Here is a 144,179-nt window from a genome sequence, read left to right as displayed (position 1 = left end):
CGTCTTGCCAGCAAGAACGACGTGGCACACTTAGGATCCTTCTGCAGAAAAGCTTTAATGCATCTTGAGAGAGAGAGAGAGCATAAGCTTCCAAAGCGGAGACCCAGAATGAGGGGAACCCGTCCCTTATATAGGAAACAGTCCTCGCTTCAGACGTGTCACTCTTGGATTGGTCCGCTGCCCATCAACCCAGATGATGCCTCGGGAGTAGGCAGGGACAGCAGCAGGGGAAAGTTATTAAAGGCATGTGCTACAACACCTTGAACTCACAGAGATCTGTCTCTGCCTCCCAGGCATAGGGATTAAAGGCGTGTACCACCACACCTTGAGATCACAGAGGTCAATCTGCCTCTGCCCCTTGAAGTCAGAGGTTAATCTACCTCTGCCTCCCTTGTGTTGGGATTAAAGGTGTGTACTGCCACACCCTGAAGTCACAGAGGTCAACTACCTCTGCCCCTTAAAGTAATGGAGAATGTGGTTGTGGCCCTCCACATTATGTCATATTTATTATCTTATTACTAGGGTGAATGAGTTTTAAATCATTAAAAAAAAAGATTAGAAACCCATGGAAGGAGGATCATATTGTTTTCATAGGAGCCTCACTTAAAGTAGTCAAAAGTATCATTGAAAGTTAATAGGTTATATTTATTCTTTTAAAATTTCTTTAATTCCGTAAATATCTGGTTGTTATAGACTATCATCTCATATTAGTCAAGATAAGGTGATTTTATAACATGGAATTGTACTAAAGAAAAATTTCCTCATAGTTTTATGGCCATTTATATGCTTTGAATACATTATTTTAAGCTAAACCACAAAAATAAATATAAACATATCTATTCTGAAGCGTTACAGTTGAGTCTTTTATGCCTCCATTCTGTCTTCTTCCACACTCTAAATTATACTCTGCATTTTGTCACCTCAGCAAGGTAATTTTGGAGAAAATAAGGTATATTAATGAATGGTATTCTGGAGAAAGCAGGAGCTTTTTCATATAATTTTTCTATGTAGACTTTCTTCCTCTGTATCATATATTACTTAAGCATGTTAAACCAACAAAGGATAAACTTAGAGCAATGTTAGAGAAATAACTATGCTGTATATCCAGACATAAGGAGAACAATGCACTCTTGTTGGGATGTAAGCAAGTAAATGTCTTTCCTGCATTCTACACTTGAAGCCACTAAGATGTTGACTGAATTTCAATTTGTTTGCTGAGAAAATTTTCAATTCATTGGGCTGAAGTTGTGGTTGGAAAGTTCTACATAGAGCATTCTCTGGGTGTTTTCCACCACAGCAAGAAAAATTAATTTAACAACAGTTTTTAAAGTCAACATTTATTGTAGCACTATTCACAATCGAATAAACGTGAAAGTTTAGCATAGGTGTCCAGAAACTGAGGAAGAGATAAAAATGACATGTTATACACAGTGGAATTCATGTAATAGGCCATTTGTAAGAAATACATGTAATCATATTACAAGTATAAAGTTAATCTCAAAAAGAAAAACAGTGTATGTTTTTTGTCATATGTGTTTAGAAGTATTTACTTAGGCACTTGTACAAACCTTCAAAAGTTAATGAATGAAAATAAATTAAATGGCAATTAAAAATCAGAATGAAGACACCAACCTGGTTTCCCTAAACTCCAGTCCTTTGCTTTAATAACATTACAGATGTAAGGAGAAATTCTTCTATCAACAACTGAATGTACTTTAAAATTGGAATAAATGCTAAGGTATAATACAAAACTGTTAATGGCATAGACATAACTGAAAATGAATATGGCTGAGAAATGTGAAAATTTGGGAAAGTGTAGAGAGCTGTTTTGTGCTGCGCCTTAAAGAAGGCGCTTTCTTCTGCCTTCCACCCCCCGATCGGTGAGTGCTCTCTAATCATAAACATTTCCATTTATGGCCAAAACTTATAATCAGGCTTGCTTCTGCATACCTGGGCTTATCCGCATTTCCCACGTGGCTTGCTGGGGTTGGCTACCCAGAGGCTATTCTAGATTCAAACGGGCCTTCCCTGGGGTCAGAAAATTGTTCAAGGTTCCTGAATCAACTGCAGAGAGAAGAGTCTGTGCTGTGTCTTCTTTGCTGGCCAAAACAGACGCGACAAGTGGTGGTCCGTACAGGGACTCCTCTTGTAAAGGACTCAGAACTCTCTGCAGCCAGGGCAGTGCACTGGTAGGTTCGCAGGTAAGTTGGGAATCCGTGATAAGAGCCGAGGTTAATTGCTCTACTCTGTAGATAAAGAGAGAGCGAAGAGCGGTTTCGCAAGTTGATGAACCGAAAATAAAAAGAAAAATAACTCAATTATGGGCGCTTCTCAGTCACACCCAATTTTTTTGGCTCCTAACGAGTTGCTACGTTCAAAGAATTTAAAGGTAAAACAAAGTAGTTTGGAGAGGTTTCTGAAGGATGCAATACCATTGCACCCTAGTTCGCCGTTTCAGGGAGTCTCTCGATATCATCATGGGAGAAGCTACGGAGAGACCTAGATTTTGCCTTTGAGAAAGGGACCCTTAAGGTTGGGGTCAGGCCAGTTTGGAAACTAGTTAGAGGCTGTCTTGAGGACCAGCACTGCAGTGAAGCAGTAGAAAATGGACAGGCAATGCTGGAGATGTTGCAAGAGAAAAGATCAGAAAAGTCAGAGAAGGCAAGCAGTGAAAGAAACCATCATTATATCTAGACCTCTCTGAATTAAAAGAGTCAGAGAAAGATTCGGAATCAACTGAGTCAGATGAGGAACTGCAGGTGCTCATAAAAAAATTGGAGAAGGCAAAACTGAGAAAGAGGGAGAGAAAAAAGGAGAAAGGAGGTTCAAAAGCTCCGACACTTCACCCCATGACACCCTCTGCCCCTCCATCTTACGTGGAAAGAGGTCAGGGTGGCTCCGGATGCACATTTTGTCCGGGTGTCTGAAAAGCAGTGAGAACTGAGCTGCGATTAGCATATCTAGTGTTTCAAGATTCGCAAGGAAATAGGTATGAAGAGCCCCTGGATTTTAAGGTGATTAGGGCCTTGGCTGAATCTATGAAAACTTATGGTATTACAGTCTCTTTTACTATGGCACAGGTGGAAGCCTTGAATAGATACTGCATGACACCTAGCATGTTAGAGCCCATACAGGTCTGCCAGGACCCTCGAGTGAAGGAAATGATATAGTTGATCAGTGGACTAGGATGGAATGTATATTCATGACTTCTACCTTGAAGAAGGCGAGAGCTTTTCATAAAGCTTTTCATGTTAATGCTAAAGCATTACAACAAAAATTTCATCTCTCTCGAGCAGATGCTCGACAAGTGATTTTTGATTGCTCTCAATGTGTGACTCATCAACATCTACCCAGTACTGGAGTAAATCCACGGGGTCTACTCCCTCTAAAAATCTGGCAAAAGGATGTGACACATATATCTGAGTTTGGAAATATAAAGTATGTACATGTATCTGTGGACACCTGTTCAGGAGTAATACACACCACACCTCTGACTGGAGAAAAGGCGTGCAATGTCATTGCCCATTGCCTGGAAGCTTGGGCTGCCTGGGGCAAACCTCAAAAATTAAAGACTGACAATGGACCAGCTTATGCAAGTCAAATGTTTGCCTCCTTTTGACATCAAATGGAGGTGCAGCTTGTTCATGGCTTGCCTTATAACCCTCAAGGACAAGGCATTGTGGAGCATGTTCACCACACACTAAAAGAATGTCTACAAAAACAAAAAGGGGGAATAGGCCACGCCAGACCCCGAAAGAAAGACTTTTTCTTGCTTTATTTACTATAAATTTTTTAAATTTGGACGCTCAAGGTTATTCTGCAGCTGATAGACATCAGTACCCTCATAGTACCACAAAAGGAATGGTCAAGTGGAAGGATATCTTGACAGGGCTCTGGCGCGGTTCCGATTCTGTGCTAACATGGGCATGAGACTCTGTTTGTGTTTTCCCACAGGACCAACAAGATCCGGTGTGGGTGCCAGAGCATGTGACTCGAAGAGTTCAATATGAGGAGCATCATAATTGTCACTTAAATATACTGGCCTCTGTGTGACTACCCATGTTGCAAACTTGTCTAAGCAATTGTCTAGTTATCTTCTTGGTAATTGGACTGGAGATTTTGATGCCATGATGGAGCAGCTGAAGGTGGCCATTGTTATCGTGAATTCTACCTGAGTGGATGCTGGAATGGCCGAAGGACTCTCATCCTGGATCTCCGCAGCCATGAATCATCTGAAGGAGTGGGCGGGCTTGGGAGCATTAGCTGTCCTTTTGTTGTTGGTCTCTCTAGCCTGTCTGTGGTATATCTGTCAGATTAGAGACTCTCAGCATCACAGTGCAGTCATGATAATACAAGCCTTTACAGCCATAGAGGCTGGCCAATCCCCCCAAGCATGGTTAGCCACCATGAAAAGATAATTTGACACATTCAGGGTGCAAGGCAAGGCACTGCACTCAAGGACAGCTTTTGCTGACCTTGAGAAGAGCATGCCTGACTGCATGTGGGTTGATGCCCAAGATCCCACGTCTGGAAAATGGCATCGAGCCAGTCTGGCACTCTTTGCATGGAAGACACCTAAGGAAGATCAGTACAGGGCTCTTGTTTCACAGAGAGCAGGCCTCTACTCTTACCTGTGGCATCTAAAACAAAAAGGGGGAACTGTAGAGAGCTGCTTTGTGCCATGCCTTAAAGATGGTGCTGGCTTCTGCCTTCCACCCCCTGATCGGTGAATGCTTTCTAATCATAAACATTTCCATTTATGGCCAAAACTTATAATCCTGCTTGCTTCGGTGTACCTGGGTCTATCCGCATTTCCCTCGTGGCTTGCTCTGCTTGGCTACCCAGTGGCTATTCTAGCTTTGAGTGGGCTTTCCCCAGGGTCAGAAGATTGTTCAAGGTTCCTGAATAAACTGCAGAGAGAAGAGTCTGTCTTGCATCTTATTTGATGGCCAAAGCAGATGCGACAAGAAATGAAAGACATTGCATCAATTATGAGAGATGTAAGTTGAATTATGGGCCATATATCGACTATGCATGACTATAGAGAGACAATATCTGGGTAAAGGTACTGTCTTCAAGTTCAAAACCACTAATGAAGTATCATGCTCCAGTGGATAGTCTCAAACCCATGATCACATAGATGGCCCTGACTGAACTTTGTGAGTCACAAAGGACAAGATAAAAATCATGAACATGGGAAAGAGATATGCAGCAAGAAGGAATTATAAGGGTCAAAGAGCTCGCAGTGAATTGGTTGACAGTAATAAGAAAGCAATATGTGTTTGTGTGTGTGTGTTTCTGTATATGCAATCAACAAAGAACAACTTTAAAGTAATGGAAACTATATATGTGTATATAGGAATAGAGTAAAAACTGAGGTGACTTCAATTATTTCACTAGTAACAGTGTTAGCATGAGCACAGAATTAGATATAAAATAAGTAAAGGGACATTCTACTAAATTTCTTTACAATGACAGTATTTAATAGACATAATGAAAATGGGCTGGAAGCTCTCATTTTCTAGGAATTCAAGGTTTCTTATGCATGCTTTATGCCCTGTAAACAAATTGTTGAGATGAGTCAGAGATTACAATGCCTTTCTTATATTTCAGATGTCCTGAGAACCATAATGAGGACACACATCAGGTGTCTCAGAAGACCCATGATTATTTTGTTCTCTGTGGACACTACACTCATATGCACAGATCATGTACAGAGTCACACACATCAATAAAATTGAAAAAAAATGCATTATTCAATATTACAAAAATATTTTCTTTAGAAGACTGCATATTTTTCAATAGTCTAAAAGCAATTGTGGTATTTTAAAATGTTTGCCTGTAATTTAAGAGTCACAAAATGGAAAAAGAAAATCACAAAACAAAACAGTCACTCTGAAATGCCTTGTTTCTTCAGTTTGTAGAAAAATCTTGTTTCATCTATTAATCCCTCTGCCAACATCTACCATAGAATTCTGAACATTGACAATACAATGTTCATTAGGAATTTATCTTAGAGTTTACAACTTTCCTGAGAGCACATTTCACATCCTTGTTCTGAAGGCTGTAGATCAAGGGGTTCAGCATGGGAATCACTACAGTGTAGAACACTGTGGCCACTTTGTTGGCATCCCCACTGTTTTCTGAAGTGGAAGAACAATAGATGGAAAGAATCATTCCATGGAAGACAATTATGGCTGTGAGATGAGAGGCGCAGGTAGAGAAAGCTTTTCACCTCCCCTCTGCAGAGCGCATTCTCAGGATGGTGATGAGGATAAACAAGTAGGAGGTGAAGATAATCACAGTACTCAAGCTCTCTTTGAAGGTGGCTATGACAAACAGCAGCACCTTATTAACAGTGACGTCAGAGCAAGCCAGTCTTAAGAGAGGAGGCAGATCACAGAAGAAGTGGTCTATCACATTTGAACTAAATGTCGGGATCTCAAGGGCTAAGCACAAGTGAATCAGAGAACACACTAGTGCACAGAGGTAGCAGCCAGACACCAGCACCATGCGGAGCTTTGGGGCCATGATGACCATGTACAGTAGTGGGTTACAAATGGCCACAAAGCAATCATAGGCCATCACAGCCAGAAGGAAGACTTCAGTGACTACACACGTGCAAAAAAGAAAGAATTGGACCATACATGCCAGGAAGGATATGGCTTTCTCCTTATTGAAGATGTTAGCCAGCATTTTGGGCACAATGGTGGAGGAGTAGCAGAAATCCACAAAGGACAGGTGGCTGAGGAAGAAGTACATGGGGGTGTGCAGTTGGGAGCTGACTGAATCAGGGCAGTCATGCCCAGGTTGGCCAAGACAGTCACTCCATGAATGAGAAGAAACACCAAGGAGAGGACAACACTCACCTCAGGGACATCTGAAAATCCTGGAGAACGAACTGTACCACAGCAGTGCAGTTTTTCTCGAACATATGCTCCATTTAAAATTGGTTGGAGAAAAGAACCACATTATTTTTTGTGTGTGTTTTAAAATGTAGTTTAACCTCTCTCCTCTCTCCTCTAAACAGATTCTGGATGTGGGGTTGTAGTAATTATCTGTAAAGATATAAGAAAATGTTTATCTCAATTTTTCCTTGACTAAGGCCTTGATAGTAGATATGCTTAAAGTCCACAGTTTAATTCAGAAATCACAGCAAAATGAAAATCTGTGCATTATACTTAATTAACTCATTAAGTTTTGTCAAAATTGTAAACATGACTTCAAATTAAAAAGAAATATTAATTATTATTTGTCAGTTAACACATTTATCTCTAAAATTCAAGTTTAATTACCCATAATTCTTATCAGCCAATCTTTTAGATACCAGTACCCTGGGAAATGACTTCTACACTTGGAGCTAGCCTTCACTATTGCGTGAAAAATTTAAATAACTGATGTTATGAGTTATTGACTCTCCTAAGCTCTTTTAAAATAAAAGAACAGGTTTAGTTTCTAAGTTTTCAATTGTCTCTGTGAACTAATCAATCTTATTGGTTAATTTTAAGATTTGTTTCAAGTCATGGTTCATAGAATAAATATTCTTGTTTGCCAACTTCCTTTTTATATGAATGACTCTTTAGCTTTTTAATTAAATATCTTTTTAAAACAAGTATGTTACATTAAATATTTTGGGAAACTAATTAAAGATGTAGAGCGTGTCATTAAGACAATTGGCTGCTGATAAATGTAAGTTATTTGAGCTATTGTAATTTATAAATAAAGTGGAAAATTGAGTGTGATTAGAAAAATTTGTTAGACATGAAAAAACATATCATTTAATCTGATAAACTTGTTCAATTTATTGCACAGAGTAGGAGAGAATGGGAAAGGAAATTAAAAACTTGATGGATATAGGACAAACATTGTATACAAAAACTATATGATTTGGTTTTGCCTCTGAACATAAATAATTTTATTCATATTATGATTCAATGAAGGATTTATAGCATGATCAGATTCTAAAGAAAACTTGCAGGCTATAGCTGTATAGAAAGTTGGAATGATTTAAGAACTTGAAATTCAAATATGCAGAAAGTCCCTCCATTGTGCACTTGCCCTGATCCTGATAGAAACATCCTTGAGGCACCAATAAGACATTTGTGGAGGAAAGAATATAGAGAACACCAGACACAAGCTTTTCTCAATTTATCACCTGATTTATAAGACATGAAGATATATTCATTAACTTGTCTAATTTTAAGCACATGCCATTGTTCTGCTTTGATGGGGATTAATTCCTCAAATGTAGAAGAAAGGTGAACATTTTTTCCTTCTCTGAGTTCAAAAGGAAGCATAATTTTAAAAATGATTTACCATTAAAAGGGCTAATGATGAAAAAATTTCTTTCTGATTGCCGAAAAAGACTGCTTCTCTATTAGTAAGGAATGTGACACAAGAGGACATCTATCAGTGCCCAGGGCAGTTTCTGCTGTCACAGCAGTAAGGGAGCCTGGTAACGCCTAAGGGAAAGGCTGCTGATTTCCCCATGTACTTTAGATTTTACACTAGATACATTACATAAAGTATGAAACTGTCACTCGGCCTAGAGTTGGAAAAAATGCATAAGAGTGACATATCAAACATCTTTTCTAAAAACTGAAATAAATCCTCTCTTCTACTTCAGACAGGGTTCTTATGTCTATGCTCCTGTATGAACCGTGCTGAGGGTATTTATTACTGCTATACTTTGTGTTTGATTGACTGGGAGAAAAACACTACACAGCATCTGCCATATGGAATGGGTGAGGTTCGCACGAGTGAGAAATAACTTAAACGACAGACAGACACTTTCGTCCATTTGTTCACACTGTTTCCCTCTCAGACCAGTAGCTGTCCTACGTCTTTCAGCAGAGCAAACAACATTTTCTGCAGAATTATCTCTTCCCAAGGAAGGAGTATATCTTCCTACTTGCATTCTCATAGCATGGTGTGTACTAATGCATACTCTAGCATCAAGGTATAAAACTCAAGTTTTAGACCAGCCTGGTACATAAAAGGAGTTCCTTCACAACCAGGACTGTGACACAAAGAATCTCTGTCTCAGACAAAACAAACAAACAAGAAATCAAAACGTAAAGAATAGAAAAGAAAACCCCCTTTTTATATGTTATAATGATATAATTATACAGTGAGGAAGATAATTCACCTTTCAAGTTCTCAGAAACTATTATTTTAGTATATTCCACTACAAAATAATGTATTTATCTAGATTCAACCAACCAACCTGCAAACATACTTTATGCCACCTTCTGCCTCTGGTCATTTTACTGCAGAAAATGCTACAGTCTTTATGTGCGTGTATTATCAAAATCTGTGATCCCAAGCTCCTGAAAACAAGCCCCGATCTGAATGGCACATCAGCATGACAGCAAGGAAATCCCTCCCTCTTGAGATTCAATTATAAGTATAATAAGATATAAAATGGGGAAATTAATCAGTATGGATCAGAGTATCATATGATAGCATAATTTAATTCAAGTTTCTTTCTTTTTCAGGGGTGGATGGATGGTTTAGAGATGGGCTTTCATTGTAGTTTTTGAAGCCTGTCCTGTAACCAGATCTTGTAGACCAGACTGTTCTGAAACCCAGAGAGATAAGCCTACCTCTTCCTCCTAAGTGCTGAGATTCAAGGCGTGCACTGCCTCTGTCTGGCTTCACATTTCTTGATGAACAGTAAAGGTTATTCCTGAGCAATACCTCTGTGTAATATGTGAATAGGTGACATAAGATGACATGTTTGACCAGTCCACTACATATATAATAATGGGTGACAAGTCACCACAGACTTTCCCCAAAGAGCAGAGCGATGTAATAAATCCTGCTGAGTCCTCTCTACATCTTATGTAATAAACTTATATAAACTATTGTCATAATCCAAGTTTATAAAACTGAATGAGTTCAACACATCTATGTCACCTTTACAGATAAGATGAGTAAAACGTAGGCAGATGAAGCCTACCCTTAGCTTAAAAGTGTGATCTCTGTTAGAAATGCCCTATTAATCTTTTTTCTATTATTTTCAAGTTTTTATTGAGTTATAGTTTTTTCTTTGCTACCCTCCCTTCCTCCCCACACCATTCTGCCCTCTTCTGTGACCCCAACTCCTAATTACTACAGAGATCTTGTCTTTCGCTCCTTCCAATGAGATCCATAAATGTTACTTGTAGGGTCCTCTTATGTGTCTAGACTGTCTGGGGTTGTGGACTTTAGGTTGGTCTTTTTTTGCTTTATGTCTATAAGCCACTTATGAGTGAGTACCTATTATATTTGTCTCTTTGGTCTGGGTTACCTCAATCAATATGTTCTTTTTTATTTTATCCTAGATCCATCCTTTTGCTTGCGAATTTCAAGATGTAAATTATCTTTTACCACTGTGCAGAACTCCTTTGTGTAAATGCACCACATTTTCTTTATCCTTTCTTCAGCTGAGGGGCATCTAGATGGTTTCCAGCTTCTTGCTATTACAAATAATGCTGCTATAAACAAAGTTGAGCACAAGTCCTTGTGGTATGATTGAGCATCCTTTGGGTATATCCAACAGCAATATTGCTGGGACTTGAGGTAAATTGTTTCCTAATTTTCTGAGGAATTGTCATATTAAATTCAAAGCACTTGCACAAGCTTGCAATCCAGCATAAGCTGTCATCAGAGTTTTTGATCTTGGACATTCTGACAGGTGTCAGATAGAATCTCAGAGTTGTTTTGACTTGCATTTCTCTGATGGCTAAGAATGTTGAAGATTTCTTCATGTCTTTCAGCCATTTGAGATTTCTCTGTTGAGATTTTCTCCTTAGTTCTGTACCCCATATTTTATTGGATTATTTGTTCGTTTGATGTTTAGTTTCTTGTGTAATTTTTATATATTGGAGATAAGAGGTTTTTAGAATGCTTATGACATTATATCTAAAGATATAAATAATATTATAGGAATTGGTTTATTCTTTTTTTTAAAGTAATTTTATTAAATTATAAAAGTTTCCATTTACGCCCCTCTCCCCAACACCCTCCCACTCCCCCCTCCCTCTCCACCTCCCTCTTTGTCCCTAAGGGCAGTCAGGGTTTCCAGCCCTGTGGGAAGTTCAAGTTCGTCCCCCCTCCCTCCAGGTCCAGGAAGGTGAGTATCCAAACAGACTGGATCCCAAAAATCCAGTATATGCAGAGGAAACTAGTCCCAGTGTCATTGTCAATGTCTTCTCAGAAAGACTCCGGGCCAGCCACATTCAGAGAATCCGGCCACATTCAGAGAATCTGGTTGGATCACGTGCTCGTTCAGTCGCAGTCCAACTGCCCTTGGTAAACTCTCATTAGATCCGACCCCTTGTATCAGTGGGTGATAGCATCCCTCGCAGTCCTTCGTCATTTTCTTCGTCCTTCTGCTCCTCATTTGGACCTTGGGGGGCTCAGTCCGGTTCTCCAATGTGGGTCTCCGTCTGTATCGCCATCCATCGCCAGATGAAGGATCTATGGTGATACGCAAAATATTCATCAGTATGGTTATGGGCCAAGGCCGGTTCAGGCACCCTCTCCTCTGTCCAGAGAACAATCTGGGGATCTCTCCTTGGACCTGGGATCCCATATATAACCAAGTTTCCTATAAACCCCAAAATGACTCCCTTAGTTGAAATATATTCTTCCCTGATCCCATATTCATCCTTCCTCCCTTCCCCCCATCCCGGTCAACCGAGCTTTCTCCATTCTTCCCCTACTCCCTTCTCTCCAACCCTCTCCCCTTCCAACAACCCCCCCCCATGCACCCAAGGTTACCTGGGACTCTTGACTATTTCCTACTTCCTGGCGGATAGCTAAATAATCTTCATCAGGTTCGTCTTCTTATTTAGCTTCTCTAGGATCACGAATAATAGGCTCAAAGACCTTTAAATTATGGTTAGAATCCACTTATGAGTGAATATATACCGTGTTCCTCTTTTTGGGTCTGGCTTACCTCACTCAGTAAAGCGTTTTCTATGTCCATCCATTTGCATGCAAAATTCAAGATGTCATTATTTTTTACCGCTGAGTAAAACTCTAATGTGTATATGTTCCACAACTTTTTTAACCATTCTTCTATTGAGGGGCACCTAGGCTGTTTCCAGGTTCTGGCTATTACAAATAGTGCTGCTATGAACATAGTTGAACAAATGCTTTTGTAGTATGCTAGGGAATCTCTAGGGTATATTCCCAAGAGTGGAATTGCTGGGTCCTGAGGGAGGTTGACTCCCAGTTTCCTGAGAAACCGCCACACTGATTTCCACAGTGGCTGCACAAGTTTGCATTCCCACCAACAATGGATGAGTGTTCCCCTCACCCACATCCTCTCCAACATAGGCTATCATTGGTGTTTTTGACTTTAGCTATTCTGACAGGTGTAAGATGGTATCTCAAAGTGGTTTTGATTTGCATTTTCCTGATCGCTAAGGAGGTTGAGCATGACCTTAAGTGTCTTCTGGCCATTCGAAGTTCATCTGTTGTGAATTCTCTGTTCAGTTCAGTACCCCATTTTTTAATTGGATTAATTAGAGTTTTAGTGCCTAGTTTCTTGAGTTCTTTGTATATTTTGGAGATCAGACCTTTGTCTGATGAGGGGTTGGTGAAGATCTTCTCCCAGTCAGAAGGCAGCCTTTTTGTCTTACTGACAGTGTCCTTTGCTTTACAGAAGCTTCTCAGTTTCAGTAGATCCCATTTATTCATTGTTTCTCTTATTGTCTGTGCTGCTGGGGTCCTACTTAGGAAGAGGCCTCCTGTGCCTATATCTTGTAGACTACTTCCCACTTTCTCTTCTATCAGGTTCAAAGTGGATGGATTAATGTTAATGTCTTTAATCCATTTGGACCTGAGTTTTGTGCATGGTGATAGGTATGGATCTACTTTCATCCTTCTACAGGTTGACATCCAGTTATGCCAGCACCATTTGTTAAAGATGCTTTCCCTCTTCCATTGTATACCTTTAGCTCCCTTGTCAAGAATTAGGTGCTCATAGGTTTGTGGGTTAATATCCGGGTCTTCTATTGGATTCCAAAGGTCGATTTCTCTGTTCCTATGCCAATACCAAGCTGTTTTCAATACTGTAGCTCTGTAATAGAGTTTGAAGTCAGGGATGGTAATGTCTCCTGAAGTTCCTTTATTGTATAAGATTGTTTTGGCTATCCTGGGTTTTTTGTTTTGCCATATAAACTTGATTATTGTTTTCTCAAGGTCTGTGAAGAAGTTTGATGGGATTTTGATGGGGATTGCATTGAATCTATAGATTGCTTTTGGTAGAATTGCCATTTTCACTATGTTGATCCTCCCAATCCAAGAACAAGGGAGATCTTTCCATTTTCTGATATCCTCCTCAGTTTCTTTCTTCAAAGACTTAAAGTTCTTGTCAAATAGGTCTTTCACTTCCTTGGTTATACCTTAACTACCTCTGGGATTACTGCAAAACCAGTGTTTATATCATTCAAAATAGAAACCAAAAGAGCAGGGGGCTTCAAATATGTATACTTACTCTTAGATTTTTATGATTAACATTCAATTTTGACCGCTGGTGTCCAATGATTTGTCACCCAGGACTCTGGACTGTCACTTGAAGTTCCCAAAGGCTTATATTCACCATCAGAGAGAAAAATCTATGATCTTTAAAGTATCCCATTTTGTGACTATTGTGGCATAAACCAGGATTAATGGAAACTACACAGAAATGTTTGCAAATGCCCCCAATCGCCATCTGTTCCACTGCAATCAGTAATTTACAAAGAACAGCCCTTCCTCTGTTATCACACTATAATCAAACTTTTACTAACATTAGATGCAATATTTTAAGAAATTTTTACAATTTGCTATAAAATTTATAAGATTAACTCTTCTAGATTGATTTCCAAAACAACTACATGAACAAGGCACTTATTTTATTCTTTAGATTTAATCTCTTTTAATGCTGAAGAATAATTCCATTCTTCCTCTTAATTTTTAATGCTATCTTTCAGTCAGGATTTTCAATATGGCTTCCCTAGAAAGAAGTTTTTCTATGGATATCATTGTTCCTACAATTTTATTTTTCTTGCATCTATAACTTCTTAATATCTGTGGTGTATTGCATATTTTACTCTGCTCTGTGTATATTTACATGATTGTTGACCTTCATGTACCTAAATAAATCAAATTTCGTGTTGTGACAACTTGTATTTAACATTTAGTTTTAAAATCTTTGTATTAGTAACACAACAATAAAAGAAATGGTTCAAACAATCAGCATTGGTAGGAACAAAGGACATAGCACTTTAATATATGCTATGTACTCCAATGAGGAGATGCCACTGTCTTAGCTTACTTTTCTATCCACCATCCCTCAGTATTTAAGGATTTTCATATACATTCCGGAAGATTCAAACAGTTTCAAGTAACTCTCCAAAAGCGTGATTTTCCAGATGTGCTTTTAAGATTATGTCATTTTCTTATTAATAAACATGAGTAATATAATTCAAAATTAAAATGTTTTAAGTTTTTCAAACAAAGGCAGGAACTGATCCTTGTAAAATAAAAATTAAATAGAGAATGCAACCATCAAAATATTTTAAAAGAAACATACAAACATCTTGAAGAAGACACAGGTTTTTAATCTTTATTAAAGATGGCATTATTTACTATGAACCAACTACTTGACTTCAGGGAAATGCACCCTAGAGAACCCGCACTGATAATTGTCTTGGACTACAAACATCTAATTAGAAGAAACTTCCCCTTTTGTTTTTAGAATGCATACTTTTCCAGGACAATATTGTGTTCATTTTCAGACCTCATAAACAAAGTTTCTTTCATCAGAATTTATATTTATGAGAATTAATAAATTAACAAATGTATGAATATATGAACAAATCTAGTAGAATTCACCAAGAATAGTTATACTAGCTATTGTTCCAATGTTCAGGACATTGTCCTATTATACGTACATTTGCAATAGCTCTAACTGAACTTAGTGGTTTATAACAAAAAAGTTGGGAATTTGTAGTATGCAATGGGAGGTATATTTTATATATTTTTTATATTTTATTTTTTCACTGTATAAATAAAACTTTAAATAAGAGAGATCATAATTCTTGATCATATGTGACACTGAGACAAATATACTTGTCCTAAAAATTAAGCAAAGATAATTAAAATTTTGTTTTAAAGAAAGGTGCCAAATGCTGTCAATCATATAACAAATGGAACAATGGATTTGTTTATGTCATTTATGGTTTACTACTACAATAAGTATCTAAAGAGAAAAGAGAAAATAATGTTGACACATAAGAACACATCTTTTAAAAGATATTTTATGATACAGTAGGCTCCAAGTTTGATCTAAAGGCTTATTAAACAATTGTAATTATCATTACTTTTATTTGATTTAGAGTCAAATGTATATCTTTATTTAGCATAAGGATCTGGACCACAGTTGAAAGGATTTTTATAGAGGATAATAAGGAAATGCTAAATTATGTGTAGAAGAGGAGAATGTGATTAAATATGTTATTTATATATGCAAATGAAATAAAGAAATCTATTAATATGTAAGAAATATACTAATAAAATGTAAATACAAATAGTTAAATTTCAGTATTGAAACTAGAACATATAAATAATATTAAAAAGATAAAATACATTCCACATTATTTTCATATTACACCTGAATTTTGAGAATTTTGTCTTATATTCCCAAACACTAATTAATATATTTTGCTATAGCATTACAATAAAAAGTCACTGTAATTTTGTTTTGAAAATTTTCATATCTATCTACCTACTCAAATTTGGGCATTTTAAGTCCTCACTCTCATCATCTATCCATCTCCATTAATATAATATACTTTTTTATAATGTTGCAAAACACTAATAAAAAAATAAGTTTGGAAAGGAAAGTGTTTGCTTGGCTTACATTTTTATTTCACAATCTATCAGTAAAGAAGTCAGGGAACAAACTAAAGTAGAAACCAGGAGATCAAGACATTAGGGATAATCACTGAAAATTTACCTGGAAGGCTAAAGTTTGATTTAACATATGTGACCATGTCCCATGTGATTGTATGCTATATCTCTAAAGCTCTGGGGCGTTCATACTATCAATTGTACTATAATAATAATAATGTAATGACTTTAATGGATATAAAGTGAAGGAAAGCTTAGGAAAAAGATTTAGCAATAGCAGTTCAGCAAATCATATATATGGGTATTATGTAATTATTTATGCATATATATGTTTATTATATCCTGCGTGTAACAGTACATATGTAGGTATAAATAACATGTATAATATATAATGTAAATACCAATCCTTAATAGTTATAAAAGTTTATATATAAATAAAATTATTGAATGTATGTAATATATATGCATGTAATATATATAATTTCCTTAGTTGTTTATATGCTATTATATATAAATATACGTTTATATTTCCTATATATTACATTCGATCATACATTATATATAATGTTTGATCTGAAATATATATGTATTATATATGTATGTATATGTCTGTCTATGTGTGCATATGTACACACACACATATACATATATGTATAATTCTATAAACCATACCTGTTCTTCACATGTGCTTTTTGACATCTCCTGGAATTATTTTACTGAATCAATATTAGGACCCATAAAATCAAATTTTAATGACATGATCCTGTTCATTTTTAAAAATGTATTTATTTGCTTATTTTATGTGTAGTGGGGTATTGCCTGCATGTTTGTCTGTGCACAGTACATGTGGCTGGTAGACAAGAGCTAGACGTGCCTTGGCATAGGTTTTACAGGTGACTCTAAGCTCTCATGTTGGCCCCAGAAATTTAAGCAGCCAGTGTTCTTAACCCCTAAGTTGTCTCTTCAAACTTCTTGCCACTCTTTTATGTATGTGTATGTGTCTTTGAAATTTAATGAAGTTATATGCCGGTGAGGTTTTGTGCCTTCATAGGCCAGGGTGGCTTATGCTAAAATTCTAGATACTGACAGACAATACTGGGTCTTATGGAAGTGCAGGATGTGCAAATAACCCCTGAGCCATGTTTATTTCCACAGAAACTCATTTTTACACCTAATCACAAATTTTATTCTGATGGATATGTTTGCTATATAGATAGATATAGGTAATATTAATTGTGATTGGGTGACAAAACTTATCAAGACACTTGCACTAGAATGACCCAAATAAATGCATACATATTAAATTATATCATAAAATCCTGTGCACATAAATGAAGTTTAAATGTTAAGGCAATTTTAAATTTCTAACAATTACTTGTCTCATTTTATAAAATGCTTGAATATTATTTTTAATAATATTTCTTCATTAACATAGATAATAACCACTAGCTACAATAACTAAAATGCATAGAAAAATCATATCTGGAATATTCCCCTCTCACATCCACAGATTAAGGACTTTACATTTACTAGCTTGAGTGTATATTATCTACATTCTATACATGGATATATATATATATATACATGGATATCTATACGCATATCCATGCCACAATGAGATAACATAACACTACAGTAAATATGGATATAATAGAAAAATTCACACCAAAACTAAAGAAAATGTAAATATTTATATAACTACAGCCACCATCTCTGACCAGCTTTCATGAAAGTATCAGTTTTCTAAGGAAACAATATAGACTTGTGTTAAAAACATACACATCTATTGTTATCAAATAAAATTTCAGTAATTAACTATAAATATGCAAATACTTTTCAATAAATGACTTCACATATTTGTGAATATTTTCAATGCTATTTTTGATATATTTTAAAACAAAATGTCAGCAGAAGTGATTATTCAATGGCTAAGAACATATACTAGGCTTACATTGAGTCATTAAGTTTGGTTCCCAGCACCCACAAGGTTTGTCTCAAAGAATGTATACTGAAGCTGTTGGGGAAATTTATGCCATCTCTTGGTCTCAAGAAAGACACACACACAAACACACACACACATACACACCCAGAGAGAGAGGGAGAGAGAGAGAGAGAGAGAGAGAGAGAGAGAGAGAGCACCTACACACATTTAAATAAAATTAAAACAAAAATCTGTTTAAAAGAAGAAAGGAAAATGTAAGGGAAACTGGTATTGACATATAAAAATAATAATAATATGATATATAATACCGAGTGTATTTTAAATATACTAATTATAAATATGGCAAGAGTTATTTTTAAGGTTTTTATTGCACATTTGTGTTGAGCAAAATGGCCAGTGTAAAAATAACCCTTAAAGAATTACGTGAAGCTTTTCCCTCGTTTTCATTACTGGTTATTGAATAGCTCTAAATATTTGCTTTTGAATTATTATACCAATTTCTTTGATGATTTGCTTTAGATCATCTAAAAAGTCCTGTATTTTCAATATACAACTTGAGTTAAACATTTTCCTAGGCTGCATTATGCTAACGTACACAAACATGGAAATATATAAGAAGTAATTGTTCTTGAAATATCTGAAGAAAATATGGGAAAATGGCCTGAGATTCATTTTCTAAGAATATTTAAAGATTGGAGGTTATTGTAATGCATATTTTGTGAATTGGAATATTGGAATAATTTATATAGGGAATCTAATCAACAAGATTACTGATTGTTGTAACAGACAACAGGACCTTAATAAAAATACCTCATCTTTCTAGAACTACATTTGCTAAGAGTTGTGAAGTCCTGAAAAGTTCTTGCTTAGCAGTTAATATGAAAAAATAGCCATGATAATGGAGTCCACTGGATATATCATCAATCATGTCATATGATGTTAGGCTACACCATCAGGAAAAGTTAGAAATACCAGATTAAATATTGCATCTAAGAATTAAATATGGGTACCAAGTCATATCACAAATATATGTCATCAAGGCATGAGGGACCTGAAGTCTAGGGAGTGTCAATAAAAAAGTCCAAGGAGGCTACAGGTTGAGCAATTAGAAACAAGTTGTCGCTTGTAATATCTGGATTGTATGTTACATTTCTAAAGCACTGGGGCATTTCCATAATCAACTTTAACAGTGATAGAAAATATATAAGGCCTCTTTAGGATGTAAGATGTAGAAATACACAAGAAAAATAAGTAATTTAATGATAGACCAGAAAGATGTTATGAATTAAAGCCTTAGAAAATATGTTATATTTCTAATTATCAATTTTTTCCAAAAATAAATTCTATTGTCAATTTCTTTTTTTATTTATAAATATTTACTATTTGTGTGACAATTTATGTTAATGTATAACAGGGCATTAAATATAAAAGTAAATATAAAATACAAATGTAAGGACTACCAGTGTCTTAGTAATAAAATCTCCTAAATTCTTATTAGTGTGAGTAGCACAGACTGGGCAGTGATCCTCTCCATTGATATCAGGATCCTCTTTCATTCACCTGTGGTATTTTCATTATAATGCACCAGAATTTATGATTTTTTGTCATGAATATTTATAAAATAAAGATTTACAACTGTACTTTCTTTATTGGTGGCAATTGAACTTACCAAAATAAATATCCAACTTATTGCTTTAATTTTTATTACTTTTAAAAGAATTGTTAAGTATATTGAAATGTTTAAATTTATTTAAAAGGAGTCAAGATAGACTTTAAAAAAATTTCTCATAGCTTTGAGGTTATAATATAAATATGTCATTTCCCTTGTCTCACTCTTTACTTCAAACCCTCTCATATATACATCCTTAATCTCTTTCAAATTCATGACATTTTTTTTCATTAGTTGTTCTTATTTGCATGCATATATTTGCAAATATATTCTAAATAGGACTGCCTCAGGCTACATAATGTTACTTATATGTATGTTTCCAGGACTTACCATTTGCTATTGCTAACCAACTGATGCTTTCTGCCCACTTGAGTTTTTATATTTACTAGTATCTCCCATCTTCTCATAGCTTATTCATGAAAGAGTACAGTTTACAAACATTCATCTTTTACCTACAGTTTATAAAATGTGTTGGCAATTCTTTTGCAATTCGCTTCAAATTCGTTTTATTTTTCTGGCATCAGATTATGTGTTTACTCTTTCATTTCTGATGATTTTGAGGCTTCTCCACTTTTTCGTACTTCTCATACATTTTGATCAATTAATTTTGTGTTTGTCTAAAAAAGTACCTTATTTATGTAAGTTCAAATATTTTTTTCTTCACTTTAAATTTTGTGCTTCACATGTGTCTTAGTCAGAGTTTTTTTACTGTGAAGAGACACCATAATTATGGCAATGTTTTTAAAGGAAAATATTTAATTGAGACTAATTTACAGTTTCAGAAGCTTAGTCTGTTGTCATCATGGTGGGAACGTGGCACATGAAGTGAAATATGGTACTGGAGAAGTAGGTGAGAGTTCTACACCTGGATCAACAGGCAACAGGAAGAGAAAGGGACTAGGCCTGGCTTAGGTCCTTGAAAATACAAAGAACACTACCAGTGACACACTTCCTCTAACAATGCCATGCTTCCAAATCCATTCAAATAGTGCCAATGACTTTTGACCAAGTATTCAAGTCTGTGAGCGTTTGAAAGTCATTCTTATTCAAGCCATCATAACAGATAACTGTATGGAAAATTTTTATTTTTAATTGACTCATATTAGCTGTTCATATTTATATTTTGTAGTATGATATTTCATAACATGTGTGTTGTCGTGCGAACTTGTTCTGAAGAAATGCGAACAAAGTATCTTGTCATCCAAGATAGGGCACCAAGAATAGAAGCAATTTCAATCAAGTAGCTTGAAACAATGAATTTAATCAGGGTTTCTTTTAAGAAACACAATAAACTGTACTTACTATATCAAGGGCAACTCATAGTCATCAGTGCCCTGGTAGGAAAAATCTCTCTCCAGCAATATTCAACTGTTATTAATTCATTTTCTAAATTTAATTGTAAATGGAGAATGCTCATTTGTTTTCCAGCTGTCCAGATTCGAATAATCACACAGAAACTATTTTAATTGAAACACTGCTTGGCCGATGACTCAGGCATATTTCTAGTTAGCTATTATAGTCTTAAATTAACCCATTTAATCAATGAATCACCACGAAGCTGTGACCTACCAGTTAGATTTTGGAGATTGTCTCCTTCAGAAGCTACATGGTGTTTCTGTGATTCTGTCTACTCTCTCTATATATTTCTGTTCAGATTTTCTACCTGTCTTTGCTCTGCTAAGCTGTCGGTCAAAAGAACTTTATTCATCAACCAATAAAAACAACACATGTACAGAACGACATCCTACATCATTTAATGTCAAGGCTTACCATATTACAAAATTAGGAGGAATAGCAAGCAAACTTATGAATTGTAATTACTACCATATCTCTGGTCCTAAATTTGTACAAATTTAGTAAAATTAAAAGTGAAAATTTTTTCCTGTTATTTTCTTTATCGCAAAATCTTTATTACTGCTTTAATTTTGTTTCTTATAAGTTTAATGAAAATTTGTGTTTATGATTAAAAGTTGTAAGTGTAAAGTCATGTATCCATTTTTTTCTAGGTTTTCCAATTTATTGACTCAATACACTCAAAAGGGTCCCTAGTAGCACACAGTGTGCCTATATGATGGCTCTTTATTTGTTTGCACAAATTTGTAATTGGGTTTTGATGAATTTTCTTTTACCCTAATGGAAGGAATGTTTACTGTCTTTTTTCCCCCTAAAGTAACTTCTATTGTATTAGTGGTGCAATTGTGTTGAAAGTTACGCATCCTCAGAAAAATTCTTTAATAAATTAGAAAAGCTAACATTTATATTTACTATGTCTGTAAATTCTACATAAGAATGGCATATACATTGCATACTAAAACAATAGTCTGTACCATCACTTAATATAAAATGTGATCCCATAATTACTTGTTGGGAACTATATGTTCTAGTTTCAGATCAGCGTGTTCATCTTGTTTTTTTTTTTTCGTTTGTTTGAATCTTCTCAGATTCTATCCTTCTTTTCCTCAGTATTCTTGGTTTAGTTTTCCCATCTACCTTATTTATTTTATTAAGCTATGAGCCAGTCAGTTTCTTTATTAAACTAATCACAGCAACATGTGTTCATATAATGTAAAGGAATATTCAACAGTCTTCCATGTCCTGCAGACTGTTCTCCAACCTGACATTCCAAGTTCTGAGTCCAGGTGAGTTTTGAAGACCTGGAAGGTGCATTTCAATTCTCTGAGTGCTCTCAGTAAATTTAAAAAAAAAAAGATTTTAATAATGCCTGGATGGTTTTTCTTGACAAAATTTATTTTCCTAAGGCCAGATTATCAGTGGGTTGAATTTCCTCATATGCCTTAATGTTTTAAGGTAATTATTGACTAAATTAGGATGATGAAACTTGATTTAATTTTGTTTTCAGTTCACATGTATACCCCAAGTACCCAGGGGTTTTATTCCCTCCTGACCATGCAGTTATTGTAAAACATAGCACCTAAATTTGTCCTCTGAGTCTGGCTTCCCTTCAGAGACATTTTGTGAAGCCCAAGGCTTTCTTTTATAATGGGAAGAAATCAGATATTTTTTGCTTCCTTAGAGGCTACGAATTTGTAAGAAACTTTCACTGACAGGATAAGTATGGGCAAACTGGAAAAAAGTGTATATTTTAATAATTTAATAATTTACTTAACAGAATAAAAATCCATCAGTAAGTAGTCCTGTGAATTTGCTTAAGTTTGCCTAGTTTCCAATGAATTATTAGTCAAACCTTACATATTAGCATATTTTTATTTTATGTGGAAGTTTTTAAAATATTACATTTATGTCATAAAAATATTGTTAAAACAGGAGTATCTGCTATATCCATCTCACCAAGTAGGAAATAACACAAGGTATTAAACATTATATCTTACAAGCCTAAAATATTTGAATGACTTTGTATTCTAAACTCATTTATTAATTTAATAGTATCCAACAATTATATTTGAAAAGTAATATTTTTAATTCTGAAGTTTTACATATATTTAGGAAATATTTTGTTAATATATACAGCAATGATGACATTTAGTGGGCTTTATATAATTGGAATTTTCTAATATGTATTAGAAGCAAATAATTGCAGTTTATTTTTGATACCTGCATTAATCCCTGATGTTTTCATGAAGGTTGGTCTGGGATTGGATAGAAAAGTGACTGCATTCATATTTGATAGAATTTTAAGGACATAATTATAGTTAGGAGAGAGAGATGGGTGTCATGAAATGCTTGCTGCCTGGGAGAATATTTGCTGTGTCACTTGGAAGACTGACTGTAGGTGTAATTAAATAGCACTCCCAATTATTTTTATAGTCAGGTTATAGATGTGTACATATTTACATTGGAACCCAGATACTTTTAAAGACAGTTGTAGATTTTAAGGGAAGGTACAGAACAAAAACATGTTAGTATCTACCATTTTCTGACTGAGAAGTGTTGCAAAGTAAAAAAAAAAAAAAAAAAAAAAAAAAAAAAAAGGAAGGGCTATATTTTCAAAACCTTTTATTTGACCTCAATCTGGGTTCTTGGAGCCAGAAGTGTGTGTGTGTGTGTGTGTGTGTGTGTGTGTGTGTGTGTGTGTGTGTGTACAAATACATAAACACAACTTGCTAAGTCTCTTTTTGTTGTTTGTATATGTTTTCAGTGCTTACCAGTCTGCACTTAACAACCAATAATGAAATGATAGCAACAATGTCATTATGAACTACAACAAAATAAGGCACACAGAAGAAATCAAAACAAAACAGATATAAAATCAAGGGTCACAGTATACCTATTCTCAGCGACTTAATCTGCTAGAGATGCACTGAGTTCTTCTCTAGCCTCAATTTTAATGAACCTCAAGATGAACTTCATCTGTTGTTCTGACAGATTGTTTTAGCTGCCTGTGTAGTAATGGTGTTTTATATATGATAGTCTATCTTTTCCAAGTTGAAACCATTTAAATTAAGTCTATTTCAGAGAACTCCCCTGTTCCTCTTTGGCCTAGGCAACAGATGTTTACAAGGCAGCACCTACCATTGACCTTAGTATTGGCCTGGAGCAATTTTCCAGGAAGATCCTCTGAAAATTGCCCTCTTACAATATTGTCTTTTTTATAAAGAATTTATACAATGTTAAATATTTCAGTTGATCTTCAAAGTTGACATGGATTTCAATGAAGCCTACAAGTTAATATTAAATGTGGTAGAATTATCAATATTTTGTGAGTCCTGACTAATTTGTGATGCTCGGTAAGACTAATATGTTTACATATGATAATACAATAGACTTCAAGGACTAATACCAATGTCACGATAAATTGCTGTCATTATAAAACTCAGTTTCCTTAATATTTGCATATTTTATGGTTCATAATTACTGATAATGATTATTTATTGTTCTTTCTAAGATGCATTTATAGATAGACAGGGAAGCAGTTAGATATACAGAGAGATGTAAAGACTTAAATCTAAGTGTTTTATCAATACCAGAGAGATAATAAAACATTAAAAAATTCAAAAAATGTCTGAAACACTTCTTTAGGAGCCATGATGTGTAGATTTCTAGAACCTTTTCAGATGGAATAAGGTACGAAAATTATTGAAAAACCAAAGATCAGTTTTATTAGAAAAACGTGAAGTTATGCATAGACTGTTCATATGGAAATTTTTATGCAATTTTGAATTTAGAATATTAGTAGAGTGCTTGATTACAGTCATCCTGAGGTCTGGATTTCTGTCAACACATCGAGCGGTAATGTGGAGCGGCAATTGTTTCCTTTTCCTTTTTCTTTTTCTTTTTCTTTTTAGTTTTTTTGAGACAGGGTTTCTCTGTAGCTTTGGAGCCTGTCCTCGAACTAGCTCTTGTAGACCAAGCTGGCCTCGAACTCAAAGTGATCCACCTGGCTCTCCCTCCCAAGTGCTAGGATTAAAGGCATGTGCCACCACCACCCTGCAAATGACTACTTCCCACCATAACAGGGACTTAAACCCTGGAACCTCAGATTAAAAGTCTGATGCTTTACCGACTGAGATATCCAGGCTCTTTTGTTTTCTGACAGTATAAAAATATAAGAAATTCCTAGGTGGATACAGTTTCAATATTCCTAGTTTCAGGGTCATTAGTATAATATATCTTGTTGCTGTGAAGTGCAGTGTTTAGCCCATTTTTATTTTCTCTTTTCTATTTTTTTGACTTTATTTAAAAAATTCTATTTTAATAAAAATTCTATTTTTATTTTTATTTCTATTTTTATTATAATATAATAGAATAGAACTGAATCTTGGGAAAGATTTAGTAATAGTCAAAAATAAGTTTATATAATAACTTTAGCATACATATATAAGGCATGTATTTAATTTGCAAATGTATTGATTTTATTTATTGTTCTGTAGCTGAGGAAATGAATACGTAATGCATATGGGCGCATTACAGGATCAAACAGCGTGCAAATATTCAAGCCGCACAAAAGAGACACCAAACTTGAGAGCAAGAATTCTCACTTATTGTTATCTTTGTCATTGTCATCAAGATTCTTACTAAAGGAGCACTCCAAAAAACATTCTCCACCTGTGCTTTCACCTGTGCCTAACAATGTTCTGCTGTACTCATAGACCCGTGCTTAGTACAGTATTAGCCCAATAGTCATCAGAGAGGTTTCATCCAGTTACGAGTGGAAACAGAGGCTGAGTTTCCCTCCCCTCACTCACACCTTAGGTTGAATTTAGGCAAACCTGCTAAAGAGAGGAAAGATTGCAGGAAGCAGAGAGGTCAAGGATACCATAAGAAAATCCACAGAACCAACTAACCTGGGCTCATAGAACTTACCCAGACTGAACGGACGGACATCCAAGGAGTTTGCATGGGACTAAGCTAGGTCCTCTGCATATAAGTGACTCTTATGCAGCTTGATCTTCTGGGCCTCCTAACAGTAAGAGGAGGGGCTGTTTCTGACTTCTTTACTAGTTTTTGGAATACTATTTCTCATACTGAGTTGCCTTGTCCAGCTTTAATTCATGGGAAGGTTCTTAGACTTACCACATCCTGATATACCATGTTTTGTTGATATCAGTGTGAAGTCTTCCCTTTTCTTAACAGATATGGAGGAGAAGTAGAGGTGAGAGTCGCAAAGGAGAGGAGAGAGAAATTGGTGGGAGAGGAGGGAGGGGAAATAAATGAGAAAAAAACTCGACCATCAATCTCATATAAGACAATACCGTATCAAATGGGATAGAATAAATGAAAAGATAAACTCAAGTAAGTGATAATTTGAAATCCATTTGACTTCCTTTTGACAAAATTAGTAGACAGGTGGCAACACTTTACTTTCAGTCTGCTGAAATGTCTTAACTTCACGTTTTAAGTGTGGTAAGAGTGTAATCCAAGACACACAGTTTGGTAATGCTTTAATAAAATAAGATTTGGATTACTATGCCAAAAATCATTATAAATAACAACAAACTTTAAGGATGCCCCCTTAAAGTGCTTCTGTAATACAACTCAGTAAATCCTCAAAATATTAACACATCTATCAATTGACAATAAGTATGTGTATGTATAATCAGCTTTATTGTAAGATTAGCAATTTACTTAAAATGAGATATTAAAAGACAAATAATGCTACAGAAAGTCTGTTATTAACTTATTTACAAATGCAAGCTGATAAACATGATATAATTTTTGGAGATGTCATATTTTCAACAATAAATTCATATTATTTTGAATCGCCCTTTTGTTGTTTTAAGTTTGCTGTAATTTTCTACTAATAGTTATCAACCTGTTTACTGTCCCATATGATTTGGTGATTTCAGTTAATTATACTCATAATTGGGAAGCAGTTCTTAGTCATCTTGTTTCTAGTTCATGGTAAACTTTCTCGAGATTTCTGTGGTTTGATTTCCTGGGGCTATGCTTTGAGAGTTAAAACACAATCTTTGACCGTCATATTTGGTTTCTGAGTCTTACTCACATTGTAAGAATTTTTAAGCTAAACATTATCCTTTTAGTAATAAATAAATTTTCTTGGCTCTTCTCCTGGCATATTTTGAAAATGGAACTCTTATGACTTAATTCCCAATTAGATTCATGTCTTTAATCAAAGTTTCATAATTTGTTTGTAATTTATGGAATTGATCAAAAAAACTTTCAATTAATAAACCTACAGTGGGAGTATGGTTTTGGGTGGTTAGTTAATTAACATGTCGTATCATAATTTAGATGTGAGAGACTCTAAGTTGAAAGTATATTTTTATTAGGGAAAGAGCTCTGTGACAACATCTGATTCACCTGAGATTCAGAATGCAAGGTACTGAACTACTTATTATATTAGTAAAAATCTTGACTTGAGTTTGTGTTTGAGGTTTATTAGTGTATTGAGTGTGTAGTAGGCATTGTATAATTAAAATAATATTAATTAAACATTTAATTTTGACAATAATTTGGCAGCATGTACATATAAATGCTCTTGTTGAGAGATGGGTAATTTGATAAGCCTAAATGCTATGAAGTTAGAATCCACACATGAGTGCACGTTGCATGATTCTTCTATTTCACCTAAACTGTAACAAAAAAGAAGATGCAAACAATGTGTGATAGTTTGGGAAAGTGCAGGAACCTAAATCTGAAAGCTTAATAGTAATCATAATAAGATCAAGGAAGAACACCGCTTCTACTGTATCTTTGTCAGAGTGTTTCCATTCATGGTTTCTCATTTAGTTACACAAGTCATAATTTACAAAATATTAATGGTAATTCTATATTTGCTTTTCATGTATTTTAAATTTTAAGTAAACTCAAGAAACCATGAAATAGCAGGAAAGAACAGCTTATATTTTGTGGGCATTCACTGATAGGTGTCAAAAAGTATTTATTGCTCTAAAAGTAACTTATTTAAGCCATATGATAACAATGACAGTGACACTAATACTGTTAGTTAATAATTACTCATTATGTTTTCATGTCCAAGGATAATAGACCTTACATAACTTGTTGGTGCCACATATGAATAGTTTATTTAAGCAGAATTTTAGCATATGCTCGCCCAATCCAGTCAATGGTCTTACTGAAGTCACATCTGTATATTCAAAAGAATCAGTAAATGGCCTGTTATTAAGACTTGAGTAGCAAGCCCTGTTGTTCACAATACTGGGACATAGTTATGAAGTGGGAGAATACTAGGTATAGAGCAATTCACTTAAACGTCAAATTAATGCAAAGAGAAAGGAGAGACATTTCAGACATTTGTGAAGCCAAAATTGCATTACATCTAAAATAGTAATAAGGGTAAAGCAAATATTGAAAACCTATATTGTGCACTATTGAAAATGTAGTATTACTCTACCCAAGTTTCAATTATCAGAAGTACAAGGAAAGTCGTATATACGGAAGAGTACAGAGCACTACTGTTTTTCATGCTTGTTTATAAGAATGTTTCTATGAGGAAGCAAATATTTACTTCTAAAGGTCAAATTTCAAACAGAACACTATAAACTTTTAAGATTTTAAAAATAGGCCAAAAGAGTCTGTAACCTTATTTTAGAGATTTAGGTTTGCTAGAAAATGTTAAGTAATCTAAGTATTCAAGATTAGAAATGATTGGACAAAAATAATTTGTCCTTGAATATAAAATACTGTATAAGATACCCCATTAAAAGTGAATCTCTGTATTGGCATTTTCAATGTAGAGAATTCAGACAGTTAGAATCGTGCATAAGGGAAATTAAACCTATGAAACAAGGAATAGAATAACCAGTGCATATGCTTTTTTATAGAAAAGATAAATCAAGAACTTTTGGTTTTCAATGTGAAAAATGACGATTTATATTTATACCTCTGTCTTACAAAACAACATTTCCCTAAATTATATAAATTAAATTTTTGTACTAAAAATGAGCATTTTAATATTTAATTATCTGTTCAACAAAATAAACAAGGTAGGAGACAAGTGATGTGACTCTCTACCCTTTGTGTTAATGTTTTTGTGTAAGATGAGTCAGTATTGGAAAAGAACTGACTTTATAATCTTGTCTTTTATTAAAGGATTCTGTGAAGTGTTGAATTTTAGAGTGTATGCTAAATTTTATTTATGTTTCATGTCCCAGTTCATAAAATCATGACTGTGATGCTAAATTCATTTGCAAATTTCTGTACTCTTTACATTATGTATATATCATTGTACTTCAAAAGAATTTGAGATTTTATATTGTATTCCTTTCCATGCATGTCATTTTATCAACATGCACATGAAACCCTGAAATTCCTTTTCTTTTAGTCAATAGTTTAATGTTCATAACTACTAATAGAGGCATTTTATATCTTAGAATATAGAAACAGGAAGACAAAAACAGAATAGACACTAAAACTCAAACACCATACAATTTAATAAGACAATGTTTAAATTTTTTCATAAAAATACCAACCATTTGGACTTGAGTTTTGTGCATGGTGATAGATATGTGAGGTAACCCAGACCCAAAAAGAGGACTATGGTATATACTCACTCATAAGTGGATTCTTGTCATAATTAAAGGTATTTGAGCCTATAATTCGTGATCCTAGAGAAGCTAAATAAGAAGGTGAACCTCAAGAAAATCATATAGTTATCCTCCTGGATATTGGAAGTAGATAAAATTGCCAGGCAAACTTGGGTGCACGTGAGTGGGGGTGTGAAAGTAACGGGAGATGGTTAGAGAGAAGGGAGGGGGGAGGATTGGGAATGATTTGGGGGAATGGGATGGCGGGGGAGGAAGGATAGATATGGGAGCAGGGAGGTATATATCTCAACTAAGGGAGCCATTTTAGGGTTTGCAAGAGACTTGATTCTGGATGGGTTCCCAGGCATAAGGAGAGGTCCCCATATTGTTCCCTGGGCAGCAGAGGAGAAGGTGCCTGAACTGGCCTTGGCACATAACCATATTGATGAATATTTTGCATATCACCATAGAACCTTCATCTGGCGATGGATGGAGATAGAGACAGAGACACACATTGGAACACTGGACTTAACTCCCTAGGTCCAAATGAGAAGCAGAAGGAGGGAGAACGTGAGCAAGGAAGGCAGGATCAGAGGGAACCTTCATCCGTTGATGGATGGAGATCGAGACGGAGACCCACATTGGAGCACTGGACTGAGCCCCCAAGGTCCAAATGAGGAGCAGAAGGAGGGAGAACATGAACAAGGAAATCAGGACCATTAAAGGTGCATTCACCCACTGATACAAGGGGACTGATCTAATGAGAGCTCACCAAGGCCAGCTGGACTGAGACTGAATGAGCATGTGATCAAACTGGATTCTCTGAATGTGGCTGACATGGGGCTGACTGAGAAGCCATCAATGGCACTGGGTCTTGTTTCTTCTGCTTGTATTGGCTTTTTGGGATCCTAATCTGTTTGGATACTCACCTTCCTAGACCTGGAGGGAGGGTGAGGAACTTGAACTTCCCACAGGGCAGGAAATCCTGACTGCTCTTAAGATTGGAGATGGAGGAGGAGAGAGAGTGGAGGTAATGGGAGGGAATTGGGAGGAGGGGAGGAAGTAGAAATTTTTATAAATAAATAAATTAATTAATTAAAAAATACCAACCATTATTTAAGAAGAGTTATTTGGGAATCTAAAGCCATTGCACACATCTGTATAGTAAGAGCCTTGTTTACAAGCTCTACTCCAGTAACAGAACTATCAGAGTTGGTGTCCTAAAACTTAGATGGTGAAGTGGGAATTATATCCAGTTTGGAGTGTTGACTATCCCTGAGTGATCACATTAAAGTGTTTACACAGAGGTGTTCATGACTTCTTGGTGTATATTAAATGAGGTAATGTTTATTTCCAACTGATATAAGAAACCTATGTGTATAAAAAAAAATTGTGATTCAAAGTCACACTATGTTCTTTTCAAATACCAATTGGTGTATGCTATAGCATGAATTAAGGTATATTCTCTCTCCCTTCTTACTATAAACATCTTCCACTGTATTCTTCTGCCTGGAATGAATTTTCTGATTTTCTCCAATAGGATCCAAATGCATCACTCAAGAAACCAGAGTACTGGAGTCTTCTTTGTCTTCTTGGAATTCTCAGAGTATCCGAACTTACAAGTGCCTTTGTTCCTGGTGTTTCTGATCATATACACTACCACTGTTTTGGAAAATCTGGGTATGATTTTGGTCATCAGGATCAATGCCAAACTCCACACTCCCATGTACTTTTTCCTCAGTCATTTATCCTTCATTGATCTTTGCTACACCACAGTGATTGTACCCAAACTCTTAGACCTTTTGATAACGACAGACAGATCTATGTCCATCAAAGAATGCATAGTCCAGTTTTACTTTGGCTGTGCTTGTGTGGTTGCCCAAACCTTCATGTTAGCAGTGATGGCTTATGACTGCTTTGTCTGCTCTATACCGTGGCTATGTCTCGCAGGCCCTGTACTTTCCTTGTAAGCATAACTTACCTCTGGGGTGGGCTCTGTGCCCTCACACTCACATATTTTCTTCTGGCACTATCTTACTGTAGATCTACCATCATTAACCACTTTTGTTTTGAGTACTCTGCCATCCTCTCAACCGCCTGTTCTGACTCTTCCTTCAACCAGTTGGCATGCTTATTAGTTTGTATGTTCAATGAGATTTGTAGTCTCCTGATCATCATTGTCTCCTATAATGTTATCTTTGTCACTGTCCTCAAGATTCCTACTAAAGGAGCACTCCAAAAACCCTTGTCTACCTGTGCGCCCCATCTGACTGCTATCTCCCTCTGCCACGGAATCATTCTCCTTCTTCACTGTGTGCTCAAGTCCAAGAGCTCACTGCTTCTTGTTAAGATAGTCACTGTGTTTTATAGCATGGCCATCTCTATGCTTAATCCTCTTATTTACAGTCTAAGAAATAAGGATGTAAAGGAGACTGTGAAGAAGTTAATCCATGTAAAAATCCTTTCTCCCTCATAGCCACACACATGTACACACACACACCTAAAGAATTTTTTATTAATATTTTTATTCATTGATTTCATATTATTCATGTAATGAAACAAAAAAATTCTGAGAAACTGGGGATAATGTGTGTGTTTAGCAGTTACATTATTCACTACAAATGGCTTTATAGAGAATGTAAATTATGTTTTTTAATCTTAGAATGGAGAGAGCTAAATCATGATTCTATAATGATATATAAATATAAATTTCATTATATTTTGTATTTCTCTTTTTTAATTCTTTCTTTTCCTTTCTCTTTCTTAAGTCACACCTATTTCTTCCCTTTCTCTGCCCTCTATAATTCCCCCTTGTATGCATGTTAACATTTGTACAGGACCTTTATATTTATATATGAGTATATATGAATGATAATTCCCTTTGTTTGCTTTTCCAGCAAGCAATAAGAAGGCATATTATATTATGCACATTCTTTAAACTTTATTTGAGCACTTTTAGAATCAATTGTCTTGCCTTCCATCAGTAAGAAAGAAATACACTTTGGAAATTATAATGTTCATAGCATTTTAGCATTCACAGTTTCTGAATTTACAGGTTCTGAGATTACATAATTTGCTTTTGCATACACATCTGAAACTTATGCATATAAAATTTTAATGTACAGAACATACAAAGGGTAGATAAAATTTTAAAGATTTTGTTCAAAGCAGTATTTACATTATTATTTGAAACATCATTTACTTTTCTATGACCTTTAACTATCTGTTTATCTGAATTACAGCTGGATTCTTTCTTTGTTTTCTCTTGTCAGTCTTGCATGCTTCAGTCATTTAATCCTTGTATGTATCTTATTAAAGAAATTTACCTTTAATTATTATGTGTATGTTGGAGTGTGGGCTTATAAACCTGAGTGCAGTGCCCATGAAAGTCACAAACAGTCTTGGATCCTTTGGAACTGGAATTACAGTCATTTGTGGGTTGCCCTTTGTAGGAGTTGATACATGAGCTCAAATCCTCTGTAGTAACAGCGTGCGTTCTTGACCAGTGGACTGTCTTTCTGGACCCTGCTAGTATGTGCATCCATGTTGGCAGGAGTTGGACTATAGCTACTTGTGGCGATCTATAATCATGTTTTCTATAGTCTTCAGGAGGCTACTTCCTTGTCATTGTCTTTGTCACACTCTTGAGCTACTGCTGATTCTTTAACAGCAATGTGTTATTTGCTGACCTGATCCTTTCTCAGTACAAAGTTCACAAACTATTCTCTGTGAGCTTCTTGGCACTGGTGCAATATCCTACTCCGAATAAGACATCAGCCAGAAGATTGCTTTTTTTTCTCTCTAAATTTTTGAATAAAATACATAGCCTGAATTAATTTTCTCTCTTCCTTTATTTATATTTATATTCCTATAAATCAGCGTAATCATGATTTCAATGGTGGGATGATACACAGCTGTCTACATGTCTTTCATATGTCACTAAGATTTTCATGGTACCTGTCTTCTTTGTCTTATTTTTTTCTGTAAAATATCAAGGCTTTCAGAAGGTATCCTTTGTCTTTGTTTGATAGATCACCACCAGACTATGGCCTAAGCAACAACGATGTGAAGGAGATAGATAATACATACCAACTGATATAGTAAAGCATATCATGTTAGACATTTTATTTGACTTAGAAAGTAACTGTGCTATTGTTCAATGTCAAATTGTCAAATCACAAATGTGAAGTAACCCACTGATAAGAAATTATTATCACATTGTTTTACACTACAGAAATTAACAGGCCTAAAATCACAAATGTCTTAGAAGTAATCCCTGAAGTGAATATTCTGGCAAGAAGATTTGAGTATCAGCACACTCTTTCATCTCTATCCAGATCAACATTCCTTTCAACTTGTAAAATTATTTTGAGATATTCCGAAGTACATGTAATTTTAGTGCTGAGTTTTCAATCATCACTTCTTTCAGCACTTTGTGTAGCTGAGAGACAACCTTCACTGAAGTTTGCTAGATAAACTTCACTGACTCAGACTGTTAGTGATGGATATAAACGTTTATTTAGAAGGTGGTTTCATGCTAAGCATTAGAATTAAGTCTCCCCCCCTAGATTCAGTTTCATACCCTGCCATAGGCTTTGTAACAGATTTACATTACAAAGTATGGATTCCTTCCTATACCCTCTAGTGGGTCGCAAATCTATTTCCAGAATGGGTGGTTACCACAACACTATCACTTTTTTGTAGTTTTGTTTTCTTCTACAAATGAGGAAAGCCAGTTACAGTGTCAAAATTATAATTTAATGTATAAATATCAGGCATGGTTTTTAAAAATTGTGACATACATTAAAAGTACATATAAGACAAATAGAGTTCATTTTTATTGTAATTTCATTCCCACTACATTATTTCTTGTTAAAAACATTACTTTAAATGTATATAACAATTGGCAGAGTTTTTTGTTAAATACATATCATATCTAATTTACAGACTACCAGATATTAAATAAAGGAGGTATACCGATAGTTAAACTCTATGACTGTTGATATAGTAATGTTTATTTCTAAGCACCTAGAAAGTTCTGATTGGATAAGTATTTTTTTAAAACTCACTATTAATAAAGGAAATTACAATATTTGTTTTAGAAATAAGAATCAACAATTAAAAATAAAAAAAACTTTAATTTACAATTTGTTGTAGAATATCATTGAACTACATTGAACTTTATGAAAATTTTGATACTCCAAAAGACATCAGTCTTGATTAGCAAGTGAGAGTTGCAAAGATACAGAAATTTACTTCAGGCAATTAAGCACCCTACTAATTACAAAATAATTTAATCAATTCCATGTATCTAAATTTTAGCTAGCCAATGACTGAAAAAAGGAGAAATTTGTTTCATAATGAATGTGTACTATCTTAAAAATTGTGCACATTGAATTTCAAGTATGAAATCTTCACTTAAATAAAAAACCTCATGGCTACTTTCTTTATTATTTATAGCTAAATACTCAACCTCAAGTTAAAAAAAATGGTTAACAAGATAACTTGGAGTTAAACTCGCTGTCTTCTTTATTTTTTAAGTATTAATTTTGTTTATCATTATAGAAAGTGTGAGACATTCTGTACAATATTCCTTTAAAATGAATGAATATGGCATTATATGATTTTACTGATTAACTTCCTGACTGTCTCTTTGACATCTTTATTCCTGAGACTGTAGATCATGGGATTTAACATGGGGATGAAGACTGCATAGAACACTGAGGCCACCTTGACCATGAGCCATGAGCTCTTTGTGTATGGTACACAGTAGAGAAAAAGAATTGTCCCATGGAAAACAATTATGGCAGTCAGATGAGAGGCATACGTAGAGAAGGCTTTTCTACGGCCCCCGGTGGAGGGCATCTTCATTACAGTGATGAAGATGAAAATATAGGATGTAAGAATGATGACCAAGCTGCTTATTTCATTAAATGTAGCAGAGACAGAAATAATCTCCTGGCTGATGTAAGGGTCAGAGTGGGATGCAGCCACAATAGCATCATGCTCACACACAAAGTTATTTAAAATATTAACTGCTTGAAAGGATAATCTCATCAAATAGTAAGTAAGCGTTGTGGAACATATTAGACCCCAAGAGTATGATGCGCCCACTAAAATGGAGCACAGTTTGGGGGACATGGAAACCGTGCAGCGAAGAGGATCACACACTGCAACAAACCGGTCGTAGGCCATCACTGCCAACGTGTAGGTTTCTGTCACCACACATGTACGTGCAAAGAACTGCAGGATACAGCCTGAGAAGGAGATGGTTCTGTCTTCTACAAACAAGTTTTCTAGCAGTTTGTGTCACAGCAGTGGAGTAACAGAAATCCACAAAGGTCAGGTGAGCAAGGAAAAAGTACATGGGGGTGTTGCGAAGCTGTGTGTTGACCCTGATGATGGCAATCATGCCCAGGTTTCCCAATACAGTGACGGAAAATGTGGTCAGGAAGAGGAGGAACAGGGGCACCTGGAGGTCCGGATATTCTGAGAAGCCCAAGAGGATGAAGGTCACTGAAGTAGTCTGGTTTTCTTGGTCCCTGAGATAAAACAGAAAAATTGAAAAACAGACACAATTAAGAAGACAGGGTGAAAAATGTTTGCAAAGAACTACAAATAATTTCATTTCTGTGTTTAAGTTTTTAAATTCAAAATATAAGTTGACATATCATAATGTATGCTTTCCTTTGCAGTATAATGTTGCTTACTCCATAATAAAATACAATTCACAAGATTAAAGATGGATCACTCAAACATAGGATAAAATTTCATCATAAATTGTAGAAAGTATTATTGGCTGTTACGGCAGGCACACTGTAAACTCATGGTGTATCACGACATATTTTAGCTTTCCGATTATACTTAAGATCCAAGCATCAAGAGGGAAGCCATGCCAAGTTGGAAACCTAGATAACTTCTCAATTCTAGTAGAGTCATGGATTTTGAAGTAGAACCTACCACTACTATTTCACTAAATCAGCATAATCGCTAACAACATTCTAAATATTTGTACTTATACAAACAGATACATATAGTCTTTATCCTTCATCAAGAGGGCTCTTTGCCACAATCAGAGACCATTACAGAAAATCACAACTAATCAATATGCAGAGTTATGGAGCCCAGTCTTAATGTACATATCTATGAAACAACTCTTACAACTAAAGCTCAGGGAATATTACAAAAGAGAGCCCAAAACACGAAGAACAAATTTGGGTGTAGTTGAAAGAAGACAATTTACATTCCAATAAAAAGTGAATTTAATTCGATATGTGTGGCAAGAGAAGAAAGTTTATGCAAATTACCCAAGACTTAATTTTAATAAAAGGAGATAGCTGGTTTAGGTTTTTAGGGGCTTGGAAAGAAAGAGGAAGTTAAATACCTTAGCAGCAAGTATGTACTCAGAGGAAAGGAGAAAAGGCAGCAGAGGGCGGCAGGGAAGCCATTAATTATGGCTTGCACTCTGCATTTGTTAAGGAAATGATAAGGAGAGAGAGAGGGTGGCATGGAAATTCCTCATGACAGAAAAGGAAATGGAAACCACATACACACTTGTTGCAACATATACATGCACATGTGTAAAAATGCACACACATGTACAACACACACACATTCAAATACATTCTCATAAACAGTATAGAATTTTAAATGCTACACAATGACTGTTTCAGGAGTATGATTTTGATTTGCAGGCTTCATCTTTGTATCTTTCCTCTTTTTTTTTTTTTTAAATGAGTTTGTATCTTTCAAGCTCTTATAGGAAAAGGAAAAAAGTGTTCAGAGGATTTTGAAAATATTAATAGAATAGATTTTTTTTCCCCCAGAGAAATGTGATGTTAGATTTCAATTCTCCTCATGAAGAGCTAAACATTTCAAAAAGTGGTATTCAGCAGTCTTGTTAACGTGCTGGCTACACAGTGAATCTACAGCTGCTCTCTCCCAAGCATAGACATGGATGCCTCATTAATTGGGGGTGGGGGAGACGGAGTTGTGCCTTGAGGCAGAGGCAAAGAAACCTCCAGAAGGACAGGTGATATGTATCACTGCTTGAGTAGCTGTGGGCCTGTGAGAGCATCACCTGAACACTCAGACCTAATGAATCTAGCTCTTGAATGGGCTCGTGTAGATCATGTTTTGAAATCCTCTTGTTGACTCTATTGCTTTTGAAGTGTGATAACACAGAGTTAAGAAATGCATGGACAATGTTACTAAAATAAGTTGAGGTCATAGGGAAAGTAGAGGGTTTTTATTGTTTTCCTACATCAGGAGCTGTGGGAGCTCTTTCCGCTCCTTCAGCCAATCGCCGCTGAGTTACCAGCATATTGGGGCGTGGTCTCTCTCTCTTTAAAAAAGCTGAGGCTGTCTTCCACTCCCTCTTTGGCATCTGGCTCCACTTCCGGCTCCTCAACTCCTTTCCTGTTCACACTGAGGGGCTGTTGTCTGGGACAGTAATCTGTAAGTTTTTTCCCCTTTGAATAAATAACCATTCTATTAATCATAATTCCAAACTGATTTGGGATTGTCTGTGACTTACGCCTTCAATCAGGGGCTCATGTTTCAACAGCTATTAACTGTGTTTTCTCCCATGGTTATCTATGACCAATGGGCCTGGGCATTTTCATCACGGAGCTGTTTTGCTCCTCCCACTCTCCAGTCTAGAGCAGGTTATCTCAGCATCACACTGCAGGCAGGCGGTGCCAGAAAATTGGTCATGGGAGGCCATCCTGTTTGCAGTAGGGCTTTAGCAGCCTCACGGGCCTCTACCCAATAGATGCAATTAGTCTTCTCTCATTAGCAACAACCAAATATTATGTAGGCACAGTCAAATGTCCCGAGGAGGCAAAATCATCCCAGTTGAAAACCACCAGTTGATAAAAAGAATCAAAACCTAACAAGGCATATTTATTAAGTAATAGTATATTTCCTTGATTTATTAATGCAAACTTAAATACCTGACAACCAGAACACGAGAAGGTAGGGTTCCTTGACGGTAATCTGTAAGTTTTTTCCCCTTTGAATAAATAACCATTCTATTAATCATAATTCCAAACTGGTGTGGGATTGTCTGTGACTTATGCCTTCATCTGGCGCCCCACATTTGGTTGTAGAAACCCCCTCCATTCAACTGCTTGCTGCCAGCTCGGCTAGTCACAAGCCCTCCCTCAACTGCGTCCTGTGCCCTGTGTTTGGAGCCAGCAGTTCAATTAAACCCCACGCCTTCCAAGCTCCACAGGCTTGGGACAGTCTCTGTCTGCCTGATTTGCTCTTTTCTGAGTTGTTTTTAAATTTCCCTTGTAAGTGCGGCACTTTAGTGGCGTGAATCAGAACGACTCGGTCACGTGAAGGCATACGCGGCTTCCAGGTTGCTCTTTTCTACCCCTGGATTCTGGGTTTCTGGTTCCGTGTATGGAATTGATTTAATTAAATTTTCTTTCTTGAACAACTTATATTTCCTAGTTTTTAACAAATACTAAGGCGGACACTGAAACAGGACCCTGTTTCCGTCACCTTTGCAGTGGTTGTAGTCACAACTTGGAAACAGCGCCGCCTACTAGACAAGAGGTAATATGGCAGTTTTTGTTTCCAACACCAATTTTACTGTTTTCTTTATTAATGCAATGGATTATGTCATGCAAGGTTTATATGACTATGGGGATACATTAATTTACTTGTTACTAGGTTTCAGTTTTCTTTTCAATATTTTAACATTAAGGAAGATGCAATATTTACGGACTAAAAATGAACAACTAGTTGAAAGGATTAAAATTATTGAAAATCAGGGGTTATCTGAACAAGTGGATACTATGATAGACAAAATTGACTCCATATCCAAGGGTACTACGAAGTTACCTGAAAGGGTTCAGGCTGTTGAATTTGACTTTCAGATGTTACCACAAAGTTTTGATAAGGTAAGAGATAGAATGCACCTCCAGAATGAGAACCAAAAAACTGATACCTTAGTGAAATTCCTAGAAACACGGGAGGTCAGGAGATTCAGGATTTAAGGGAGACAATGATAAAAAGATTAGAAATGATTGAAGAAATTATTGGAGCTGGTGAACAGAGTAAGAAGGCACAAGGACAGGATACAACGCCACCACCAGCTGTTAGAACTGGCTTACCCAGCGTTCTAACAACATACCCTGTAATTTATTCTGACAAAGGGTCAACTTCTAAAGGCTCAAAGGGAGTTAGAGGCTAGATGGACACCAATAGCAATGAATGATTTAAAAGAAATTAAGTAAGCTGTCATTAATTATGGCTTGCACTCTGCATTTGTTAAGGAAATGATAAGGACTTGGGCTTCTAATGTCAGAGCTACCCCCCATGATTTCTCTCAGCTAGTGTCTGCAGTTTTAGATGATGGACCTTCCTTGATGTTTGGAATTTATTTCAGAGAAGAATCCAAACTTATGGAACAACAAGGAAGAGCAAAAGGTGTGGAGGTTTCCCAAGATCAAATTCTTGGTGTAGGAGCATATGCTGAACCACAGGTCCAAGCTCTTTATGACAAAGAAGTGTTGTCTTTATGTCACAAAGCAGCCTTGAATGCTTTGAATAGAATACAAGATCCAGCAAAAAGGGTCGAATCATATACCAGGGTTAGGCAGGGACAGAGACAACCCTTTACTGACTTTGTGCAAAGATTAATTAAGGGTCTGGACGTAGGGGTAACAGACCCAGAAGCTAGATGAATACTTCTTGAATTTCTAGCTTTTGAAAATGCAAATACTGAATGTAAAAAGATAATTGGGCCTTTAAGATCTAGATCAGCACCAATGGAAGAATGGATACAGCATACAATGAATGTTGAGACATTTAGCTATAACGATGAATCCTGGGTAGGAGAAGCGATTTCCAAAGCTATGAGGAGACTTCAAACTGCCAGGTGTTTTAATTGTGGTAAATTAGGACATCTGAAAAGGGATTGCAGGCAAAGAAATTCTAGGAATAATATCTCTTCTGGGAATGACAAAAATAATAGTCCCAGAAAATTGACAGTTGAAACAGAAAAGGAACTGACAATGATTGAGGAAAAATTACAGGAGGCACATGTGGATAGGGTGAACCCAAATCTTAGTTCCATCCTAGTCATACTGCCTTCCAGAATTTCTCCTACAGGGATTTTAATGCAGAGGGAAGATATTATTTTGCAGTGGATATTTATACCTCATAAACCAAGTAAAAAATTAAAAACTTATGTAGAAAAGGTCTCTGAATTAATTATAAAAGGTAAACTGAGACTTTATCAACTAGCAGGTATAGACCCAGCAGAAATTATAGTGCCTTTTACTACTGAGGAAATAAGAAAGTTATGGGAAGATAATGAACCATGGCAAAGAGCTTGTGCTAATTTTTTGGGAGAAATTAACAGTAACTATCCCAAAAGTGATAGACTTAACCTCATAAAGAGAACTTCTTATATTCTTCCTAGAATTGTACGTGATGCTCCAATAACTGCAGCCCGGACATTTTATACCGATGCAAATAAATCAGGGAAAGCAGGTTATAAATCGGAAGAATTGAGTAAGGTGGAACAAAGCCCTTATAATTCTGTCCAGAAGGCAGAATTATATGCCATTCTTGTGGTGCTAAGGGATTTTATAGAACCTCTTAATATAGTTACAGATTCACAATATACAGAAAGAGTTATCTTGCATATTGAAACCGCTGAATTCATACCAGATGACACAGAGTTGACTTCATTGTTTATCCAGGTACAGGACATAATTAGGAATAGGCTTTGTCCAATGTACATAACACACATCCGGTCCCATACCGGTCTGCCTGGCCCTCTAGCACAAGGTAACGCTGAAATTGACCAATTATTGATTGGAAGCGTGTTGCAGGCCTCAGAATTTCATAAAAAAATCATGTCAATAGTAAAGGCTTAAAGAAAGAGTTTTCCATTACATGGCAACAAGCTAAGGACATTGTAAGGAGATGTCCTACTTGTTCTTTCTATAATCAAACACCATTGCCTGCAGGGAGTAACCCAAAGGGTACTCAAAGGAATGAAATTTGGCAGATGGATGTGTTCTGCTTTATGGAATTTGGTAAATTAAAATATGTACACCACACCATAGACACGTATTCAGGTATTCAATGGGCAACTGCCCTGAGCTCAGAAAAGGCTGATTTGGTAATCACACATTTATTGGAAGTTATGGCCATCATGGGTATACCTGCACAAATAAAGACAGACAATGGTCCAGCATATGTATCTAAGAAAATGAAACGTTTCTTTGTTTATTATAATATAAAACATGTTACAGGTATACCAAATAATCCTACAGGTCAGGCAGTTATAGAAAGATCAAATAGTACTATAAAGGATACGCTAAACAAACAGAAAGGGATGAAGGATACCCCCAGAAATAGATTGCATAATGCTTTATTAACCTTGAATTTTCTTAATGCTAATGAGAAAGGAACAACAGCATCAGAGAGTCATTGGATAATGGAAAAAACTTCTGAACTAAACCAACCTGTTTATTTCAAAGATGTGCTGACCTCTCAATGGAAGCCAGGAGATGTGCTACGTTGGGGAAGGTGTTTTGCTCTTGTTTCCACAGGAGAAGAAATATTGTGAATACTATCAAAATTAATAAAAGTTCGATTTGAAAAGGAGAAACCTCTTGGAAAGGAGAAATGACAGTTAATCTACAATGATGATATTCATACAGGTGGTAAGAAAAACATATAGAATGGGGGCAGGGTTCTGTTCTTGTCTCCACAGGAAAACACTCATCTTTGAAAAATTCAAGGGACCCTGGATATTTGAATACTGACAGATGGACAATAACGGCCCAATAGGGATTATCAAGAAAACTGAATAGGTTCTGTAAGTAAAATATACCAAATCATATTTCTAAATTAATAGAGCTGATTTTAGAGTTGGACTCTGGCTCAGTTCCTCTCTAATTCCAAGCCTGTTGTTAAAAGAAAAACCCAGAGTTTCTGGAGTTTCTGTCTCATGTCAAGACATGATATGGGACAGAAAGAAATATGAGTTTAGAAAACATCTTTACTTTTCTTCATATCTATCATATCTTTCATTAAATATATCTATCATGTCTTTCATTCAATATATGTATATCTGTATATGTCTATATGATTAATGTTTAAGTTTTCCACAATGAACAATGAGTTTTTCCTGCAGTGACATTTGAAGTTTCCAGGAAGAAGATGAGGCCCCATAACAACTCCACCTGGTTGATATGATGTCATGATACTGATAGCGCTACTACAAGACCTGTTTTGGGTACCAGCTGAACAAGACAGTTCCAACGTGGTTAGCTGAAATGGTGCACATCTTGTACAACATTCTGGCAAGACCTCCACAAAATACTCAGAGACTATTTGCAATTTTAAAAGACATTGATCTTGAAATTTAACCATCATTTTACTTCCACAGGATCCCCCAGAAAGAACGTCACTCCCATGACAGCTGGAAGTAATTCTAGAGAACGACGTCCCCTCTCCCAGTAAAGTTTGTCCTTGGGTTTAGGGACATCATTTAGGGGTTGGTTATAATTAGTATAGGGTTGAGGGTTGGGGGAGGAATTTTATAAGCACAGGAATCTTAAAAAAAAGAGGGATAATTAGATTATGGGATAAAAGATTTGTACTTGTGAGTTATTGTTTTTAGACAAATATATTGGTATTGATTCTTATATATTGAAACAAAGTTAAATTATGTTGACTATTGTATGCATGCATGCTTCTACCTCTGTTTAAAACATTTTTATGTATTGATATATGTATATTTACCATATTGCATTGTACACTTCTACCTCTTATTAAGATACTTATATATTGTTTGTGTATTGATGTATATATTTACTATATTGCAATGTATACTTGCACATTGTTTATATTTGGAGGTCATATTGTCCTCATTTATTGTACAGTTGTTTATTGTCTCAGTCTTTAAGTTAGATAGGTGTTGAGAATTATATAGATCAATAGTCATCTAAGTTTGTCACTTATAATTAGATTAATCAGGTTCTTTAGATACATAGAAATTATATTCAGTATAGATTGATAATCTTCAACCTCTTCAAAGAGCTGTAGAAAATGGCCTTTAATCTAATTCAGAGCTCTGTGGTAGGGAGACACAATCTCTTCTGGCAACACCGATCTATTCCCGAGAGAATGTTGAGCACCAAAGACACTCCACCTGGAGCCTTTCTTCTTGGCAGAACTGGCCTTTGGGTAAAGAAATGCTCACACCTCAACTACTGAGAGAGTTACAGAATATCCGTAAATGGATAAAACAAGACTGTCATATCCTGCCAAGACAGGGTAAGATAGTTATGAAGTTTCTTGCCTTTGAAAATGGTATGTCAGTTACGTCAGGCCTTAGCCAAAGTTGGTTGCTTCAACACTGAAAACATGACTTTGAGTGTTTGCCCAGGTAGCCAGTTGTCTCTGTGATTTGTTACATGTTCTGGAAGTTGTTTGATTGCACTTCCTAATTACTCAGGTAACATTATTTCCCTTCTCAGATCTTTGATGGGATTGAAGATTATACAAATGTAGCTACTTTCCTTTCATGACTTGGCCAAGTTATTTGTTATACAAGACTTAAGCTAGTTAGAATAGGATATTTGTATTTATTGTATATATTTTCGTAGATTTGTACTTACTGTATATAATTTCATAGTAGGCTTAGAACTCTCTTACTTAAACAAAAGGGGGAGATGCTGCGGGAGCTCTTTCCGCTCCTTCAGCCAATCGCCGCTGAGTTACCAGCCCATTGGGGTGTGGTCTCTTTCTCTTTAAAAAAGCTGAGGCTGTCTTCCAATCCCTCTTTGGCTTCCGGCTTCGATTCCGGCTCCTCGACTCCTTTCCTGTTTGCACGGAGGGGCTGTCTGGGACGGTAACCTGTAAGTTTTTTTGTTTTGAATAAATAACCATTCTATTAATCATAATTCCAAACTGGTTTGTGATTGTCTGTGACTTACGCCTTCAATCAGGGGCTCATGTTTCAACAGCTATTAACTGTTGAATGGGCCTGGGCATTTTCATCATGGAGCTGTTTTGCTCCTCCCACTCTCCTGTCTAGAGCAGGATGTCTCAGCATCACACTGCAGGCAGGCGGTGCCAGAAAATTGGTCATGGGAGGCCATCCTGTTTGCAGTAGGGCTTTAGCAGACTCGCAGGCCTTTACCCAATAGATGCAATTGGGTATCAAATATTATGTAGGCACAGTCAAATGTCCCCAGGAAGGAAAATCATCCCCTTTGAAAACCACCAGTTGATAAAAAGAATCAAAACCTAACAAGGCATATTTATTAAGTAATAGTATATTTCCTTGATTTATTAATGCAAACATAAATACCTGACAACCAGAACATGAGAAGGTAGGGTTCCTTGACTCCACAGTTCATCACACGGGCCTGGTCTCTAATATGTTGACCATCAGTGCTGGTCAGAGTTCTGGTGAAGGTTGTTTTTTGTTGTTTATTTGTTTTGTTTTTTGTTTTTGTTTGTTTTTTGGTTTCGTCATAAGGAAACATGGACAAACCATTTGTTATTTATATATTAAATATAATGTTGTATAGAAAGTGATCAACAATTTGGTGAAGAGTATTCAATAAAACATATTTTTATAAAAAAGAGGAGCCAATAAATATTTAAAGTCATAATATTGTGAAATTTGTTGTGAGGTTGTGTCTCATAGTAATGCACACCCAGTCAGTCTTACTAGCAGAACTGCCTAAACATAAGCCTAAAAAACTATAGTCATGGCAAAAAGGACACCGGAAAGATCAAGAGCCCCAATCTTTACAAAGAACTATAAGCAACTAAGGAGTTCTGAGAGTGGGGAGGACAATGCTCCCCAGGAAAGAACATAACTGATTATTTATTATCAAATGGTCACCTGAAAAATTCATATAAAGAACATTATTTATGAATGTATAAGTATGTAGATGTGAATATAGTTGCATGTAATGTAAATGTTAATGTAAAAAGAGTCATGTATTTGAAAGAGAACAAGGAATGATATATGGGACAAGGAAAGAAAGAAAGGAAGTAATTATATTATAATCTCAAAACTAAAAGAAATTTTTAAGAAATCAGTATGTTCCCAGCACAGAAGATTCAAAGCCTTCTTCTGGCTGTTTTGGGCACACTACATGCAGAAAAGATATTCATTTGCTTAAAATTAGAATAAAAACTTTTTAAAAATATTTTTAAATACAACATAGTATTGATTTACACATGGATTTACAACTTCAGAAGATTATGATCACACATTTCTTTCCTTCTAAAATAGAGAAATATATGATTTATTTATAATTTTTTTTACAAGATTAGTACTCTTTTTAGGAAGCTATAAAAATAATACAATGGAAAATAACCTAAACACTACATTTTGCACAGAACCACAGTAGTCATATATCCAGAGAAGATATACAAATGCCAAATAATCAGGACTAAATCAGGTCACCATTGGTAATTGCTAGGGAAATGACAAAAAAAATCAGGAAAAACTCACTGATTTTGAGTAAGAAGTGTATTTCTTTATTTCTTTCTGTTTGTTTGTACATTTGTTTTGTTTTGCTTTGTAGTTGAGATACTGTATATACCTGGCTACAGGAACTTCTTGTGTAGATCAGAATAATCTTGAATTCAGTGATCTTTGTATCTTGACCTCCTGAGTGCTGGATTAATGGTGTGAGCTGTTACCACTCTTTTCAGTTAGATGTGGTGGTGCACACCATTTCTAACCACCTTGGGAGGCAGAGCCAGCTAGATCTCTGTGAGTTCAAGGGCAGCCTGTTCTACAAAGTGAATTCCAGGATAGTCAAAGCTGAAGAAAGTATGAGAAGAAAAAAAGGAGACGGCTGTAAGGAGGTTGGGAAAGCATGGGAAGTGGGTAAAATATATGGAGATCGTGGTGTCCTTTTAGTATTATTGGAGAATATGTAAATCTGTGATATGTTTATGGAAACATGCATGGTGCTTCATCAAGCAATTAATGTGCAAATTCCACATAATCCAGAAATTCTACCTCAAATAAGTACCAAATTAATTAATACCAGACTCACATATTCATTTTCAGGTAATCCTTACTTACAATAAGCAAATGACAGAAACAAAGCAGGTAGCCATTAACAGATATGCATCCTTCAGCAAGAATGATCTCTGCAGACATTAGAATAGATGAAATCAACACAGAAAACGCATAGTGCACAAATCCAACCCTGTGTGGTATTTACGAACTTCATGGATACAATAAGCTTCCATACAGTTAACCAGGTACAGAAGCTGGGGAAGAATCATCCAGCATGTCCACAACTCTTGTTGGGATGGTGAAATGTTCTGGAGACAGTGAATACAGCAGCACAACACTGTGAATACATTTGGGGACACCAAATTGTATACTCCCAAGCGTTCATGTAATAAATTTATATCCAGGATACTTTAAGTTTAAGTTCTTAATAGGTAATAAAATACAGCTATGAAGAACTGGTGAAATATGCAGCTTGCTAATTATGACTAAAATATAAGCATAGTTGTATGTGTGTGATGATTTTAAAGTCCTGTTAAGAGAAATGCAAAATGCCCTTTCATGATGCTGGTCTCACTCAGCTTTGTAATTTTGTAGCTTAGCCCTCAATAGTTTATCACCTCTCCATCTCCACACAAGTTTATATAATTGTTCCAACTATTGTAAACTCTTAAAACTGTGTGCTAAATTACTACATATTTTAATCTCAAGATTTGACCTCATAATGTGTTTAGTGTTAATGCCATTAATTGGAAATCTTATATGATTTAGAGGAAGGAGAGATGACAGTCAGAGGTTTCTCCCAATGTGTTGTCCTTAGATAAAGGACATTTTATCTGTAGAGTCTAAGTCCTCATTTGCCTTAAGTTTTAAAAGGAGGGTTAAAATTAGCAAAAACACATAATTTTGGATTAACAGATGGTGGTAGAAAGTTTTATATATGGATAAGTGCAGTCTAGGACTAAGATATCTGTATGTACTCATATGTACATTGAAATATGTTTTTAAGTCTCATGCTTTCTGTGTTTACACTTATATCTTATGAAATTATATATTCAGAAATCAATGATAACATAAATATTTCCACGGCAAATGCTAGTACTCTTTAACTGATGGAATTTTTTTTTAGATGCGCGAATCATACCACAAACCTTTTCAGATCAACAGCAGTGAGATTTTGGTTTTGTTTACAAGCAAACTCCACTAGGTGGCAGAATGGCACCATAATTCTAATCAACAGGAAAAAACGATCTTTTTTAAGGACAGAAATATTGAATAAGCAGCAATCGTTATTTTTATTAGAACTTGATTATTGATTTCAATGCTTTATCAATTAATACACAGTAAACAGATCTTCAGAAATAATAAAGGACATGGCTGAATTCAAATGATCATTTACTTTTTCCCTTATAGTTTTAAATTCTGACTAGAAATAATTCTTTGGCTCTTTATCATTTAAACTATCACTAATTTTAAAAAGAAAAGGCATGGTTGACTCCAAAATAACAATAAATATATTACTAAAATCTATATAAATCTATATATGACTAAAATATTTACTAGATTAGTTTTAATGTTAAACATATCTGTGTACTGTACATTGAGCACTTTCAACAACAAAATTATTTTTTTACAGTAAATATTTTAAAGTTGCCATAAAAGTACTCTGATTTATAATAGAGTCCTTTAAAATTTAAGACTAATATTAATAAGAGAGGAATCACTAAATATTTTTAAATAATTCTAATTATAAATGGCCTTTAAAAATAGAAACATTTCACAAATTTACATGAATTTTTTTACAATGCCCATAATAATCCTCTTTTAATTGTCCCAGTTTTAGTAAACCTCCTACTAAAATGAGTCCCACAAATGGTCTTGAAACCTAAATTTCTTAAAAAAGGACTAATTTAATGAATTTTTAAAAATAGCGCCAATAAAAATGCAAAAGCTTATGAACTACTAACTCCATGACAAAGACATAAGACTAAATGTGAGAGGCTGGACTGCAGTAACCTAAGCTAGTGGAATATGAAAGGAAATGTAGTTTGCTACACCAGCATCTGTGTAGGCCATTTTTAGACGTGGTCAGACGAGATAATGAAAGTCACTATGTACCAATGAGGGGAGTATTCCTTCATATTGATATTATTTTATAAATAATATAAAAATAAATAATTTTACTGAACATTTGTCTACCCAATTTCAGAAATGAGGCCCCACTCAGCACACAGATGGATAGTTTTGACCCCATCTAAATTGCATCCTCCCTTCAGTTAATTTTCTTTGAAAGATATTAGTATCATACAAAACAAATATCATGATTGATACTGAAAACATTCAATAGCACTTTTTACAAAGTCCTTGGCAAGTGTTTAGTAATAGTTGGCTGATGCATGCAGTAAGTGGTTCTTTTCTTTAGACAATGCCAAGACACACTGAGGAGAAAATCCCATTTTACTTTGTGTGGTGATTTGAATAAGAATCCCCCTATACTCTCCTGTATTTGAATGTTTGGTCCTTAGGAATTGGCTCTGTTAGAAGGTGTGTCCTTGTTAGAGTAAGTGTAACTTTCTTGGACAAAGTGTGTCAGGAGGTGGACTTTGAGTTTTTAAATACTTAACCCAGGCCGAGTATCTCTTTCTCTCTTCCTGCTGCCTAACGATGCAGATAAAGACCTCTCAGATCTTTCTCCAGTACCATGTTTGCCTGTGCACTGCCATGCTTCCCTCCTTAACAACAATGGATGAATCCTCTGAACTGGTAAACCTGCTTCAAATAAATTTTTTTCTTTTATGAGAGTTGCCATTGTCATGGTGTCTATTTGTAGCAATAGAAACATTAACTAAGACACTATGTTTAAAAGAAAATGGTAACAAAAATCATCCTTTTCAAGGTTTATTTTGGAGTTATTATGCCCATTAAACCTCTCAGGGTTCAGAAAGATTACTAGAGCAAGTGAAAATCTGACTCTTAAGATCTGAGGGTAAATAAACTAATTCACTTACGTTATCTCTACATCCTCTCTATTTTTTAAGAAAAGAAGCAGAGAGAAGGGGCAATTCCCACCATGATTTTAGTTTATACAGACGTGGTTGAAAAAAAATCCACAGGCAGAAATAATGATTATCAACATTTATTTATTTCATAATCACTAAAAGGAAAGTAGAATCTAATAAAGCAGTGCTCCAGGAAAAGGTGACACTGAAAGATCTGGATAAATCCAGATCCCCCTAACAGGAAAAAATAGAGCCAAAAATCTAGCAGGAAGAGAAGAATCAGAAACCTAGGATTAGCCAGTTTCAGGGTTTCAGGAACTATCTGAAGATAAAGTTAGATTGTAATCTTGAGAAACAGGGAGTTTCCCCCTAGTAATTATCATTGGTATTTTTGGAATAGGAACTAGCTGGTTATGACCTTGAGAATAATCTTGAGAGGCAGGGAGTTGCCCCCTTGTAATCATCACTGGAATTTTCAGAATTTTCTGTGACACCCTCACTGCCCCTTTTCAGATTACTGGGCTGTGTGGTTTCTTCCTATAAAAACTACTTCTCCTGGTCACTTGGGGTCGAACTCTTCCCTTGCATGGGTTATGAGTCTCGGCCCCTGTGCACTGGTTCCCATCTTGTTGTCTTGTCACTAAACCTCGTGTGATTGCAACAAGGAAGGTCTCTTGTGAGTTATTGCGGGGGGTGGGGTGGGGGGGTGGGGGGGTAGGTCACATTTTCCGGAGGCTTGAGTGAGAGTCTTCCAATATCGGGGGTCTTTCAAACCACCCAGGAAGGGTCGGTATCCAGAGACTTCAGACAAAGAGACCCTGTTGAGATGACCTGACTATGCTGTCTGCAGCTTGCTGTGGTTTGAAACCTGTTTGCTTTAGAACTAAGATGCAGACTGAACATTCGAGTATTTTTAATTTCTGACACACAGAACTCATTTTGATTAAAATATTAAACCTAAGAACTAAGACCCAAACATTACTTTCAGGGAAAGAAAGACTCAAAATAAGAAATGACTAAAATTTTTCTTCACTTAAGAAGGGGGCAGACTGAGGGCTTAACAGCTACTCAGAGAATGAAAGTGGTATTTAATAACAACAAATGGTATTGTACTCTTACCAGTAATGACCTGATATTTGCAACTGCATATAAGATAATGAGAAAAATTGGTATTGGCCTATAATGTAAGAACAATGGTACTGACTAAAGGAGATTTGAAAAAGTTGGTATTGACTGACATGCTAAGAATTATGATCTTGACTTGTTGTTGCTGGTAACTACTGAGAAAAGTTTTAGAGACACTGTAAATGTTGGGAGTTGATACATATCCTAAGAATTTTAGATCTAAGTGGTGCTCTAAATCGAGGGAAAAACATTTTCAACTTAGGTGATTCTCTTCTCCTTTAAATAGGAGACTACAGCCTTTGGGATCTTCATTATTCATAAAGCGTTATGATTTATCCTGACAAAAAGGTATGGCTATGAGACACAGGGCCCAAAAGTATATGTCTCTCCACTAATCTCTTTTCTTTACAGAGATCAGAAGTCAATGACGGGTTTGAAGTTTTTTCTACCCAGATGCCTAAGATAGGAGCTATCATATGTCAATGTCTGTTCCAAAGACGAGAAAATTTGTATAAATGAAGAAGTCTTTGCCCAAGCCAGGTGCAATCTATCTGTTCTGTTGCAGAAAAATAGATTTTATTAAAATTAATAAGAGGAAGTAGATTGGAGGCCCACATTTCATACAAGATATTTACAGTCAAGTTCTCTGGCCATGCTTGGCTTCTAAAGCATTGCCATCCTGCCAGACAAGCTGTGGCTACCTAACAGAAGCATTAAGATGTATTGTTCCTTCTCTTTTGTTATTTTGTAGTTTGCCTAGAGAGAGGTGTGGATTCCAAGCTGGTGACTGAGTTGCAGGTGTGACCATTCCCCGGAAAGAGAATATTAATAAGTTTCCACCTTGGTTTACCTGGGGGAATAAAAGGTGTTTGAATAATAAACGCGGGTGATCTTCAGGAATGAATGAACCCTGAGACTCCTTTCCGATATTGCGATATTACTGTATGAACTGTGTCTCAATTTTTCCCACACCTCTGTACTGGTCCGGTTAGGGAAAAGTAGTTTTATGTTGGGGCATCGGACACCAACATTTCTCATTGAAGCAAACCCCTACTTCCTACCAAATCCACACTGTTTACCTACATACATACCCAACTTATGTCTCTCTCTCCTTGTGTCTATCTGTGTCTGACTCTGTCTCAGTGTGTTTCTCTTTGTCTGTCTGTATCTTTCTCTTTCTCTGTCTCTCTGACTCGCTCTGTTTTTGTGTTTCTGTCTCTTTGTCTCTGTCTCTCCCCTACCATAGAGTTGTGTGAATCAAACACAATTTGTATTGTCCAAATATTCTTGCATGATTTGCCTGCCTTAGGTTGATGCACTACTATCCAAGGCATTAAAGAAAATTCTCTTCTCTTGTAATATCTGTCAGTCTCCAACAACTCCTCACCTAGGGGAGAGACTATATGCCTACATCGTGGTGTTTTATATCTTCTTTATTTCTACACCTTGCTAGAATCTTTATTTTTCTAATGAACTTCTGCTCTTGTGCACCATGTCACATCTGCACCTTGACCAATTGTGAGTCTCTGTGTTTATATTGAAAGACCTGAATATACCCAGATCCCTCTAGCAGGAAAAAATAGAGCCAAAAATCTAAGCAGGGAGGGAAAAATCAGAAATCTAGGATTAGCCAGTTCAGTTTTAGGAACTAGCTGAAGATAACGTTAGATTGTAATCTTGAGAATAATCTTGAGAAACAGGGAGTTGCCCTCTTGTGATTATCATTGGTATTTTTGGATTTTCTATGATACCCTCCCTACCCCTTTGGATTACTGGGCTGTGGTTTCTTCCTTTAAAAACCCCTTATCCCAGCTCCTCGGGGTTGAACTCTTCCACTGCGTGGGTTATGAGTCTCGGCCCAAGTGCACTGGTTCCTGTCTTCCCATCGATTAAACCTCATGTGATTGTAGCAATGACAGTCTCTCGTGAGTTACTTGGGGGGTCGTGTTATCCCGATACTTGAGTGAGAGTCTCCCCATATCGGGGTCTTTCAATACCAATAAGAAGCTCTTCCAAAGAGGCTTAAGAAATGCACTATTCTAAGAGTATAATGATGAATCATTAGGAGTTATTTTAACATGATATCTATTTAACATAACAATTATAGCAGCATCTCCTTTTGGTTCTATGTGACAGTTTTGATGAGAATGCCCCCTAGAGACTCATATATTTTAATGCTTGGTTACCAGTTGGTGGGTCTATTTGAAAATGTTGGGGAAATGTATCACTGCCTGAGCCTCAAAATTTCAAAAGTCCATGCCATTCTCAGTGCTTGTGGTTAAAGATTAGAATGCAAGATCTCAGCTGCTTCTCTGATGTCATACTTGTTGGCATGCCGCCACTCTCCCTGCAATAATGGTCCTGTACTCTAACTAACCCACCTGAAAGTGAATGCCCCAAGAAACTCTTTCATTTATAAGTTTTCTTGGTTATGAATAGTGTCTTTTTACAGGTATCACAATTAACCAAAGCAACCTTTTAACTCTCTAGCCACAGGTATTTGGAAATGAGATAATGATGCCATGCAGTAGTTCCAACTCATGGAATGGTCCTGAAATCACATCAGAATAGTTGCTTCATTCCATAAAATTCATACTACCATTGTAGTAAGTGGCATGTATCAGCAGGTCATGAACTGCAGTTCTCAGGGCATGTAACTGGATAACATTGATGATTACTTTTCATCTCTAGTAGGTGTTATCACATTCTAGGCATGTTCAAAATAACCTATAATGATGAGTCCTTTACACCAGTACTTGCTTGATTTCTCTGTTTTATGATTTGTGTATTGTGTCTCCATAACAGTGTTACTTTCAGTTTTTAGAGGGTGATCAAGAAATCAAATTGAAGACCCTGACATAAATCTATACACCTATGGACAAATGATTTTTTATACAGATATACACTTGAAAAAAGGCAGCATCTTCCACAAATGGTGCTGATTAAACTGGATATATCTGCCTGCAGAATAATGCAAATATATCCATGATCATCACCCTGTAGAAAACTCAAGTTCAAATGGAATAAAGGCCTCAAGACAAAATTGCATACACTAAAGCTGATATATGATAAAGTGGGAAATTTCCTTAAACTCTTTGGCACAAGAGAACACTCTTTGCACAGAGAACACTGTTAGCATAGGCGCTAAGATCAACAATCAATAATGGGCCCTTATAAAACTGAAAAGTTTCTTAATAGATCTCTGATATTTATTAAGTATTCATCCAAGCTAAATAAATGAGTTCCAGGTTTATTGAGAGAAGTCCTTCCAATCAAGGTGAAGAACTATTGATGAAGACACAGGAAGTCAACCTTGAATCTCTGTGCTTGTACAAATATACACGTAATCTCTATAAAGTGCATACAGTCACATGAACACACACACACACACACAAAGAGAGAGAGAGAGAGAGAGAGAGAGAGAGAGAGAGAGAGAGAGAAATGGAGTGCGGGGTAAAGGCAAGCAATGGTGTTAAATTTTAAATGTTTCCATTAGATAATAGTATATGCTTTATGGAATTTGTGGGATAATTCAAAAACTGTAGATAGAGTTAGCACTTATATTTTGCATAAACTGGCTACATCGAGTTTCTAGTTCTATCATATTAATATTATTTTTATTGCTGTTCAATATCTAAGTATTGTAACTTTTCTTTACAAAAATCAGTTTTCCAATGACTACCTCCTCACCACAATGACAGGTGGTTTTATTGTAGCTTTCTGATATACTCAAATGATGGATGCACTGATGCTAGCCCTTTTTAGACTTTTGAACAAAGATTTTTTAAAAATATTTATTTATTTATTTATTATGTATACAATATTCTTGTCTGTGTGTCTGCCTGCAGGCCAGAAGAGGGCATCAGATATCATTTCAGATGGTTGTAAGCCACCATGTGGTTGCTGGGAATTGAACTCACGACCTTTGGAAGAGCAGGCAATGCTCTTAACCGCTGAGCCATCTCTCCAGCCCCTTTAACAAAGTTTTAAATAAGAGTTCTGTTTAACCTTGGTCAACTGATCTCAGTGAGCTACTCTAGAAACAGTGATACTGTGCTGCATTTCTGTCATCACTGTATCAGCCAAGAAAATTAGTTTGTAAGTGAACAGAAACCATGAAATACTTATGTTTTCACTTCCCCTCGGGACTAAAGTAAATGTGATATTGGAAGAGAGCTGTGAATATTTGCCAATACGCATGACATCAGCTTCCTTACCTTTTCAGTTGTATTAACTAAAGCTAGAAAGAGTCAAGTTTGTTTTGGAAACATACCACAAGACTTTTCCTTCAAAACTAGTAAGTGTTATCTTCAGGTTATACAAAATTACTTGTAGGTGAAAATTTAAACACATATCCATTACACTTAATGGGTGATTCCAAATTAAGAGTAGCTATGGATCATGCTGCATAAAATTTGAATCAAGTGGAATGCAAATTAAATTATTTTTCAATATCAGCTCTCAGTAAAAATTCTGCATGAAGCATTATGAATCATGCTTTTATAATATATTTTTAAAAAATAAATGAAATCATTATTTATGATGCTTCTATTCTTTATTTAAAATTTTAGGGACAATTTGTGTAAAGTTGAATAAAAGAAAAAAAATTATTTTGTTAGTTTTTTGACTGTTTCATATGTATAACATTTATGTTAGTTCTCTGACAATATCATATATATTCTGATTACATTCTCTTCCCATCTTTTCTTGCCTTTCTCTAACACCTATCTAATTCTCTTTTCCTATCACTCCCTTTCCATGTTCGAAGACTCCCATTTTGTTTTGTAACTCATTTAATATAACCAGAGTCATATGTATATTACATTGTAAGTATTCACTGAAGCCAAGTGAGGTAACCAATGAGTAATTGATTACATTTTAGAATTGTAGCTAACTTATGAAACCCTGAAAATTTTCTTATCTGTTTAAAAATCTTGCTAACAAACAAAGATAAACTGCTATTTTTCTTCCTAAATAGCAATCTTAGTCTACCCTTTGTGATTTGGGGACTTGACAACATTGCATACCTACCAAAGAGTAAGCAGTGATTGAAAAGTTAATTTTATGCAAATTAACAGAATGTGAGATCTATTTCCTTTTCATGACGGACAAAAATTTTAGATTCAGAAACTCTGTATAAATTAATCCCAAAGTCAGATAATCAAGATTCAATACAAAATTGATTCATTTAGTCTACTTTTGCTTTATTCTGTTCTGCTTTCAGTTATGTTGTTGTAAAGGAAAACTAACATGATGGCCCTAATACTCATAGAGGTAGAATTTCCGTACAGAACCAAGTTATGGAATTTAACATTCAACAAATAAACAATCCATATAATGCAGTTAGTTGTAGCACCAGAGGGCACAGTGATTCTGAGTATACATAATATTGTGATAAATTAATAATGAAACATTTTGTAAACTATAGGAATTATGATAAAATTAAAAAAAAATAGACAGGAAATGGAATAATGTCCAACTTCATCCCAGCACAGTTGCACAAAAACAAAAACTAAAACAAAAAAAATCAGTGAATGCTGTGGAATTTAAACTTCTCTGATCTCATCATTTCTCATTCTGTGGCATGAAGGCAGTGTGTAAAGTGTTGGAGTCAGTGTGGTAGGACACATTGACTAATGACATTACTTACTTTTTGCAGGTAAGGGAGCTTTACATTCTGGGAAAAAGGAAATGTCATAATTTTAGGATCAGAAAAGTTAGGCATCAGTGGTAAGGAGGAAAAGTAGAAGATGTTGTCTATGCAAATCTACTCTGATCTGCTTAAAGAAATGCAAGCAGCCATTTGTCCCAGCTTCAAATCCCTCTTTACCAATGTAAAAACATAAGTAACAATGAGTTCAGAATTGATTTCTGAAAATTGAGCTTTGTACTCGTTTTGACTTCCACCTAAGCAGAACTGCACAAAAGGATGTCACCTATTTAAGTTCAGGGAAATAGAAAATAATACAGGCAGATGAAAGAGACAAACTTCAGCATTATTTACTGAGTAGTGATAAAATGGCTTATACATGTGATATAGATTAAATACATAGATATATATGTGTATAGTATTGTTATTATATTTATCCCCCTGTTATTCTTACTCCCTACCTCTCCCTGCAGAAACCCTCCTCAAATAATTTTCCTTTTTTCATGCATTCTTTGTGACTTGCTGAATTTATGAACACCACAGATATGTACACACATTCACACACACACATTATTCAAAAGGATGGTTAAAATGGGGTGCATAATAAATTCAAATAATTTCTAGAGTATTAGTTTATATTTTGATTTATTTGATTATTTGACTTTTGTATAAGGTGAAAAGTAAACTAAATGATAGCTTCTTTAGCATGTCTCAATTAGTTCAGTTGTACTCAAGTATACAATTATTCCTTTAAAATTAATTCTGTGTATCTAAAAAAAACAAAATGATGATCTTATAATATTCACTTTAAAAGTTTTAAATTCTTCAGATTTTTTTCTGTTATTGTTATAATAACACAGGCCTTTGATATTTTTAAACACTGATTTAGTATGTTTTGAAGAATCTCAAAGCTGCAGTAGATAAGAACAGGTAGACAAAATGTCTACCTATACAAAATGAAAAAAATCTCAAAAGAGACTAGATCCAGCTCATGTAGAATGTTAAGAATAAATAATTCATTCTTTCCATGTAGTCAGAAGAATCGGAGTTTTAGAAGAGGAAAAAATAGAGCATTACCCATTTTTAAATCATTGGTAAAAATGTTGAAGCCTAAAGTACAACTGTTAATTGAACTTAAAATTTAATGTGAAAGCAAAAAATTTTTTTCCTCACTGTCTAGTGTAATGGATTCCAGGAAGGATGTATTGGTAGTTACCACCAACTCTGTAACAGTCTGAAAAGATTCAAACATGCTTAATCTTTACACAAATTAAATGAGAACTTAAATGAAAGGGCAATGAATCTCAAACTTACTGGAACTGGTGTTATGTGCAACTTATATAAAATAGTTTATAATGTTCTTTTTTGCATAAATAATAGTGAATTTCTCGTATGATCAAGCAGACTGATCAAAAAGTTTGCTTCTATATTATTTTTCATATATTAATATTTTTAATAATTTTAATAAAATTATATTTAAAAGTCGACAAATCAAAAGTGTTTATGCATATTAAAGTGAGATTGTGTGGGTGGAATAGTTATGCAGTGCTGGGTTCTATCTTTAGCATCACAAAAGAAAGTAAAGCTAGGAAAAAGTTAACACAGAAATACTCATGATGTCTGAATTACTTCAAGACAATAAAAAGTAGGAAGTGTAGAGAAAATAATTGGGAGAACCTGAAAAATGCAGTTTGAAATTCTGAAGCTGAGATTGCTGGACACTAAGAATTCTCACTTCTCGGTTGGTGTGATGGCTAGTCTCCATTGTCCAATTGACACACCTGGCAAAAGGGAACCTGAGTTGAAGAATCACCTACATATAATTTACCTGTGAGATGTTCATATGGCATTTTCTTGTTTGCTCATTGATCTAGAGGTCCCAGGCTAAGGGGGGCAATTCCATCCCTAGGCTGGCTGTATTTGAGCCTAGAAACTGGCAGCTGAACAGATTTCTATGTTCTCTGTTTCATGTACAGCCTCCAGTTTCTGACCTTGGGTTGGCATTCATCAAGGAATGTTGTCTTTAAGACCATTAAATCCTTTCCTTCTCAAATTGGCTTTTGGCTGTGTTTTATCAAAGCAACACAAAAATAAGCTAGAACAAAGGGTCAATTAGAAAATTTGAGTAACTTGTATGGTTAAGTAAAATGTAGCTGAATTGTACTATTAAGACTTGGGTAGATGCTAAAGTACAAACAAAAGTTACTATTTTCTCAACATGTAGGATGTAGTTACATAGTTGACTCTTTTAAATATAGAATTCTTTTTTTCTTGCATTGATATTTCTTCAGTAAGTCAAAAATAGTCCTTTATTATACAAATACAAATTCCTAAATACAGCAGTTCAAATTACTGAGACTAGAAACAGATTTTTCAGTTAGGTGAAAAAAGAAACCCTGTATAACTATGCGGTGATTCCAAATACACAAGCCCATTATTCACATATATTTGTATATAGAGTGTGTGACTCAACATATTTTCTTTGTGGCAGTACTCAAGTATTATACTTCATGAATTTACATGTAAATGTGTTCACATTTAATCATTTGTTTCTGTATCTCTTCTTAAAAATGAATAGAAAAATGTAAACTGGACTGGGATTCTACAGAAGTAGCTATTCTATAGTTCATTGGTGGTATCCTATCCATTTTGTTTGACAATGCATCACTATAGAATCACAATACAAATATGTTTTATTCTACAACATTAATATTCATCTGAAATATGTAAGACTATTAAACAGCTATTCCTGTTTTCAAGATGTTACAAAAAAAACACCATTGGAAATTTTTCTTAAATAAAGATGAAAATTTAACATTGTTCAAACTCTGAATATTTTTTAATCTAATCTGCTCCCTGAAAGGGGACAATTTGCAGCGTTGTGCTAAATGTATTTCACACATGTTTAAATTTATTTCAGATTAATACAGACATTTGTGGATCATGGACTATAGGACTAATATCACAGAATTTGTTTTTTCTAGGACTTTCTCAGACAAAGGAAATACAAGCTCTTCGTTTTGTCTTATTTTTACTTTGTTACATTGCAATTTTATTCGGGAACCTACTTATCATGATTTCTGTCACATGTAGTCACCTTATTAATCAACCCATGTATTTCTTTCTGAGTTACCTCTCATTTTCAGATTTGTGTTACACTTCCACTGTGACGCCCAAACTGATCATAAACTTAGTAGCAATAAGAAAGTCAATTTCCTAAAATGGCTGCATGACACAGTTCTTCACCATGCACTTCTTTGGGGGCATTGAGGTCTTTATCCTCACGGGAATGGCCTACGATCGTTATGTGACCATTTGCAAACCCCTGCATTACACTATCATTATGAGCAGGCAAAGATGCAATGCAATGATTGCCGCTTCCTGTGCTGGGAGATTTCTGCATTCCTTGGTCAGTTTCTCCTGGCAGTGTTCTTACCTTACTGTGGCCCAAATGAAACAGATCACTACTTCTGTGATGTTTACCCTCTGCTCAATCTGGCTTGTGCTGACACCAGAAATATTGGTTTCTTGTTATTGCTAACTCTGGCCTGATGGGCTTAGTGACTTTTGTGATCTTGTTGATATCATATGCTGTGATCATATATACTGTCAGGTCTTACTCTGCAGAGAATCGTCGCAAAGCCGTTTCCATTTGCAGTTCCCACGTTACTGTAGTTGTCCTTTTCTTTGCTACTCTACTCTTTATTTACATTCAACCAGCAACGACATTACCAGAAAACAAAGTATTTGCTCTCTTTTACACTTTCATTGCCCCCATGCTCAACCCCCTGATTTACACACTCAGAAACAATGAGATGAAGAATGCCATCATGAGATTGTCACCATATCACAGAGAACAAGGGAAATAGACTGAAATCATAACTGTTTTCCACCATGACACAGTTTCTGGAAAGTACATCTAACTTAAAGCATCAAATGGCAAAAAACCTTTTGATGTTATGTAGCGATATGTATATCAATAGTATATATATTGCATGCTACTGATAGGTATGGGGCTGTTTGTAAGCGAATATTAAATCAGTTAATCTAAATCTTGAGATTTACCCTTAGATTCTATAACGTGGTCCTCCCTCTTAAATGTTGAAATAGAACTTAGTTAAGGAATTGAACATTTAAATTCATTACCTTCTAACCTTGGATTATGAAATAACTTGTAGTGCTTTTTCAAAAGAGATGTTTGCTTTATTAATTACTGATGTTACTAATACTTAATATTTTCTTTTAAGAATTGCAAATAATAGCATCTTCCTCATTTTCCTTTTGTTTTTCCATACCTCAAGGTAAATGAAAGTCCTCCAGTTCACTTCTGTATTCTAAAATTTTGTGTGTTTTAATTATCTTCCTTCCCATACCGTCATGTTACCCAGTCCTTTTTAAGAATGCTATGCTGCTTTTTGGAATGGATTTCTAAGTGAATATGAGCAAATAATGCTCACTGTAATTTGATAAAACATTCTCTATATGATTTCTCTACATAAACTCTTGAAGTACTTTTTTGCCATAAGAAATTTAAGTCAATAGTTTTATTCTTTGAGAATTTTGGATTAACACTAGAAATGAGCAGGAAGCAATAATTCCTGTATGCAAGATATTCCACACATACACATACACAGCCCCTTCATAATGGTTTATTTTATGATATAATATGTATTTGAGTTCTTTAAATGTTTTCATACATTTTTTCTTCTCATCATGAAGTAATCTTCCCCACATGTTCCATGTAATTAAACAGCATTGTGGTAAATTTTAGTGTAAGACAGTTAAAATCCTGTCAGTACAACCATGACACCACAGTATAATTCTCTTTTTCTAAAGGACAATCCCTTCTTCTTTGTGGTATTTCACTCATTGCAACAAGAAATGTCTTTGAGTAATATCCAATCAATAATAATCTACATAAAAGCATTAGGTATTATAGGGGCAGAGATATGCAAATGATTTTATTATGTGGCTCCTTTGATTTTTATGGGAAGTGTTCTTATAGCAGGGGTTATAATCATATAATATATGATATTAATATATGATTAATATATATGATTAATGTTTAAGTTTTCCACAATGAACAATAAGTTTTTCCTGCAGTGACATTTGAAGTTTCCAGGAAGAAGATGGGGCCCCATAACAACTCCACCTGGTTGATATGACATCATGATACTGATAGCGCTACTACAAGACCTGTTTTGAGTACCAGCTGCACAAGACGATTCCAACATGGTTAGCTGAAATGATGCACATCTTGTACAACATTCTGGCCAGTCCTCCACAAAATACTCAGAGACTATTTGCAATTTTAATAGACATTGATCTTGAAATTTAACCATCATTTTGCTTTCACAGGATCCCCCAGAAAGAACGTCGCCCCCATGACAGCTGGAAGTAATTCTAGAGAACGACGTCCCCTCTCCCAGTAAAGTTTGTCCTTGGGTTTAGGGACATCATTTAGAGGTTGGTTATAATTAGTATAGGGTTGAGGGTTGGGGGAGGAATTTTATAGGCGCAGGAATCCTAAAAAAAAAAAAAAGAGGGATAATTGGATTATGGGATAATAGCTTTGTACTTGTGAGTTATTGCTTTTAGACAAATATATTGGTATTGATTCTTATATATTGATACAAACTTAAATTATGTTGACTATTTTAGGCATGCATGCTTCTACCTCTGTTTAAAACATTTTTATGTATTGACATATATATATTGTATTGATATATGTATATTTTACCATATTGTATTGTACACTTCTACCTCTGATTAAGATACTTATATATTGTTTATGTATTGATATATATATTTACCATATTGCAATGTATACTTGCACATTGTTTATACTTGGAGGTCATATTGTCCCCATTTATTGCACAGTTGTTTACTATTTCAGTCTTTAAGTTAGATAGATATTGAGAATAATATAGATCAATAGTCATCTAAGTTTGTCATTTATAATTAGACTAATCAGGTTCTTTAGATACATAGACATTATATTCAATATAGATAGATAATCTTCAACCTCTTCAAAGAGCTGTAGAAAATGGCCTTTAATCTAACTCAGAGATCTGTGGTAGGGAGACACAATCGCTCCTGGCAACACTGATCTATTCCCGAGAGAATGTTGAGCACCAAAGACACTCCATCTGGAGCCTTTCTTCTTGGCAGAACTGGCCTTTGGGTAAAGAAATGCCCATACCTCAACTACTGACAGAGTTACAGAGTATCCGTAAATGGATAAAACAGGACTGTCATATCCTGCCAAGACAGGATAAGATAGTTTTGAAAAGTTCCTTGCCTTTGAAAATGGTATGTCAGTTATGTTAGGCCTTAGCCAAAGTTGGTTGCTTCAACGCTGCAAACATGATTTTGGGTGTTTGCCCAGGTAGCCAGTTGTCTATGTGATTTGTTACATGTTCTGGAAGTTTGATTGTACTTCCTAATTACTCAGGTAACATTATTTCCCTTCTCAGATCTTTGATGGGATTGAAGATTATATAAACGTAGTTACTTTCTTTTCATGACGTGGCCAAGTTATTTCTTATACAAGACTTAAGCTAGTTAGAATAGGATATTTGTATTTATTGTATATAATTGTGTAGGTTTGTACTTACTGTATATAATTTCGTAGTAGGCTTAGAACTCTCTTACTTAAACAAAAGGGGGAGGTGTTGTGGGAGTAACTTCCGCTGCCTCAACCAATAGTCGCTGAAATACTAGCCCACAGTGCAGCGGGGAGCGACTTCCGCTCCGTCAGCCAATAGCTGCTGAAATACCAGCCCACTGGGGCGTGGTATATTTCTCTTTTAAAAAGAGAAGCATATCCGGACCAGGCCCTCTTGGTTCTGGCTCTTGGTTCCGGTGCTTGCTCCTGGCTCCTGCTCCCGGCTCCCGCGACTAGGCTCCCTTCCTGACGGTTTATGGTGTATGTAAGTTTTACCCCCCAAAATAAATAACCCCTTAAAGCATAACTGGTGTGGGATTCAACAAGCCGGCCCTCATGTTACAAGGGGTAATTAATAAACCATCAGCACAAGTTTTTGGCATTCTGAATTACTACTTCCTATTTTATTTTCATTAGTGGTTCACATTTCTGCATTGGTAAACCCAACTATTAACCCAAGATCTAATTTATTCCACATTATATTGTATTGATATCTCAGACCCACAACTGATTTCTGAATACTAGAAGATGAGGTGTAAGAGCATATGCTGTCAAAACTTAAAAATTTAGTTTTAAGTCTGGAACATAGCCCCAGCCCCTGGCATTCATCTTAGCCCACTGGCATGAGAGTTGTATTGGTCTGGACTCCAAATCCCAAGACCTAAGAGGGGTCAGGACCACTCCCACAGGATATTTAAGTGGGTTCCCAGAAGAGAAACACGTGGTTCTGGGTTTGCATGTGCTCCCTGCTTTCCTGTCTCCCAACCATGTACTCAGCCACCAGAGAGACATATTTAATAAAAAATGGGCATTTTAATTTGGTTTATCTGACCTAACTGGATTTCTTTGAGGCAGAGGATCTGCTCGTCTTAAAACTTTTTCCTAACACATAGCATTGATCAATAAATTTCAATTGTTTTACAACCAGAAAAAAAAGATGTAATTTAATAGAAGCCTTGTCATAGGTATGGTTTCTATTGCTGTGAATAAACACTATGACAACAGCAACTCTTGTAAATGAAAATATTTAATTGAGGTGACTTACAGTCCAGAGGTTTAATCCATTACCACCATGGTGGCTTGGAGGCAGACATTGTGCTGGTTACATTTTTCAGCCAATAGGAAATCAACTGTGGCACTGGGAGGAGCTGAGAATTGGAAAACTACAGTGATATATTTCCTCCAACAACCTACTCCAGTGAAGCCACAACTCCTAATAGTACCACCCTCTTTGGGCATTATTTTCTTTCAAACCACCATAGACCACAAAGCTCAGTAATCTTTGGAAATATTAAATATAAATCATTGAAAATTATAGTATCAGTTGCTTGGTTTGGTTCATATTTTCATTGCAAGTAACTCTGCTGATTTCAGTTCTGTAGTCCAAAAAATTGATATTTTAATAGTCTTTTAGTTATTAAATAAAACATGTTTTATTGGACATATTCATTCTCCTAAAGATAGTGAAATAGATAACATGCACAACATAGTTTCTATTTAATTTACACCTATAATTTTCTATTATAAAGCCACACACCTAATAAACAAATTAATTGTATACGTCCTTTAAAATTATAGACCAACGCCAAACTTTTCTCATTACGTTTTTCATCTCTGTGTTTCTCAGTGTTTATTAAGGGATTGAACATAGGAGCAATGATGGTATAAAACAGAGCAAATATTTTATTTTCAGGGAAAGTGGTAGGAGGTCTAAGATAGGAAAAGATTGCTGGCCCAAAGAGTAAAACTATCACAGTGACATGAGATGCACATGTAGCCAGTGCTTTGCATCTTCCTTCTGCTGAGTGAGTTCTTAAAGTGAGTAAAATAATGACATAAGAAACAAATAGAACCATAAAGGTCACTAAAGTGATGATACCTGAGTTGGCCAGAATAAGGACACCGATGATGTATGTGTCAGTACAAGCAACTTTAAGCAGAGAAAAATATCACAGAAGTAGTGGTCAATTTGATTGGGTCCACAAAAGGGCAATAAAAATAGCAATAGGAAACGGGGAAATGAGTGGGCTGCTCCACCCACCCAAGTTGCTAACATTAGAAGGTGGCATTTTGTCCTGTTCATTATGACCATGTAGTGAAGAGGCCTGCAGATGGCCACATAGCGGTAAAAAGGCCATGACTGTTAGAATTAAGACTTCAATCATGGCAAAGAAGTGCATTGCAAAGACTTGCAGCACGGACAAGGCTCAATTGCGCATGTGCAGGCAAAGGGCGCTCAGTCCCACATGGCAATACCAAATATGGACTTGATTACCTCCAAGCTGCAGGACCACCTGTGCCACCTTGTAATGGCGATTTCTCTGGGTGGCTCCTAACAAAGAAATGTAAAGCATCCTTAGTTGTTAGGAAAATCAAATCAAAATGATCCTTACATGGCATCTTATATTTGTCAGAATGGCTAAGATAAAAAAGACAAGTGACAACTTTGCTGTGGTGAATGTGGAGCAAAGTGAATATTCCTCCGTTGATGGTGGAAGTGCAAGTTTATATAGCCACTTTGAAAATCAATATGGTGGTTTCTCAGAAAAGAAGAAAACAATCTACCACAAGAACAAGCTATACCACTCTTGGGCAGATAACCAAAAAGGTGGTCAATCATACCACAAGGACACTTGCTCAGCTATGTGTACATACGCTTTATTTGAAATCGTCTGAATGTGGAAATATAGATGTATCTCAATCAGGGGAAGGATAAGAAAAGACACTAAATTTATGTATTGGAGTCATAGTCAGCTGTTAAAAACAATTAAATCATTTAATTTGAAAGCAAATGGATGGACTTAGAAAAGACAATCATTCTGAATGAGATAACTCATATCTAGAAAGACAAAAATTGTATGTACTCACTTATTGCTATAGAAATTCTTACTGCCAGTAGCTTTAAAGTTACTGACCCATTGAGTGTGGCCTCTTACACTATTAAGGCTGATATAAAGCACACATCCAGCTGTGGGATTCAGTTGCTGTTCTCCCTTACATCAGAAAGTTGTGATTTGTGAGTCTGCCCCTAAATAAATAACTTTTTTTTTAATCTCAATTCTGAGCTAGTGTGGGACTTCATTTAAAGCATTCTTCTTCAACTGGCACCTCATGCTTATTTGGACTCCACGCCTACCTGGTGGACGGCCTGAGGACCTAACCGGTCCACAACCCAGAAGGTCTCCCAACCCTGCCTGCCTGGCTTGCTTTTACCTAAGCAGTTGTTTGTACAACCACTGTCACAGCAATGTTAACTGCATGAGGTGCCTTGAAAATTTCCCAAGCACATGTATGTCCCCCCACACCAACTGCCATGTTTCTTGTCGCTGGCATTTCTTGTGCAGTTTCCAGTTTCTGCTCACTGCCCATGAGTTCTGGGTTTCTTGTTTTGAGTATGTAATTGATTTAATTGCTTTTTATTTGTCAAGAAAAGCATATTTCTCAGTATTTAGTCAGTACCAAGTCAGGAAACTAATGCAGCTCAGGACCCTCTGTGTCGGGACCAGTTACATCATTGCAGTTTCAACTCTGCAATCAAAACATCTGCTGGACAATAAAGATAATTACACCTAAAACAATTTACTGGATCTCATAACAAGTAATTAATAAATCAATATGGCAGACTACATTAACATTGCAACTTTTAGTAACTTTTTGCTAATACTATGGATTGTATTTTGTAAGGCTTATATGTTTATGGTGATAATCCCTTTATTGGATATTGGGATTCAGTTTTTTTCTTCATGTTATATCCTTAAGAAAGAATGTGGCACTTTTAGAAATGATACAGTCTCGGCTGGGTAATAATGAACGGCTAGTATGCAGGATTAATACCATTGAAAATCAAAAGTTAGCTGAAAAATTAATACTATTGAAGAGGGTAACATTAATTTAACAGAAAAAATTGAATCCACTAGTGGGTGCTAAGTAGAAGTTTTACCCCTACTGACTAGCATTCATGGTATTCACGGTATTGAAGATATTCTGCATGGTATTGGAAAATAAAGAAAATCATCAATGTCACCTGTATGTTTATCTTGTGGGGGTTTAATTGTGGGAAGTAGAGATCTTTTTCTCTTATTTTTTGTTCTATTCTTTGCTTATTTTTATCTTATTTATTGTATTTTTAAGTTTAGATTCATTTTTGTTTTCTAGTGAGAGAAAGGGTGTGAATATGGGTGAGTAGCGAGGTGGGTAGGGTCTGGGAGGAGTTTAAAAATATCAGCAAGATTAAAATCATGTAAAAAACTGACACTGTCATAGGTCATGGCCCTATGGGAAAGTTTGCTTGTATCTTTCTGCTTAAAGAACATAGCAATAAAATGACTCCTAAACATATACTGCGATCCCCATAGGTCAAAGAATGGTTTTGCCCTCAACAGAGATGCTTCTTCTTGATGTGGATGGGAATAAACACAGAGATCCAACACTGGGTGATATAAGGTCTCTGAGACTTTGGACCACTAAGAACTGAATATAATGTCATCATCAAACTCTTCCCCTGAGTGTTCAAAGAGTTACAAAGAAAAGGTAAAAGGATTCACTGATTCAGATATAGTAGATGACTCCAAGGAAGCAGTGTCCTCCAGATAAAAGAGAACTGATGTACACCATGAACTCATAGAGACTGTGGTAACATTCACAGAACTTGCTCAATTTAAGTCTGCCAGCACTGAGAGAGGGAAGGGGACAGATGGTGCCAACCCTAAGGAAGAATCTATTTGCAATTGATATCTATCAGCAAAGAAAAAAATATGTTTCCTTTAATAGAGTCTCCTTGTCTATCTCAACCATACTCCAATGCAGATTCTTATCCCATGAATAGTTGTCCTTTACATAAGAAATTTGCTAGTATTTTTGTGGATATTTTGCTCCATTTTTGCAAGGTTTTTATTATTGTTGCTTTGTTTGTTGATGGTGAAGGTTTTATCTTATCTTTTGCTTGTTTGTTTGGTGGTTGTTTTGTAGATTTTTATTTCATGCATATATTATAATGTATATTTTATTATATATATATAGATACATTGGTTTTATGCTTTTGATTATTTTATATATAATATATGAGACAGAGAAGAGAAATGAAGAGAAGAGAAGAGAAGAGAAGAGAAGAGAAGAGAAGAGAAGAGAGAGAAAGTTGAATGAGAGAGATGGAGATATTTGGGAGAAATCGGGGGAGAGGAAAACATAATCAAAATAGGTTATGTAAAAAAATTTTCAATAAGAAAAGAAAGGAATAAAGCAAAGAGATTCAGAGGCTCAAATAAAACAAAAGAGTAAATTGATAATAATGTCTTCAAGTTCAATAATATTTTATACTCTGAGGTGCTTCATGCCAACTGAAGACTGAGAGTCTCTCAGTACTACTAAGTCTCAAGATCTGTGCTCTCTGCTCACACAAATTCGTAGAAAACTTTAATGCCTGCTTCATTCCAAATAAAGATGCAGCTCAAAAGCACAGAAATGAGAATAATGTTAGTTTTCTGCTAGGAAGAGTGTTTAAATAATAGGTAAACTCTATTTTCTATCATTTTTTGAGATTATAAGGTAATTCCATCATTTCTCCTTTATCTTTCCTTCATCCAAACCTCATATACTCTTTGATCTCTTTTGAATTCAGTGCCTCTATCCTTCATTAATTGTATTTGCATGTATATGTGCATATATATATAAACATACATATGTATTCCTAAATTCATAAATAATGTGCAACTTCAAATGGAAGTGACATCCACGTCTCAGTATAAGTATAAGTGACAATACATTTTAATTGGTTTCAAGATCTGGTCTTGATAACAAATTCTAAGAAGTGGTCATGTTAGTGGGAGTGAATACAGATCTCATGTCTGATGGGGGAGGTCTTTAACTCTGGTTAGGAAGGTGCATGTGATATAGGGCGAAATGGGGGAACAGAAATTTTTGCAGGATTTGACTCATTTCTTGAAGGCACCCATGCAATCAGAGGTTTAAATACATGCACCATCCTAGAGGAGTATGTGGTGTTGAACTTTTGTTTTTGGAGCTAGCCTGTCCTGATAGAGGGCTATAACCTGTAAGACTAGTCTGAAGGTTAGAGACTTTGATTTTGGCTGAAATCAGGGTGTATGAGGCTGACCTAAGACTGTGGCCAGTCTACAGTTTGTTTCTATTGGGTAAGGTCTAATTTGGTTAAACAGAACCTGACATGGCATATGGCAGGCAATAAGTAGCTCTTCTAAAGAACTTAACTGGAATCTCTAGTCTTGGTATTTGCAAAATTTTAGATTTATTTTGCCATTCACAGAGCTGGGGATGAGACAAGTTCAGGACTATGCTTCTGTATCCTCGAACACGGACAATATATTCTGCTATGTGGCTTGGTATAAGTGCCCACTCTTACTTAGCAGGCCACCTGATATAGACATTAGGAATGAAAACAGGCTAGGGTTCGAAGGGTTCCCGAAAGACTGAGTTCTGTGACAATTTTAATGAGATCAACCAGACTTTTTATAACTTTGTCAAAAACAGAATCTAATGACAATTGACAGGATCAATACAGCTGTTTTGCCAGGAAATAGTAAAGTTTGCAAACTAGAAAGGGTAATTATTAGACAATATTAATATCTAAGAACAATTGTCCTGTCAAATTTTAATATTTCTTGACTATTAAAGAAGAAACAACCTTTCTCAAGACCCAGATATACTACTTTTATGTATATACCCAAAAGGATGCTCAATTGTACCACATGGACAAGATGTTCATAACAGCATTGTTTGTCATAGCAAGAACATGGAAACAACCTAAATGACCCTCAACCAAAGAATGGATAAGGAAAAATGTGGTACATTTACACAATGTACTAATACACAGCAGGAAAAAAATGACATCTTGAAATTTGCAGGCAAATGGATGGATCTAGAAAACACTATATTGAGTGAGCTAATCCAGATCCAGAAAGACAAATATCATATGTACTCCCTCATAAGTAGCTTTTAGACATAAAGGAAAGAAAGCCAGACTGCAGTTCACATTCCAAAGAAACTAGACTCATCAATAACCAAGGAATAGTTGTACCCTTATTTTAAAACACGAAGAAAAATGCAGACTTACCAATAGTACTGAGGTTTCTGTAGGTGTCCAGCATCATGTCTTTGTAGAGACTCTTCTGGGAAGGATCCAGCAAATTCCATTCTTCCCAAGTGAAGTTGAAATGCACATCATCATAGGTCACAGCATTGTAAAATATCCCAGACATGTTTACAACAGAAAGTATGATACTGACAACATTGTAAATGTATATTCTTTAACAGGATAGTCATATAATTCTGGTGCTCCCCACACAAATTCTATGACATAGATATGATAATGTAATTACCAAGTCACTTTAGAGGTAAACTGGAGGGTCACCTCTGTCATTTCTGTACCCTTAAATGGGATATCATCTTGGAAGAGAAATATCTGTTAACAAACATCAAGAGAAAAGTAAACAGATCAATAGTACAGAATACATGTAAAAGAAATCGTATGGAAAAACTAACTATAGAAAAGAAAAATAAGATGGATAAACTGGTTATTTTGGCTTATGCCTTTAACTCCAGCACTCAGAAGGCAAAGGCAAGTATTACCTGCTTCTGTGTTGAATGCCAGCCTAGATTATGCAGTCAGGACCAAGACAGTTAGAAGTACATATTAAGACCCCGTCTCCCATGCAAAAATCAGTGAAACAAACAAAAGATAGAAAGAACTCACAGGTGTTTACTGAAGCTTCTACAAAGAGTTAAGAATATAAATGTTGACTATAGCTAATCAACACAGGGTAGGAGAAATGACTCGGTAGTGAAGAACTCTTGTTGGTCTTGCATAGAGGTGGCCTCAATTGTCAGTACTTATGTGGGGGATCACAAGTATCCATTATTTCCAGTGTAGAGTTTCTGAGACCATCTTTTGATCACTATGAGGACAAGGTACCCATGTGATGCATAGCCAGACATAGAGGTAAAATACTCATGTTCATAAATATTCAAAACAAACAACAGGCAGGAAGAAGGTAATACACTTGTAACCCAATGACTCAGAAAGCTCAGCCAGTATTAATGGCATGAATACATACCATCTCGGAAAACAGAATGATACTTTCTACAAAATTATAAAATTCAAGATAAGGAGGGAAGCTGAGTACAACAGTATGTGCTTGACATGTACAAAAACCTACATTCCAGGTTCATCACCCAATGACATAAAAACAAAAATTCCAACAATTTGCCCTAACTTTAATCCCAAGACTTGGAAGTCAGAGTCAGGGGGAGCTCTGAGTTAGAGACCAGCCTAGTGTAAAGAGCTACTTTCAGGACAGCCAGGGCTACACAGACAAACCTAGTCTTCAAAACCAAACAAACAAACCAAGAAATTAAAACAACAAGTTACCAAGCAAAGTATCTTAGCACTAAACAGCAATTGCTTCTACTGTATCTTATGTGACTTAGAGAGAGAGTCAATAATGGTGGTGAAGGCATGCCAGCAAAAGCAGGAAGCTGGTTGAGTAGTTTTAACCACAATCCAGTAGACAGAAAAAAACAGGAAATGGGTCGGGGCTACAGAGACTCCTATCACACCCTCAATGATGAATTTTATCCAGAAAGGCTCCTCTTACTAAAGGTTTCACAAGTAATCAAAAGAAAGACACCTAGGAGAGATTCATGTTCAAATACATCATCCTGTCTGGTGGGTTTTACAATCAATCAGTTACATTCTGACCCAAATCACTATTGGCTCATTGTCATCCATGAAGAATATGCTTTCAGTTATTTCAGTGATCCTCATAGTCTGCAATGGTCTATACACTGTTCAAACGTCCAAAGTCTCTTCAGACAGCGATATCTTGTAATTTCAGAAAACAAGTTACATCTTTCCAACATACAATGGCACAGGATACCATTCATGTACCAAAAAACAGAAATGGAGACAGTGAGGGATGATTGGACCAAGCAAAGACTAAAGCACAGCAGGACAAACATCAAATCCTGTAGCTCTGTTTCAGATGCATGGGGCTTCAGGTTGAAAGGGCTTAGATGGCCCTATCCCTGCAACTTCTCATACATCTCTCTCTTTGTTTACTTCTACTCCCTATATGTAGCCAACTCTCCATGAAAGATGTCTCATAGCTTAGGTATCTGAAAATCTTGTGGTCTCAAAATGCAACCCAGGCTGTTGTGGAATATTATTATGAGATGTGCTATATTTGTTTACGCTGTGGAACATTTGCTTTACTGATGCAAAGATGTTTTCTATTCTTCTGTGTTGCATTTGTGAAGCCATGAAACTTTGTCTGTATTAGATATATTATTGGTCTAATAAATAGCTGAATGGCCAAAATCTTGATGTGAAATGATAGGCAGGGCTGGTAGGCAGAGAGAAGAAATGGGAGGAAAACTCTGGGAAAAAAGAAAAATAAGTAAGGGGAGTAGGAAAAGGAGAGGACACCATGGGCTTCCCATCCAGCTACACAGCAAACCATGGAATAAGAAGTAAAGACAATGCCTGGATGGCTAGGAACCAGAACCTTGATGACTTAGAGAATTAATGTAAAACCAAATACATCTGACCAAGAAAGAAAATCAATGAAATGATTCATAATTATAATCTCCTATACTCAGTGACTTGTACCTGGTCCAATTGTCATCAGGGTTTTCTTTTTGCAGCTGATGGAAGCATATGCAAAGATTCCTACCTAAACATTACTTGTACTCTAGAAATCCTGCGGAAGGAGAGGGTGAGAATGGTAGGATCCAGAGGGGTTTAGAAAACCCAGACAGCAAGGCCCACAAAGTCAACTAAACAGGGTTCACGGGGGCTCAGAGAAACTGAGGTAGCAATCATGGAGTGCTGATAACAAAAACTTTATCAGATGTGCAGCTGACGGTAATTGAAGTTCAGGTGTCAGTCCACCAAAGGATTATCTCTCTGATGGATATGTCTCATTCAAGCAAGGCTCAGAAGAATGCAGTTTCCAGAATGTATTTTACTTCTGCTCTCTCCCTGCATGCCGTTGCTACTATGTATATTGTATGGAATTCCCTCCCTCCCTGTGTGTTTATCTCATAAATATATTCCAACTACTGGGCACATGTATATCTTTGTTAAGGTTGGGAAGGCAATGTCTTCTTAAGTTGTACAATTTTTATGAATAGAAATAACACTTGGATAATTTTCAAAGCTATGTCTGTTGTTATATACAATGCCTGTGAGTCATACCTGAAAGCTGTTTTATATCATAGCTTATGCTGAAAGAAGAAAATAGTTACAAACCCAAGCTCTAAGACAACTGTATTTTATTAGCTGATTTAATATTTCAAAGTAACTTTAAATAAAGAGCAGATGCTTGCTAACAAATTTTAAGATATACATTCCCAGAAATAGAAGTCTAGTTCACAAGGACATATTGAGCTATCTGTATAGGTCATAAATACAAAAAAAGGCCAATTATTGCTAGCTGCCAAATGATTTAGTCCTTGCACCAATTCTTGACCTCAATTTATAAAAATATATCATGACTAGTCAAAGCTATAGAAAATAACTTGACTCTGTAATTCCTAATGAGGACTGCTGGTATTCTTAGGTAACCAGAAGTTACACAAAAGATAGGAAAATATATTTCAAAATTTAAAAATGTTCTTATTGTCACTGTGCTATTGGAGAATGCCCTATGGGCATAATGTTCTAATATTAAGAAAATTAAGGCAAACCTATGTCCCTACCAAAGCATTTATGACACAACTCTCTTTCTGTAAGCACTTCTAGAAAGCCAGCATTTCTGCTAATCACAAAATGTTAGGTAACATAATGACTGATTGTTGATGTGCAGCTGCACTTTACAGCCAATTAAGAGGTTGAGCTTTGCTACTTGTATGTATCAGGATAGCTCTGCCTCTTATCAAAGGATGACCTTAAAATGTAGCTCCTACATCCAGCATGAAAAGAGACTATTGGGTTATATAGCTGTTGAGACCAAGAAGATGCAGGAGTCATCTAGAGAAAATAGACAGAAGCTTAGATGAGAACAGAGCAAATGAGAGAATAAAGAAATTACCATTAGAATGTGTGTGTTCCTTTCCTAAACACCCTTAGATAAACAAGTTCCCTAAAGCCCTGACTTTGCTGTGGCATTTTTTTTTACAATCCTGGAGCAACCATAATAGCTAGCCTTTTGGGCTGTATTAATGAAGTCTGCATAGCTCAGTGCCAGGTTCTCAGCATACAAGCCATGGTTGTTTAGCTTAGGGTGTTTGTGAGACTCCTAACTTTAGAAGTCATGGTGTTTCTGACTCTTTTGCTTCTCTTGGAACCCCTTTCCTGCTATTGGGTCACCTTGTCCAGCCTTGATATGAAGGTTTCTGCCTAGTCTTATTGCACTGTTTGTTTGGTTGATATTCTTCCTCTTTTCTGAAGGGAAACTAATTAGTGAATTTGGGGAAATAAAGAATGGAGTAGTGGGCCTAGAAAGAGTATATGAAGAAAACGTTGTAGTCAGGATGTATTGCATGAAAGAAAAACAAATACAAAGAAAAAAGAAAAAAAATGAAAACGCACTTAGTCTAAGTTTAATGATCCTCATAATCTGTAACAACCCAAATAGTGCCAATGTCCAAAGTCTCTTCTGACACTAAGGGCAATCTCATTACTCTCACAGCTTGTAAAATCAAAAAAAAAAAACAAATTAAATATTTCCAATTTATGATGGCACAGAATATACTCCCATTCAGAAAAAGGGAATATGGCTGTGTTCAACCTGCAGTTCAGGCAGACATCTCCTGTGCATATGCATGTCACACCAATCAGAAGAACAGGTATGGAGGCCACCAGCCCATGAAACTTCCACACTCCCTAATTCCCATAGATACAATCCCCACCAGTCCTACAACTACCACTTCTAAAGCCATGTCCCCACCTCCAAAGCGGATGGATATCCTCTGCTTAAGTGCAGGCCACAATGGCCAGAAGAACGGGTAGGCAAACTGAGATAGAGAATCCCTGCTGGATTAGAACCATGCTAACCATCAGAAATCCACATAGGCTGCTCACCTGGGGACCTCCTCTGTTCTTTCATTAATCTCCCAATACTAGCCCTAATTCCACATCCCTCTTCATCTACGTGTTATGGCTTCCAACATGTGTGGAGATCGTTTGCTAAAACAAAGGACACACTCTCTGCCAGAAGTATATGTAGGCTATAAGCCCACATACCTGCCCCAGTCTCTCAGTGTCCCCTCAACACTATCCCCAGGCTCCCTCTTCAAACCATTTTCTTGCAGTCACAAAGTGGCAGATATTCCCTTCTGGGACAATGGCCACCACTTCTTCTTACAGAAGAAGACTGTAAGATTTTCAGTCCCAACTTTGGTGAGAACCCCTGTTCAACAATAGGTCACACAGACCAGAACACCAAAGAGCAAATAGAAACCAAGGAAATAAAAACCCATCCAATAAAGACAACCTGGGAAATCAGCACCTAGAACCACAATCACCTTAAACCCAGATACCTAGACACCAGCATAAGAACACAATCAAAAATAGCCAGAGCAATATGTCTCTACTAGAATCCAGCTATTCTTCTACAGTATGCCCTGAGTATTACAACAGAGGTGAAGAACAAGTATGTTAAGACCAACTTTATAAAGATGAGATATGTCCTTAAAGAGGAAATGAGTGAATCTCTTATTAAAGAATCAGAGAAAATTAATAACTTCCTCAAAGAAAGTCAACAAACAAACAAACAAACAAAGGGATAGTTGATGAAAATGAATGAACCTGTTCAAGACCTGAAAATGGAAAAATATAAGCAAACTGAAGGAATTCTTGAAATGAAAATCTAGGTAATCTTATAGTAACTACAGAGACAAGCTTCACCAAACGAATACAAGACATGGAACACAGAATTTCAGGTTTTGAAGTTATGATAGAAGAAATGGATATATTGATTAAAAAGTATTAAATACAAAAATCTGCTGAAACATAACATCCAGGAAATATGATGTAAGACCAAACCTAAGAATAATAAGAATAGAAGAATCTCAAAGTCCCAGAAAACATTTTCAAAAAATTTATAGTCAAAAATTTTCCTAATTTGAAGAATACAGGAGAATACAGCCCACAGAATCAACTAAGCAGGGCTCGTAGGGGCACACAGAGACTGAAACAGCAATCACAGAACCTACAGGGGTCTGCACCAGATTCTTTGTATATATGTTATCCTTGTGTAGCTTGGTTTTGTGTGACTCTGAATAGTGAGAATGGGGGGAGGGGTGTCTCTGACTCTTTCACTTCTTCTTGGAACCCTTTTCCTCCTACTAGGTTGCCTTAACTAGCCGTGAGAGGGTTTGTTCCTAGTCTTATTGTAAGTTGTTATGCAGGACTTTGTTGATATCCCTGGGATATCTGCTCTACTCTGACAGGAAATGGAGGCAGAGTTGATATGGTGGAGAGAGAAACAGTGGAGAGGGCCGGGAGAAGTGAAGTGAGGGAAAACTGTACTTGGGATGTATTGTATGAGACAAGAATAAATTTGTTTTCTTTTTTTTTAAAGGAAAGGATTTTTAACACAGTGAGGGAAGATTGGACCAGGAAAGACTAAAATTCCACAGGGCAAATAACATAACCTGTAGCTGTCTCAGACAGGTGGGGCTTCATTCTCAAAGGACTTAGATAACTCTATCCCTGAAAGTTTTCACACTTGTGCCTCCTTTGCTACTTCCACTCCCTGTTTGCAGTTCTCCATGGCAGATGTCTCATAGCTTAAATATCTCAACATCCTATCATCTCAAAATACAACACTGACTTCATCTTCACAGTTTCATGCAATGAACTCTCACAGTCTCCTTGCTGTGACTCCGCATGAAACAGTGCTGAACTGAAACAAGAGAAGAAGAATTTATGAAATATAATTTTTGCATCTTTCTTGTTTCCAGAACTAGTACAACATGGACGATTCCCCCAAACCTGCCTTCTAAGTTGTAAAGGACACTACTAAGCTTGGACCAGAGTTACTGCAGGTTCTGTATGAAGTTGCTTTTTTGCATTAGGAAGCAGTTTCCTATTTCTTCCACAAACTGAATGCTTACATGACGGGAGTCTTACCTTATGTTACCTTCTTAGACTTTAAATGCCAAGAAGGGCCTTTTCTTTAATTATGTAAAACTTCCTAAAACTTTCTGCCTCTGTTTCACCACAGTACTGCCATTTGAAACCACCTAGTGCTGTTTTTTCTGTATGAAACTGACTTTTCATTTCTTTCTGCACCACTTGTTTCTTTTTCATTGTAGACCCAAATGAGTCTACACCCAACAAAATCAATACTTTGTTGAAGAAATCAGCCAATTAATTTTTAATTCTACCTTATTCAATTTCTCAGTAATGGAGAAAATAGGAATGATTTGGGGGCAAAATATTATACAAATAACTGCTAGCTAAATTATCATGGAGTCTATTTCCCATTTAAATCCTATGACCACAAGCACGGTACTCCCATATTCCTAGTCCTACAAAAATAGCTGATTAAGCTTCTGTGTGAATCTTTCTATGATTTTTGTCATCTGAAGTCCTAATATCTTCCACATTCCTCCAAAAGACAATATTCCCACATTCCACCTGGCAACAAAATCTGTTTTGGCATACTACATTTTGATCTAACTTGCTTGTTTCTTGCTGTGATTCAGTTCTCTAACCAAAAGCATCTCAGGTAATGAACACGCTTATTTTTCTGATACTGAGAGAATACAATCCCTAATTGGGGAGCGTAGAATAGAAACTCAAGCTACAAAGTAAAGACAAAAACCACAGAGAAACTTTATTTACTGACTTCCTCTCTTGTTTGGTCACTGTCCTATCCTAACTTAAATCTCTCACCTAGCTCAGGAGCACTTCTTAGGAAGATAAAACATCAGTGGAAAAGCTTTCCCATACCAGTCATCAATCAACACAGTTTCTCACAAATATAGTAACTAGCAATTCTGATTTGGGCAAAGCCTCAGTTGATGTCCACTTGGATGACTCTAGGCTACATCTTGTTGACAGCTAAAGCTAATTCAGACAGAGACACTGTAGCCACAGGGCGATTGGTAATGAAAAATCCCCAGACTATCTTGATACAAAATATACAGCTTTAATAAACAGAAGTAAGACTTACAACAACTTACACCAGAATCCAAATGATCTGTCTGGACGCAGGAGCCAGGCGAAAAAGAGAACTAGCGGAGCGCACTTGCTAGGTTTATAGGCAGGCTTTTGCCTGAGGGTGGCACACCCCCAAAACAGAATATGATTGGCTGAACTCCCCTATCAAGACACTAATATAAGAGAAGGTTTTCAACACATAAAACCAAGGTAGTAACTTTATCAACCACTTAAGTAGCCAAAACCCAAACATGAAAATAGTAACAACTGGAAAACTCAGGCATGCCAAGAACTTCCCAAACCAACAAAAATGTAAAGTAACTCATAATATAATATAGTAAATTTTCTGAAAAAAATGGGTGAACACCTATCATTTTCCAGAGAAACAACAAAAAATTAGATAATTAATAACATCAGCTACATAGATGGCACCACTGACCAAACAAGTCAAAAAGACATATTACACACACACACACACACACACACACACACACACACACACACACACACACACACACACACACACACACACACATGGTCCCTTAACAAGATTTTCTTTTATGTTTTATTGCTTTTTTAATGGAGGTATGTATTTTCCCCACTCCTCTTCCTTTCTCCCCTGCCTATAGACATGTAGAAGAATGCAAATAGGACCATATCTATCACCATGCACAAAACTCAAGTATAAATGGATCAAAGACCTCAACATAAAACCAACCACACTGAACCTCACTGAAGAGAAAGTGGGAAGTTCTCTTGGATACCTTGGCACAGGAGACCACTTCCTAAATATAACTCTAGTAGCACAGACACAGAGAACAACAATTAATAATTGGAACCTCCTGAAACTGAGACGCTTCTGTAAAGGAAAGGACATTGTCAATATGACAAGAATGACAATATTCTAACCAAAATTAAACCACAAGAAATCCCTGATCAGCACTCATCAGGCGCACTCCAGTTCTATGCTCCTCTGATAATAGGAAATGGATTGGGCAAGGAGAGCTGCTCCACCAACATTGGAGAGATTTACTTGAAGCTTTCTGATGTTTAAACTTTATAGACTTTATAATGCCTTTGATTTCTAAAAGGATATCATTCTCTTATAATAAAGAAAATGATACATTAGGATCATTTAGGCACCATTTTGTTTCCTATGACCGATGATTGCCTGTAAATCTGCATCAGAGTGAGGGAATAAAACTTTTCCAAACCAAATGCAAGATAACAAATTTTTAAAGAAACAGTGTATAATTTGTATTATACACTGAAAGTTTTGCTCTAATTGTTTTGAGAGTCACAAAGCTTTTGAAACCAAGGTTATTCCCACATTTTGTATATGTTTGTGGGATACAGAAGGTCTTCCTTGAGCATACAGGAGGCACACAAGAAAAGAGAGTGTCAGATCCCTTGAATCTGGAGTAGCAGGTGGTTATGAGCCTCCCAACTTGGATACTGGAATAAACTCAGGTAATCTCCAAGAAGATTACATGCTGTGCCACTTGCCCAGCCCAATAGTACTTTTTATCTAATAAAATAAGTCTTTTACAGATTAACACCAAAATCTAAATAAACAAAGAGGTGTAGAAATAACCAGGCAAACTAAAGGATAAAACAATTACATTTTTATTTATTATAAGGGGAAAAAACTCACAAAACAGGAAACAAGAAGACCAAGTTCCACTGTGTCCCATGGGAATCACCCAGAGAGAGAGCATCTGGGGAGTGCACACATTTTTCCTCAATCCTGGGAAGTCGCACCTTAACTTATATCCACATCTTAAAGATAATTGGCTAACAATGTTTTACCCATCAAAGAGGTAAATGAATGAACCATGGAAACATGATTCATCAATATTAAGATGCTGCGCTTGCTAAATTTGCAACATGAAATGTATACAATCCAAAAAAAATTCTCAAAAATTTATGAAGATTCCTGATTCTAATGTGACACGTAACATGACTCAGAATGCCAAATAGGATTATGAAAAAATATTGACACCATATGACTTCTATATTTACTACTTAGCTATAAAAATCAAGAATAAGTATAAATTTGTGAAATAATAAATGAGATAGAAAGAGCCAAGACCATAATCGAAAAAATATAGTCAACTTTTAATCAAAAAACCAAAGGAAACGCATCCAGGAAAAGTGTGATCTTGACCAACATTGCCCAACCACCTATAATTATAAGTGTGTAGAAATTAACACAGACTTTACAACTCCCACAAAATTAACACAAATTGACCCTTGAAGTGTCATCCTCCAACTACTGATATTTTTTTTCAAACAGAGAGGGCACAAGCTCTAGAGTTCCCTTAGCATATGGAAGTAATCTCATTCTATGGCTCTGCAAACTCTAATGTCCCCTTGCGGTTTCAGGCACACCCAGCCAACTGATGTCCAATCACAAAACAGTGTAGAATAATGTAATGCCTATGCCCTGTGATATGGATTATGGCACACAATGTGGAATCTGCCCTATCCACCTGCCCAGCAACATGCAAACCTGAAATATCTCTACAGCTCAGAAACTTCTTTTCTCCCCTGGAACTGAACTTCCCTGAATCAAGTTAAGACTGGTATTAGAAATTTTAAAGCATTCTAATCACATATTACTGAAGGATAATTCCCAACACTTCTTTCTACCAGTTTCTAAATTATTTGTAATACTTGTAAGACAATTCTGAAAGTGGAGTGCAATGTTCAGAACTCCAAGAAACCAGACCTTCAGTTTTCCAATCTATGTTCCTGCCTCCCACTAAAGCAATGCTTGTGTATACACACTGGACACATACAGCCTTCCATAGCCAGTGAAGCAGTCTTCCCCTCCCTACAGAGTCAACACTCAGGAAGTCTCAGTGAAGAAGGGCTACTGCCCAGGTCATCACAGGGATCAATGGAACCACAGTCTGGCTCATGGTCTATCCAAGTCACAGAAGCTCTGACAGCTCTGCAGAACTGCTCCAATTGGTCTGAGTGTCAGAGGTCCCCACACTAACTCTATCATGGCTTGTGGTCTCCCTCACAGCAGAACCAGAGGAGAGTCCTGGAAAGAACCTGAAACCTACCTCCCACTGGTACTCCTAATTGCTAAGCCTTCCCAGGCTCCCACATGAGCTAAGGCCACCCACTGAGACTCAGAACAATAGCAGCTCCCCTAGTGGGTAATCAGAGATCAAATGACACAGACAGCAGAGTCTTCCCAGCTCTACCCTTCCAACATAAGGGCAGACAGGACCTTAACCAGGGAAATATGTATTTTAGTAGAAATTCTTCCAGTCTTCTAGAGCACTTTCGGTTCCTCTTCTAAAGCAATACACACTGACTGTGTAGTGCACTGAAATCTTTGCTTCACAGCTGGGAAGTCCTGCAGCCAAACACAAGTCACATTCAAATAGTAACTGTTATTACTGTGTTACTATTGTTAAAGAAAAACAGGCCATGGATTAGAAAACAATGGGCATCCAATGGTAGTGATTGTAGACAGGAAAGAGATTGTGGGCATGATGCAGTCATAATCTCAAAGAATTCTTTTGAAAAGTTAAAACGGAATTTATGGTCATGTTTTCCAGAGACTAGCAATTTGTATCAGAGCAAACCAAGGATTATTCACATCGTTTTATCTGAGGCTATTCATCTTAAACAGGAAAATAATAGTCCTGTGAAGCAGGGCCACAGAATTTTCCCAGATCTTCTATATAGGTTGAACTAATGTAACTAATTTGGCTTCATGATAAGATCAGTCCATTATCCAGAATGTTGAATCTCTACTCAGTGAACCCCAAGAAAAGGCCAATCAGGACAATTATTATAGAACATCTCAAAATGATTACATGACTCCACATTGCTAATCTTAGCTACTGTTGAAGCAGGAGAGTGCAAACGGAGACTACTCATTCACAATCATACAGAAACTATATTAATTACAACACTGTTTGGCCAATAGCTCAAATACATTTCTAGCAAATGCTTATATCTTAAATAAATCCATTTCTATCAATGTGTATCACCACAAGGCTGTGGTCTACTGGTAAAGATCTGGAGGGCAACCTTCTCTTTTCATTTGGCAGATACACAGCTTCTCCTTGACTCTACCTACTCTCTCTCCCTATGTCTGTTGGGATTTCCTGCCTGACTTTACTCTGCTAAGCCATTGGCCAAAACAGCTTTATTCATTAACTAATAAAAGCAACACATATACAGAAGCTCTCACCTCCTTCTTGCCCCTCCCTTTCTGCACTGTCACTACCCCAGTTTCACAGTCAGTGAACTCAGTTCTTGCATGGGTCTTCTTCATTAGAATGTCCTCTGAAAAAAGCCAGAGAGACTGCTTGATACTCATTAACTGGTCCATTTTTTCCTTTGCACTGAGCTGTTAACGTCCAAACTAGAAGGAGTTTCAGAACTGTCTTCCCAGAACTGGGAACGTGAGTCAGGATTAGATGTTCAAAACAATTCTCAATTATATGGCATGGGGCAAGACTAAGCTAGAGCAGACATTGCCCTAAACAGAAATAAATAATAAACAGCACTTGAGAGAAAAGGAATTAAACATTAATGACCTAGAAACATTAGAGAACAGAAACAAATACAGATAAAAGTGGTAATGTACTTAAAGAAAATGTTAAAACATAATACCAATAACTGACATTTAAAAATGGTAAAAATAATGTTATTTTTAAGATGAAAAAGCTTAGAAATATTGACTCTGAAAAAGAGCAAGACCTTCTCTAGAGGAGATAATGTAGCTTTAATAATAAGAGACTGATTGATTTTGACCATATGCCCATGTTGGCTGCTGGGATCTGTAACTGGACACACAGTTACAGTCAAAGGTCTTTTCTTAAAACTCTGAGTTTACATAACTGTGTCAAGTAGGATTGAGCATATCTGCATAGGAGTGTTGCCTAATGGAAAATTCAGTATTCTTTGGTGCAAGACAACCTTCCCAAATTACACTAAGTCAGTCTGGTCAGTCTTCATTCACTAAGACCCGAATTATTAAATTTTGGGAAATAATAAAATCACTGCCGCAACCACAATCAGGCCCCTTTTTATAATGGTGACTCCAGCAGCTGACTGCCTACCCTGTTTCCTCTGCAGTGTACACAATAAACTATTCCATCTATTTTGTTATGAATGTAGAAATTATGCTCCACATGCAAATCCCTTTTTTTGTACTGAAATATTCAACTGCCTAACACAAAAAGTTAATTTTGAAACACTAAGGTGGTACAATTATTTAATTTAAGCTTTTGGAGGTGTAATGTAGAAGACAGCAAGGTCTTTGCCCTGCAGAGCAACAGAATGGAATCAAAGTCCCCTGAGTTAACCTATGAGAGCTTGTCTTAGAAATAATTTTTCTAAAAGTCTGGAAGTGCAGTTTTTCTAGAATTAACATACTTTGTCAGGGAGAAATCACTTCATATACTTTAGAGACTAATAAGGAAACTATCTTTAATGATAGTGCATATTCATCTCTGGCTAATGCTCAAAGGGGAGCCACCCTAGAACAGAGTTTGCATTCCATCTATACTGTCATCCTTGTGTCTTTTAGATTCAGTACCCAGGTTACACTCTGAACAATTTAAATAGGAATTGAAGACTGCAAGTCTAACACTTAGGCAGATGGGAGACTGACAGAGCAAAGAAATTACCAAAATTATTTCTTAAGTACACCAATAACCTGAAACAGCAGGACCTTCTTCAGTGACAGGATCCTGAGGTGGAGGAGCCAAGGGATGAGAGAGATAGGAAACGCATAATGTAGAAAAGATAAAAGCTGGGCTGGCTAGCCTGAGCTAGTGGGAGCTCACTAACTCTGGACTCATAGTGGGAGAACCTGCAGAGGCCCAAACTAGGCCCTCTAAATGTGGGTGACAATTGTATGGCTGGGGCAGTCTGAGGGCTCACAAGTAGTGGGACCAGCATTTCTAGTGTTTGAACAGCGAAAAATGGAAGGAAATGGGAAATTCTTTCAAGTAAGCAGAAAGTATCATACAATGGGACAAACACAAGAGGAGGCCAATCAAACAATGCTGCATAAGGGAACATAGAGTTTCTCAAGAACATTCCTGACTAAGCCCACAAAAACATTGGGACTGATAAACATAGCCCCATGTGGTAGGAAGAATAGGGTTCTCAGAATCTGAAACAAACCCTGCACAAAGGCCTTGGACCCAGACCACTGTTATACTGCAAACATATTCCTGGTTGTAGAGAAAGAGCTCCTTTTTATTCTTAAAACATCAGTCCCTTGGGATAGCTCCCAAGGTCTAGGTGTCTGACAATTTCTGGTTCTACCAAGCACATTCTTTCTCCCTGTGTGAGAGCATAAAGGGAAATTCTTATTGATGAGGCCAGCCCTCAACATGACAGTGTTTTCCTTTTCAAATAGTTGTCCCCTTGTCCATCTACTAGTACTATGCTTTTCTCAAGAAGAAAACAGAACCTTTATGACATACCAGGTCTGAATGTTGGCTGTGACCCTGTAATGCCCCCTTGAGCAGCTTCTCAGAGGCCTGTTTTTGATATGTGGACAAGCCTACTGCCTGGTTGTAAATCAGGAGTGTCTCCTTCGTAATGGTTTGGAGCAATGATGTCTAGAAAATCCTGGTGAACAAATGTGTATCCTAGCATCCTAATCTCTAACAGTCCTCAATAGCATATACTTATCTTTGGGGTATTTTAGAGGCATTCATGTCTTAGTTAAATTCTACTTTCTGTCACTATTTCCTAAGCATTGGGAAGTCCTTTATATCACCAGTTTGTTCTTCTACATCACAGGAAGTAGAATGCTACCTAAAGTAAGAGATACTATTTTCAACTTTCACAAAATTAAATACAAATGGATCTTTCACCTAAATATTAAATGTGAAGTGCAGAACTTCTATAAGATACTAGAGAAAATAGGCCTCTCTGAGTTTGGAGACCTGCTCACATGGATGTACAAAAAGCACGTTAAACTGAACAACAAAGATGTTTCAACCCATAGCTCTCTGCTTCCAATGCTGTGTGCAAAGGCAGTGAATGGAGCAAAGTTAGTCAGAGCAGGTACCTGGGAGTCCAGGCAGTTTCCAAGACCACATGGGCCACAAAGGACTTCTGATTGCTAGGTTACCCCAGAATCCCTAATGGGCTACTGGCACCCAGCTGGGCTTCAGAATATTAACAGTTCCTTTACTGGGTGACCAGAGATTAAATGATTTAGACAGTACAGTCCTTCCAGCTCTGTCCTTCTAGCCTAGTAGACAGGGCCCTAGTCTAGAAAGTTTGTATTTTAACAGACATTCTTCCACTCTCCTAGAGCACATCCTGTTCCTCATCCAAAACACAGTTATTTGTGTGCAAAATCCATTACATACTCAATCCCCAGTGTAGTGAAACCTTTGCTGGGAAGTCCCACAGACAAACAAAAGTCACATTTACACAGTAACTGTGGTTAAAGAAAGACAGGCCATGAATTAGAAAAAAAAATGAGGGATCATGGTAGAGCTTGGAGGCAGGAAAGAGAATGTGGACATGATGTAGATATAATCTCAAAAATTATTTTGAAAAGCTGAAACAAGCTTTATGGCCATGTCGTCCAGAGACTAGAGCTCTTTCACACCTTTTCTCTAAGGATGAATATCTTAAACCAGAAAAATAACAGTACTGTTAGACAGGGCCATAACATTTTACTCGGATCTTCAATTTCGGTTGAAATACTTTAATTATAGGAGGTTGGTTTCATGATAAGGTCAATACTTTACCCAGATTTTTGATTACCCTGGCCTGTAGACCATACAAAATGACCCATCAGGACATTAATGGAACATCTAAAATTAACTGCCTAATTCTGCATTGCTAATTTCATCTACTGTTGAGGCAGGAACGCTCTCATCCTCTGACCTGCCTCTCACTTTCTTCACTATGACTCATAGTTGGTCAATGAACTCAATTTTTACACAGGTCTCTCTTCATTTTTAAGTTCCCAATAAAAGTCAAAGTGATTTGAGGACACCCATTAACTGGTCCATTTTTCCTACTTACTGAGGCAGGATTAGGGTTTCAAAGCAATTCTCAGTTACATAGCATGAGGCAAGCCTAAGCTATAGGAGACATTGCTCAACACAGAAAGCAATAATCAACATCATTTGAGAGAAAAGGAATAAGACTATTAATTACCTAGAACACTAGAAAACAGGACAAATGGAGATAAGAGCATAATGCACTTAAAGAAAATATTTAAAAATGATACCCATAAGTGATTTTAAAATGATAAAAATAATGTATTTTAAAAACCAAAAACTTAGATATATTGATGTTGAAAAAGAATAGGTTCTTCCCTAGTAGAGGGAATGTCATTAATAAGATTGATATTGCCCATATGTATATGTTGGCTGCTGATGTCTGTAACCTGACACATAGAGTTATAGTCAATGGCTGGTTTCTCAAACCTTTGAGCTGACACAACTGTGCCAAGCAGGATTGAACTTACATATTCAGAGCTGCCTAATTAGAAATTCAATATTCATTGGCTCAAGATAACTCTAACAAATTGCACACCCACACAATCTGGTCTGTTTTCATTTACATGACATAAATTAAAACATGCTGGGAAATTACAAAATCACCACTTCCCACACCGTACCACAATCAGGTCCTACTTCATAAAGGTGACTCCGGCAGCTGATTTCCTAGCCTGTTTTCCCTACAGAGAACATAATAAACTATTTCTCCTATTTTGGTCTGATGACAGAAGCAATGTTCCACACGTGATTCCTTTTCTTGTGACGGCATTAGATAGTCCCCTACATGACTCAAATGGATAATTTTAAAACTCTGAGGTGTCACAGTCATTTAACTTAAGAATTTTGAAGCTGTAATATAGAGGACAACAAGGTCATTGCCCTAGAGAGCAACAGACTGAAATCAAACCAACCTGAGTCAACATAGGAAAGCTTGTCGCAGAAACATTTTTTTTCTAATGGGATGGAAATGCAGCTATTCTAAAATTAATTAATATTAACATGTGTGAAATCACTTCACATACTTAACAAAGAAAAAATCTACTCTCTCTAATGATGATATGCATCCATCTCTAACTGATGCTCAAATCAGTTAGATAGATTTTTCATCCCACATATGCCATTATCCTTAAGTGTCTTTTAGGTTCACACTCCAGGTTACCATTTGAACAATTTAAGTAGAGACAGGCAACTTGCCAGTCTAGGAACTTAGGCAGATGGGAGAGTTGTACAGCAAAGATATTCTCAGAGACCTGGAACAGCAGGTCATTCTTCAGTGGCAGGGGGTTAAAGTGAAGGTCACAGGGTATGAGCAAGAAAAGACAAGTAGAAAGTAGAAAGATAAAAGCTGGACTGGGGAGGTCTAGTACAAGCTATGTCCCATGCCAAGTTAGCTTCTCAAGAAAAAATAGCACCTTTACTAGTTCCAGTAGGGAAATGGAAGGAAATGGGAGGCTTCTATGAAGTCAGTAGTGGGACAAATTCAGGTGGAAGCTAATCAAGCAATGCTACACAAGGGGGGCAGAGTATTTCAAAACATTAATTACTAAGCCTACAGTAGCCTTGGGACTGATAACTATAGCTCCATCTGGTGGAAAGAGTTGGATTCTCAGGATCTGAAGCAACCTGTCCACAAAGGCCCTGGTCCCAAACATATTCCAGGTTTCAAAGGAGCTCTGATGTATTATCAATACCCCAGGCCATAGGAAAAGTTTTCAAGGCCTAGGACTCAGGCTGTTCCACCACCCAGACCGAGGGCCTAAATGAAAACCTTGCTTGATCAGGTCACTCCTTAACACGACAGTATTCTACTTTTCAAATACTTGTACCTGCTGTCTTACTGTGGATCTGTTAGAACTATGATTTTCTCAAGAAGAAAACTGCAACTTTATGGCATACCAGGCCTTAAGGTTGGTTGTGACCCTGTAATGCTTCCTTGAGCAGCTTAGAGGCCTGTTCTTTGATATATGGGGATGGGTCTAGAAGCTGGTTGTAAAACAGGGGTGGGGGGCTTCTTTGTAATGATTTGGTGTCAAATGTCTTGAAAATCCTGGTGAACAAATGTGTATTCTAGCATCTCTAATAGGCTTAGTCAGCATATGGTTTTGGGTCCTTCCCCAGCTAAATTCTATTTTGTGAGACTCGGAGTAGTAGAGTGCTACACAACACATTAGATGCCTTTTACAACCTTCACAAAATTAATCAAATGGATCTTACAGGTAGAGATTAAATGCAAAGTGCTGAAGGTCTAGAAGATATTGGGGAATCTAGGCCTCTCCGAGTTTGGCAACCTGTTTTTCATGGAAGCACAAAAGCACACAGGAGTTGAATAGAAAGATGTTTCTACATACAGCTCCCTATTCCTAATGCTCTGAGCAAATTCAGTCCACGGAGCTGTTATTCAAAGGCCTGCATCTTGGTCCAAGGACTTGCAAGGGCTGCAAGAGACCTCACAGGGCAGGGAATCTGGCTGCAGGTTCCCACCCAGATCTGGGGAGGACCCACCATATTGGCTCCGGAACCCATTCATCTGCTCTGCCCCATTTGGGATCAGCAGCCCCGCTCTCACCATGTCGTGGTTTTCTAGCTTTCCCAAACACTCCGCGCAGCTCCCTGCAGCAGCGATCACACTGCAGACCCCAAATCTCTGGCGCCAGCTCCTCTTCAAAGCCAATCCTGCAGCCTGTGGCTAGAAAAGTTCTGTGTCTGACTGGAAGTCGCGGCCAGGAAAAATTGTGCTGTGTCTTTAAGTATACTGTACCACTAAGGAAGATGTTCTTGTCACTCAGACCTCGCTAGCCAATCAGGCCCTCAGGTGACCTGCCAGTCATAAGTTGTGCAGAATTCCTCCGGCAGCGGCCATTTTCCAGCTTGACTTTGAAGAGAAGTTGGCGTCTCTGGTTTTTTGTTCTCTGCTGTGAGTGCAGTAAGCTGAGCAAAGCATGGACAAGCTGGAAAATCACAATGTGGTGAGTTTGGGGCTTTTCTCAGACCAGGAGAAGCAGCTAGCTGAGCCATAGGAGACCGTGTTGTGGATCCTCTTCTGGCCGGGTAGGAGTCGGTGACCAGGTGCAGAGTTATTCATGTTTCTGCCTGGTCCTTCTGGTCCTGCATACCTCAGCAGGGTCTGCGTGATGCTGCTTGATTCTGCATGTTTTTTGAAATTCCCGTGCTGGCTGGCCGCCTCTGAGTGACTTCACTATTCTTACTGCGCCTGTTCAGAGATTTGGGAGCGGGACTGTGCTTTGAAATACCCTTGTTGTTGACTTCACTGTGAAATGCAGGCTCCCTTAGTGCTTGTATTGTCGCAGTGGAACACAGATTTGCCAAGGTCAGAGAGCTCTGGTCCCTCTAGTATCTTCCAGAAGTTCTGCACATTGAATATTTAATATTTAGGTTTAGGATTCATCCTGAGTTAATTCTGTGGAGCTTGTAAACAGTATTTCCTGTATAGAATAGCACTCCACTGCTAAACTGTGATGTAGTAGAGTAGAATTGATGGTAATAGAATTTCCAGTTCTTGGGAAACATTAAGTCACAACGTAGAGTTTAGGTAAGGAAGAGCTTCACCCCAGATACCCCAAAGGTAATGTTATTCTAACCTGTTAGAGATTAGTATGATAAAATATAAAAGTTTGTTTTAACCGGCTACAGTCCCATAATAAAGGAGACAAACCTGATTTACAACCAGCACAAATACCCATCCCTCCATTAAAAAACTGGCTTCTAAATGCTGCTCAAAGGGCCATTACAGGGTCTCAACCAACTTTAAGTTCTGTTGTGACATAAAGGTATATTAATTGTAGAATTAATCTCCAGTCTTTTTGAAAACTAATTTTGAGTCAAGGTCTCCTATTTTGATTGAGATGTGCTTGAACCCTGTCTGTCTGTAGCCCCACAAGGCATTGCCCTTGTTCTCATCTTGACTAAACACTAAAACTTGGATTACATGTCTGCAGCACCACACAGTTCTAAAATTGTGTTTGCGTCACATAGTGGACTGTCCATTGCAGAACAGAAAAGGATTTGTGTGTGGAGCATGGCTTCTCCCTTCAGACCAGAAGAGGAGGAACATTGTTCTGTGTTCAATGCATGAGGAAACAGACTAGATAATGGCTAGGTCACAGGCTGCACTGCAGGGGTCTCCATTACAAAGAAGGACTGATGGGGCATGGTGAGTGACTTTCTTTGTAATTTCTCTTCATGTATTAATTTCTTCCATGTGAATCAAGGCAGACAGAGTTGGTGGGTGTACAATTTAGGGAGGCTAGCTTGAACTACTAAATATTGTTTCCAAGTAGACTACTCTCCTAAGCAGATATGTATAACCTTAGTTGACATAGTCAAGTCAGCTGAAAGGTTTGAGAAACAGGCGATTGACTTAACACCATCACATTACAACACTCAGTAGCTAACATTTTATATGGAATAAAGTCTTACAGTCTCATATTAATGGCATTCTCTCTATCAGGGAAGGGCCTACTCTATTTCAGATTTAGTATACATAAGTTTCCTACTGTTTTTTAAATCATTTTAAAACATCAATTATTGGTATCATTTTTAACATTCATTTTCTTTAAATGCATTACTGCTATATTTTTCAATGTTTCCTAGTTTAATAATTTCATTCCATTTTGTCTTAACTGCTGTTTATTTACATCAGTTTAGAGCAGGGTTTCTTAACCTTTGTGGTCACGGCTCCCTTTGGGGGATCAAATGACCCTATCACAGGACTGGCCTAAGACCATCAGAAAGCACAGATATTTTATATTATAATTCATAACAGTAGCAAAAATATAGTTATGAAGTAGCAGTGAAAATAATTTAATAGTTGGAAGTTCAACACATCAGGAGGAACTGTTTTAAAGGATCACAACATTAGGAAGATTGAGAATAACTGGTTTATATCAATGTCTCCTGTAGCTCAGGCTTCCCTCACACTATGTAATTGGCAATTGCTCTGAACACCTAATCCTGCCTCTGCTACCCAGTGCTGGAAAGACAGTCCTGCAACTCCTTCCAAGCTGGACCTCGACTGGTCTGTGGGAAGGAGAAATAGATTAGTGAAAGAGTATCCTCCAACTTCTCCATATTTTATTGTGAATTTATAAGTGAAGTAGGACCGGTGTAAGAATTTAGTTCACTGACCAACTGTAAAGCAAGCATAGTCACAACAGAAAAAGGGATGGACAAGAAAGAGGGTGAAAGCTTTCCTGCTGTGACAGTAGCTGACATTAGCAATGAGAAGTGACATACCAGAGACCATGCATTCAAGAATCGATATAAAAACTGAACTTATTATTAAACCAAATTACTGTAGTTACAGTAGTTCAAGCAAACTAGAAGAACTGGATAAAATGGTGTAGTTCTACTTAACATGACTGTATACCCTGAGAGAATGATGTGAGTTGTACTTGGTGTGCTGTAATACAGATCCCTAGTCTCTGGAGCACATGACCATGAAGTTTGTTTCTACTTTTTAACCATATTTTTTTGATATTGTAATTACATTATTTTCACTATCTCTCTCTTGCTTCCAACTGTTCCCATGGACCTTTTATTATATTCTAATCCATGGCCTCTTTTTGTTTAACAATTACTGTTTGAATGTGTCCTGTGTTTGGTTACTCCCAGCTATGAAGTAAAGGGTTGACTACATTGGACATTGAGTGTGTAATGGAATGTGCACACATAGGTCTGTGTGCCTTGGAGAAGGTACAGGAAGTGCTCTAGGAGAATGGAGGATTTTACTAAACTATAAATTAGGGTCTTGTCTCACCGTAGTGTGGAAGGACAAACCTGGAGGGTTTTTGCTCTCTGAGACATTTGATCTCTATTCACCCAGTAGGGTAATTTTAATGTCTTGAAGCCAGGATGGGTGATCCTAGCAAATGAAGGACTCTCCTAGGCAATCAGGAGCACCAGTAGGAGGTAGTTTACAGATTCTTTACAGGATTCTCTTGTTCTGCTTAAGGGAGCTGTACGGAGGACCACAAAGCCATGCCATGGTGAATGTAGGAGCCACTGTCCCCAGACCAGGAAGAGCAGGTTGGCTGAGCTGTCAGAGATGCTTGGAAAGGAATGGGCCATGAGCCAGACAGGTTCTGTTAATTTGTGTGGTGACCTGGGTAGTGGCCCTTGGCCTCTGAGCTTTGTTGAGTGTGGATTCCTTGGGGGAGGGGGAGTCTCTGCCATCCTGGTGTGGGAGACTATGAGCTTATAATATTGTTACCTCATGCTATGTAACTGAAAATTACTTTAAACACCTAATCCTGCCTCTGCTGCCCAGTGCTGGATAGATAGTCCTGCAACTCCTGCAAGACTGGGCCTTGACTGGTCTGTGATAGATTTGCGTATGTTGAACCAGCCCTGCATCTCTGGGATGAAGCCGACTTGATCACAAGGGATAATTTTTCTAATGTGTTCTTGGATTCAGTTTGCCAGTATTTTCTTGCGAATTTTTGCGTCGATGTTCATGAGTGAGATTGGCCTGTAATTCTCTTTTTTGGTTGTGTCTTTGTGTGGTTTTGGTAACAGGGTAACTGTAGCTTCATAAAAAGAGTTTGGCAATGACTCTCCTGTTTCTATATTGTGAAATATATTAAGGAGTGTAGGTATTAGCTCTTCCTGGAAGTTCTGATAGAATTCTGCACTGAAACCATTTGATCCTGGGCTTTTTTGGTAGGGAGATTTTTGATAACAGCTTCTAATTCTTCACGACTGACAGGTCTATTTAGATTGTTCACCTGGTCTTGGTTCAACTTTGGTATATGGTACTTATCTAAAAAAATGTCCATTTCTTGTACATTTCCCAATTTTGTGGCATGCAGGCTTTTGTAGTTAGATCTAATGATTCTCTGAATTTCCTCTGTGTCTGTGGTTATGTCCCCCTTTTCATTTCTGATCTTATTAATTTGCATGTTCTCTCTCTGCTATTTGATTAGTTTGGATAGGAGTTTATCAATCTTGTTGATTTTCTCCAAGAACCAGCTTTTTGTTTCGTTGATTCTTTGCATTGTTTTCTGTGTTTCTATTTTGTTGATTTCAGCCCTCAGTTTGATTAGTTCCAGTCTTCTACTCCTGGGTGAATCAACTTCTTTTTTTCTAGAGCTTTCAAGTGTGCTTTTAAGTTTCCAGTGTGTGCTTTCTCCATTTTCTTTAATTGGGCACTTAGTGCTATGAACTTTCCTCCTAGCACTGCTTTCATAGTGTCCCATAGGTTTGAGTATGTTGTGTCTTCATTTTCATTAAATTCAAGGAAGACTTTAATTTCTTTCTTTATTTCTTCCTTGACACAGGGGTGATTTAGTAGTTGACTGTTCAACTTCCATGAGTTTGTTGGCTTCCTGGGGGTATAATTGTTGTTGAATTCTAACTTTAATCCTTGGTGATCTGAGAAGACACAGGTGGTTACTAATTTTTTTTGTATCTGTGGAAATTTGCTTTGTTACCGAGTATGTGGTCAATTTTCGACAAGGTTCCATGAGCTGCAGAGAAGAAGGTATATTCTTTCCTATTTGGGTGGAATGTTCTATAGATGTCTGTTAAGTCCATTTGATTCGATACCTCCAATAATTCTCTTATTTCTCTGTTAGTTTTCTGTCTGATTGACCTGTCTATTGGTGAGAGAGGTGTGTTGAAGTCTCCTACTATTAGTGTGTGTGGTTTGATGACTGCCTTGAATTCTAGCAGTGTTTCTTTTACATAAGTGGATGACTTTATATTAGGGGCATAGATATTCAGGATTGAGACTTCTTCTTGATGAATTTGTTCCTGTTATGAGTATGAAATGTCCATCTCCATCTTTTCTGATTGATTTCAGTTTGAAGTCAATATTGTTAGATATTAGAATGGCCACACCTGCTTGTTTGTTAGGTCCATTTGCTTGGAAAACCTTTTCCCAACCCTTTACTCTGAGTAGGTGTCTGTCTTTGTGGTTGAGGTGTGTTTCTTGTAAACAGTAGAATGTTGGATCCTGTTTTCATATCCAATCTCTAAGTCTGTGCCTTTTTTTGTTTTGTTTATTCAAGTATCGGAAAACACTCTTTCCACTTCCTCCCCTTCTCCCAATACCCTCCCGCTCCCACACTCCCTCTCCTCCTCCCTCACTATTCCCAAGAGCAGTCTGGGTTTCCTGTCCTGTGGGGTATCCAAGTTCCTCTCCCCTCCCTCCGGGTCCAGGAAGGTGAGCATCCAAACAGGCCAGGAACCCAAAAAGCCAGTCCATGCAGACGAAACAAGACCCAGTGCCATTGTCAATGGCTTCTCAGTCTTCATTTGGACCACGGGGGCTCAGTCAGCCCCCATGACAGCCACATTCAGAGAATCCGGTTTGATCAAATGCTCGTTCAGTCCCAGTCCAGCTGACCTTGGTGAGCTTTCATTCGATCAGTCCCCTTGTATCAGTGGGTGAATGCACCCTTCGCGGTCCTGACTTCCAGTGCTCCAATATGGGTGTCCGTCTCTATCTCCATCCATCGTCGGATGAGGGCCCCCTCTGATTTTGCTTTCCTTGCTCACGATCTCCCTCCCTCTGCTTCTCATTTGAACTTAGGGAGTTAAGTCCAGTGTTCCAATATGTGCCTCTGTCTCTATCTCCATCCATCGCCATATGAAGGTTCTGTGGTGACATGCAAAATATTCATCAGTATGGTTATGGGCCAAGGCCAGTTCAGGCATCCTCTCCTCTGCTGCCCAGAGTACAATCTGGGGACCTCTCCTTGGGCCTGGGAACCCCTCCAGAATCAAGTCTCTTGCAAACCCTAAAATGGCTCCCTTAGTTGAGATATAAACTTCCCTGCTCCCAGAACCATCCTTCCTCCCTCCCCCGTCCCATTCCCCCATGTCTGTGCCTTTTTATAGGTGAATTGAGTCCATTGATATTAAGTGGTATTAATGACCAGTAGTTGTTGACTCCGGTTATTATTTTTTATTGAGTAGTAGATTGTATGTGTTTCCCTTCTTTTAGTTGTGCTTGTGAAGGGTCACTAGATGTCTGAGTTATTGGAGGCAGTATTGGGAGTGTTGGATTCCTTAGGTTGTGATTTTCCTTCTAATACTTTCGGTAAGGCTGCATTTGTAACTACATATTGTTTGAATTTATTTTTATCCTGGAATATATTGTTTTCTCTGTTGATAGTGAACGATAGCTTGGCTGGGTATAGTAGTCTGGGCTTGCATCCATGGTCCCTTACTTTCTGCAGTAATTCTATCCAGGACCTTCTGGCTTTCAGGGTTTCCATAGAGAAGTCTGGTTAAGTCTGATAGCTTTACCTTTATAAGTTTCTTCACCTTTTTCCTTTGCAGCTCTTAATATTCGTTCTTTAATCTGAATGCTTTGTGTTTTGATCATTATATTTCGAGGGGATGGGTTTTTTTTGATCCAGTCTATTCGGTGTTCTGTATGCTTCTTGAACCTTCATAGGAATATCATTCTTTAGGTTGGGAAAGTTTTCTTCTATAATTTTGTTGAATATATTTTCTGGACATTTGATCTGCAATTCTTCTCCTTCTTCTACCCCTATTATTCTTAGATTTGGTTTTTTTATAATGGCCCAGATTTCCTGAATGTTTTGTGATGAGAATTTGTTGGATTTGCTGTTTTCTTTGGTCAGAGCACTTATTTTCTCTATGGTGTCTTCATAATCTGAGATTCGTTCTTCTATCTCTTGTATTTTATTGGTTATGCTTGTTTCTGAAGTCTCTGTTTGTTTACCTAGATTTTCCATATCCAGCCGGCCCTCAGTTTGTGTTTCTTCATGTCCTCTATATCAGTTTTCAATTCTTGAACTGTTTCCATTACCTGTTTGATTGTTTTTTCTTGGTTTCTCAGGGTGTCGTTTACGGATTTACTCATTTCTTCAAACTTTTTGTTATATTTCTCTTCCATTTCTTTACTCATTTCTTCCATCTTTTTATTATATTTCTCTTCTATTTCTTTAAGTGAGTTATTCATACCCTGTGTAAGGGACTCTATTGCTTTCATAATGACACTGTTTTCCACTTCTTCCGGAATAGGGTGTTCAAGTCCTTCTGTAGTAAGATCGCTGGGATCTGGTGTTTTCATGTTGTTTTTCAGATTGATGGAGTAATTCTTTCCTTGGCGCCTGCCCATCTCTTCCTTCAAATGCTCTCCAATGGCTCTTTCCTCCGCTGGATCTTCTGCTACAGGATCAGTGCCCCTTGCTTGCCATGAATCTCCCTGTCTGCAGTCCTACATTGCTGCAGGCAGGCTATTAAAACAAAAGAACTCTCTCCTGCCGGGTTGCACTCACCGCCCTGTCTCAGTGCCCACACAGGTTGGGCTGGGGGATTTTATGCCCCGAAAAACACAGAGAGGAAGGCAAGGGGTTCCTGGCTGAAAACAGGGATGGGGTATGAGGAGAGAGGGCTTAGCTGGGGGAAGCCGCCCCTTCGGAATACCCAGGGAGATGAGGGTGGCGGGAAAATTGTGTGTTCCCTTACTGGGCTATTGTGGTGGGTCAGGAGCACACTTACCCCTCCATTGCATCTTCTTTAGTTTTCTCTTCTTTATCTTAGATGTTTGCCTCTTTCCATTTCCTGGCGTATCTATCTTTGTTTGTGTTTTTGCTGCTTAAGTGATTGATATGATTAATACATTGCCTTTGGATCGTTAAAGCCTTCTTGTATATTATTGTCTCTTTCTAGATAGACTCAGCTACCAGCATGACATAGCTTAGAGTGATCTGAGAAAATACCAATTGAGAGTATGCCTAGTTCAGAATACCTGATTTAGGTATCTGAGAGAGATTTGTCGATTTTGATTGATATAGGAAGGCTCTTTCACTGTGTTGGCATTATCTCTCAGCAAGCAGCCCTGGGATAGATAGGAGAGCTAGTTGAGCACAAGACAGTGACAAAGCAAGAGGGAAAGCCAGAAAACAATGGTTCCACTTGTTTTGCCTTTAGTTATTAGCTTGAGTATCTAGCCTAAGCTCTCATAAGGAAGAATTGTGAAATAGGGTTAACAACCAAATAAACATGTTCATTTCCTGAGTTGCTTTTGATTGCATAATTTAATAACAGCAACAGAGAAGAAATTTGGAACAAAAGTGGGACTCAAAGAGGATTTTGTTGCTGCAAAGAACCTGGGAATGTTGACTCTTATAAGAATGCTTAAGATATTAGAAAACTGGACAAAGAGCTTAATCATCTGTTCTTGTAGGACCTAGAAGATGGGAATGTTGCAAGTAATGGCAGACAGTGGAGATCAAGGTCATAGGATTTTACTGGGCAGTAGACTCTTCATGGAATCATCCAGCTTGCCCATCCTAACTGCCTTGAGAGACTAGGTTAAAGTCCATGGTTCCTGGGTCACTCTATACCTCCCAGTTCCTGACAGACTGTTGCATTCCCTCAGGCAGTGAAGCATTCAGGCTGATTTGTGCTTCTTTGTATGATCACTTAGTAGTCAACGAATCATGAATGCTTAACAGGACAATTGAACTTAGATATTAATCTCGTGTGTGCTGTATAGCTTGCAAACTTCACTATATCCTTTTATAGACATAAGATGCTTGGTCATTTCCCCACTGCCCAGACTCATAATAATTATACAGAAATTTTATTAATTATAAGACCGTATACCCAATAGATTAATCTTCTTATTAAGTAACTTTTATATCTTAAATTAACCTATTTTTATTACTCTGTGTATTGCCACATGGCTGTGACCTATTGGTAAGGTTCCATCCAGCATCTGTCTCCTTCAGTGGCTACATGGCCTCTCTGTGATTCTGCCTTCTTTTTTCCTCTATCTCCATTTGGCATTCCCACCTGTTCTATTCTGTGCTGCCATAGGCCCAAAGCAGTTTCCTTATTAACCAATGGGAATAAAACATATTCACAGCATACAGAGGGGAATTGCACAACACCCCCACTTTCTGTCTAAATAAAAAGAAAGGTTTTTAACTTTGATATAGCAAGATTACATATAACAAAAAAATCATCAAGCAAGAATTATAGTTACAATATTTAGTCCATTTATTTTGGCAAATTGAGGAAAATACTCTATCAACTATTCTATCTTTGTGAGTCTAAAGTTTTATATCTAATCTATTATAATTATAAAACTGTCTTTCTTCAACTCCAGCAATGACTTCAGAAGGATATATATTTCCTAAGTAGTTATAAGCACTTCCAAAACTCTAGAATTGACAAAAACATCTTGCTGCCTGGACCGTTTTCCAAAATTCTTTTGTAACATTGGGGCATCCATCTTCAGTTTACAGGCCCATAGTGTCTGGCAGACTTTTCCATGAAGCAGAAAATTTCAAAGGCAGTTCCACCTATAATGACAGTATCTCAGTCACCTTTTTTGTGTCCTTCAGAATGTCTAACAGACTGTTTCATGAAACAGGTACTGTCTCACCTTTAGGCAACTTTAACAGTCATTTTTTGTAGGTCCTGCTTGTGCAGTTTATACAACATACCATCAAGCAATCCAGGCAAGAGCAGTTTCTTGCCCAAATGGCTAGCCTTGTCACATTGAAGACAAATTCCATAACGAGTTTTTGCAATGCCCATCAACCTCTCTGAAATAATTGGTACTACCAGAAGGAGACATGTCTCACTGTCATGCAATGGCCTGTTTTGAAAACATTTAAAATGCCATATTCTGTATGTCTTTGAAAGATTTGAAGAATATCTATCAATATGAAATATATCTCCGTACATCTAGAAAGCCTAGCTAATATGACTCCAAGTTTAACTATTATAAATGACTATCTATTAATTCGTATTTATCAAATACCTTAAACAAGACCAGAGATTCATTTAACAATATTGACCTTAAATTTGTATCAATAGACCAAAATCTGTACAAATGCAAAATATTATCTCTATATTATGTCCCCTTTAAATGTAAATAAACATTTATAAACAATATTTGAGAATTTTGGAGTAGTTTTCTTCAAATTGCCTTCTGCTTTTTGTTGGTCTTAGTAATTTTGAGGGTTCATGGAACCTATCAGGGGATCTTGGTCCATCAAACAACCTTTTTCTGGAAGGAATCAACAGGTTCTCATCCTCTGCAGAAACAAAAGCAGAACCTTTTTTCCAAAGCACCATATCCTTAGAGCCAAATTTTGAAGTCAAGATACCTTTAAAATATATATTGGTTTGGCTTAGCAGGAACTTGGTGCGTCTATGTCTCCATTAAGCAATTTGTTACATGGTGCACACACTCCCCATTTCAGTGCAGTACCTCCCAAAAGAGACAGAGCTATTTGTGCCAGCACAAAGCAGGAAGCCCTTCCCTAAAGAAGCTGTGCATCAATTGTTGCCAATGCTGAGTCAGGAAGATATCTCTTATAGGAGGTGTGGCACCCTTACTTGCTGTCATCTAACAAAGCCCATCTGGAAAAATATGTCACTTCCAAGAAGTCTTACTTAACTCTGTTCTTTTGTGTCTAGATTTTTTTTAACTCTCTCAGGTTTTTTGTTGATGAAGTTGCCTCATTTTGACACCATTCTGTTGACAGAGGCTCTTGGTTTTCTGGCTGCCCAGAAATAATTACGCAGAAATTATGTTGATTACATCGCTGCTTCGCCAATAGTTTTGGCTTCTTATTAAGTAACACTTACATCTTAAATTATCCCATTTCTATTAATCTGTGTATTGCCAATGGTTGTGGCCTACCAGTAAGGTTCCATCTGGCATCTGTCTCCTTTGGAAGTTACATGGTATCTCCCTGACTCTCCTTTCTTTCACCTCTATCTTTTCTTGGAATTCCTACCTTGCTCTATCATGTGCTGCCATAAACCCAAAGCAGTTTTTTTTTTTGTATTAACCAATGGGAACAAAACATATTTACAGTTTACAGAGGCAAATCCTATATGATCTTGGAAGCTACAACTGTATTGATCCCAGAAATTGTCATTATCTTCTGTTTTTGAAAAATAAGGAGCGCTTCTTAAAATGCTAAGCACTTCTTATGAACTTAAGCTGTACCATTGGTAGAGTAAATATGGCCTGCCTGCTTGCTCCACATATTACAACATGGCAGAGGCATATTTGCTGCCTCCAAGAGCCATGTACATTGCCCCATTTTCTGGCTTACATGGGGTCTACGTTGCTATTAGAAATCTGCTCACAGACCCCATAGTTGGTCCTCCATGAAGAGTCAGATTTCCCTCTGGCAGCACAGTCTGGAAAGCCGGCATTTCAAAATTTTCAGCTTTATTATTTATTTATTTATTCATTTATTTATTAAAAATTTCCACCTCCTCCCCACCTCTCTTTTCCCTCTCCCTTCCCACCTCCCCTTCCCTCTAGTCCTAAGAGCACTAGGGGTTCCCTGCCCTGTTGGAAGTCCAAGGTCCTCCCCCCTCCATCCAGGTCTATAAAGGTGAGCATCCAAACAAACCAGACTGCCACAAAGTCAGTCCATGCAGTAGAATCAAAACCCAGTGCCTTTGTCCTTGGCTTCTCAGTCTGCCCTCATTGACAGCCACATTCAGAGAGTCCAGTTTGATCACATGCTCCACCAGTTCCAGTCCAGCTGTCCTTGGTGAGCTCCCATTAGATCAGTCCCACCATCTCTGTCGCACCACTCGTGGTCCTGACTTCCTTGTTCATGTTCTCCCTCCTTCTGCTCCTCATTTGGACCTTGGGAACTAAGTCCAGTGCTCCAATGTGGGTCTCTGTCTCTATCTCCATCCATTGCCAGATGAAAGTTCTAAGGTGATATGCAAGATATTCATCAGTGTGGCTATGGGACAAGACTAGTTCAGGCACCCTCTCTTCTGCTGCCCAAGGAACAATCTGGGAATTTCTCCTTGGACCTGGGAACCCCTCTAGAATCAAGTCTCTTGCAAACCCTATAATGGCTCCCTTAATTAAGATATTTACTTCTCTGCTCCCATATCCACCCTTCCTCCATCCTACCCATCCCATTCCCCCAGCTTTCCCAAATCCTCCTCTTCTCCCTTGTCTCTACCCATCTCCCCTTACATCCACTCCTGCACACCCCCGTGCACCCACGTTTTGCCTGGCAATCTTGTCTACTTCCAATATCCAGTAGGATAACTATATGAAAATCTTCAGCTTTTTTTCTGCTACCTCTAAATCAGGAAAACTTCTCTAAAAGGAGCCGCAGCATGTTACCAGTAAGCAAAATCCTTTTGGGGAAATAAATGTGGCTAAACTTCATTTTTTAGTATCTAGAATTCCTTTCCTAGCGCTCTAAGATTTTAAGTGGCTTTTAGTTGGCTGTGTGGGCACCAGTTTGTTGTGGGAAGCCGCTTATTATTTCCCATCTGCTCAGCCCCAAATAATCACACAGAAACTATATTAATTAAATCAGTGCTTTGCCCATTAGCTCTACCTTCTTATTGGCTAACGCTTACATATTAATTTAATCAATTTCTATTAATTTGTGTATTGTCATGTGTCTGTGGCTTACCAGTTAAATTTCTCAGCGTCTGTCTCTGATGGAGGAGGGTCATCTGTCTATGTGTACTTTCATTGGTTAATAAAGAAACTTCCTTGGCCCTTTAATAGGACAAAAAATTAGGTAGGTGTAGTAATCAGAACAGAATGCTCGGAAGAAGGCAGTGAGACAGATGCCATGATTCTCCCCTCCAAGACAGACACAGGTTAGCATCTTTCCTGGTAAGCCACCACCTCATGGTTCTACACAGATTACTAAATATGGGTTAAAGCAAGATGTGAGAACTCGCCAATAAGAGTCTGAAACTAATGGGGCAGGCAGTGTTTAAATGAATACAGTTTGTATGTTGTTATTTCTGGGTGTGAAGCTAGCCATGCAGGAGCCAGGAGGGAATGCTGCCCACCACTCCTTCTACAACATGACTTCTCTCTGACTCTGCTTTCTTCCTTCTAGCATTCAGTTTAGTTTTCCCACCTACCTAAGTTCTGTCCCAAAGCTCTGTTATAATCCCAAAGCAGTTTCTTTATTAACTAATGATAATCACAGCATACAGAAAGAATTCCACAATTTGAGTTTCTACATCCTCAACCCATTTCCTGTTCTTTGTGCCTGCTGTATTATGGTTGAAACTAATCAGTCAGCTTTCTTCTTTTGCTGTCATAACTTTCCACCATCATAAACTCTATCAATAAATCACACAAAATTCAGTAGAATTTGCTGCTAATTGGTGCTAAGGTGGTTTGGTAGCCTACTGTTTTCATTTTTGTTTGTTATTTTTTGAAGACAAGGTTTGTCTGTGTTGCCCTCGCTGTCCTGAAAGTAGCTCTATATATCAGGCTGGCTTCAAACTCAGAGAATCTCTGACTCCCAAGTCCTGGGATTAAAGGTGGGCTTTTTAGTTTTTATATTGTTGCATAGTGGTTTTGTTCCTATCAAGCATATGGTGTTGTACTGAGCTTCACCCATATCTTGAATTTTAAAATTTGACAGAGGGTATCATTATGTTTCCCAGGATAGCATGTACTCATGACATTAATACTGCCTGTGCCTTCTGTGTTATTGGATTGCAGGTGCATAACCTTCTTCCTGCCTGTTTTGTTTGTTTTGAATTTTTATTTTAAAAGAGTGTTATACCTGAATACTTGGATATGCACCATGTGAGTACCTGGTCTTTACATTGATCAAAAGATGGTATTAGAAACCTTGAACTTGAATAATGGATAGTTACTATTCCCCCATGTAAGTCCTTGAGCCCACCTCTATGCAAGACCAGGAGGACTCTTTACTGTTGAGCCATCTTTCCTGCTCTGTGTTTATTATTTGTAATCAGCATATTAATTTCTAAGCATATTGATTTCATTTGCCCATTTTTAATTTTTTACAAACACAGTGCCTTTTAGTAAAATCTCATTTATATTGCAGTTTAAGTTGGGGGCACTTCAGTTTTCTGGTAGATGAATAAAGAGTTGAAGTGAATGCATAACTGTTTGTAGAAACTTCAGAAAAAACCTATGAGTTATTTCTAGCTTTTATGCTTGTTTGGTTGATTTTTTTCCATGTAAAACAGGTATTTAACATATATTTCTGGCTGCGCTAGTATTGATTGCTTGGACTAGGCTGGTATTCAACTCAGAGGCAGACAGATATACATGCCTCTGCCTTCTGAGTGCAAAGATTAGAGAGTCATGATTCAATGCATCCAGAATTTTCTTTTATTTTCTTTTTTGTAGTTAGGAATTAATCATTCATACAATTTTTTTTATCTGTACTCTGTACTGATATTCTGTTTATGCATCTTTCATTGTTGGTTAGTAAGCATTTTTCTTGCAAGGTTCTGAACTCATTCAAAGGGTTCAGAAATGGCAGAGGTGAACCTCCTATTCAGTTTGCTTCTAAAGTGTCTTGGTGCTTAAATTATGATGTCTTTGTCATGGAATAAGTATGGGGAGCACCAGAATTATATGACTATACTGTCAAAGAAGTATACATTTACAGTGTTGTCAAAATTATACTTTCTTTTGTACACATGTATGTGATATTTTAGAATTCAGTGACCTATGATGATGTACATGTCAACTTCACTTGGGAAGAATGGACTTTATTGGATCCTTCCCAGAAGAGTCTCTACATAGATGTGATGGTAGAGACCTACAGAAACCTCAGTACTATAGGTAAGACTGTATTATCTTTTATGTTTCATACAAGGCGACAATTATTCATTGGTTACTGATGCTCTTTTGTAATATGGTTAAAAAAGAAGAATGGGGTAAATAAATCAGGCATGGTTCTAAGGTTTGCTTCAAATGGTAAGTAATTTTTTTTACAATTTTTAATATAAATCATACAATTTCTGGCATTATATTTTAGGATACAGTTGGGAAGACCATAATTTTGAAGAACATTGTCAAAATTCTAGAAGACATGAAAGGTAATTTTCATGTATAAGCTGATACAAATGTACCTCTGAAGAATTTGTAATTAATCCTATATGTTTTAAACAAAAGCAACAGTGTAAATAATAAAGTGCATTGATGTTTATTAAATTCTCACAAAATCATATACCTTAATTTCAGATAGGTGAACTACATTTGCAAACCATTGTTTTAAGAAAGAAGTTAAGAAAACAATGTCTTAACCTATATTACCATTTGAATCATAGTACAATGAGAGCTATTATATTATTGTAAAGTTGTCAATCCATTTATCTCATATTATTCATATTATAAAAGATATGCATGTTGAATAGGTGATAAGTATATCTCTAAAACTATCTATTTCACTAACAGTCCATAGAAAAGGTAATTTAACCCATACACTTGTGACTGTGTTAAGTTTAGTGAGGGGGCATTTAGAGTTACGAATCAAAGGGCAGCTGTTTTGGAGTTGCCTTAATCCATATACTACAAGTTTATGAGGACACAAAGTCAAACTGTGTGAACTCAATGTGGAAATCTTATATTTGTTATTCTTCCTTTACTAGGTACATCATTTATTACTCTGGATACAAGACACATGAGCATAGGGATGTGAAAAGATATATCATACCTCTCTCAGAACAAATAGAAAATATGTAGCAGTCCCCATGTTAAGTATACTTATTGAATTTGATGAACCCGTATACAAGTAATATATCAACAAACTGACATTTCAGAAAAGCACCATGAGTACTAGGACTGTGTAAAAACTTCTCTGTGTCCTAATTCACTTAACAAATGTAGCATCACTCGCAGTATAGGAAATGTTATAAATGCAATAAGAGTGGTAAAGCTCTGAGTTTTTTCAGTTCTCTTCAAATATATGAATGTTCTCATACAGAAAAAAAGATTCTGTAATTGTGAACCATATACTAAAGGCTGTTATCAGTTATCTTCAACAATGGAAAGCAAGCCTTAATGAAGGGGAAAAACAATATTGTAAACATGGTGATAAAACCTTAACATATAATTCCTCTTTAAAATAGGACTAAATTGTAAAATTAACTTAATCAGATAAAAATATTCAACAATGTATTAAATGTAGTAATGCTTTCACATGTACCATTATCATTGTAGGCTTGAAAAAAGTCAAACTAGAAAAAAGCGTTCTGCATATTCTCAATGTGTTAAAACATTTGCATGGGACAGTCATCTTCACAGTCATGAAAAAACAAATACTAGATTGAAATGCTATGAAGAAAATGAATGTGGTAGTGTCTTTTCACATCACAGTCACCTTCAAATGCATAAACAAATATGCACTGGAGAGAAACCCTATAAATGTAATCAGTGTGGTCAAACTGTTGCACATTATAGTGAACTTAAAAGGCATGAAAAAACCCATACTGGAGAGAAACCCTATGAATGTAATCAATGTGGTAAAGCCTTTGCACAGCACAGTCATCTTAAAAGGTATGAAAGAACCCATACTGGAGAGAAACCCTATGAATGTAATCAGTGTGGTAAAGCCTTTGCATATCACAGTCATCTACAAATTCATGAAAGAACCCATACTGGAGAGAAACCCTATGAATGTAATCAGTGTGGTAAAGCCTTTTCACAGCACTGTAGTCTTCAAAGTCATAAAAGAACCCATACTGGAGAGAAACCCTATGAATGTAATCAGTGTGGTAAAGCCTTTGCACATCACAGTCATCTTCAAAGACATAAAAGAACCCATACTGGAGAGAAACCCTATGAATGTAATCAGTGTGGTAAAGCCTTTTCACAGCACTGTAGTCTTCAAAAACATAAAAGAACCCATACTGGAGAGAAACCCTATGAATGTAATCAGTGTGGTAAAGCCTTTGCACATCATAGTCATCTACAAATTCATGAAAGAACCCATACTGGAGAGAAACCCTATGAATGTAATCAGTGTGGTAAAGCCTTTTCACAGCACTGTAGTCTTCAAAGTCATAAAAGAACCCATACTGGAGAGAAATCCTATGAATGTAATCAGTGTGGTAAAGCCTTTGCATATCACAGTCATCTACAAATTCATGAAAGAACCCATACTGGAGAGAAACCCTATGAATGTAATCAGTGTGGTAAAGCCTTTGCACAGCACAGTCATCTACAAATTCATGAAAGAACCCATACTGGAGAGAAACCCTATGAATGTAATCAGTGTGGTAAAGCCTTTGCACAGCACAGTCATCTTCAAAGACATAAAAGAACCCATACTGAAGAGAAACCCTATGAATGTAATCAGTGTGGTAAAGCCTTTTCACAGCACTGTAGTCTTCAAAGTCATAAAAGAACCCATACTGGAGAGAAACCCTATGAATGTAATCAGTGTGGTAAAGCCTTTGCATGTCTCAATAATCTACAAAGTCATGAAAGAACCCATACTGGAGAGAAACCCTATGAATTTAATCAGTGTGGTAAAGCCTATGCACAGCACAGTCATCTTCAAAGTCATGAAAGAACCCATACTGGAGAGAAGCCCTATGAATGTAATCAATGTGGTAAAGCCTTTGCACATCACAGTCATCTACAAATTCATGAAAGAACCCATACTGGAGAGAAACCCTATGAATGTACTCAATGTGGTAAAGCCTTTGCACAGTACAGTAGTCTTCAAAGTCATAAAAGAACCCATACTGGAGAGAAGCCCTATGAATGTAATCAGTGTGGTAAAGCCTTTGCATGTCACAGTAGTCTTCGAAAACATAAAAGAACCCATACTGGAGAGAAACCCTATGAATGTAATCAGTGTGGTAAAGCCTTTGCATGTCGCGATAGTCTTCGAAAACATAAAAGAACCCATACTGGAGAGAAACCCTATGAATGTAATCAGTGTGGTAAAGCCTTTGCATGTCACTTTACTCTCCAAACACATAAAAGAACCCATACTGGAGAGAAACCCTATGAATGTAATCAGTGTGGTAAAGCCTTTGCACGTCTCCGTAATCTACAAATTCATGAAAGAACCCATACTGGAGAGAAACCCTATGAATGTAATCAGTGTGGTAAAGCCTTTGCACATCACAGTCATCTACAAATTCATGAAAGAACCCATACTGGAGAGAAACCCTATGAATGTAATCAGTGTGGTAAAGCCTTTGCACAGCACAGTCATCTTCAAAAACATAAAAGAACCCATACTGGAGAGAAACCCTATGAATGTACTCAATGTGGTAAAGCCTTTGCACAGTACAGTAGTCTTCAAAAACATAACCCATACTGGAGAGAAACCCTGTGAATCAGTGTGGTAAAGCCTTTTCACAGCACTGTAGTCTTCAAAGTCATGAAAGAACCCATACTGGAGAGAAACCCTATGCATGTAATCAGTGTGGTAAAGCCTTTGCATGTCTCAGTAATCTACAAAGTCATGAAAGAATCCATTTTGGAGAGAAACTGTAGAGAGCTGCTTTGTGCCACGCCTTAAAGATCGCACTGGCTTCTGCCTTTCATCCCCCCAATCAATGAGTGCTCTCTAATCATAAACATTTCCATTTTTGGCCAAAATTTGTAATCAGGCTTGCTTCTGCGTACCTGGGCCTATCCCCATTTCCCATGTGTCTTGCTGGGTTGGCTACCCAGAGGCTATTCTAGCTTTGAGGGGCTTTCCCCGGGGTCAGAAGGTTGTTCAAGGTTCCTGAATAAACTGCAGTTAGAAGAGTCTGTGTTGCGTCTTTTTTGCTGGTCAAAGCGGACGCCACAAGTGGTGGCCCCTATGGAGACCCCTCTTGTCAAGGACTCAGAAATTTCTGCAGCCAGGGCAGTACACTGGAAAGTTCCCAGGTAAGTTGGGAATCCGCAATAAGAGCATGGCTTAATTGCTCTACTCTGTAAACAAAGAGAGAACAACCGCGACAAGAGCGTGGGGGGGTGGTAATTGCTCTACTCTTTAGATAAAGAGAGCGTAGTGCGGTTTCGCAAGTTGATGAACCAAAAGTAAAAGGAAAAATAATTATGGGCGCTTCTCAGTCACAGCCAATTTTCTTGGCTCTTAACGAACTGCTACGTTCAAAGAATTTAAAGATAAAAGGAAGCACTTTGGAGAGGTTTCTGAACGAGTGAGATACCATTGTACCCTGGTTTGCCGTTTCAGGGAGTCTCTCAATATCATCGTGGGAGAAGGTAGGGAGAGACCTAGTTTTTGCCTTTGTGCAAGGGACCCTTAAGGGTGGGGTTAGGCCAGTTTGGAAACTAGTTAGAAGCTGTCTTGAGGACCAGCACTGCAGTGAAGCAGTAGAAGATGGCCAGGCAGCGCTGGAGATGTTGCAGGAGGAATGGTCAGAAATGTCAGAGAAGGCAAGCAGTGAAAGGAACCATCAGAAGTGGGGAAAGTTATACCCAGACCTCTCTGAATTAAAAGAGTCAGAGGGAGGATATCCAGAATCTGCTGAGTCAGATAAGGAGCTGCAGGTGCTCATAAAAAAAAATTGGAGAAGGGAAAATTAAGAAAAAGGGAGAGAAAAAAGGAGAAAGGAGGTTCAAAAGCTCCGACACCTCATTCCATGACACCCTCCACCACTCCACCTTATGTGGGACGAGGCCAGGACAGCTCCGGATGCACATTTTGTCCGGGTGTCTAGAAAGTGGTGAGAACTGAGCTATCACTAGCGTATCCAGTGTTTCAGGATCCACAAGGGAACAGATATAAGGATCCTTTAGATTTTAAGATTATTAAATCTCTGGCTGAGTCTGTAAGAACTTATGGAACTAGCGCTTCCTTCACGGTGGCACAGATAGAAGCCCTGAACCTATATTGCATGATGCCCAGCGGTTGGAGTGGGCTTGCTCGTGCGTGTTTGAGCCCAGGACAATATCTATACTGGAGAGGCTGTCCACTTTCTCCATACCTCTTCAATATAGTGCTTGAAGTCCTAGCAATAGCAATAAGACAACATAAGGGGATCAAGGGGATTCGAATTGGAAAGGATGAAGTTAAACTTTCGTTATTTGCAGACGATATGATAGTGTACATAAGCGACCCCAAAAACTCTACCAAAGAACTCCTACAGCTGATAAACACCTTTAGTAACGTGGCAGGATACAAGATCAACTCCAAAAAATCAGTGGCCCTCCTATACACAAAGGATAAAGAAGCTGAGAGGGAAATCAGAGAAACATCACCTTTCACGATAGCCACAAATAGCATAAAATATCTTGGGGTTACTCTAACCAAGGAAGTGAAAGACCTATTTGACAAGAACTTTAAGTCTTTGAAGAAGGAAATTGAGGAGGATACCAGAAAATGGAAAGATCTCCCTTGTTCTTGGATTGGGAGGATCAACAGAGCCTTTTTTTTCAAAGTTTATTAAAATATAAAAGTTTCCATTTTCGCCCCTCCTCCCAACACCCTCCCACTCCCCCCACTCCCTCTCCTCTTCCCTCTCCATCCCTAAGAGCAGTCAGGGTTTCCTGCCCTGTCGGTAGTTCAAGTTCCTCCCCACTCCCTCCAGGACCAGGAAGGTGAGTATCCAATCAGACTGGATCCCCAAAAATCCAGAATATACAGAGGAAACAAGTCCCAGAGTCATTGTCAATGGCCTTTTAGAAAGACTTCGGGCCAGCCACATTCAGAGAATCCAGCCTCCTCCAGAGAATCTGGTTGGATCAAGCGCTCCTTCAGTCACTGGAGAGCCTTTTTGATAGAGTTTGCAAACCAGGAAGCAGCTGCCAATCAAGCAGTAGAAAACCATGCTTGGGACAGGGACATGCTACTTGGCCAGGGTCCCTTTGCCAATCAGCAGACCGGGTACCCAGTTCAAGTCTTTGAACAAGTTAATAGAATTGGCATTAGAGCCTGGAAGGCCTTGCACAACCAGGGGGAATTGAGTGGCAATCTTACTAAGATCCTGCAGGGCTCCACTGATCCATTTTCAGACTTTGTTGCTCTCATGATTGAGGCTGCAGGCAGACTCTTTGGGGATCCAGATCAGGCTATGCCACTGATAAAACAGCTGGTGTATGAACAATGCACGAAGGATTGCAGAAATGCTATAACCCCTTACAAAAGCTGAGACCTTGAGGCATGGATGAAGGTTTGTAGAGAATTGGGAAGTCCGCTTACAAATGCAGGCCTAGCAGCAGCAGTGATTCAACTAACACAAGGAAAAAGAGCAGCTTCAGGTGCCTTTAAGTGTGTCATAGTGGGAAATTTAAAACGGCAGTGTCCAGAAAGAGGAGGCACCCTTCAAGGGCCTAGTGGTCAACGTTCAGCTCAGCCAGACATATGTCCAAGATGTAAAAAGGGGAAACATTGGGCAAATGAGTGCCGGTCTCTAAAGGATATAAATGGCCAGCCTCTGCCTCAGACGCCTGCAGACTCCCATCCGAGAAATGGGCAGTGGGGCCCCCACCACCAGGGCCTGCCAATATATGGGGCAGTTGAGTGTCAGAATGGGGACACATGCCAGGGGGCGTGGCCTATTCTCCAACATCCAAAGGACCACGGAGAGCCACTGTGGGCTCAACAGGACTGAACCTCCGTGCTACCACCACGGTCGTATTAACCCCTAGAATGGGGGTCCAGCTTGTAGAATTGGACTTTAAGGGGCCTCTTAATTTAGGAACAGTAGGGTTACTTATAGGGAGGTCTTCCGCAACATTGAGGGGACTTAGAGTTCATCCTGGAGTTATAGATCCAGATTATACTGGAATAGTCAAAATTATGGTGGAGTCACCTAGAGGCATTTCTGCTATTTCTCCTGGAGATCGGATTGTTCAGCTCATACTCCTTCCCAGTCTTCATGGGAGGTTTGAAGCCTGCCCTGCAGAAAGAGGAAATAGAGGTTTTGTCTTCTCGGGCACAGATTTAACCCTTTTGTCCCTTGACTTGGACCAACAGCCAGTTTTAATGCTTAAAGTAGATGGAAAGTGCATTCTTGGCCTGTTGGATACAGGTGCTGATAAAAGCATCATAGCCAAGAAGGATTGGCCATCGGGATGGCCACTTCAAACTTCCTCTCAAACCTTACAAGGCCTGGGTTATGCAAAAGCCCCAGATATGAGTGCTAGACAGTTGCAATGGAGCGACGATGAAGGCCATCCAGGGAGTATTCAGCCTTATGATCTAGAGCTCCCCGTTTCCCTGTGGGAGAGGGATCTGCTGAAAGACATGGGATTTAAACTCAGTAATGAGTATTCCCCAGCTTCACAACAGATGATGACAAAGATGGGCTATCATCCAAGCCTCAGAAAGGCAAGAAGATTGGAGGGACAGAAAGACCCTATATCTTTATAGCAACGCCCTTCTCAGCAGGGGCTGGGGGACTCTCCCAAGCATATTCCAACTGGCATTTATGGTCCCCTGCCTGTTGGGATGTTTGTGCTCTTAACAGGAAGATCCAGTCTCAATGCAAAAGGGGTGCATGTCCATTTAGGCATTGTAGATGCAAACTATGAAGGAGAAATACAAATTTTGATGTCAGCTGCAGTTGACATCCAGTTTGCTAAAGGAGATCGTATGCTCAGTTGTTACTTTTGCCTTTTCTACCTATTGGCTATTCAGCAGCAAGCCGAAAAGGGGGTTTTGGTAGTACTGATGAGATAAATGTTTTGTGGACAGCTCAGATAACAAAAGTACAACCTTAGCTAAAAATTCAACTGGCAGAACGCAGTATCTTTGGGCTGGTAGATACTGGTTCTGACATTACTATTATAAATTTGGAGGAATGGCCTTTGTCCATCCCTTATCAGGTTGTCCCCTGCCAAATTAGAGGAGTAAGTAGCACTCCTGTCAATTCCATTGGTCAAGCTACAACATTTGTTTCCATAGTGTCTGAGGATGGCCAGGTTGCGGTGTTAAAACCCTATGTGATGGAAGTAACCATTACTATATTGGGACGAGACCTGCTGGAGCAATGGGGAACTCACATTCAATTTTAGTATTAGGAAATCTTGCTGTTGCTCTTTCCACAGATGGAACCCATAAAACTTTTGTGGAGTTCGGAAGAACCTCTGTGGATTGAGCAATGGCCTCTTAAAAAGGAGAAATTGGAAGCCGCTTATTCTTTAGTACACGAACAATTACAGAAGGGCCATATAGAGCCCTCTACTTCCCCTTGGAATTCACCTATTTTTGTTATTCAAAAGAAATCTGGTAAATGGTGATTGCTGTCTGATTTACGGGGGGGTTAATGCTTCCATGTTTCCCATGGGAGCTTTGCAGTCTGGCATTCCATCACCAGTGGCACTTCCTCAAAATATACCTATGATTGTTATTGAGCTGCAGGATTGTTTTTTTACTATCCCCGTGCACCCTGTGGATAAGAAACGATTTGCTTTTTCCTTGCCCTAAATTACTCATTGTGGTCCCCATCATCGATTTCAGTGGAAAACTCTGCCTCAGAGTATGATGAATTCACCCACATTGTGTCAACTTTACGTTGATGCAGCTTTGAATCTGGTGCGTCATTTCTGGCCTCGTTTATATATTTCCCATTATATGGATGATATTTTGTTTGCTGGACCAGATATTGAGGAATTGGAATCCCTATTAAAAGTTTTGCCCACTTAATTTGAACCTTTTGTCTTGGTAATCGTTCCAGAGAAAATTCAAAGAGATTTGGTGGTAAATTATTTAGGGTATGTAGTATCTCGTACTACTGTTCGCCCTCAAAAGGTATCCTTGCGAAGGGATAGTTTGCAAACTTTAAATGATTTTCAGAAATTATTAGGGGATATTAATTGGCCTCGCCCAACATTAGGAATACCTACCTATCAGTTACATAATTTATTCTCTTTGTTACACGGAGATTCTTCTCTTACTAGCCCCAGGAACCTCACCAAAGAGGCAGAAGCAGAGTTACAATATGAGCAACAATTGAAAGAAGCCTTTTTTAGAACGTATTGATCCTTTGCAGCCTTTAACTCTTTATATTCTTGATACATGGAAATATCCCATCGCATTACTTGGTCAGGCGCTGCGCCCAGCTGAATGGATTTATACTCGACATCACTTTGCAAAAAATATTATGCCCTATGAGCAGCAGATTGCCTTATTAATTGAGCAGGGTAGACAGAGGGCTATAACTCTAACAGGTATGGATGTTTCATTTATAATTGTTCCATTAGCTAAGGATAGATTTGAATATTTATTACAGACATCTCAAGAATTCAAATAGCTTTAGCCTCCTTTACTGGTAATATTGAATATCATTTTCCATCTAGTAAATTATGGGATTGCTTCCACAGACAGCAATTTGTTATAAATGACATAGTTGCTAGGTATCCCCTAGCAGCACCCACCATGTTTACACATGGCTCTTTTAAAAAATGTGCCTCTTGGACCATTGATAAGTATTGGGTACAAAATACAGATTTGGGGTCAGTTCAACAGAATGAATTATTTGCAGTTATTAAGGTATTACAGGAATTTCCTTGTGAAGTTAATATTGTAGCAGATTCAGCCTATGTAGTGGGCGTGGTACAAAACATTTATAATGCAGTTATTTATTCCCTAAAACAATCCTTATTATCTCTTTTTAAATCCTTACAGCATTTATTGCAGCATCGCAATAACAAACTATATATTACCCATGTTCGCTCTCATACTTCCTTGCCTGGGCCTATTACTTATGGAAATGCTCAGGTAACTAAATTACTAGCCTTTATTACTCCTGAAGAAGACCATGCCCTGTATCATTCCAATGCTGGCCATTTACATATACAGTATAAAATTCCATATCAGCAGGCAAAACAAATAGTTAAAGATTGCCCTGTTTGTCGTCCCATGCATCTTCACATTGTACCTTCTGGAATTAACCCTAGAGGTTTATCTCCCAATGAATTGTGGCAAATGGATGTTACTCATGTAGTTGCATTTGGTCGCTTATCCTATGTACATGTGACCATAGATACTTATTCTAAATTTTTGTGGGCCACTGCTCTCCCTGGAGAATGCACACAACATGTTATTCAACATTTGTTCGAGACTTTTGCAATTATGGGTGTGCCAGCCATCTTAAAAACTGATAATGGACCTGCTTATACCAGCCAGCATTTTGCACGCTTTTGTGCCTTGCATAATATAATTCATAAAACAGGCATTGAATATAATCCTCAGGGTCAGACCCTTATTGAGCATGTTCATGGTACTTTAAAAATGCAAATTAAAAAATTAAAAAGGAGGATTTTGGAATGGAATTATTTTACACCTTACAGAATAATGCAAGAACTATATTACATCAAACACTGTTTATTTTGAATTTTCTAAATTTACCACAAGGAGAGATATTGACTAGAGCAGAGAAGCATTTTACAGAGAAAGAAGGATATCCACATCTGAATCAATCAGTATGGATAAAATTGGCTAAGGATACCGAATGGCAGCCAGGAGTGTTAATACATAGAGGCAGGGGATATGGTCTTGTCTCCATAGGCAATGGACAACAATAATGGATCCAGGCATGGCCCGATAAGAATGGCTCCGTATCTGCACCAGAGGGCTCGCAATCAGAGCCCCCCATTGTCTACACCACCTGATATTCCTGTGCAGACCACGTAGACGCCGACCTCGACATAATCAGGCCACACCTTTACCTAGTTGGGGGCAAATTAAAAAATTAACTTTTGAAGGACAAAAGATTTTGGCTCCTACAGGCAAAACACCTAACGTGAAAAACCTGTTTCTGGCTATGTGTGCTTTGTTGTCTGTAACCTCTTCTGTGGAAGCGGGAGTAAATTACGGGACCTATATCCCTAATCCACCTTTGTTTGAGCCGGTGTTTTGGGGAGATGTGGACGCATCTATCTTTACTTACCCAGCCATCCTGCCCCCCCCCCCTTCTTGGGGCAATTTGACACACCTTAACAAAGATGATGGAAGTGCTTATAATTTTTCTCATACAGGCTCAGGTTTGCCCATCTGCCTTGGCAAGCCTCCTTGCTTGCCATTTGGGTGGCAGCATTGGCTGCTTCCTGGGAATCGTACTAAAACATCACGCACTTGGCTACAGCAGGTATCTGCTTGGTCTATTAATGAGACCTGGAATAACGTTAAATTTGCTGATGAATTGACTATTCCATATTGCTCTGTCTTTACATATGTTGATTTGAGACATCAGTACTTTTCCTGGCAAGAATGTCAAGGAAAGTTTGGGAAGCGCATGGGCCCCTACGTTGCGTGGGGACCATATGGACAATTTATTAACACTTGCTCTGAATGGAATTTGACATTGTGTGATTTATCTCAAACCACTAGGATGCCTGACCCTAAAGAGGGTATCGTGACTGGTTCCCGCCTGATGGCCTGGGGAGATGGTGGCATCGCAGATTTGCGGATGGCTTCGTTCTCTGCTCCTGCAGCTGTGCAGACACACCTTTGGAAGATTGCTGCCGTGTTGAAACCTGTTATGCTGTTTAATGGGTCATTTAGTGGGACTGCTCAATCTGCTTCTAGTTATTCATTTACCCTTTTTCAAAAATATAATGTTACTGCCTGTGTGCCTTTTCCGTATGTTTTTCTTGTTGGAAGGGTTACTTTTGGGCTAGGAATGTCCTGCTCCTCTTGCCGTTTGTATTCATGTCTTAATACCTCTGTTTCTTTACAACCTGGGGACAGCATTGTGCTTCTGCAACAAAGAACCCATATTTGGCTACCCATTAAACTGGGCCAGGAATGGTCCCAGAATCCTGTTGATACTATTGTGATGGGATTTTTTACCAAACTTCTTAAGCGCACTAAGCGTATGATTGGAGTGGTTCTGGCAGTTGTTTTAAGTCTTATAGCTGTAGCCACGGTAGCCACCATGTCAGGAATGGCTCTACATACTTCCCTCCAGACTAAGCATTTTGTTGAACAATGGCATAAAGATTCCCATGAGCTGTGGTTAGCCCAAACACAGATTGACACATGACTGCAGACTCAAATTAACATTCTCAAGCAAACAGTTAACTGGTTTGGGAAGAAGGTTTTGGTTATAGAAAGACAAATCTGGGTTAGGTGTGATTGGAATTCCACTACTTTTTGTGTGACCAGCTTGCATTATAATGACTCTGAACATGATTGGCAATTAATTCAGCAATACTTAGAAGGAAATATATCTGCTTCTAAGATTATTAATAGCCTGCAGTTAAACATACAAGAGGTATTTGGCTGACAGTTTGAGCATGATGATGTTCCAGCCTTGGCTGATGCATTCCTGAAACAACTGGAAGGATTAGACCCTCAAGGTCTTTTACAAAGTCTGTCCCATACTGCAGGAGGCATGGGGATTGTATTACTCATGCTCCTACTCCTGATTATTATTTTATACTTCGCTTGCATTCGGTCCACACATAGCTCACTGGTCACTCTGTGGAAGGCAGTAATTTTAAAAAATTTAAAGAAAAAAGAAGTTGTGGAGATTTGGAGACTGTGTTATAAAATGCAGGGATCGTGCCACCCGTGCCAGGGGAGGTGTTGAGTACTACCTTGGAATCTAAGAGAAGTTCCATGGAATGCTATGGGACATTTCAGAGTGACAAGCCCTCTGACTTTTAATTCTGAGAGCAAGTATCACATGCCCTGTGGTTTGTGGAAGTGGCTGCCCTGAGGTTGCAGTCTCAGCTTGAAGCAACTATTCTACTCACTGAAGGAAATCTTAGAATAGATTGGGACAGTGAGATAATGTCTCTAGAGGCCCTTGTTTAAAATAGGCTAGAATGTTTTGCAAGCCCCCAGAACACTCTTGCTACATTAAGCTGCTTTGTGTGCATAATCTAAATAAGTTCTTGGTTAACTCATGATCTATAGTTCCTCTTTTAGGTAAAACTGTTGATTGAAGCAATTGTTTCTAAAGTGTATAAAAGGATAACTTAATAAACATACAGCATGCAGATGCAAGTGCTGTTTACCGCCCTGCATCCCCTGTGTCCTGGTTTGTTCGGCACTCTTACCCGGGGATCCCCGACGAACTAGACGTCCACACATGATGACCATGTACAGTAGTGGGTTACAAATGGCCATCACAGCCAGCAGGAAGATTTCAGTGATCACACATGTGCAAAATAGATAGAATTGGATCAAACATGCCAGGAAGGATATGTCTTTGTCCTTATTGAAGATGTTAGCCAGCATTTTGGGCACTATGGTGGAGGAGTAGCAGAAATCCACAAAGGACAGGTGGCTGAGGAAGAAGTACATGGGGGTGTGCAGTTGGGAGCTGACCTGAATCAGGGCAGTCATGCCCAGGTTGGCCAAGACAGTCACCCCATAAATGAGAAGGAACACCAAAGAGAGGACAACACTCACCTCAGGGACATCTGACAATCCCGGAGAATAAATTATGCCACAGAGGTGCAGTTTCCCTCAACCATGTGTTACATTTAAAAGTGGTTGGAGAAACGAACTACATTATTCATGTACTTTAAAATGTAGCTTGGCCTCTCTGTTACAAACAGATTCTGGTTGTGGGGTTGTAAATATCTGTAATGATATAAGAAAATGTACATCTGAATTTATCCTTGACCAAGGTCTTGATAATAGAAATGCATAAAGTGTACAGTTTAATTCAGCAAAGCAAAATTAAGATCTGTGCATTGTATGCAATGGTTTTACTTTTTTTCTTAATTGTGACATTATAGGAAAAAGTTTGAAGCATTACTTATTCAATGCTTTATTTAACTCCCTGATCTCTAAGATTTATATTCCTTCCACCTAGAAGTCTCATCTAGATAACGAGTCCCATATTTTCAAAACATTAAAGTCCTGGAATTAACTTCTAAGTATAGAGGTGGCCTTTACTGTCTCCAGAAAAACTTATATGACTGATGTGATGAGTTATTTGCTTCTGTTATTCTAAAATTGGGAGAATGAAGTTAGTTTCTATACTGTCATTTACAACTGTGAAATAATCACACAGATTTTGGTAATTTTAAGACTTATTTCCAGTCATGCTTCAGTAAATAAACATCTTTGAGTGCTATTTTCCACCTTCTGTTCATGGGTCTTCAGCTTAAATATATATATATATATATATATATATATATATATATATATATATATATAAAATGACTTTTAAAATATATTGGTTTGAATCTCTTGGGAAATTGAAAGATAATTTCTAATCAAGATGTTGACCAAAAATCTTTAAGAAGACTGCCTACTGATTATTGTAAATTATTTAATGTGCTAAAGCATATAAATCAGTTGGGCAGTGGTGGTTCATACCTCTATTTCCAGCACTAGGGAGCAGACAGGAGGGTCTCTATGTTAGAGACAGTATGAGTTACCAGATAGCCACAGCAGTTACACAGAGAAACAAAATCAAAACCAAACCAAACCAAACCAACCAACCACCACCACCACTACCACCACCACCAACAAAAAACTCAAAACTAAAAACCAAAACCAAAACAACAACAAAAGAGTTTATAAATCAAGTGGACAAAAGAGGGTGATTCAGAAATTTCATTAATAGTTATGAAAACACATTACTTGATTTTATGTTTTTTATAATATGATCTCACAAAATACAAGAGAAAATAGTAAGTTCAAAACATGATAATTATGGGTGAAAATAAACTGCATGTTTTGCTTTTTCCATTCTATTTGAATAATTTTTATTCTTATTATGTTTTAACAAAGAATTTATAGTATAACCAGACTCTAAAGCAAGTATTATCCAATAGGGGAAAATCCAAATATTGAACTGTAAGAAGCTATTATTTTAATGTATCCCACCACAAAATAATGTATCTATGCAGATCCAATCATCCAACCAACCTGTCAAATGAACATCACATGCCACCCTCTTCTCCTGATATTATCAGTACAGAAATGCTATCGTCTTTATGTGTGTGTATATGATTCTAAAGCTTCTGAAAACAAGCACCAATCTCTGTGGGATATCATTGTAACAACAAGGAAATTACTCCCTCTGGAGATTCAATTATTAGTATAATGAGTTATAAAATTAATCAGTGTGATTCAGTGTATCCTAAGATAACAATATTTAGTTCAAGTTTCTTGATGAACAATGTATGCTACTACTGGGCATTACCTCTGTGTAATATGTAAATAGGTGGCATAAGAGATGTTTTTCTTATTTCTACAGTCCAGTACAGACACAATAAAGGGTGAGAAGTCACCATTGAGTTTCCCCACAGAAGAGAGAGATATGATGAATACTGCTGAGTTCTCTCTACACTCCAAGTGATACACTTACAATAACTACTGTCATAATCCAAGTTATAAAGTTGAATGTGGTCAGTATTTCTATGTCACTTTTATAGATGAGGTGACTAGAACAGGCAGATGATGCACAGCATCCTCGCAGATGCCTCACATAAGTGGTCTTAGGGGTCTCCATTTAACTTAGACCCAGAGATATTAAGACCTGTTATTGGATTTCGGTTCATCTTTTAAAACTACTTGGCATTTCCTTTAAAACCATTACTCATCAGCTTAATATAAACATAACACCTTATTATATTTTTGCTATGGGTTTTCTTTTTGATAGTGTTTACTATTGAAAATAGACATGGATTTAATGAATAGTTGTCACTAAGTATTTTATACCTTTTCTATGCACCTTTTCCTATCTTCTGAATTCCCAATCCCTTGTGTTTGTGCATCTATAAGTCAACCACTAGTAATAAACCAATTTTGATGCACTGTGAACTGTACTCCAGAATATAGTCCTGAATTCATATTCTCGGGAATTTACTTAATCTTTTTTTAACTCTTGGTTTTACTGCACTATGCTACACTAAATTTATTATCATGTCTTCTTGTTATCTTTTCGGCTGTAACTATATTGTAGGAGAATTTTACCTTTTATATTACTGTATGTTAATGAGCACACAAAGTAGTTTGTTTTGTTATGTTATTTGATCACAAATATGTTTTCTTTACTGATTTTATTCTATTAAATGTCTTTTGTATACTATGGTCTATACAGAATGGTTCCCTTCTTCTCAGAATGCCCCATCTACAACTTTTTATAGTATGTATTCTATTATGCTTATTTGATTCTGACTATGTTCACCCTGTTCAATACTATCATATTGCCACTTTGTAGGTTCATAAAATATAAGTTAATATATAGGAACAAATATAGATACTGAATACAATTCTTGAATATAAGAGAAAAATCCATTTTTTTGTAACTCTGATTTATTTCATTAACATAATCTCCAACTTGATCTATCTTCCTACAAAAGACATAAATCTGTTCTTTACTTTGAAATAAAAATTAGTAATAAATAATATGGTTCTCTTTCTTCCTCTATGTTTGCTGGCACCAGGCCCAGGGAGATAGAACAGCAAAGTCAAGCAGGGTTCAGATAGCTGTGAGTATGACAGAAAGAACTTTCAGGTGCCAGCCTCAGTAAGATAGCTCAGTTTAATGAAGCCAGGAGGCAGGTTCATAGGGTTCAGGTCAGGGGGGAAGGGAGGCTAACAAGGAAGGGAATGTACCTAATTTACATATGCAGACTTAATTGAGGACAAGAGAACATGGTGAACCCATTCAAATTCCATAGCATGGGAAAAGGGAAGGGGCTTGTGTGTTAAGTCAAACAGAATTTGCAGGAAGGTTTTAATGCAAGGTCATGCTCTAAATAAAGTCAGGCATGTGATCCTAGAGACTCAATCCAAATAAGGTAGAAATGGAGTCATGCTGTAAAGGGAGTTCTTCATATTACACCAAGTTCAGAGAGCTGAATGGACATGGTGAACTTTAAATGCAGGGTATTCCAACAAAATTATAAATTCATCATAACTTTTATTCTCAATTAAAATGACTTGATTCACTATAATCAAACTCACCAATGAATCAGATATATAAGATAAATTTTATTTATTATTATCATTATTATGATTATGATTATTATTATTATACATCCCTATTTTAGTTCTCTCTCCCTCTTTTCTACCCAGTTCCTACCCTCACACTCCCTCTGTTATCAATCCATTCCTCCTCCTTTTCTCTCCAGAAGAGAGTGGGCCTCCCATGGATATCAACCAAACATGACATATAAAGGAAGACTAGACACCTCCCCTAGTATTAAGGCTAAACCAGGTAACCCAATATTAGGGAAAATGTCCCCTTAGCAGACATAAGAGTCTGAGACAACCCCTGCTTTCACTGTCAGGATTTCTACAAAAAGACCAAGTTACACAACAGTAGCATATATACAGAATGCCTATGTCATTATCATACAGGCCCCCTGGTTATTGGTTCAGACTGTAGTTTCCTATGAACACAGGTTAGTTGATCTATGGAATTTAAGATGTCCTTGACCCCCTCTGTTTTCTATAATCATTCCTCCCCATCTTTCACCAGTTTGTAAGAGTGCTGCCTAATATTTGGCTGTGGGTCTCTGTATCTGTTTCTTTTAGTTGCTGGATGAAGCCTCATCAGAATGATGGTTTGGATAGGCACAAATCTATGAAAAAAGGAGAATACTATTAGGAGTCATTTATTTGATTTTTTCTGTTCATATTTGATTCTATCTTAGATCTCTGGTGTATCTAACTGCTGGAACCTGGTCTTTCAAGCAGATGTAAGATGGATGGAATCTCAAAGTAGTTTTAAATTTCTTTTCTCTGATAGCTAAGTATATTGGATATTTCTTTTTTCTCTCAAACATTTGAGACTTCTCTTTTTAGATCTGAACCCATTTTTAAATTGGATTATTTATTTTTCTATGTCTATTTATTTAGTTCTTTATATATTTTTCTAAATCAGCCCTCGATTTGATGTGAGGTTTGTAATTTTCTCCCATTTCATAGGTTGTCATTTTGTCTTGATAGTATCCTTTGCCATACAGAAGCTTTTCAATTTCATGTGTTGCCATTTATTAATTGTTGATCCTAGTTTCTGCACTACTGCTGATCTATTCAGGAAGTTGTTTCCTGTGCCAATGCATTCAAGGCTATTCTCTACTTTCTCATATTAAATTCAGTGTATCTGGCTTTAAGTTAAAATCTTTGATCCACTGGGACTTTAGTTTTGTGCAGGATGATAGATTTTAAATCAAGTTGCAGTCTTATACATGCCAGCATTCAGTTAGAACAACACTATTTGTTGAAGATATTATCTAATTTCAATTGTATATTTCTCACTTTGTCAAAATAATATATTCATAAATATGTGAATTTCTGTCTGAATCTTCCGTCCAATACCATTGAACAACCTGCCATTTTTTATTACTATATCTCTGTAGTACAACTTGAAATCCTAGATGGTGATAACTCTGAAAGTTCTTTTATTGTATAGGATTATTTAAGTTATTCTGTATTTGTTATTTTTCTATATGAAGTTGAGTATTTTTCTTTCAAGGTCTTTAAAGAACTATGTTGGAATTTTCATGGGGATGTCATTGGATCTGCATATGGCGCATTTTACAATGTTAATCCTACCTATCCATGACCATGAGGGATCTTTCTGTTTTTTATATCTTCTCCAATTTCTTTTCAAAGACTTGAAGTTCTTGTCATGCAAGTCTGTGGTGGTTTGAAAGAAAATGGCCTGTAGGTGGACAGTGCTTATTCATTCCCACTGCCCAGACCCAAAATAATCACACAGAAATTAGTAATTACAACACTGCTTGGTCAATAGTTTAGATGTACTCCTAAATAACTCTTTTTTTTTTCTTTTTGAGACAGGGTTTCTTTGTAGTTTTTGAGCCAGTCCTGGAACTAGCTCTTGTAGACCATAGACCAGGCTGGCCTCAAACTCACAGAGATCTGCCTGCCTCTGCCTCCCAAGTGCTGAGATTAAAGGAGAGCGTCACTACCACACAGTTCTGTCTGGATAACTTTTATATATTAAATAAACCCTCTTCTTGTTGGTTTTTTTGGGTTGGTTGGTTGGTTGTTTTTCAAGGCAGGGTTTCTCTGTAGCTTTGGAGCCTGTCCTGAAAATAATTCTTGTAGACCAGGTCGGCCTCGAACTCTCAGAGATCTGTCTCCACTACCACTGCCCGGCAGTTAACCCATTTCTATTAATCTGTGTATTGTCCGGTGGTTGTGACATATCTACTGTAAGGCTCTGTGCAGTATCTGTCTCCTGCAGTGACGAGATGGCATCTCCCAGACTTCACCTTCTTTATCCTCTATCTCTGCTTGGAATTCCCGCCTTGCTCTATTCTGCCCTGCCAGAGGCCCAGAGCAGATTCTTTATTAATCAGTGGTAACAAACATAGTCACAGCATATAGAGGGGAGTCCCTTATCAATGGCCTCCAAAGAAAGTGGCATACTGGAGGTGTAGTCTTGTTGGAGGAAGCTTTCACTGTGGGAGTAGTCTTCCAGGTCTCCTTTGTTCAGGCTTCAGTGTGAAGCAGATCGTTCAAGTATGCTTTCAAGTTGCTAGTATGAGATCCCTCCAATTTTTTTTATGAAGGTTTTAGCTCTATGAACAATTGTCCTGACCAGCAGGACATGAATCAGGTACCCAGACTCTGGAGGAGAGAAATGGAGAGACAAGAGACACAAGAAAATGGACAGCAAGTCAGTATTCTGATCAAGCTGCAAATTTTAGTTTTTCTCAGGAGCATTAAATAGCAAAAGGGCAGGGATGGGGTGGGTAGGTTGCTATGCAGTTGTTTAAACTGGAATGTCAGGCATGTAGACATCCCTAACTCATAGGAAGAGGTAAGGAAATACTTAGGGTTTCTAAATGTTAATTAACAAAGGGATGCATAGATAAGGAAATACTGGGTTATTTCCTGGGCCCTGAATTTGCCCAGCCGAGGTTTCTGGTGAATAGCTTACTTAGCTTGTGAACTAAGATGGCTTAACTATAACCAATATAGATCTTTGCTCCTGGCAAACAATCTGCTTAACACTGCTTTCTCTGTGTCCCAGAAATTTGGTATGTTTTCCTTTCGTTATCAATGAATTGTAGGTAGTCTTTAATTTTTTTCTTTATTTCTGCTTTTACACAGTATTTGTTCAGTAGGGAGTTGTTCCATTTACATGAGTTTGTAGGATTTCTGTTGTTTTATTATTGTTAAGATCAATCTTTAATCCAAGGTCTTCGGATAGGATGTAAGAGGCAATTTAAATTTCTTGCATTTTTTAGAACAATTTTCTAAAATCTTAACAATGTTATTCAATATTTTTCTGTTCTTTTTTTTATTAAAAATTTCCACCTCCTCCCCTCCTCCCACTTCCCTCCCCTCCCTTCCCCTCACTCCTCCTCCCCCTCCTTCTCCTGGCCAAAGAGCAGTTAGGGTTCCCTACTTGTTCAATTGAAACCATGCCTGACATTATCTGCAGGGTTATGAACCTGGGTAGCTCAAGATCTAGGATAAAAAAAAACTTTATTTTTTTTTTAAAAAAGCCCATGAAATGATTCCCAATAATACTGTACTATACTTGTAGACTACAGCCTAGTCTAATGGTCATCAGAGAGCAGAAAATGTTCATCAAGCAACTGAAGGGCAGAGCAGAGACAGAGACACTCAGCTAAACATTAGGCTTAGTTCAGAGCTTGGGGATGCTGTGGGAGAAGGAGATGAAAGACTGTAGAAGTCAGAGGAGTCAATGAAACACAAGAAAACAAAGAACCAACTAACCTGGACTCCTAGGCACTCACAAAGACAGAAGCAGCAATCAGGAAGCTTTCAGGAGTCTGACCTAGGCCCTCTGCATCAATGCTACTGTTGTATAGGTTGGTGTTCTTATAGGACACCTAATAGTGGAAGTGGAAACTGTATCTGATAATTTTGCATGCCTTTTGGATCCTATTCCTTCTATTGGGTAGGTTCAACTAGCCTTAGTATGAGATGTGCCTAGTCTTTCGACAACATGATATTCTATGCTTGGTTGAAACTTGTAGAAGGCATGCCATTTTTTGAAGTGAAAGAGAAGATGAATAGATCTGAGGAAAAAAGAAGATAGAGATAGGGACTTGGAGGATAGAAGGGCGGGAAAGCTTTGGTTTGCATGTAATGTATAAGAGAACAATAAATAAAATAAATAGAAAAATAATAGACTTTCTTTTTTAAAAGGCTACTCCATTGAAGAGAAGAAAATCAGTTAACTCTCTAAGTTTTATAAATCTAATCTCCAGAAGTATTTATTCAAACAAGGACGGATTAATTGCACCAGTTTTTTAGATATGGTATATGTCTGTGAGAACAAAACTCATAGACTAAAAATAATTCCAATAGAAATAAATGTACTGAAGGAATTGAAGAAAAATACTGACTTAAGGCAAGTCTGAGAGCAACCTGGACACATGGTGAGACCCTGACCAAAAATAAAGAAACTAATAAAAACTAACTAATAAAAACATAAAATATATTGGTATATGAGAAATAGAACATAAACAAAACAGTTAGATAAATAAATATGTAAATCAAGATATGAAAAAAGATAGATACACTGAAAAACAAAAACCAACTAAGTTAAACTTTAAAAAAAATAAGCCTCATTGGCAAGCATGTCCCTCTGAGTAGAAACTTTTATTCTTTATTCAAGAAATTTAATTCAATAAAACTTGTCATATTTTAGTAAATATTAATTATTTGATAATTTTATATATTATCATATTCAACTCCTCCCGCTAACTTCTCAAAGATATGGCTTCATATTCCTACACAACTATCCCGACGTCACGTCTTCCTTTTCTTAATTTTATAACTCACTGACTCCAGTTTACAATGCCATGTGGCTCTAGTTGTAGGGCCATCCTGTGGAACTTGTTTGACCTACTAAAAGCTGCGAAGTTAAAAAAAATAGACTGTCCCTTCTCTGGAGGCCATTAAGTGCCAATAACTCCTCAGTTAATGGGTAAGGGCTCATGAACCCCTTCACACTCCATGCTAGAATGATGATTTGATCTTGTGTTAGTAATAACTTCTCTGAGCTCGTGATATCTGTAGCCCTGTCTTTTACAGAAATCTCTGAGAAACTTCAGAACAACTCAAGGGGAGGGCACACATCATATTTTATAAGTTTTTTCTATACTCTTATTCCATAAAATGATGAGATCTGCACATGAAGTCTTAATCTAATTAATAGTCCTTTTCTACCCAGAAAATCAGTATTTCACCTGGTGTGCCTTAATCTCATCTGGCCCCAGGGAAGTTTTCACTCTTGAGGACACACTATTATTATAGTTGGTGAATGAAAATGCATAAAACTGAAGTAATATCTTCACCATTGTAGAATGATGATTAGATGATTGTTTTCACAACGCTTTGGAAATGGGGAACAGGTCAAGTTTCTCAGATACCTTATAGGGTGATCTGTGATCTTCTAAAATTCATCCTCATTTCAGTGACATGAAACAAACTTTCTCAGAGAAGATAGAACCTGTGAATTATCCCAGTTTATTTTTATCTAATCATGTGGAAATCTAGGAATATAAACAAGGGAGTTCTAGCAATTATCCAGTTTTTATCAAATGTGTAGACCAGAACTTTTATTGTGTCCATAGAAAGAATTAGAAGGAACTTTTAGACTCTCTGAGCCTACAAGAGACATAACCTTCCTAGATCACTAAGTGATATATTGCCTTATAAGTGAAGAGCAATTACTAAAGAGAAGCCAAATGGAGACTTACCAATTCATTTCATATTCTCTTTCTATTTTCAGATGATTGTATTTGTGGATGAGAGTAGAATGTTTTATTTAGCTTCTTCTGAGAAATATGAGTATCTGTTCTCTGGGTATTATCTAGGACTGTTAAGAGCATAGAGTGCTTGCTTGAGGTCAACTTTCTTCATCCCAGATTCATCCCTTGAGGCTGATTCTACAATGATGAAGATACTAATTCAGTTTTAATGCATTTTCATCCACCAACTGTAATAATAGTGTGTTCTCAAGGATGGAAACTTCCCTGGAGCCAAATCAAAATAAGATATCAGCAAGTGAAATATTGAATTTTTGGGAAGAAAAGTGCTATAGATGTGTCCATTTTCATATATGAAATATAAATACAATGTGAGAAAGAAGAAATAATATAACTGAGCTCTCTGTCTATGAAGTTATTTCATTTGCATTGATTCCACAATTTAATTGGCATATATCACTATATATGCAATAACTTGCTGTGTAATAGCATTTTCATAATAGTGTACACAGTTTGACCAAGTTCCTTGTATTATCTCCAGTTCACCCTCTGTTTTCTGACTTCTCTTCCAATTACTCCAATAATTTGAAAGTTAATTCCAATCATTAACTTTCTTTTTTTTATCTTTTTAATTTAATAATTTGATATTTTTCAAACTTCTTAAGACAACAAAAGGAGATCAAGGGGATACAAATTATAAAAGAAGATGTCAAAATTTCATTATTTGCAGATTATATGACAATATACATAAGTGACCCCAAAAATTCCATTGGGGAACTCCTACAATTGATAAGCACCTTCAGTAATGTAGCAGGATATAAGATTCACTCAAAAAAATTAGTAGCCCACCTATATACAGATGATAAATGGGTTGAAAAAGAAATCAGAGAAACATCACCCTTTCTAAGTCTGGATTGATTCCTTATAGTAAATAACTGTCAACCCAGAGAAGTCATACTTTGCTGTGACTCTCAGGTGCAATGTTCTTAGGGAGCCACTGTAATAACAATTAGATGAGACAGAGTATAAACAATTGTTACACAGGTTACAGTAAAAGTACAATCCCTGGCCGCAGTGAGAAGACACACCAGAGATGTTTGAATTTATCAGCACTAGTTCCTATACACATAAGATATCCATAGATGACCTTGGTTCAAAGCAGGAATGTTGTCCTCTTGAAATGGAAAATTCTGTAAAGAAGTATATGGTGGAATACATTGCAGTTAAAAATCAGTTATGACTCACAATCGGCAGGAAAAAGAAGTCTAAGAAGAGTCGCCTCTGTAATCGGAGACAGGCTAAGATTCAAGGTTATTTTAAGGTAGATAACAGATAATAAGGTTAAGGCCAGATTTCTATGTGTACAATCAAGAGACCATAGAGTGCCACTTATTTCTCATTTGCATACACACACAAATGTGTTCTATAGTAACTACATTTTCTTTAGTGAAGTAACTGTTGGGAATTTTAAAATAAGATCATTAATAATAGATTTTGCCTTTTTTTTCTTTTTAACAGGGTATCACTACATAGAGTTGACTGGCCTCACTATGTAGACAAGGGTTGGTTTGAACTCACCAAGATCCTTTTTCTACTTTCTTCAAAGTGTTTGGATTAAAGACATCTACCAAAATAATCAAAGTTGGGTGGATAAGAAGGTGAGGGAGGAGAATGTAAATGTTGGAAGAATTGAAGACAGGGATGAATACATTATTTACAATTCTCAAAGACTTAATAAAATATTATTTTTAAAATATTCTTACATATACTTAAAATTTCTAAAATTGTCACAGCCAAAAATTATTCGGAATGGTATTCTCAAAACATCATGTTTGGAAATAAATTAATCAAAATATTATATAAGAATTTTATGGGTTATAGAATATACTTTAGTAAAAAATATTTTACAAATCTAAATAAATAGAAACATGTTAATGAACATAAAAGTTGCATATAAGGTCAAATGCTCAAATTTATATATAAATTAGATGAAATTTCTGTCGCGATAAAGTGAGAATTCACCAAGTGCTTCTAATTATATATATATTTCAAGAGAGGGTTATACCATGTAGCCCTGGCCATCCTAGCATTCACTCTGCATACCAGGCTGGCCCCTAACTCACAGAGTTTCTAAAATCTTAATGGATTTCCAAACATCAATTATAACCAAATATGCTGACTTTGTTCAGGCGACCATATCATTGAGATTTCACAATCATTAACTTTCACTTAATCCTCCTGACATATAAACATCCACGATTCATGTAGCTATATAAAAATCTATACATGTATGCAATATTTGTCTTTCTATGTATTACTTAATTTGCTTCAGTATGATAATCTTAATATAGATAATATAGCTCTGTTCATTGTGGCTGGATGTAACTCCAGTGTATGTATCTATCACGTTCTGTTGATGGACAGCTAGTTTGATATAATAACTTTACATTGTGAAGAGTGTGGCAATAAACATTGACTTTGTAGAAGTATTTCTTTAGACTTAGAATCCTTCAGAATAACGAAACAGGAATATCATATATTTAGAATTGGAGGAATATCTATACTAATTTATATACTGGATAAGACCATTCCAGTTCACTTTGTACATTATTGCCCTTTTTTTCTTTCATATTTAGGAGTATTTGTTATTTGTTTTTTTATGACTGTAATTGCAATTGGAATATGAAAGAATTTTGATCCATCTTAAATTTCCATTTCCTTATGGGCAGTGTGATTTGAACATAAATATTTTCCTTAGGATGATGTTTTTGAATATTTAGATGTCGCTGTTTGAGGAGGTTGTGATATTGTAAGTGCTGGAGCCTTGTGGGACAAGTAGATGTAGGGAGAAGACACTTAATTGAGGAGTTAGAACCCAGTCTTGATTCTTACTCACTGTGTGCTGACTAAGGATGTTTGTTACCAGCAGGTATCCTGCTCCTGATTCTTAACCTGCCTACTACCCATTTCCCCAGTCATGAAGGAATGGCCCTGACAAATACTAAGTCTTAAGGAACACCTCTTACTTTAAACCATTTTTTATTCAGCCACAACAATGAGAAAATTATGAAGCATAGGAAGTGAGAATAAATGCTTTCATGGATTTTAGCCATTTGTACTTTATCCTTGGAGTACTACCTACTCATTCATTTTCTCCCATATGGAGTCTATATTTGATTTCTTGCTATTTATTTACTTCTTGGTTTATTTATTTATTTTCAGTTCTCCATACAGTATAGATATCAACAAAGTGTCTGAAATATAGCTGTCTAGAATTTTCTCCCATTATCTTTACTACTCATCAGAAAAAAAATAATTTTACATAATTCCATTTGCAAAATCTTGTCATTTCATCAGCAATTGTAGTCCTTTGCAGAAAGCTGTTGCCTCAAGCATGAAGTTCCCCATGGCGGCAGGAACAACTGCTTTCATTGTTTTTCCCTAAATACTTTCAGGTCTGATAGTAAAATAGTATGAACAGAGTTAATGATTGTGTATTTGTCTTAGCTACTTTTCTATTGCTGTTAAGAGACACTATGACTGGGGCCACTAAAGAAAGAAAACATTTAATTGGGGTCTTTTTTCAGGATCAAAGGTGAGTCCCTTCCCATCATGTTGGAGAGCATGGCAGCTGGCAGGGAAGCAGACGCTGGAGCAGGAGCTGAGAGCTTCCATCTCATCTGAAAATTAGAGGCTGAAGGGTAATACTGAGCTTGGCATCCCTCAAAACCCATCCCTAGTGACACATCTCCTCCATAGTTCCTAACCCTTCCCAAAACATTACAAGTGGAAACCAAACAGTTAAATATAGCAGTCTATGAAGGAAATTTTCATGAAAACCACCACAATTCTGCTCATTAAAATTTAACTCGTCTCTGTTTCCTGCACTGTTCTCAGCACCAGGTCTCTGTTCACAGACATTGCTTACCACCATAGCTTTGCTGCTTTTTATCTCCATTCCAAGTCAGGACTAACAAGTAAAACAAAAAGTCAGTTTTATAGAATGTATTTTTTTTGCCTACATACAATGTGAGAGAAAAAAAAGAGAGAAAAAGAGAGTCTCAGAGACAGGAAGAACAAATTTGTCTTTGTCAATACATCTCATCTTCCTAATTGTTTTTACATTGTCATCAGCATTCAATCTAACTTTGCTGACCTCTCCTTATAAAATAACATGATACCATGTTTCTGATTTGAATATGTAGACTTGTCTCATGTTATCAGTGTACCATGCCAAAGGCTAGGTAACTTACATCATTTTGTGATAGTTTAGGTTCCAGCAGTTATGAATGGAAATTGAAATCCTCAAGGGATATATTACTTCTCAGAATAATCTATTCCCAGATATATTGCTGCCATGAGTGAATATATTTCATTCATAATTATTGAATAAAATAAATTATTGAATGAAATACATTCCTTCATCAACATATTCACAATGTTCAGTCATATTGCTATTCAAAGCATCTATCCTATAGTTTTAAAACTGTTTCTGTCCTTAAATATTTTTCAGTACCTCTCCAGTGCTGAGTGTGCAGTTGTCCTTGATTGCACTCCAACATCTAACCACACATATGGCTATCACAAGATGCTAAGTCGTATGTATTTCATTCTGTTTATATTAGTTTTGCCTCTGTTTAATTGAGAAAACAAATTTATATTCTTATCATGAATAACATGTTTCCTTGAAGTGTGAGGGTTGAGTTGATTTGGTTTTTAATCAGTGTAGACAAAAACCTGTGAAAAAAGTTTCTAAGGGTGAATAATTATTTTTTTTATGGAGTAAGAGGCTTCATTTTATTGTCAGTGAGTCTCCTGCTTCTAAGTCTGTTCATGGTGGTGTTAGACATCATGTTATGTAGTGTGTGGCTGAGCACAGTAATTAATTTACATAAAATACTGGTGAGAGTAAAGATCGGAGGACATATATAGTCTCTAAAGGTTTGTCCTAATAACCCACTTCTTTCAATGGAGCCTCATGTTCTCAGAGCAATTCAGTTTATGAATTCATCTATGAATTATTCAGGACCCAGTAACCTTTCAAACTCTCAGTGACCAACAGCTGGTCTTTAACCTCATGAAACTTCTGAATACATTTTTGTATCCAAACCATTATATATGCATATTGAAAGTGGCTAAATTGAGTTAATTAACACATGCTACCACATATTTTTATTTTTCCTGCTTCTAAATCTCAACAAAAGTAAAATTATACTAATTTAATATAGGATTACTTTTTCTTTTAATGTTATTTAACAATTATACTTTTGAACATTAACTGTAGTTGCTTGAGAAAAACAAATAGTGAAACTCTTAAAAGTGCAGCCAGAGAGCAACATGTATGTATTCACCAGTTAGTAATTTTTAAAAAATTGAGAGAAACATAGAATTTTCAGTTAGACAATCCTTCAGAAATAATTTAACACAAAATGACACAACCAGAGAATTTTTGTAAATTGATATGTTAACTATAAAGATCTCATTTTCATAAAGAATTGACTTTATAAAACTTAAAATTTAAAAAAAATATTTTATATTATATAGCAAGTTAAAATAATAAAAGTTCTGGAATTTTGAAAGTTCTTCAAATATTGAAGTGACCCGAAGTCTACTATAGACTCACTTTATCTTACTGTGTTTTATTATTACCATCCATAATGAATGTATGACTATACAGTTTTTCTATTATTGGATTCTATACAATTACACATTGTTTCAACAAATATGACTGAAATAATTATTATTTTCAGTTACAGCACCCAAGATAACAGAGTATACAGAGTATAATTTTTCTTGCCTGGTGATCTGAATTTCCTGTTAGAAATTTCCTGTTAGAAATTACTATATCTATACTGTTGCTCTGTAATAGATTTTGAAGTCAGGGATGGAAATGCCTCCAGAGGTTCCTTTATTGTATAAGATTGTTTTGGCTATCCTGGGTTTTTTGTTTTGCCATATAAACTTGATTATTGTTCTCTCAAGGTCTGTGAAGAAGTTTGATGGGATTTGATGGGAATTGCATTGAATCTATAGATTGCTTTTGGTAGAATTGCCATTTTTACTATGTTGATTCTCCCAATCCAAGAGCAGGGAAGGTCTTTCCATTTTCTGGTATCCTCCTCAATTTCTTTCTTCAAAGACTTAAAGTTCTTGTCAAATAGGTCTTTCACTTCCTTGGTTAGAGTTACCCCAAGATATTTTATGCTATTTGTGGCTATCATGAAAGGTGATGTTTCTCTGATTTCCCTCTCTGCTTCTTTATCCTTTGTGTATAGGAGGGCTACTGATTTTTTGGAGTTGACCTTGTATCCTGCCACATTACTAAAGGTGTTTATCAACTGTAGGAGTTCGTTGGTACAGTCTTTGGGGTCGCTGATGTACACTATCATATCGTCTGCAAATAACGAAAGTTTGACTTCATCTTTTCCAATTCGAATCCCCTTGATCCCCTTATGTTGTCTTATTGCTATTGCTAGAACTTCAAGCACTATATTGAAGAGGAATGGTGAGAGTGGACAGCCTTGTCGTGTTCCTGATTTTAGTGGAAAGGTTTTGAGTTTCTCTCCATTCAATTTGATGTTAGCTGACGGCTTGCTGTATATTGCTTTTATTATATTTAGGTATGATCCTTGTATCCCCAGTCTCTCCAACACCTTTATCATAAATGGGTGTTGAATTTTGTGATAGAGAAGGAAACCTATCACTTTCCTATGCACTCTAGTATATACACATGCATGTATACTCAAAACACATATTTGTATAGACCCAATACACTCACGCATACAAAGTAATTTAATAAATGTTTTTCTGACATAGAGTACTACAAACTAGATTGATGCTTTGGGTGTATTTATAAACTTGCTCTATTTATATGGAGTTGAGAATTTTGACATAGCCAATGTCTCCTTTAGATAAGTGTAGGACACAATTAACTAGAAGGGCTCACAGAAACATGGAATGACTCAGCTCAAAAGTTCTAGGACCAAAAAAATTAATTATTTTTCAACCACTACAAATATGAAGAATTCTCTAAGAAACACAGAAGACTTCTCTTTTCAAAAACCTTTGCTAATGATCTCAATAATTGTATGTTTTCTATTGTTTGTTGGTAATCTTGTTCCCTTTACCTATATATTCTACTATTGAAGAAAATAAAGTAATTTCTATAATTTTAGAGATACCATAAAGTTAAAGCTTAGTATATGCCAGGCATAAACAACAACAAAAATGGATTTCTCGCACAGTTATCAACGAGAGAGAGAGAGAGAGAGAGAGAGAGAGAGAGAGAGAGAGAGAATAATAATGGTTAGAAGGCATAGAAAGATGAAAGCACTTTGAAAATATTACTGTGAAGAAAAGGAAAAGATTGAATAATCTGAGGAAAGAAATGGAATATGCGTTGGATAGAGTCATGGAGTAAAGCTTTACTAGGGTAATAATATATAATATTTATCTAAGATTAACAGTAAGTAAGAAATTAACTGACAAGGATGATGGTTTTGAGGGAGAAATAACAGGCACTGTGGAGAAAAAGGGCTTGCATGTCTCTAGGACAACATGGAAGCCCTGACTGCTCTGGTGAATAAGGAAGGAAAGTGGTGGGCTGAAGACATTTCAACCTTAGTTCTAACTGTAATATTAATTAGAAAAATCTTTTAAAAAAGCAAAATGATTCTATGAAATGGTACCAAGAAGGAACATAAATAAATTATAGATATTCTGTAATCGAAAGCAGTTTTCTAAATAAATATCCCAGTTGTTGCCAGCAGAAAATTAACAGTAGCAGATTTATAAGATCTTGAAAAAAATGTTCATGGAAAGCACATGCACATTTGACATGATAGCTACATAATAGCAAACAGAAACTACTGTCTCATCCACAGTTTCTTCATGGCGTTATTCACCTCTGAATTCCTCAGTGTGTAGATCAAGGGGTTCAACATGAGTGTGACAATTGCTTCAGACACAGTCATTGCCTTGTCTATGCTGTAGGTTGACACAGGTCTCACATATAAGAAAATACATGGCACAAAGAACAACACAAAAACTGTGAAGTGAGAACCACACGTGGATAAGGCTTTCTGTCTTCCTTCAGAAGTGTGAGTTTTCAGAGAACACGGGATAGTCATGTAAGAGGCAAAAAGAATAAGAAAGATGGCCACACACATCACCCCACTGTTGAAGACGACACTGAGAACCAGGGTATGGGTGTCCATACAGGCCAGTATCAGTAACTGAAATAAATCACATAAAAAGTGATCTATGACATTGGGACCACAGAAAGGTATTTGATACATGAATAGAACCTGAATGGTTGCATGTGCAAACCCCCCTACCCAAGTTCCCCCCAAAAGAATGAAACACATCCGAGGACTCATGATGGTCATGTAGTGCAGAGGTTTACAAATGGCCACATATCTGTCATAGGCCATCACAATGAGGATGATAATCCCCACACCTCAAAAAAAATGTGCTGCAAAAAGCTGGGTCATGCATCCTTCAAAAGAGATGATCGTCTTCTCAAAAAGGGAGTCCACAGTCAGCTTTGGAGTAATGACAGAAGAAAAGGTGACATCCACTAGGGACAGAAATGTAAGGAAAAAGTACATTGGTGATCTCAGACTCTGACTTGTGATCATGGTCACTATGATGAGCATATTTCCCAGCACCATGACCACATACATGATTAGAAACACAGCAGAAAGCAGTTTCCGCAGCTCTGAGTTCTTTGTAAGACCCAAAAGAATGAACTCTGTCACATTGTTGTGATTTCCCATTTTTCTTGCTTTAGGTGAGCTCCAACTGAATCTTGTAAATCCTAAAATAAACATAAATAAATATGGTTTATAATTAGTGGTTGTTTTTAGTTTTGTATTTCCACCTATCAAGGGAACACACTTGCTTTTAATCAGTTATTCTCCCTCCAAGCTTTTGTTGTAAGAATTATGCAGTATAGTTGAACAAATGTTCTTGTAGTATGATAGAGCATTCTTTGGATATATGCCCAAGAGTGGTATTGCTGCGTCCTGAGGCTAGTTGATTCCCAGTTTTCTGTGAAACCATCCTACTTATTTCCTGAGTTGTTGTACTATTAATGAAGGAATGTTACCCTTAGTCCATATCGTCTCAGGTATAAGCTATCATTGGTGCTTTTGATCTTAGCCATTCTGGCTGGTGTAAATGATATATCAGACTCATTTTGATTTGCATTTCCCTGATGGCTAATGATGATGAACATTTCATTAAGTGTCTTTCGGCCATTTGAAATTCTTTAGTTGAAAATTCTCTCTTTAGTTCTGTATCCCATTTTTAAATTGAGTTTTTTGGAATTTTGGCATCTATTTTTTTGATTCTTTATATATTTTTAAGATCAGTCCTCTCTCTGATGTGGTGCTCTTAACTGCTAAGCAATCTCTCTAGCTTCAAAGTGACACTTAGAATGATTATTTTAATGAACTTGAGGATAATTTCAATTCCTCTCTTTAATGTTCTTTGCCATATATTTCTGTCCTTAGTTTCCTTGATTAGTTATGAAGATAAGTATGTCATAAACATTTTAGATGTGACCTGTTTCTTTAGAGAAGAGAAAAATAATAAGCTTAATTTCAACATTAATAAATAACTGAAATAAAAATGCAAACAAAAAATGACTTAAAGCTCCATATAAGATTGTAATGAAGACAAATGCAGAATTATTTCCACGAGAGGGAATGCTATGAGCAAAGGGACCCAGGTGGGATGAAGAGACAGTTTGAAGCACAGATTAGAAAACAAACATTTTTGAGTCATTAGTAATAGAATATAATGTTGATTTCTTCAATAGCTCTTAGATGCATAATTAATTAGCACTGTTTCATTTTTAGCTGTGCATTTATCTTGTAATATTGAATTGCTAATTAATGACATGGATTCAAAATAACTTAGTAGTTGTTCAAATAGCATTCACTATAACTATATGAGAATTTGTGATTTTAATTTTCTGTTATATTAACAACATTGCAATGTCTTTGTTAATTAGTCTTCATGTGTGTAGGTATATAATCATAGAGATTAATGAATTTGAATACAATGTTCATGAAAGAAAAATTTAAAATAAAATTTTAGGATAAATTCTATGATTATTTATTTGTGAGTTAATTTTAAGCTCATTTACTTCTAAAATAATACTGTTATTATTAGCATCATAAAGGGCTGCTCTGTTTCTGTGCTTCCATTTGTTCTTTATAGCCATTTACTTCAAAAGATATACCTATTTATCCTTCATTATCCTTATCTGTTGTAAAACACTCCAAATTATTTTTTCAAACATTTCATGTAGTAAAGAAAAGGTTTCATCTGTTATATTTTCCATATATTCATTAACAGTTGTGAATTGATTATACCATCTGTAGGGTAAGAGTATCAGTGATGTCCTGTGCTCTAGCTTTCGAATTGACACTTATCTGCAGATGCTGTTTCTCTATCAGTTCGAAGTGTGTGTGTATATGTGTGTGTGTGTGTGTGTGTGTGTGTGTGTGTGTGTATAATTACTTTTTCTCCAAATAAAAGTTTAGAGTCTACAATTCTTTGAAACCCTGTGATAATTCAGGTATACTTTATATGTCCCTTTAATTATTTTGATAAATTATCCCTTTGATAAATATTCCATCATTCATTTTTCTTTTCATGAAACTCTGGATTTTTTATTAGAATGAAAAATAAATTTATTAGGATAAAATAGGTCATGAAGTTTAAATGTATAAAACCAATGTAAAGGCAAGTAATCCTTATCATCTGAAGCAGCTACTACATAATTGCTGTCTTAAATGAAATAAGCTCAGGCATTACCCAATCTACTAGGGCAACCTTCTCCATCACAGGCACTGGAGTGATTCTGGTAAATAAAACAATTACATTTTGTAGCTATGCTTCTTATAACATACAAATTTCATAAATAAAATAATCCATAAATGAAAATAGACAATCTTAATCTTATATAGTATTGAGTATTATAAATGTCAGAGATAGTTACATATCCTATTTTTCTGTTATTTAAAGGAAATAATGAGAAAAGAAAAGGTAACCCAGGGGGCCTAAAATTAGGAGGAAACTGGCACATTTATGTAATATCATCACTAGGGTGAAAAAGGCAGATCTTCTAATGTTAATCTGGGCTTCGTAATAAACTGATTCAGAAGAAAATTCACATAAATTAAAAATGAAAGAATATAAAATGAGATAGAGATAAAAAATAAGAAGAAATACAAACATGAACAAAGCAAAAGGAAGGGAATACTAATCAGAGGAGGAACTCTTGGAAGGCAGAGACCAAGGAAGGAAAAAAACTTATTAAAGTGAAATTAGAAAAAGAAAAAGCACAAATCACCAGTGCAGGCACATTTCTTATGGCCAGTCTTTTGAGCATTACTTTCCAGAATCTGGATCATTTTTAAAAATACTCTAAATGGCACAAATAAATCAACTCAGAAAACTGGATTAAATTCAGGCTAGAATGAAAGAATGAACAAAATTCTGTAAGTAAACATCTCATTTGCTATATTTAGTTAAAATATCACTTACAGATAAGTAGACAGGTGTAGAAATCAAAGTGTTGGCACACTTTTGAATGAACACATACATGTGTCTGTTTCTTTTACAAAGATTTTTGTTAACTTAAACTATATTTTTATTTAGATTATGTTGACTTAATAATAAGGGCACATTTTAGAATTGTAGCATAGAGTTTGGGGAGGGGAGCAAATTTATCTGTATTTTCAAATTCCTGGAATGCTATTCTTTGAAATTTGGGAACAATAAATCAACATTCCTTGTAATGTTCAGAAGCTTCAAAATTATGAATGTGTTAAGTATATTTCTAACAGACTTTAAACCTTATTATTTGTGTAGCAAATATTCACTTGTTAAAAATAAAGTACAACAATTTAATATTTTTGCAGAGAACTACATTCTGCAGGAATATTCAAACATTGAAAAGCATATTTAAAATTCAGATATCCCAGTAAGGCAATGCCACATTATGGAATCATATACATGTACTGTCCAGCCTACCTGCTCATGAACATGTGAATGAATAATTAAAATAGGGAACATACATAAAATGGAATACAATTCAGCTCTAAAGATAACTGAAATCACAAAATTTGTAAGAAAATGTGTGAACTTTAAATGTGTTTTATTAACTGAGATCACCCAATCTCAGAAAGTAAACAATTGTATGCTATCCCTTGTGAAATGCTCAACCAAACAATAAAATGATTATGAAGCACTTTTTTATGCAAGTGTTTTTGGAGACAAATATATAATGTTATCAGATCATCTGCATTTAATGTGTGATTATTTCTTTTACCTTTCTTTTTTCTTTCTGTAACTGTATTTTGTAATTCGAAGCTTCATTCATGTGAGACAAGCTTGTACACAGTGCTCAAACATCAGTGAAATGTTTACAGATTACTGTTTTAAGTGTCTGGGAAAACTTTTACTCAGTTAACAAATCCTGGTCAAGTTCATAGACCTAATTATTTTAACAAAATGCTTAAAGCTTCTTGTGATTCTCTGTGTCTATTAGAGAAATAACCAACCTAGGTCACTTGGGCATCTACATTCTCTAATTGAGAACAATTGCTAAAGAAGTATCCAAATGGAGACTTACCAATTTATTTCATGTTCCTTTTCTATATCCTGTTGTTTGTGTTGGTAGGGTGGATTTCTTTATTTAGAGGATTTGCATGACTTTATATTTCCTCCTGTGTCTGACCAGGACAGGAAGAGCATGGGACACTCACGTGAGATGCAGACTTGCTGCATCCAGGTGGATCCCTTGAGATCACCTTCCTCTGATGGAGATGCTAATTCATAATGCAAACCGTTTCTGTTCACCAGCTCTAATAATAGTGTATTCTTTGGGGGCTGGCCATTGGAGGGAAAGGAGGGTGCTTTAAAAACTTCCCTGGGATCAAGACAATATACTTCTTTCTAGTAGAAGGCTAAATCTTCATAACAACTTTTTACTGTATTTTTGCTTTCTTTATGGTTTGAACATCAAATGCCTGATATCATCAAACTTACAGGAATTATAATATATAAATTTTTAGCAAAATGATTCTAAGTTAATCTATCAATTGAATTACTCGAGCAAGAGCCATGTTTGAAACTAGAAACTTCCTCCTATGATAAGAAAAAGATTCACTTATGTTAAAATTAAAATGAAATTATTCCCAATTTCTATCACAAGCAAATTAATGGTTTACCATATTTAAAATCATCCAAGTCATGTCCGGTGTAGTAGCATGGCTCATTTTCAACACCCCCAGCTTTTCTCTTATTATTCCACAATGCAACACCACCCACTCCTGAAACCATGACAAGACACAATGCCTATTCCAAAGTTTGTAAACAAGTTTCCTCTTTATTCATGAGGACTTAGTTTTGAAATAGCTAAACTGCATGCATGTAGGAAACATTGGGATTGAGGGATAAATTCCCATATCGTTAGCAAATGGCTTCCAGACTTTCTATATTGTTCACTATCGAGTCCCAATGTTTACTTATATCTCTGCAGTCTCCTATGGACACCATAAACACTCCGTGAGAAATACTTCTTCTGATATATTATTTTTTCATTTCTTAATTGTGTCTGTTATACACACACACATACACACAAATGCACACACACAATGGTATACCACACACCAACCTAATATACTTTCTGGGAAGAACCCTCAGAGTGGTTTATTGGCAGTGATAAAGTGAGTATTTAACTAACAAGAACTCCAAGGACATCTACTGGCACACACACATTTTCTATTAGAGGGGAGCTGGTTCTCAGATGGAAACTTAAGAAACAAAGTGTCAGAATAATGAAGAGCCAATTAAAAGTTCACTGTTACCCCCAAGGAATGACAGAACATGCTGGTAGTTGTAGCACTTGAGTTGTGAAGATCCGGAGACAAAAAATTAAACATTACCTTCTGCTACATAGTTTAAGGTTACTCTGAATTACACTGTCTTCAAAATTGTACACTAAAACTAGGTATGAACAAAGAGTTTAAATTGCTGATCATAGAAGGACTATAGGTTATTTTCTTCTTTTGTTCTTTGGTTGTTTTATTGTTTTGCTTTGTTTTTATTTTTGTTTGTTTGTTTGATTTTGTTTTGGTTTTCTGCTTTTTTGAGACAGGGTTTCTTTGTCTGTCCTGGAACTCACTTTGTAGATCAGTCTGGCCTCAAACTTACAAAGATCTACCTGCTTCTGCCTCCCCATGTGCTGGAATTAAAGTTATTCACCACAATTTTCATAAAATAACCTAAAATGAAAAGGGTGAAATAAATCATGGTAATAGAAGTAAAGATCTCCATCCTTCAACGCGCGAACATATTGTCAATTTTTCTAGTAACTATTTATTTGTCTTACTCTTACATTTCAAAAATGTATAGAAGCGAGGCGGTGGAGGTGGTAGAGGCGGCGGAGGTGGAGGAGCAAAATGATGAATAAATAATTATTAAAAAAACAAGTTAAGGAAAAAAGTTTATAATAAAAAATGCACAAACAAAAAACAATGACTGTCTTAGATGGAATTAAAATTACAGTCACATATTTAATATAGAATATAACCAAAATATTTCAAAAGATTAATATTAGAATTAATTATATTAGTAAGAGCTAGTAAGTTGAATAAATATTTCTTAAATAAGAGATATAAATGGTCCTAAAATACTGGAGGAAGTGGTCAACACTCTTTTCCATTTGTGAAATACATATTTAAAATTCCTGAAGATTCCTCTTCAACCAAGTGATAATGGTTGTTAGCAAGAGAATATAGAGCACAAGTATGAGCCATGGGCATGCAGGTAAGTATGGAGGAGGATGGGGGAGTAAGCCAGGATCCCTGTTATGCAGTGCTGAACACAAGGTACTAAACATTTCAGGGAAAAAGAAAATCATTGCTGTTGATCTTCTGTTGGCGAAATGGGGTTCTACATCCAGTCCAACTCCACAACCACATCCAATAAACAAATATACATATGGCCCAGGTTCCTTGTATGGGCTGCACAATATAAGCAAAAGTAATTGCCTTAATAAGCATTTACATTATTATGAGGAGATACCATGACCATGGAATCTCTTACAAAGAAAACATTTAATTTAGATGGCAGCTTACAGATTCAGAGTTTCAGTCCATTACCATCACGATGTGGGGCAGGAGCACACGATGATGTACAGGCAGATGTGGTGCTGCCTACTTCAGCAGAAGGCAGCAGAAAGTAGACTGACTGTCACACTGAGGGAAGCTTGAGAAAAGAGACCTCAAATCCCAACCCACAGTAATTTCATCCAGCAAGGCCACACCTCCTAATATTTCCCTTTGGGGAATATTCTGTTTCAAACCATCATGTTCTACTCCCTGGCTCCCAAAGGCTTATAGCCATATATACAAAAGAATTTCTTCAGTCCAACTTCAAAAGGCCCCATATACTATATCAGTCTCAAACATATTTCAAAGTCCAAAGTCTCCTCTGAGATGCATGTTTATCTTAGTGCAGCATTTCATATTATTTTCAAGAAATAAAAGTGAACCAAAATCAGCAAAATGCTATTATGGAAAAATCTTTTCATAAACTGTGAAGATGTGTCTTTGTCAAGATGCCTTCTGATTGGATTATTAGGAGAACTGATTGGTCTGTAACTAGTCAAGAGGTATAGGTGAGACAGCAAGGCACAGGACACTGCAAGGAAGAAGAGTGGACTCTTGGGAACTTCAACAGAACCTGAGATAAGCAAGATGAGCATGCTGTGTAAAAGAAGATACAGCCACAAAGCAGAGGGTAGATAATTAATATGGGTTATCTTAAAGGTAAGAGTTAGCTAGTAACCTGCCTGAGCTATTGGTTGAACATTTGTAATTAATAATAAATGTCTGAATGGATATTCTCTGCTGAGACAGAGAAACTCTGCCTACAGAATGCTAAATCAAACAATATTGATGAAGAGAACACAGGATATTTCAGGCACATATTTGTCTTAGAAATGATAACCACAGGCGGGTAAGTTTGTTTGTCAGGAAAAGAGTCGATAACTCCTTCAAGGTACTGTCTAGAGACCCCAGATCACGTCTTGCCAAGTATCCCCCAGGGCAAGGACAAAGAACTAACATTCCCTTTGTCATATTATCAGCAAAGCTGAGAAATTCCTGAAACAGATATTTTCCCAACAGATGTGTGAGTTTGTGTGTATGTGTATGTATGTCTGTCTGTTTTTTGTCTGTCTGTGTCTTTGTGTGTGTGTGTGTGTGTACACTTATATATTCGACAAGGAGACAGAAGTGACTTGGGAAAAAGGAATGAGAACGTGTAAAACTTCTGTAGGATGTAAAATAGAAGCTGAACTATGACAGCTAGTTTTGTCAATTTACCACACTCTAGAATCACCTGCAAGAGAGTATTGAAAGATGCTTACCAAGATTAAGTGGATTAAGGCATACATCTGCGGGGTATTGTCTTGACTGAGATAATTTAGGTGGGAGAAGCCAGCCACGTAGGCAGCACCATTCCCGTTTTACATCACACACTGTAAATGTAGAGAAGGCGCTGAAAACAGGCTTGCACACATGCATGTATCTTTTTTTCAGCATTTAACTATGGATGTGACCAGTGACTTCAGGTTTCCACTTTGATTTTCCACAGTGATGGACTGTCACCTAACACTGCATGCCACCTAGCACTGCAGCCCAATAAGCCCTTTATCTATTAAAGTTGCCTTAGTTGGGATACTATTTTCACAGCAACAGAAATATAATCCAGACAGGGGGTATGGAATGATCATGGTTTGCTTACTTTTGAATATAGACAAAGAATGATTGTTTTTCAAAACTGAAAAGTTTTTATAACAGTGGTTCTCAAACTATGGGTCATGACTGCTTTGTGGGTAGAATGACCTTTCACAGTGGCTGCCTAAGACCATAACAAACCAAAGATATTTACATTATAATTCATAACAGTAACCAAATTGCAGTTATGAAGTAGCAATGAAAATAATTTATGCTTGAAGACCACCACAATATGAGGAACTTTATTAAAGGACCACAGTATTATAAAGGTTGAAAATTACTATTTTAGCATATTAAATAGTGAAGCCTGAATATGATCAAGTTGTTAATTGTTTTGTCTATGGTAAGTTCTAAAGAATCTTTAGGGAGAAGGGGAGGACTGGGGAGAGCATGGGGGAATGGGATGGTTGAGATGGAGGAAGGGTGGATATGAGAGCAGGGCAGTAGATATCTTAATTAAGGGAGCCCTTTGAGGGTTGGCAAGAGACTTGACTCTAAAGGGGTTCCCAGGTGTCCAAGGAGATGTCCCCATCTTGTTCCTTGGACAACAGAGGAGAGGGTGCATGAACTGGCCTTATCCCATAGCCACACTGATGAATATCTTGCATATCACCATAGAACCCTCATCTGGCGATTGATGGAGATAGAGACAGAGACCAACATCAGAGTACTGGACTGATCTCCCAAGGTCCAAATGAGGAGCAGAAGGAGGGAGAATATGAGCAAGGAAGTCAGGAACGCGAGGGGTGTGTCCACCCACGGAGACGGTGGGACTGATCTAATTGGAGCTCACTAAGGCCAGCTGGACTGGGACTGAATGAGCATGTGGTCAAACTGGGCCCTCTAAATGTGACTGACCATGAGGGCTGACTGAGAAGCCAAGGACAGTGGCACTGGGTTTTGATTCTACTGCATGGACTGGCTTTGTGGGAGCCTAGTCTGTTTGGATG

At 36.9% G+C, this 144,179-nt stretch overlaps 2 protein-coding genes and 5 pseudogenes across 3 annotated transcripts; 3 read left to right on the top strand and 4 right to left on the bottom strand.

Moving 5' to 3' along the window:
• Positions 1-6,000: 6,000 nt before the first annotated feature.
• LOC148122871 (olfactory receptor 5L1-like) lies at positions 6,001-6,934 on the bottom strand (annotated as a pseudogene).
• A 23,994-nt stretch (positions 6,935-30,928) lies between these two features.
• On the top strand, positions 30,929-31,901 carry LOC148122870 (olfactory receptor 1165-like; annotated as a pseudogene).
• Positions 31,902-34,241: 2,340 nt separating this feature from the next.
• Positions 34,242-36,053, bottom strand: LOC148122869 (olfactory receptor 5D3-like). Its single transcript, XM_087896705.1, is given in 2 exon segments — positions 34,242-35,732; positions 35,734-36,053. Coding segments are annotated over 2 exon segments (1,011 nt in total). The 3' UTR covers positions 34,242-35,041.
• Positions 36,054-59,168: 23,115 nt separating this feature from the next.
• LOC148122868 (olfactory receptor 4P4-like) lies at positions 59,169-60,107 on the top strand (annotated as a pseudogene).
• A 4,123-nt stretch (positions 60,108-64,230) lies between these two features.
• LOC148122866 (olfactory receptor 5L1-like) lies at positions 64,231-117,193 on the bottom strand (annotated as a pseudogene).
• LOC148122867 (endogenous retrovirus group K member 13-1 Env polyprotein-like) lies at positions 88,911-116,105 on the top strand. Of its 2 annotated transcripts, none has more exons than XM_087898263.1 (4): positions 88,911-89,018; positions 103,507-103,633; positions 103,830-103,890; positions 115,098-116,105. In XM_087898263.1, the coding sequence occupies exons 1-4, from the start codon at positions 88,992-88,994 to the stop codon at positions 115,750-115,752; spliced, it is 870 nt and encodes a 289-aa protein (XP_087754389.1). In that variant the 5' UTR covers positions 88,911-88,991; the 3' UTR covers positions 115,753-116,105. The 2 variants fall into 2 exon arrangements, with proteins under 2 accessions (XP_087754389.1, XP_087754394.1); XM_087898268.1 differs by lacking the exon at positions 115,098-116,105 and adding an exon at positions 105,266-107,271.
• Positions 117,194-134,271: 17,078 nt separating the features above from the next.
• Positions 134,272-135,218, bottom strand: LOC148122865 (olfactory receptor 4C6-like; annotated as a pseudogene).
• Positions 135,219-144,179: the final 8,961 nt, after the last annotated feature.

This window comes from Myodes glareolus, chromosome 2 (assembly GCF_982192425.1).
Source record: "Myodes glareolus chromosome 2, mMyoGla1.1, whole genome shotgun sequence".
Classification (NCBI taxonomy): Eukaryota; Metazoa; Chordata; class Mammalia; order Rodentia; family Cricetidae; genus Myodes; species Myodes glareolus.
The sequence above is the reverse complement of the archived record's forward strand: the minus strand, read 5'-3'. Positions and strand labels throughout refer to the sequence as shown.

Bases quoted from the DNA above. Each gene is read 5' to 3' on its own strand.
- LOC148122867 (XM_087898268.1), top strand. From the start codon at position 88,992: ATGGACAAGCTGGAAAATCACAATGTG. The intron at 89,019-103,506 runs GTGAGTTTGGGG...GTGATATTTTAG, and splicing joins AGCTGGAAAATCACAATGTG to AATTCAGTGACCTATGATGA. The intron at 103,891-105,265 runs GTAATTTTCATG...TGAACTTAAAAG, and splicing joins AATTCTAGAAGACATGAAAG to GCATGAAAAAACCCATACTG.